Consider the following 144,179-nt stretch of genomic DNA (forward strand, 5'->3'; position numbering starts at 1 on the left):
GGCCATTTGGACCCCAAACTGTCCCCCTTCCTGGGATTTGGTTTTACTGGTAACTCATAAAAAATAAGGCAATATAAACTTTAGCCTAAGGCTCCTGATTGAGCTTAGGTGTTGCCCTCCAGTGGCCTGCTGTTTGAACTCCTGGATTCCCTCTAGCTCCAGCAAAAAGCAGATTTGATTTTTAAACTCCATGGACTTTTATTATTTGGTTTTGCACTGTTTGGGAAAAAGACGGTTGATAACCCTTGTTATCAGTGATTATGGGCACAATGGATCTACAGATTCAGAGTAACCTTTAAGAAGTTGTGCACAGAAGTGTTAAGTACTGCATTTATTTTTAAACCCATAGTTGTATTACCAGTCTTCGTTCTAACTACAAGATACATAGCTTTATCATTCTTTACCCTTCATAAAGATATAATGCACATATACAGTTTAAAATACAAAGTCCCGTTCTAAAGGGCATCATAATTAAGGAGATGAAATACCTGAAGAACACATGGAATGAGAGAAAGCAGCATGTGCAGATCGCTCTGTAACAGTTACAATTATGATGTGGTTCTAAATCTGTTTCATGTTCCCATTAATAGGCTGTGTCCTCAGATGGTGTAAATTAGTGTAAAATGACTTCAGAAGATCTATTCTGATTTGTACCAGCTAAAGCCCTGGCCCGCTAGCTTCAAGAGAGTTCCAGGTTTTGGTCAAAATAGGGTTAATTTTTTTCTGTGTAGGAGTGACAGATTGGCTGACAGAATAGGAGGGTATGTAATACTGAACCAATCAACTGAACTAATCACTGTACAATGGAACATCAGTGATAACACCATTTCCTAATAGTGGCATGTGAACTTTTCTGTACAGCAGAGTAGATTGCAACCAGGAATGCAGAAAGTTCATATTTAAGAGAAAAAGGATTGTTGCCGCCTACATTATGAACTGACGCATAACATACAAACTATTTTATACGGTTATACTGTTTTACAGGATGAATGTCCACATTCTGCAGTAAAACAATCTGGGACACTTTGAATGAGCGTATTGTATCTTCACTGCTATTGTTGCAATAAACAAATCAGGAGAGTGTAGTCAAAGGCACAGATTCTTTGGAACTCATCACTCAAAGTGTGGTGTGTTCAAACAGACTCCAGTTTAAAGATGTTCTTGCTCTCCTTTATATTTCAAATGAGGGTTACATTTTTTTAGGATTACAAAATAAATCAAGAGAAATTAAGTGGAAACAAATGGCTATGTAAACTGGTATGAGCCACCAGACTCTGCAATAAGAAAAAAAGCAAGAGTTGTCTCCAAGACCTTAGTGTTTCATTTTCATGTGCACAGGTTCTTTATCTTTAGGTTACATGAACATAAAGGGACTTATTTTCACAATGTTTGCAGCGTTGTTGTAGCCGTAAGTCCTAGCATATTTGGTGGGTGAGGTAATACCTTTTATTGGCCCAACTTCTGTTGCTGACAGATACAAGCTGTCGAGCTACACAGAGCTCTTCTTCGGGTCTCTTTACTTATATGGTAACATGCACAATCACATGGCTAATCTCAATGCAAAATTACTGCTTTTGAATCAGATGCTTTTGAATGGGCAACTAGTCAATTGTCTATTAGATTTGCTCACACTAATATTCTTTTTTGCTCACACGGTCATGGTAATTATGTGCACAGTTGTGTGTGTGTGATTTGGGGGAAAAAACAAAACACAGACCCTCAGAATCATACAATAAAACAGTTCCAGCCCTTGAGAGGCAGCATAGCCTGTTACATGAGGCATGAGGCTGCAATCTAAGAACAGCCAGACTGGGTCAGACCAATGGTCCATTTAGCCCAGTATCCTGTCTTCAGACAATAGCCTCTGCTAGATGCTTCAGAGGGAGTGATCAGAACAGGGCAGTTTATTGGATTATCTGTCCCCTGTCATCCAGGCTCAGCTTCTGGCAGTCAGGGCTTTAGGGAAACCCAGAGTATGGGGCTCCAGCCTTGACTATCTTAGCTAATAGCTATTGATGGATCTATCTTTCATGAATTTATCTGATTCTTTTTTTAACCCAGTTATACTTTTGGACATCACAACATCCCCTGGCAATGAGTTCCACAGATTGACTGTGCACTGTATGAAGAAGTAGTTCCTTGTGTTTTTTTTAACCCTGTTGCCTATTAATTTCATTGGGTGACCCTTGGTTCTTGTGTTATGTGAATGGGTAAATAACACTTCCTTATTCACTTTTTCCACACCAGTCATGATTTTATAGGCCTCTATCTTAACTCCTGCTAATGCCTCCTATTAGAGTATCAGAGTTGGAAGGGACCTCAGGAGATCATCTAGTCCAACCCCCTGCTCAAAGCAGGCACACTCCCCAATTTTTTTTTTGCCCCAGATCCCTAAATGGCCCCCTCAAGGATTGAACTCACAACCCTGGGTTTAGCAGGCCAAGGCTCAAACCACTGAGCTATCCCTCCCCTTCAGACATCAATTTTTCAAGCTGAATAGTCCCAGTCTTTTTAATCTCCCTTCATATAGAAGTGGTTCCATAGCCTTATCATTTTCAGATTTAGGAGACCTAAGCTGTATTTCTGGCTCTGTTGCCTGGTCCTGTGTGACACTGGGCCAGTCATTTCACCTCTCTGTGCCCATTTCCCTTCTCACCCTTTGTCACATATTTATCATTGTAAGCTCTTTGAAGCAGGGCCTGTCTCTTGCTATGTGTTTTTACAGTGTCTAATACAATGGGGTCCTGATCTCACAAATCTTAAACAATACTAATAACAAAAGGGTGTGGAGTTCTACCTCACCAGAGAATTCAATTCCTCCTGTTACTAGGTATCTAGTTTTATAAAATTTCCTTTGAGTGCCTGATTGACTCTCATGAAGGTAGGAAGTCAGTAACACTTTAGAAAAATCAATGATACTAAGGAAAAATGGGGGTTCATCCCTAAATAAATAAAGCAAACCGAGGCCAAAATTGGCTTAATAAATCCTTTTTACCTTTAAGTGGTGATGTTGTAGTAGTGAAGGTAGTCCTGGAGAGTTACCATAATGCGGTTTTCTTTTCTTTTACTTTGCAACCAGAGTTTATACTATTATCAATCAATTACATTACAATAATGCCAAAGCCCCAATCAAGAATGATACAGTCACAGATACTCTCAAATACTGTGAATGTTTTTATAGTTATATATTTGTTAAACGTCACTGATGTGAAGAGTTACCACACATTTCAAAAGCTGTATGACACACTTTTTATTCTGTGGGTCAGAAGGCTCTGAAATACTACAAAGCTTGTTTACAAGTATGGCAAACTAAATACATATTAGGTTTAGGGGGAAGATTCCTAATGTGTAAAGTTTGACTGCTGTATACAAGACAAAGCACCAAAGTGGGTGAAAACCTTAGAAAGTGGATACTTATCCTGAAACATTCAGAAATATGGTGATGTTCACAGGTGTACCCACAATTATCATTTCAAAAGCACTGGTAATGTGCTTGAGCCTCTGTCAGGCTCAGGGGCCAAAACTTTTCAAAAGTAATTAGTGATTTTTATGTGTCCAACTTGAGATGCCTTATAAGGGCCTGATTTTCAGAAAGTGCTGAGCACCTGCTCTCTAGAAATGAGGTCCCTTTGAGGCATCCCAGCCGGACATACAGAAATGGAGGCAATCCAAAATCCAGTGTTGCCAACTCTTCTGCTTTTATTGCTAGTCTTGAAATATTTGCTGCTTTTCTTAAACACCCAGCTCCTGTAGGCATCTCAGTTTTCACTAAAATAAAATTACTTTTTTTTTAGCCCTCCTGGATGTGGAAAAAAAGCTTGAAGCCATGAGCCAAGTGTGCCCTACAGGCTCTGAAAGCAAGAGGAAAATAAAAATAACTAAAAGTTTAAGATTTTTTTTTTAAATGTCATGATTTTGGGGGCCTGACTCATGATTTCTTTAACACCTTGGAGCTGCTGGCCAGTGAAAATCATTGGTCACTTGTCAACTCAGGCCAGAATGAAAATGGCTTCTGCCCCTGAGGGGGCGGCTATGGCGTGGATACAGACTCCACTGCTGGCCTTTGCCAGGTCAATACACCCTCCACTCCCCTGTGCCGTGGGAATAGCCCAGGCCTGGCTGGGACTGAGTTTGGTTCCTGCACTGGGCAGAGCATGCGCGCCGGCTGGACGCGAACCGGCGACTCCGGGGCATGTGGGGAAGCCTCGTTCCTTTAGCGTGAGACGCCCCCAGGCCAACCCCCGCCCGAGCCGCCGGTGTGCATCACGCCCACTGCGCAGGCGCCAGGGCTGCAGCTCCCACCTCCATCTCTCTCGCCTTTCCCCTCCCACCTCGAAGTAGACGTTCCTAGTCACGTAAGGGACCGAGGGAGGGGGGGGAAGGGCGGAGCGCCCTGTCAGACAGGCCCGGGAGGAGGCGGTGCCTGGTCGAGGCGGTGCATCTCTATTGGACGAGCAAGGAATGGGGCGGTGCGTCCTGCCCGGGAAAGGGCGGGCACGTTGGGCGGGGATGGAAGGGGTTTGTGGGGGACAGGACAGCGCAGGCGCAGAGGTGCCGGTCGGCGCGCGCTGAGGGTGGGAGAGTCAAGCCTCTCTCCCGCAGACGACTTTCATTAGCGGGTGGGCTGAGCGATAGGGTGTCTTCCGCGCGCGCCTGCCGCAGCCTCGCTATGGATGCCCAGAAAGTGAGTGAGCGCCGGGGAGGGGAGGGCTGGTAGTGGGCGCGCGGGAGACTGGTGGGAGGGAGTGTCGCTGGGGGAGGGGGAGCTGGCTCCCGCCCCCTGCGCGTCCCCCCTCCCCGCCTCTCGGGCGGTAACGGGCCGCGCCCACCCTCACGGGGGGGGCTCCCCGGCAGGTGTGAGGAGGTAGCGGGAATGGCTGCGGGGGGGGGGAGGAGGAGGCAGGTGGGGGTGACTCGCTCTTTGCCCCACCCGAGCCGTGGGGTGGGTCTGGGGGACGCGGCGGGGGTGGGGGGGGGGTGTCGGTCACAGCCTTGGGGGCTGTCAGAGGCTTTTGTTCAGCTTTGCTTTGCTTTGCTGCAAGGCAAAGCTGAGTTGCCGCCGGGGGAAATTGCTGTGTAAGTGCTGGGTATCGCCGGCGGGCTCGCTGAGCGTGGCGGAGCAGGGCTCGCTGAGCGTGGCGGAGCAGGGCTCGCTGAGCGTGGCGGAGCAGGGCTCGCTTGGAAGCTGCCTTCAGACGAGAGGGCAGCGTTAGGGTGCCTGCGGCCGGCTGGGTCCCGTGGGACCTGTTGCTAGAGGCAGGGGGGATGCTGAGGTGGAGTGTAGCTGCCCACTAAACGTAGCTTCCATTAAGTGCGTCTAATCTTCATGTGAGAGGGAATCCATCCTTCTGTCTGTGCGCTCTCCATTTCTCTCTCTCTCCTTTGCCGTTTATTCTAACTTTTGTAGCTTTGGAGGAGGCTTTTTCACAGGGAGGTTGTATGAAAACTGTGTAGTATAGATGAGAAGAAACTCCCTTGCGACGTACAGTGGAGGGGAGGAGAGGAGAGCGGAGCAGCATACATGCGCAACAGTTCCTGGGAAGTAGCAGGTTTCCCTAAGGGATTTGCCTGTACTAGTGAGAAAATAGGACAATGTTTCAGCAGTGGAAGAGAAATTCTTATCAGTAATTTGGTATACTGCAAAATGATCAAGTGTAAGAGAGAGCTACTAGGAAAAAAATGCTGGGAAAATAGATGGAAAGTGTTCTGCAATATTGGTCTGATCCCTCCTAGGAGAGGGATGTAAAGGGGTTGTAAACCAACAAATGTAAATGTTGAGCTAAACAAAAGACTTAATATCCTGCTTGTTGGGATGCTAATGGTATGTTATAAAACACCAGTCTGGAATAGATCTCTCTTATTGTGCATTTTGGCCACCAGTAATTAGATTGTTGACATAGGTGAATCCCTCTGTTTACTGTTAATGTGAAACTGCATTGAAGGGGACAAATTAATTATATTTCTTGTATGTTTTTAAAATGTGGCTGTTGGCCCACGTTCCCTTCTGTCTCCTTCCTTGCCTGTCCCCCACCCAATCAAATTATTGACCTGCAGAGAAGTGGTTGGGTTAGGAGACTGCGCCAACAGGAAAAAGTTAGCATAGGCTCTGCAAGTAATCTTGACCCAACTTTGTGGGTCCCTGGCCAGGTATCAGGAAGGATTTTTCCCTGCCTCCTCCTTTAGGATCTCACCTAACTACTGGCAGTAGCCCAGAAACACTGGAACTATTGTTAGCTATGAGTTGTACCTTGATTTTTTGGGGGCTTGAAAAACTTCACACACCTATTGTCTGGATGACTAAGCTTACTACTTTAAAATATGCAGATGAGAAATGCTACCACATAACTGGTTGTTAAGCCAGCTCTGTGATAGACTCTTGTCGGGGTGCTCTCATGGGGGCCTTTCGGTTGAAGAGGTAAGGGGGTGAACTTCTGTAAGTCTTCCTCATTAAATGTTGTATAAAATTGAACCTCCATCCTCCTTTAGTTGCTGGAAGAGAAAAGAAATTATTCTCTTCTCTTCTCCCCTCCCCCAAGCGGTGGGAGTAGGGGAGAGGGCCTCTGCTATTCTACTGATTCTCCCAGTCTTAAGTAGTGGCTTCTGCTTTACCCTTTTCTGGAGCCTTTTTATTTTGGGTGGTCCTCTCCAGTGCCTGTCTCTGCTAGTCAGAGCTTTTCCAAACAGTAGCATTCACATGATTTCTAAGTTTCACTGCTGCCCCATGGGGTTCTGCATAGTATCCTTGAAACTGACCATAGGTATTGTTAATATCCCTTCCGTGCTGCTTGGAGAAGCTATGAACAGTAGCAGAAATATTACAGCTATCTTCAGACTTGAAGAGGGCAGTAGCTTGGTTTATGCTTCGTTCACATTTGGAAAGTTAACTTTGAAATCGTAATGTCTTGAAACCTCATTCTTAAATGAAAGGTTTTGCAGAGGCTCAGACTCAGAGCTAGACCCATACTTGCTAGGGCCAAATGAATAACCTTATGTATATTTCATTAATATTTGAGGTGTTCAGTTGCTATGTGAGTGCCATAGAAATGCATATAAATCAAGTGTCATTTAGGAAGGGACATCTTGTGTATCTGTAAACTTACAAAAAATCTTGTCATGTCTATTACTGTATATTTGTAGTGTAGTATGACAGACTTGCTTGTGAAATTTTAGATACACAAAATGTATTGTCTTTTTGTTAATCCCATCTAATGGAGTCCGCTTTACGAGTCCTCTCTCTCTCTCTCTCTCTCTCTCCCTCCCTCTCCCTCTCCAGAGTGCTCTGTTCAATGCTATGTCCTCTAGTCTATTACACCACATTCTAATGTCTTCTTTTATGATATTCCACTGTGATGCTTTGGAGTTTCACATAGACCAGTAAAGTGTCACCTACAACCTTACGTGCTTCTGTACTGTGCAACTTTGACTCAGAGGCCTGACACCAGCCACCTGCATACAGCACAGTGACCTCACTCTGGCTTCCACCAGCCTGGTTACTCCATGCAGGGTGATACTAACTGCCCCTCTGGTCCTATGTCTACCCAAAACTGTCTCCCATGCAGTGCTCAGCCTTTCTCTAAAGGACCAGCAAATTTGATAAGGTTTTATGAGTGCTACAATGAGAAGACCATACACAGCATCAGCCTGTTAGTTTGACTGTGGATTTTACTCTTTCAGTTTAAAACACTCCACTGAGATTGTTTATTAACAAAAGACAGATACTTAAATGATACCAAACAGAAGGAATTGGGATAGAAAAGGTTCCAAATAAACAAAAGTGAAAATATGTTTGTGATAAATGGGGGGGTGGGAGGGAGGGTAGCTCCCTTTTGTGGACACTCAGTTGGCTATGGAATCCCTCTTGGTGGTGGTTCTCTGCTTTCTTTACCTGTAAAGGGTTAACAAGCCCACAAGTAAAAGGAAAGGAGTGGGCACCTGACCAAAAGAACCAATGGGAGGGCTAGAACTTTTTAAAATGCGGGGGGATGGAGGGGAACAAAAAACAACCCACAACCTTCCCTTTGTCTAGGTGTTGTGATTCTCTGGGGTGAAAAAGGGAACAGGGAGCAGTGAGAAGCTTAAGCCAGATATGAAAAACCATCAGATAATACCTAGAGATTGCTTATCTGAAACCCCAGATATGTAAGTAAACTAGGGAATGTCTAGAAAAACACAATTAGGTTTATTTCTGTTTGTTTGTTATTGGCTTGTGGACTCCTCTGTGCTAACCCCAAATACTTTTTGTTTTGCTTTTAACCTTTAAGCTGGACCTCAAGAAGGTTATTCTTGAGGTTTAAATTTTGTAAGTGGGTTTTTTTAAAATCTAGCAAAAGCCTAAGTTCCAGATGTATTTTCTTTTTTTGTTTTTAATAAAATTTACCTTTTTTAAGAACAGGATTGGATTTTTGGTGTCCTAAGATGTTTGTGCATGTGTTCTTAAATTAGCTGGTGGCAACAGCTGATTTCCTTTATTTTTCTTTCTCCGCTCTTCCCCGGAGGCGGATGAAAGGGCTTGAGGGTACCTCACAGGAAGGAATTCCAAAGTGTGCCTTTCTGATTTCAAAGGGTGTGTTTTTGTTTTTGTTTTGCATTTGGGTGGTGGCAGCGTCTATGTATCCAAGGTCAGAGAAACTGTAACCTTGGGAGTTTAATACAAGCCTGGAGTGGCCAGTATTAATTTTTAGAATCCTTGCAGGTCCCCACCTTCTGCACTCAAAGTGCTAGAGTGGGGAATCGGCTTTGACAGTGCTTCTAATGCTAAAAACCAATTTAACAAGCTGGAATCTTTGATTTTTCTCACCATAGTCCATTTTAACAAGTCTTCTAGCAGGGCTGGCTAGTCCTCAGGCAGGATCCAACTCCGATCTCAAAGTGCTTGATATCTTTGTTTCTTCAGGTGAAGAATGCCAAAATGGCTTGTTTTCTCCATTCATATTCTCAAGGTTCATCCTTGTTTCCAGGGGGCTCAGCTTGCTGTGTCCACCAGAGAGCTGATGCCATGTGTTTTTTTTTGTTTTTGTTGTCTCCTCCTCTTTGATGGCTTTGTTTACATCTTATGTAAATGTACTTCATTGCCTCTCCTTGATCAATTTACATTGGAGACAATACAAGCAGGTGGAGCCACGTTCCATGGTCTAACACGGGGTGCCTTAAGCCCTACCACATTTTAAAAACATTTCCAGCACATTTACAATTTTTATATTAACAATACATAATCTCATAAGAATACTAATCGATGAGTTGCTAGTTTTTCAATGATATATTACAAGACATCCTTTAAATCAATATAATAAGTATGTGGGGTGCACTGAGCTGATCGGGTCAGCTGAGACTCACTGCTACATATCAGAAAGCCCAATGCTATCTTCTCATGAGGATAGGTTATAGTTTTGCCAATCGCTTCTTGGGTTGGCCTTTTTCCTTCTATCTTGATGGGTTGGTCTTACCCACATAGTTGTCAGGACTGTGCTTTACACAACCAAACCATTTGAGCCTGCACTCCCTCAATACAAAATGTATCCAATCACATCATGTAACTCATGGGCATTAATGTGCTATTCAGAGGCACTAAATCTAATTCTTAAATTACAATGTAATTAATTTGCTATGAACAGATTGTTAGCATACAATATTAACACATCTAAACTTTATCTTAGGACTTCAGTGACTCCATGAACATGTACTAATTGGGGTACTAAGCCTACTAGCCAGAAGGAAGTACAAAAATGAAGGGGCTCACCAATGACATCCAGGACAATGCCTGATAAACACAATGCTTACCTTCTGTGCAGTGTTATTTGAATGCCCTTCTGTGGGGAATTAGCCAAGGGGCTTCCCTGCAACTTGCTTGTTAGGCCATTCTCCGATGGGATGTAAGCCTCTACTTTTGCTCATAGCTAGGTCTACACTAGAAACTTGTATTGGTATAACCATGTTGCCCAGGGCTGTGAAAAATCCATACCCCTGAGCGACACAGTTAAACCAACCTAACCCCTGATGTAGACAGTGCTAATTCTCTCATCAGCATAGCTACTGCCTCTGGGGGAGGTGGACTAACTGTGTCAATGGGAGAAGCCCTCCTGTTGGTATACTAGCATCTTCACTGAAGATCTTCAACTGTGCCACAGCAGCCTTTTAAGTATAGATTGGTCCTCTGTTTTCCTACAATTCATCTTAATGAAATTATGGACAGCAGAAGAGAAGCTGGAGCTGCCAGCCTTCGGAGATGAGCTGCAGTCTGCTTCATCTTGCATTTTACTATTCATTTGGACGATTATTTGCAAACCAAATACTAGCTGCTGACTTCTAGCTCTTTTTTATTTGAAATTGATGGCTTGGGCCCCAACACCTGCCAAGGAAAGCTACTCACTCCATTAGTGGATTTTTCAGCCTTTACCTTTTTTCACCAATATGAGGAAAAATATATGGTTAGGATTAAAGTTAGCTGAACTTCATGGTATTCCTTCCTGCTTGATGAAACTGAAACTGTAGCCTTGAAAGTTTTAGGTACTATTTCTAATAGTCTTGCCGATCCTTGTTTCTCCTCCTGTTCCCTCTCCCCCCATTAGTCCTAACTCTAGGATCATTGGCACAATCTTGTTTATGTTGAGACAACTGTTAGCAAGTAGAAAATGGGAGTGATACATTGGTTGTATTTTAGGAGTGGCTGTGCAAAGGACTTTATTTGAATGTTACCTAGATAGACCTTTGCCTTCAGGTAAATTCCGACTTTATTGTACATGGCTATAAAATGTTTTTTCAAACGGCAGAACCAACAGGATCTCGTAAATCCAAGTCAAGAGGATTGGGAGTTTTTTGACTCATCCATACTGATGGTTATGTTTATAGGATCTAAGGCTTAGCTGTGGGCTTGTCTGACACAAGCACAATTGCTCGTAGTGAACCAGAAAGCAGTTGGTCGGATTAGACTGTCTGAGGGAATAACTTAAAAACAACTTTGTCCATAATACTCCTATATAATACTTTAATCAATGGGAAACCTTCTATTCTAAACCAAGTGGTAGAAACATTCATAACAGTAATTTGAGGGAAGTAATGGATCCTGGTACACATCACCATAGCAATTTGACTGTTCTGATTGAAGAGTAATAAAAATTGGAAAGATTTGTCAACTGTATGCAGTTGCACACAATTAACCAGAATAGTATTGCATGACTACCTCATGCCAACTCTTGATAGGTGTAAAGGTAAACTTTCCAAACTTGAAATTGGAAGGTATCTTTTCCTAAGGGCCTTCTGGCAGGAAGCAGGGACTGTAGATAGCTTGCTGATTTTTTTTCCACTGAAACACTGATCAGTGATGTATCTCATATTAAAATCCTTAGAGTGCAGGTAGGTGGATACTAGTATAATTCAGTTCTTAGTGTTCTCCATAGTTTACCTTTCAATATTCTATTGAACTGGATGTTGGCATACCCTCTAGAGATAGTGGATAGCATCCCACCAGTTTTAGTTACCTGAGTGCTATACCACAAGGTTGATCAGCTGACTTGTTTCTAGGCAGTTACCCAGTTCCAAGTTTTTTTTAAATATTTCTGAGGAACTGGAGAATCATACACACACTTTATTTGTGAGATCAGAAATAATAAATTTTCCTGTGATGAATTTGTAGAATGAATTAAGGATGGGACTAGGAAGAAATGTTAGTTTAAACACAGTTGCTTATATACCAACTTCTGTTAACAGCCAAGCCAAAAACACTGAAGTTTTAGCCACGCTTTATACAAATCACATGATCAAATGTGTAAAGGAGTAGAAAAGACTTCTTAAAATAAGGAAAAAGCCATATACCTTGGTGGAACACCTCTTAGATAGCCGTTTCTCAATGCGGCAATCGTGGCTGCATGCTGCTACTAAGGGCTTTTTGTGTGTCCCCAGCCTCTCCTGGGTGGTGATATGGGAGGGCGGGGGGGCAAAGCAACGGCCCCTCCCAGGGCTGCCAGTAGGGGTTGGGTCCTGTCCCCCTCTGGGGCCACAAATGTTGGAAGAGCAGGTAGGCGGCGGGGCTCGGGTTTCAGATTTTGGGTGGCCAGGCAGCAGACTCCAGCTGTGTGGTGGCAGGCTTCATCCCCTGGCCCCAGGCTCGCCCCCAGCCATTGCTCAGGGCTCCAGTCCCTGGACTCACCGCCACATAATCCCTGACCCTGAGCTGCCTCCCTTCCCACCTTCACATCCAGGGCTTAATTTGTCCCCCAGCTTGCCAGGGCTGAGTAAGTCTGTTGTGAAAAATATTTGTATGTCTGTTAATATCACCTTTCGCTGCCTCCTTGCTAGCTAGCAAGTCTGCTGAAGTGATAGTAACAAAATACAAATATCTGTTTTCACACAGACAGACTTACTAGCTAGCAAGTCTTAAAAAAAAAAAATAAGCAACCACATAAAGCAAAAAAAAAACAACAAAAAGGGACAAGAATATGCAAAACACATTATTTGTTTCTATTCTGTTGAGGTCTAGTAAAGAACAGAGAAAATTGTACATTTTTATTTGAGTCTGCAAAAAAACCTACATAAATATGCACATATATGTCCAAATAATTAACTTGAGGGGGGGGAAAAAAATTACAATGAAGTATTTTAGGAAAAATTTGCAGAGCGGCTACCAGCAATAGTTGGTGGCCACACGCTGAGGGCACCAAAAAATTTCTTGTGAGAACCCCTGTCTTAGATCTCACATCTTTGACTGTTTTGGGTCTTCCTAGCTTTAACAAAACGTTGTTGTTTTGAAACAAAACTCTAATTTCACATTAGGACTTGAATCCATGTTTGTATTGTCTTTGGTGTTGCAGTGGGAAGTGGTGATAGGCAGACAAGGTTTTCATTCAGTAATAAACATTCTTTGGGGTAGCAAACTATTTAAAATGGCTCACAAGATAGAAAATTATATATAATCTTTATACAAATATTGAATTCGCTTTTGAATTTCTTTGTAATCCCAGGAAGCTCTACAAAGGATTATCTCTACTCTGGCGAACAAAAATGATGAAATCCAGAACTTTATCGACACACTGAGCCATACGTTAAAAGGTGTTCAGGTACATGTGTTAATATCTGCAAATCATTATATTTGCAAATGTGATGAAGTTGAGGGGTGGGAGGTCAGTCAGACTTGGATTATTGATGCTCACTTAAAAATATTCTTGGTGTCTAAAGAGCTGCTATTGACAATTCTTAAAACCAAAAAGGAAAGCTGTTGTGGTGGTTTTTCTGTTTATGGGTGATTCTACTGAAAGTAAAATGCAAGTATAAATTTCAATTCTGAAACTGAAAAATCCCTGTTTTTGTGAAATGCTGAGACTGGACTCAACTATAGGGAAGAGTCTAAATGATTTTGAAGCTTCTGCCACCTTGTGTGAAGTGGAAGTTGTGGTAGTTGTGTGTGAACTTTTTTCCTAGTTAAATCCAGATCACATTCTTCTGAAAAGCCAATATTCATGTGACATGTTAAGATTTCTTTGGTCTGAGCATCAACACTTGTCTTGCTTTTCAGGTTAGTGCTTTTAAATCAGTAAATTGGAAGATAACCGACTGTCAGACTTGTGTTGTATCTTTACCCCTTCTCTCAGTCTAAAACAAGGATTAATTTTTTTCTAATTTATCTACTGCCTGATGCTTATACCTCTGTGCTCTTTGCTCAGCATTGGTATGTCTGTAACACTGTAAATCTAAAAGCAAGTTTCTTAAGTAGTGGCAAATAAAACCAATTGCTGCTCATAGAACTAGGTAATTACATTTGTGTGTGTGAGAACTACTAGTTTTTTGTGTGTGAGAGCTTGAGACTCATGACAATGAGAGGTTTGTACTATTGGATAACGTTTACACATACCTGTGTGCTGTGCAGGATTCTGTTTGTAGCATTGCTGACATAACCAACTGGTGGCCTGTAATATTCTAAATTCTCTAGTCTGCTTAAGAGAGGCCCACCATACAAATTGCATCATGACTAGCAAATTTTTATGAGATGGGGTAGCATGACAACATGCAGAGTGATCATTGCAAATTGTAGTGGGGGGGGGGCAGGGAAGCTTTCACTCTAGAAGACTGCATCACTATTCTTGCACAACTGAAACACAGTTACGATTCTCTTCTTAGGCTAATTCTTCTAATGTAATTGCTGAGCTGGATGAGGAATTTGATGGTCTGTATTCTATACTGGATGAGATGAAGGAAAGTATGACCAACAGTATTAAGCAAGAACAAGCTCATAAATCTCAAGAGCTACAGGTAATTACATACATCTGAAAGTTTTTGAAGTACTAAGGATGTAATTCTTGACAAATTAGCTAGTTTTAGTCAACGCAAAATGATTTTGCAGCAAGTATTTATAACAAATGTTTACTCCTAGCTAAGGTGTGTGTTCTATCTTAATAACTTACATGGCTTTCATTGCATAAGTCCCTCAAATTTTTAAATATATTTAACTCACATGGATGTTGAGTATAAGGAAGTGCTGTTGTTCCCCCATTTTACTGATGGAACAGAGAAGCTAAGTGACATGCTGAGGGCCACACAGGCAGATTATAACAGACCTAGGAATTGAATCCAGGTCTCAAGTCCTAAGCTAGCACCTACTTATTGATCCATACTTCCTCCTCCTTGCTCTTTACACATAAGGAGTTATCTGTCCTCCACTGGAAAAGTATGAGGTACTTGTTGCTACACAGTTCCCAATACTTATGTTTTTCTGAAGTGTTGGATATAAGAACAGGTATTCTACAGTTAAACCCTTTGTAGGGGACTATCTTTGGGAGTGTGGTGACATATAAACAAAACTGACTTTCTGAACTGGACATCAACTTTGTATCCATGACAAACTATTGGAGAAAATAAAGTGTAGCTTTTGGAAAGATAAACATTGGCATATGTTGCAAGGGACTATGAATCTTATCTTTTTAATTGCTGTTCCTCTAGTTAAAAAACCTTGTGTTTAACATTGAATTTGCTTTAAGGAGGACTCCAATGTGGATGGAATGGTATCCTTATTTTCCTTTATTGTGAAAATGTCTGTCTACCTTTTCTCTTCACCCTCCCGCTCTGAAAGGATATGCTCCCCTTACTCCTAGTGTTTTTTTTTTTTTTTAAGTCCTAGACTGTGTTTCTCAGAACAAATTTCCATGGCTCCTTTAGGGGCCTGTTCACTAGTAATATCCATACTCAAAGGTTTGGCAGCTAAACTTGGATTAAATTTCACAAAACAGTTTCCAGAGTACACAGGAAAGAGACATTTTCTGGCTTTATTCTTTAGCACTGCTATGAAATAATAGGGCTGGAAGACCGTTGTGGTCGTTTGCATCTCAATACCCACATCAGCCGCTCAACTTTTGTTCCAGAATTCCTGCAAATAGACTCTGACTAAGGCACTTGATGTGCTTTCTTGTCTTTACTCATTATACTCTTCTAGCTCCCTCATAGCAGTGCTGGTGTTGGAGCTCTGAGACCAAGCCAAGAGGTTTTAACATACAGGTTTTTCCTATATCCTTCTTAAGCAAGAACTGTAAATTTCATACCAAATACAAGAGCTAGTATTGTCATTTTAGATTTTTTTTAGTCTTAAAATAAGTTTAGTTACTGAAGTTCCAGTCAAGAGCCTAATTACATTTATGTAGTGTTTGACTGAGAACAAAGGGTTTTGAAACTGGCCTGGCTGATACTCTTTAGAAAGAGGCAAGTTCTGTATTCTGCAAACTTTTTAGCTTGCTACTCGAGGCTTTTAAGGTCAGAGGCTAACATTTACTCACTGTACAGCATGAGCAGATCTGCTTGGCACTTAACTCTGCCAGAGGCTTCCTATAGAACCTTAGGCAAGTCACTTTTCTGTGCCTCAGATTCCTGTCTTAAAAAATGGGGATAATCCTTGTTACTTCACATGTGTGGGTGAAATCACTAATGTTTATAAGGTGTTCAGTATTTTAATGGTTGGGGTGGGGTAGCTGTGGAAGCAAACAGCATGTATACCTAATAGGAGTTCTGGTATTTAATTAGACCAGTGCTTTATTTAGACATGTATCACGTCTGATAGTGGCCAGTACCAGTTGCCTCAAAGGAAGGTGCAAGAAATCCCTAACTGGGCTGTCATTGCTCAGATCATGATCTGAAGCAGGAGGGTTTAAATCCACAGTTATGATCATACCATATAGAAAACTTAATTTAAGGAACTTAATTTCATGACCTAACAGAGGGCTTGACATTCTGAAAGCTTGTCTGTCAGTGTCGTACAGTTGAACCAACAACTGTTACCTGAAACCTATGTATTGTATGACTGCACTGCCACTTCTTGAAATCCGAAGGAAAAAAGAGGGCCCGTGGAATGTTACTGGTGACTGAATACTTGCAGGTTTTGTCAGCTTGCCTTTCAGGGAAGGTTGTTATAGCTACCAGCCCTGGAAATGTTTATTTTCTTAGTCTTCAAATTTGATCACCTTCAATGTCTCGTGATTCAAGGAGTTCCATGGTACTTTTTTGGAGGGGGATGGAGAGGAGTTGTGTTTCAGAATAGAACTGCACTTTATGAATCTCCAAAGGCCTACTAAAAGCAGATAAAGGATAATATTGACTATTCTAGATGTACCTTAATTGATAAATCAAATTTTTAGTCAAGACTGCATGCTGGACTCCTTGTTGGCTAACAATGCACTATATAGGTCAACTGTACAAAAGTATAGCTGAAATAATGAAGCTTAGTCTAGGGTAGCAGTTCTCAACTTTAGCAACCTGAGGACCATCACTTTGAAATTTTTCACAGACCCCCAAGCCCTCCACTCAGCCTAAGGCCCCATCCCACACCTTCCCCTCCCTCCCAGTGCCTCCTGCATGCTGCTGAACAGCTGTTCTCCAGTGTGCAGGAGGTGCTGGGAGGGAGGGGGAGGAGTTGAATTGATCAGCAGAGCCTGTGGACCCCCTGGAGTACCCTCGCAGACCCCAGTTTGAGAAACGCTGGTCTAGAGTTTAACTGGGTGTGACTCTTGATTGGAGTTGAGGAAGCAATGTCTCCTAATTTTACTGTCACCAGGAAGTGTTTGTGCTGTATTTACGCAGGCAGTCTTCCTGATACTGTCTGGATTGGAAAACTACCTATTCCATGCCTTTAAATGGGAAGAACTTGTAAGTTGTACAGTCATGTCTGTATAATTAGTAGATTTATTACAAATCTACCAGATATTGTAATGTGAGTGATTTTAATTAACTCTCTTCTAAAGTTGATGTCATCTCACAAGAATATTGAACTCTTCTATAGGGCCATGCTTACAACTGGAACCCACCCTTTAAAACCTGTGTGAGGCTGGAAGAAACACTACTTATTTGTGGGGCCATCTATCCTAATTACACTTGTTTACAACTGACATGACTCCTTCTGTTCCCAAATACTGATGCATCCATCCGGAATGCTAATGCTAGTGTCTGTCTGCTGTATCTTGGCAAATTGTTTAGAGATGCCCTTAGCTAAACACTGCTATTATTGAGATATCTGCTTCTATGGCAATATTATGCAATGTTGTGAACTGTGTATCAAAGCTGATATATCAGCAACAGTCACATGTGGGTCAGTGGACAGAAGCTACATTGACTGGCTTGAGGGAAGTTTGCATTAATTCAGTCAGAAATCACAGAAAATTGATATAAACTTTGAGGTCTCAAACAATCTTTTGCTACTAAAGACAGTTACTTAGATCCTAAACTTTTTTTAATAGTCTTACCTAAAAATTCTAGATGGATTCAACCTCTCACTGAACATCACTCTGCAAAAACTAGTTACATTTATGCAGCATTTGAGATAGGGATGTAAAATGTTAACTAGTAAGCATTAGGCTTGCTGTTAGTTGACCTTAACAGTTAACCCCGGTGGACCAGCTGCAGCTGGCCAGAGGGACCTCGGTTAAAGGTTTATCAGTTAAACAATTAAAATTATATAGTTTTTAAACAGATATTTACATCTCTAGTTTTGAGAACAAAGGGCTTTGAAACTGGCATGAGTGTCACTCTTTAGGAAGAGGCAAGTTCTGTATTGTGCAATTTTTTTGGTTTGCTACTGGAAGCTATTCAGGGAAGAGACTTACTGTACAGCAAATAAACGTATCAGCAGATCTATTGGGCACTTGCAGTGCTGTATCCCTAGATCTCAAGGGTGAGTAAGCAGCACATTACAGAGAAATTGATGCAGATTAAATGACCTACACTGCAACAAGTTGATGGCAGAGCTGGGACAAAACTCATGTCTCCCTTGCCCTACCCTTTGGCCTGCAGTTAAGATATTGTACACAGTACTAAATTACATTTGAAGGGGTATCTCCATAATATTGAACTAAGATTTTTAAAACTGGAAAGCATGGTTCAAGCCATACTGAAAGCTTTTTAACCATATCTGCAACATACACTTTAATTTATTTGGCACACTCTGTAAAATGTTTACAATTTTTAGTATGTTAAGAGCAGTAGACTGCAGTTATACATTCATCGGGCCTTACGGGTGCCATCTAACTAATTATTTGCTCCTTAGTTTCATAGGGCATAGTACACATCCTTAAGTTCCAGCCGTAGAAACTTACTTAGCTAAGATGATGTGTCCTGCCAAGAAGGATGCCAAAACCTTTGGGTGGCAGAGCTGATACTCAGTAACATTTATAGTGCAGCTGGGATGAATGTCCAAATTCTGCTGTTCATACTAGTACTCACTATTGTGAAACCCTGGCACCCGAATATTCACCACTATCTTGTAATTAGGATATGTTTTGTACAAAATGTGTCTTGTGAGGTATCATTCTAAAAATCTTCATCTGCTAGACAGTAATATCTCATTGGATTGTATGTGCTATTGTCATATGTGAAGTTATGAAGTTTGGTTATGTAGGTGTTACTGAACCATGTTGTGGAGGTTGAAAACCCCCACAAACAGTCTTTCAGATAAAACAGTAAAAAGGCCAAACAATATTAATGGCTAATTGAGAAAATGTGCACAAGGATTACCCCCGGAACTGTGTGCAGTAGAAACCTCTGAGATATCGTTGCACAGTGGGAACTGTTTGACCCAGGTCACAGCAAAAGAGCTTTCCAGCAAGTGGGAAGAAGATATACAAGGGGGATAATGACATGATGGTACCTCTCTCCCTACAACAACACACCTGGAAACACCTGAGAGCCGAGGACTGAACTGGGGGAAGTGATGGTCCCAGGCTAGAGGGATTTTTAGCCTGTGTATGAACCTGGGAAAGCCAAGGCAGCTTGTGCCTTAAGAATCTGCCAGCCTGTTTATCGCTCAGGGTGAGAATTTGCTAATTCATATCCTACCTAATTTAGTGGGTTTAAGATCAGTTTGTGGTTTTGTTTATTTACTACGGTAATCTGCTTTGATCTGTTTACCACTTAAAATCTATCTTTTGTAGTTAGACTAGTTTTGTTTGGTCTAAAACCAGTACGTGTGGAAATTATAATTTGGGGCAGAAAGCTGTTGCATATCTCTTTATACATTGAGGGAGAGGGTGAATTTTATGAGCTTATACCGCGCAGTTCCCTGTGCAGCACAAGATGGTATAATTTTGTGTTCACACTCCAGAAGGGGGTGCGTGCCTTAGCAACTGGGAGGTGCTTTAGTTGAGCCTTCCCCTGCAGAGCTGATCTCCGCATCTGTGTGTGAAGCTGCAGCTCGGTGTGTCCCTATCTGTGTGTATGATGGTGAAAGAGCAAGCTCAGAGAGCTTGGCAACTTATTACAGCACCACAGTATGAGAGGGAGTCCAGGCTGGTGGGTCAGGCAGGCTCACTGGTACCCCAGTTCCAAGTGGCACCCCGGAGGGAACCTGTCAAAACTATCTTACCAACTCTCCAAATTTTAATATTTGGAACTCTCTCCTGTTTTCTGACCCTAGAATCAACTTAGCCAATGTAGTAATGCCTTGGAGAATTCTGAAGAACTACTAGAATTTGCTGCACGGTCACTGGACATAAAGGACCCTGAGGAATTCTCAAAGGTAGAAAATTAAACTGCTGTGAATAAGGAAAACACAGTTCTGTTTTCTTAACTTGAATGGGATTTTATCATAAATCTGTCATTACAAACTGCTTAGCGTAACAGTAGTGTAAGAGGAGAGGAATCTGGAAAAGGAGCTAGTGCCTCGAGCCATAGTGCCAAGTTGGCTGTTAAAAGGTGAAAAATCAGTAGCTATATTGGTATATTTTCATTCTAAACTACCCTAGTATTGCTTTTTGCTAACTCCTGGTTTTGATGGGTTGTAACCATGACAGCTGCTATAGCCATTTGATTTAACTGCTGTTTAAAATCTTACATTAGCATCTGTAAGCTCCTCAGGGCAGTTTTTACCATATACCTTGCAGGCCTTCTAATGTATGGGTTTTTTGTACAAATCTCCAGCACAATGACAGTCCAGAGACTGTTTGTTTGAGTGATTCGGTGTAGCTAATACAAACAATATATGTATATTACCATTAACAAACTTACAATTGAGTGGGGGAAATGCACCAAGGGAAAGGTAGAGGAGTGGAAACACAATACAACTGGTAAAATGCTGGCAATCCAGTTACTGCAGCTTCAGATCTATTACTAGGATATCCCACATTTGACTTTGTCAATGTCACGTACCATATTTGTTTTGTACTAACAATGCAGTGAGCCACATCAAATCCAAAACCCAATTACTTTTATTTTCTGCCATTTTAATTTTCACTTGATAACAAGGATACTGGAAATGTTCTAGTAAATAGGACAATCTTACTCTTAAAGTGACAGTGTGAGTTCTTGCTTTTTCCCTCTTGAAACCTGTTTGTTTAATTTTTTTCCCCGAAGGACTGACAAGTTAAAAGCTAAATATCTATCTAGTACTTAAAATTTAGGGAGCCTAATACATGATGGCTTATGACTTGTCATTTCTTGACATGTTAAAACTGGGTCAGATCTTAAACAGCTCTTGAAGTATTGTACCCAAAGCTATGTTATAGCTAGAGTCAACTGGAAAGCACACAGACTTTATTAATGGAAATCATCTTACACTAATTGTAATGACCATTTCTTTTGGCATTTGGATCACAAAGTCTGCAGTATTCAAGGTACCAAGAACAAGTGTAGTCTGCTAGAATCTAGTATTTGTAACTTGCACTGTTAGCCTGGGCTGTAGGCTCCACTTCAGCTCTCTGTGAGCACAGATTTTCATGAGCTGTAGGGCTCTGTTCTGGTCTACATGCTCCCACAGCTATGACAGTGGATTTTTTACTTCATTGAGCTTTAATACTTGGAAGGGGTTGCAGGGGGAGACAAGACTGCCCCTGCCTTTTGAAGTACTCATTTTTAATATTTAAGTACAGAAAAAATGAAGACCACCTTACATTTAATTGCAGTATGCAAGAGCTAATACCTTGGAAATCTTTTTATTCAAACTAAACCCTTAGTTTAAAAAACAAAACAAAACCCACTAATGAAATCCCCTGGGAAGTAGGGCTGATTTGTAAGCTTATATTATCCTCACAATGTTCTTTCATACATGCAAAAGCACTTGGCTGCATCTGTTGTGGACACCATTTGTTGTGGACACCATGGTGCGTGCCTTAGCTTATTTTTAGGTTAAAACTGCAATACTATAATTAGGCTTGAGATGAATCCACTTTTTAGGATGTCATGACTATTGGGACTCAGATTTCACTGTAGATACCAATCTTAAGCAACCATCCAAGAGGCTGAGAAACTGCTTGCTTAATGGAAGCATGTTTCTTAAAAAAACAGAATTACAGTCAAATGTGGAGATATTAGTTGAAAAATACAGTAAAAATTGCATACACTAAATTAGGGCATATCTCCATTGTAAGACTGTGCAATGTTGGTACTTGGCTGAATATTAATGTTGAAGCACTGCAGATCTCTACCTGACATAACAGTATACTATCTTTGCAGAACTTATTCTTTTAGCTGTGGAATATTTATCAGTAAAACAGTGCATCAAGACTGATGCTGTGTACAGCAAGTCTCTCCCCATTTTAGAGATGCATCATAGGCAGTGACTTGATGTAAGTGTTGTTAAATGAAATGGGAGCAGTAGAGTTGACTGACAAATATTCCAGCTATTGCAATTTTGTTACATTATACAGGGCACAATTTTTTGCATTTATTTTCATGTGTCCATAAAGTAAAAACTTAAGAGGGGAAGATAGCAACCACATGCTATACTATCAGTAATTGGATATTTATACCTACTTGGGAACCATAGTAATGGTCTAAGTTCTATAGAGAACTTCATTTAAATGTTTCTACTGTCCTGTCTCAGCTGTAGATGGTCGAAGTGACTCACATCATGTACAGCAGTATGAAGCAGGGTTGGCATTGATTTGCGCTCACTGTCCAGTCAAGAACAGTCAAAGACTTTTCTTGCAAGTTTCCTATTTAATTTTCTACACAAACTGCATTTAAACTGATCAAATGCGTCAAGTCTAAATTTAAATGTCTCTTATGGCCACGCTGATGAATTGATGCAAGTCACTATTTTGACATGTTTCACGTTCCTTGCTGAGTAGAGCCAAATAAAGTTTTTGTATGGCTAGCCAGCTAATGAGTCATTCAGCTTTCAATAACATGTAAAACCCCATAGTACAGGGAATCTTCTGTTTGTTTTCAGAGTTAATCACTTAATTTGAGAACAGCTATCTCAGTGTGGGGGGAGATGTCAAATCCTATTCATGTCTACTGCATTTAAACTATGATTGAGGATGGATTTCTTTTGTCAAAGTGATATTTAGTGAATTAGGCTTCCGTGAATTTTTTAGATGAAAAACTTCATCTAAATTGCTCACTGTGAAATTATGACATGGAAAAACCATGAACAGCACTAAAGACCACCATGACTGACAAGGAATGTAGCTAGGAGAAGAGAACTGGATCAACTGCAAATGTCTCCTAGCATAGTCTGCTGAGCCAGCTCATTAGATCAGCAATTCTCATTTCTAAAATGAGATATTATCTTCCTTCTCTGTACAGAAAACTACACTGACCTCTTTCAGGTGTTACTTGTTTTTTTTTTTTTTTTTGTTTTGTTTTTTGAAGGGGTAATTGCAGGATTGAGAGCTAAATGTTTGCTTCATTAGAGAAATGACAGGATGGATTCTGGGTCTTCCCTGGAACATTCTTAAATCCTTGTTCTAGGAGAAGTGGTTTGTTTTTTGTTTTCCGTGCCCCCCCCCTTCAAAAAGTTGATCCTACCTTTTTAAAGGCACAGCTACGAGGAATTGTAAATAAGAGCTGCTACATAAGACCCTACTAGGGTTGCCAAAGTAGGATCTCCTCCCTTGAGGAATGTCGTTGGTCAAACTCTCTATTTTTAGTATACTTTACACAACAGATATTTAGCAAATAAGGGCACTTAGAATGAAATTCACCTTTGCTCAGAGGGTCCTCTGCAGGTATTCTAAATTGAAATGAAATTCAGCCTCACTGCTTTTTGTAGGTTTAAATAGTCCAACTATGTACAGCATATTGATATTCATCTAGTACAATTACAATCACCATAAAATCCCTTATGTGATATTGTAGTATAATCTCTTTATTACAAGACTTTCCTATCAAAACAATAATGTCTCCAATGGAAAGATATTTTTATGTAAACATGTTTGTAATTTACAAAAACCTTTCTCTTAGGTTTTGTAAAATACTCTTATGTCCAGAGAAATGTCCTAAGCTTTCTGGTGCTGTTCCTTGAGAGTTAACCCTCCAAAATAAAAATCTCAGTTGAAGGCAACCTCAAACCAACTAGAAACTCTAGGTGAAAGATGAATCCACCCATCTTCTCATTGTTAACTTGTTCAATAACCTTTTTATTCTTAAATGTGACCAGGTCTCCCTGTTTTCAAATGGTAAATTTAAGACTTTGATACCCTTAGATCAGCCATATTGGTTCTGGGTGTACTACAATAATAGCAGGAAGTTGAGTATTGTGCAACTCCATATATTGGAGCTTCTGAGGAATAGATGGGGAAAATCTACTGTAAAGTAGGATTGAAGAAACAGTACAATAACTTTCAGAGGGAAATTTTCCTTTCCTCTTTGATACCTGTTCTACAAGAAGTTAGGCTTCTGACAGGTTATGGTATGGATAAACACCATTGGCAATAAAACAAGTACTTTACACTATTGATTCAAAAGAGCAGAACCTAAGTAAATGTTGCTGTCTTTGTACTTTTTTTCTTTTAAATTTGGAATTATGGATGCAGGAAAGAAATTTAAAGTGATAAACTGGATATCTGCTCTTACACTAGAAGAAAAAGCCCAGTAATTTGGAGTTGGTTTGGTGTGGCTTTTGAAGTTGATTTGCTCTGATCTGACTTATTACAGCATTTCTAACCATTGTGCATTAACACAAGCTTATGGAAAGAAAAATCTTACATCAAAGTGGTAAAATATTGTTTGGTGTTTGAATCTGAGCTGCATAGCTGTGGGATTCATAATCTAACTCTTCTTGCATGTTACTGCTGTTGAGACTTGCATGGAAGCACTAATTACCTTCTCTCTCTTCTTCCTGATATGCACCAAGGCTGCCAGACAGATCAAAGATAGGTACGGTACAAAACTTCTTGCTTTGTAATTGTTAATATCTTTTCACGGAACTCAAAAGTACAGTCTTAAAGGGGAACAGTCAACTTTCTGATGCTCTTAGGTATTGCTTACAAGAGTATCATAATTGAAAGATTATATACATTATTTGACAGCATTCCATATAGTCAGTTTCTTACTCTCCCCTGTCTAGCTGGTTAACCTTTCTCCTTTTGTGTGAGTCTTTCACACAGCAACAGGAGGAGGGAAATGGGTAACAACCCAGAAAGTGTGGTGAGAAAACCACGTGGACAGACAAGTGGGTGTAAAATTTGAAAACATTTTTTACAATCTATTTTTATCAAGTTGACGGTTTCCCTTAAATTCCTAAATATAGGATCCTGACTTAAAAATTTCTGCAGGCTTAATGATCTGTTTTGAGTGTGAGGGGATGCCTTGCAGCTAGAATCTTTTTCTAGCTAAGTTATTCTAGTGTTGACAAAGAATGTCTTTCTGGTGGTATCACCAGTACTGATGCCAGTGGGTTCACTGCCTGCATTAGTGACTTTTTTTTGCCAAGGTGATTTCTTTTTGGATGTGAAGAGTCTTCAACACATACTTAAACCAACTTTTTTAGAGTGGAAAACTTCTAATCTGCCAAGTATTTTATGATGAAACAATGTTAAGGTAAGCACATCTTTCTTCTGGACCAGGACAATCTATTCAAAACATGCCTAGCAAACTCAGGTATATCAGTGGGTCTCAATGGAGACTGGAAGCACTTTTAAAACTTTTAGACACAAGCTGTATTCAGCATGTGGAAGACCAGCCCTACCAAGAGTTTCCAGAATACGTTGCTTCCACTGACCCAGCAGGTTGGCTGTTGAGTAAAACATTTTCATGAGAACTAACAAGTTAATTGCCAAAGAAAAAAAGCTAGTTTCATGCTGGAATTTGTGTCCAAGGTAAACTCAGTGTTGATTGCTATGGGAAACTAAGCTTTCTATCCAAGCCCAAGCAGAAATAGAGAACCCTTAGTAGAAAGAAATTTAGGAATGGTGGTGGCAGAAGTTTTGTTTAATGTGCTTCAGTTCTTTGAACAGTAGCATGCCTCCGGTTATCCCTTCCAAGCTCATGAAGCTACTCTAGCAGCATTCAGCCACTCTGCTGCAGCCAGTTTGAACAGTGAATCTCTATACAGCTGGTTCTGTTGGCCAGACATGCAGAAGTTTCACAACTAGGTTGTAGTTATGGGAAGTTTCTGCTTGGACAACTTGTAACTATTGACAACACAAGGTTCTGTTAAGGTCAATCAAGCTGTTGTACTTTTGGGGCTTAGTCTGTTGGCTGAGCAGTGATAGCTGTGGGGCTGCTAGTGATGCACACTGGAAAGTTGGTGATGGGGAAAATTCAAGTACTTCTGACTTAGTTGTGAGCTACAGGGCTATGGTATTGGATATTGAGCTGCTGGTCAAATTAAATCCTATTTTTGACTCTTGGGTACCGCCACTTGGAATTAGTAGTTTTTAGGATTACCAGCAAGCTATAAAATTCTCTGCAGGAAATGCTACTTTTTTTAAAAAAACTTTTGAGGATGTTCCAGTCAGGCTGCAAACTTAGAAAGAATGTAAGTCTAAAAATGGATATGGTCAAGAAGTAAAAACTCCAAACATGGATAACTGACACCACTTCACCATCTGGTCAAGACAAGATAGTTTAAGTACTCCAGTAGCGGGTGTATAATCCCGTTCATTCAGAGATTGTTTGAGAGGCCCCTGTCAGTTTCTGAGATTTAACTATTTCACAGCTATCGCAATCCTGAATAATTTTCATAGTCTAAAACTGATGGCTTACAGTTCTAAAATTCCATCTTTAGGAATTCATGTTCTTATTATAAACATTGATACTTTAGTTCTCTTGTCCTCAAATTGAAGCTGTATTCTCCGATTTCTCTCCACTGTTTAGGAAGGTTGGCATAAAATTAAGTTTAATGTGGCGTGGGTCAGAGTTGGAATTGATCTTGTAATAGCTCAAAATTTAGTAACCTTTTGAACTGGAATATCTTCCACTTTTGATTTCCACACTATTTTTGGCAATGAAATGGCCACAGTGTGTCTGCTCTTTTCAATGCCAACTACATTGTCCTTTTCCCCCGGCAACCTGTCATCCTCTGTACTCTTTGCTTTCTCCATCAAATCTCTAGGATCTGTTGCTGCTTTTCCCTCACTGTCTCCACTGCTAAAACCCTTTTTTGTGCTTCATTCACTCGCTATTGTAACTGTAGTTTCAGTAAGACTGGCTCTTTTCATGGGGTGGGTATGGGAAGAAGTGTTGCTCCTGTTCCTTCACAAAAACACTTAAGAATCCGATTTGCTAGCCACTTCTCAGATGTCACAGATCCCTGGGTGTGAATTTGGTAAAAATGCTTCTTTTGTCCAACTTTTGATTTCTGAAACAGCATGTCATTAGTTACTACTTTTCAGAACTTGATTTTTCTTAAGTTTTTCATGTTTTTTAAAAAAGTGGGTAGGATAGAGTGAACATTTGATTTCAGAAGTGCATTTGACAGATGGACAACACTCCAGGGTAATGCTGTACAACTTTGTATGTTATAAGGTGCTAAAGACCTAGCTGGAAGGCACTTAGGCCATGTCTACACTATGAAATTAGGTCGAATTCCTAGAATTCGGTTTTGTAGAAAGCGTTTTTATCAGTCAATTGTGTGTCCCCACACAAATGCTCTAAGTGCACTTAGTCAGTGGAGTGCATCCACAGTACCGAGGCAACTGTCGACTTGCGGAGCATTGAACTGTGGGTAGTTATCCCACAGTTCCCGCAGTCTCCTCCCCCATTTGAAATCTGGGTAGAAATCTCAATGCTTGATGGGGCAAAAACATTGTCACGGGTGGTTCTGGGTACATATAGTCAGGCCCCCCTTCTCTCCCTCCCTCCGTGAAAGGAACGGCAGACAATTGTTTCGTGCCTTTTTTCCTGGGTTATCCATGCAGATGCCGTAGCACAGCAAGCATGGAGCCCGCTCAGCTCACGGTCACTGTATGTCTCCTGGGTGCTGGCAGATGTGGTACTGCATTGCTACACAGCAGCCGCTCATTGCCTTTTGGCAGCAGACAGTGCAGTATGACCGTAGTCATCGTCGACATACTCCAGGGTGCTCTTTTCATAGAATCATAGAATCATAGAATATCAGGGTTGGAAGGGACCCCTGAAGGTCATCTAGTCCAACCCCCTGCTCGAAGCAGGACCAATTCCCAGTTAAATCATCCCAGCCAGGGCTTTGTCAAGCCTGACCTTAAAAACTTCCAAGGAAGGAGATTCCACCACCTCCCTAGGCAATGCATTCCAGTGTTTCACCACCCTCTTAGTGAAAAAGTTTTTCCTAATATCCAATCTAAACCTTCCCCACTGCAACTTGAGGCCATTACTCCTCGTTCTGTCATCTGCTACCATTGAGAACAGTCTAGAGCCATCCTCTTTGGAACCCCCTTTCAGGTAGTTGAAAGCAGCTATCAAATCCCCCCTCATTCTTCTCTTCTGCAGGCTAAACAATCCCAGCTCCCTCAGCCTCTCCTCATAAGTCATGTGTTCTAGACCCCTAATCATTTTTGTTGCCCTTCGCTGGACTCTCTCCAATTTTTCCACATCCTTCTTGTAGTGTGGGGCCCAAAACTGGACACAGTACTCCAGATGAGGCCTCACCAATGTCAAATAGAGGGGGACGATCACGTCCCTCGATCTGCTCGCTATGCCCCTACTTATACATCCCAAAATGCCATTGGCCTTCTTGGCAACAAGGGCACACTGCTGACTCATATCCAGCTTCTCGTCCACTGTCACCCCTAGGTCCTTTTCCGCAGAACTGCTGCCTAGCCATTCGGTCCCTAGTCTGTAGCGGTGCATTGGATTCTTCCATCCTAAGTGCAGGACCCTGCACTTATCCTTATTGAACCTCATCAGATTTCTTTTGGCCCAATCCTCCAATTTGTCTAGGTCCTTCTGTATCCTATCCCTCCCCTCCAGCGTATCTACCACTCCTCCCAGTTTAGTATCATCCGCAAATTTGCTGAGTGCAATCTACACCATCCTCCAGATCATTTATGAAGATATTGAACAAAACCGGCCCCAGGACCGACCCCTGGGGCACTCCACTTGACACCGGCTGCCAACTAGACATAGAGCCATTGATCACTACCCGTTGAGCCCGACAATCTAGCCAGCTTTCTACCCACCTTATAGTGCATTCATCCAGCCCATACTTCCTTAACTTGCTGACAAGAATACTGTGGGAGACCGTGTCAAAAGCTTTGCTAAAGTCAAGAAACAATACATCCACTGCTTTCCCTTCATCCACAGAACCAGTAATCTCATCATAAAAGGCGATTAGATTAGTCAGGCATGACCTTCCTGAAGTTATGACCATTGTAAACACCTCACGCATTATCATGCAGTTTGTGCAGAACCAGCACCTGAGAAACCAGGCGAGGAGGCGAAGGCAGTGCGGTGATGAGGACATGAACACAGAATTTTCTAAAACTGCGGTCCCCAGCAATTTGGAGATCGTGGTGGGCAGGTTTATGCCGTGCAATGCCGATTGTGGGCCTGGGAAACAAGCACAGAGTGGTGGGACCATATAGTGTTGCAGGTTTGGGATGATTCCCAGTGGCTCTGAAACTTTCGCATGCGTAAGGGCACTTTTATGGAACATTGTGACTTGCTTTCCCCTGCCCCAAAGCACAAAAATACCAAGATGAGAGCAGCCCTCACAGTTCTCAAGCGAGTAGCAATAGCCCTGTGGAAGCTTGCAACGCCAGACAGCTATCGGTCAGTCGGTAATCCGTTTGGAGTGGACAAATCTACTGTGGGGGTTGCTGTGATGCAAGTAGTCAACACAATCATTGAGCTGCTGCTATCAAAGGTTGTGATTCTAGGAAACGTGCAGGTCATAGTGGATGGGTTTGCTGCAATGGGATTCCCTAACTGGTGGGGCTATAGACAGAACGCATATCCCTATCTTGGTACCGGACCACCAGGGCAGCCAGTACATAAACCACAAGGGGTACTTTTCAATGGTGCTGTAAGCACTGGTGGATCACAAGGGATGTTTCACCAACATCGACTTGGGATGGTTGGGAAAGGTTCATGACGCTCGCGTCTTCAGGAACTCTGGTCTGTTTAAATGGCTGCAGGAAGGGATTTACTTCCCAGACCAGAAAATAACTGAGGATTGTCATAAATATAAAGGAAAGGGTAAACACCTTTAAAATCCCTCCTGGCCAGAGGAGGGAAAACCCGTTTACCTGTAAAGGGTTAAGAAGCTAGGATAACTCACTGGCACCTGACCAAAATAACCAATGAGGAGACAAGATACTTTCGAAGCTGGAGCAGGGGAGAAAACACAGGTTTTCTCTGTCTGTGTGATGCTTTTGCCAGGAACAGAAAAGGAATGGAGTCTTAGAACTTAGTAAGTAAGCTAGCTAGATATGCATTAGATTCTGTTTTGTTTAAATGGCTGATAAAATAAGCTGTGTTGAATGGAATGTAGATTCCTGTTTTTGTGTCTTTTGGTAACTTAAAGTTTTGCCTAGAGGGATTCTCTGTTTTGAATCTGATTACCCTGTAAGGTATTTAGCATCCTGACTTTAGAGGTGATTCTTTTTACCGTTTCTTCTATTAAAATTCTTCTTTTAAGAACCTGGTTGCTTTTTCATAGTTAAGATCCAAGGGTTTGGGTCTGTGTTCACGTATGCAAATTGGTGAGGATTTTTATCAAGCCTTCCCCAGGAAAGGGGGTGTAGGGTTTGGGGAGGATTTTGGGGGAAAGACATTTCCAAGCAGGCTCTTTCCCTGTTATATATTAGACGCTTGGTGGTGGCAGCAATAAAGTCCAAGGGCAAAAGGTAAAATAGTTCGTACCTTGGGGGAGTTGTAACCTAAGCCTGTAAAAATAAGCTTAGGGGGTTTTCATGCAGATCCCCACATCTATACCCTAGAGTTCAGAGTGGGGAAGGACCTTGACATGGTGGCAGAGTGGTGGGATTACCTTGAAATCATCTTGAGATCAATTTGAGGTTTTTGTGTTTTTTTTTTTGTTTTTTTTTTTTTTTTTTGAACAAGAAGCACAGATTTTAAAAAGGAAATTTTTTTTCCTTTGGGCTGCTGGAAAGCAGGTTTTTAGCAGCAAGCAATTAGTTTTGTCTCTGCTTGGGGCCAGAGCAGAGACAAAAGGGAATTGTCTTTTATGAGCTGGAGTTTTCTCTGCCTAAAGGCAGGGTAGTTAACCTCCTGCAGGGAAATTCACAAGTCTTCACAGACCTGAAGTTCGTGTTTTTTTACCTAAGAGCAGCTAGAGGGGTTTTCTGTCTATTTGCCTGGAGACAAAGGTGTTAGGTTTTTTTAAGGATTTTTCTGTAGGCTGACAACCACTGTCAGAGAACATAGATATCCAATTACAGCACAACCTATTTTGTTTGACAAGCCAAGTTTTTTGCTTGCTTGTTTATTTCTAACTCTTGGGTGTAAAGTTAGTTAAAAACCGAGGCAAACATGACACAAACCAAGGCACAACACAAATTGGAGTTAACCAGACTGGAGGCAGCGAAAGAGGCAGAAAAAGCCCTAGAGGCTGCCCACAGGAGAGCTATGGAGGCAGAAAAGAACCAAGAGGCTGCTCACAGGAGAGCTATGGAGGAAAAGGAAAAAGAGAGGAAGCATGAACTGGAGATGGAGAAGGTAAGGGCTGAGCAGAATCTACTGGATAACCCTAACAATCCTTCCCCAACGATCCACAAATGGGAGCAGTGATGTCCCATCATCACAGTATGATGAATCCAGTGATATTGTTGAATATTTTCTCACCTTTGAGACACTGCACTCCATAAAATTCCTGACGCTCGCAAGATGACCACATTGGTTGCAAAATTGACTGGAAAAGCTCTGGAAATATTAAATAAGATGCCTACTGATGAAGCTTCTGACTATAATTTCAAGGATTTGGTTTTAAAGCAATTTCAAATTACATCTGAAACGTACAGAGTAACATTTCAAACTCTTAAGAGAGCCTGGACTAAGTAATATGGCTTATCTAAACCAGATGAAGGATCTGTTAAATAAATGGGTCCAAGGAAGGGGGGGTCACTAGCTTTAATGGAATGTGTGATTTGATAGCTCAGGAGCAATTCCTGAATATGTCCAAGGAGGAAATAAAACAGTGTTTGTGGGATAAGGAAATGGACTCAGCAGAAAGTCTTGCTTCTTACGCTGATCGATACGAGCAGTCCCAGACTGCCAGAGAGGTGGGGCAAGCCAGAACAAAACGGGTGGAGGGAGGAGAGAAGAACAACCCTGGTCACAGTTGGAGGGAGGGACACCCCAGAAGGGACACCCTCAGACCACACCATACTACCGGGGGCAGCCCAAGGCCCCAACTATACACCAAGGAATACACCAGACACCTTATCGTCCTGCCACACCATTCTCCGGCCACCCACCTCGCCCCAGTGATCCGTCGGCTGGACGATGTTTTAAATGTAACGAGCCGGGGCATGTGAGGGCCAACTGCCCCAAGAACCCCAACAGATTACAGTTCATTGCACCAGAGGTCCTCAGGCCCAGATACCTCCCAGATACCCTTGGAGCGGAGGAAAACTGAGTGTGGGCGGGAAGGTCACCGCGTGGAGGGACACTGGAGCACAAGTGTCGGCTATCCATGCTTCCTTAGTGGACCCCAATTGAATTGACCCAGAGATCCAAGTGACAATTCAACCCTTCAAGTCAAACTCTTTCAATTTGCCTACAGCCAAGTTGCCTGTCCAGTACAAGGGCTGATCAGGAACATGGACTTTTCCAGTCTATGATGATTATCCCATCCCCGTGCTGTTGGGGGAAGACTTGGCCAATCATGTGAAGCTAGCCAAGAGGGTGGGAATGGTCACCCGCAGCCAGGCTAAACAAGCCATCACGCCTAGCTCTGTTCCGGAAACTTCTACCAGGACTTGGTCAGAGGTGATGGACCTGGATCCCAGGCCAAGCTCTGCAACAGCAGTAGTGGATCCAGTCCCAGAGACCCAGACAGAGCCAGTCCCAGAACCGGAACCAGCAGAATAACCAGCACCACACACATTGCCAGCACTGAATCCAGTACTTGCAACCCCAACACCAGAGAGCCCCAGCAAACCTGAACCGGCAGCAGCCGATAACCCTACACCAGAGGCTCAGCCGGAGCCTGAACCCCAACATAGTGAACCAGCGGAGAGCGGTTCACAGTCAACAGAAACAGCCCCATCCCCTACATCGCTTCCAGAGGGACCAAGCCTAGGTCCACAATCTAATGAGGAACTGATGTCTCCAGCATCAAGGGAACAGTTCCAGACGGAACAGGAAGCAGAAGAGCGCCTCCAGAGAGCTTGGACGGTGGCATGGAGCAATCCACTGCCTCTCAGCTCTTCTAATCAATCCAGGCTTGCTGTAGAAAGAGGACTTTTATACAAGGAAACTTTCTGGTGGACACCAGGAAGACTGGCATCCTCAGAGACAGTTGGTAGTTCCAACTAAGTACCGGGTCAAGCTCTTGAGCTTCGCCCACAATCATCCTAGTGGCCATGCTGGGGTGAACAGTACCAAAGACTGTTTTGGGGAGGTCATTCCACTGGGAGGGACTGGGCAAGGATGTTTCTACCTATGTCCAGTCTTGTGAAGTATGCCAAAGAGTGGGAAAACCCCAAGACCAGGTCAAAGCCCCTCTCCAGCCACTCCCCATCATTGAAGTTCCATTTCAGCAAGTAGCTGTGGATATTCTGGGTCCTTTTCCAAAAAAGACACAAGAGGAAAGCAGTACATACTGACTTTCATGGATTTTGCCACCCGATGGCCAGAAGTAGTAGCTCTAAGCAACCCCAGGGCTAAAAGTGTGTGCCAAGCACTAGCAGACATTTTTGCCAGGGTAGGTTGGCCCTCCGACATCCTCACAGATGCAGGAACTAATTTCCTGGCAGGAACTATGGAAAGCCTTTGGGAAGCTCATGGGATAAATCACTTGGTTGCCATTCCTTACCACCATCAAACAAATGGCCTGGTGGAGAAGTTTAATGGAACTTTGGGGGCCATGATACGTAAATAAGCACTCCAATGATTGGGACCTAGTGTTGCAGCAGTTGCTCTTTGCCTGCAGAGCTGTACCACATCCCAGTTTAGGGTTTTCCACATTTGAACTTGTATATGGCCATGAGGTTAAGGGGCCATTACAGTTGGTGAAGCAGCAATGGGAGGAGCTTCTCCAGGAACTAACATTCTGGACTTGGTAACCAACCTACAAAACACCCTCTGAACCTCTATAGCCCTTGCTAAAGAAAACCTACAGGATGCTCAAAAAGAGCAAAAAGCCTGGTATGATAAACATGCCAGAGAGCATTCCTTCAAAGTAGGAGACCAGGTCATGGTCTTAAAGGCGCTCCAGGCCCATAAAATGGAAGCGTTGTGGGAAGAGCCATTCATGGTCCAGGAGGGCCTGGGAGCTGTTAATTATCTCATAGCATTCCCTACCTCCAACCGAAAGCCTACGGTGTACCATATTAGTTCTCTAAAGCCCTTTTATTCCAGAGAATTAAAGGTTTGTCAGTTTATAGCCCAGGGAGGAGATGACGCTGAGTGGCCCGAAGGTGTCTACTATGAAGGGAAAAGTGCTAGTGACGTGGAAGAGGTGAACCTCTCCATGACCCTTGGGCATATGCAGTGACAGCAGATCAAGGAGCTGTGCACTAGCTACGTGCCGATGTTCTCAGCCACCCCAGGACTGACTGAACGGGCATACCACTCCATTGGCACAGGTAATGCTCACCCAATTAAAGTCCAACCTTACCGGGTGTCTCTTCAAGCTAAAACTGCTATAGAACAGGAGATCCAGGATACGTTACAAATGGGGCTAATCTGCTTCTCTGGCAGTGCATAGGCATCTCCAGTGGTTCTAGTTTCCAAATCAGATGGGGAGATACGTTTTTGCGTGGACTACAGTAAGCTACATGCTGTAACTTGCCCAGACAACTATCCAATGCCACACACAGATGAACTATTAGAGAAACTGGGACGGGCCCAGTTCATCTCTACCTTGGACTTAACCAAGGGGTACTGGCACGTACCGCTAGATGAATCCGCCAAGGAAAGGTCAGCCTTCACCACACATGTCAAGCTGTATGAATTTAATGTAATCCCTTTCGGGCTGCGGAATGCACCTGCTGCCTTCCAAAGACTTGTAGATGGTCTCCTAGCGGGATTAGGAGAATATGCCGTCGCCTACCTTGACGATGTGGCCATATTTTTGGATTCCTGGGCAGAACACCTGGAACATGTACAAAAAGTCCTTGAGCGCATAAGGGAGGCAGGACTAACTGTTAAGGCTAAGAAGTGTCAAATAGGCCTAAACAGAGTGACTTACCTTGGACACCAGGTGGGTCAACGAACTGTCAACCCCCTACAGGCCAAAGTGGATGCTATCCAAAAGTGGCCTGTCCCAAAGTCAAAGAAACAGGTCTAATCCTTCTTAGGCTTGGCCGGTTATTACAGGTGACTTGTACCGCAATACAGCCAAATCGCCACCCCACTGACAGACCTAACCAAAAAGAAACAGCCAGATGCCTTTCAGTGGACAGAAGAGTGTCAGAAGGCCTTTAACAAGCTTAAAGCGACACTCATGTCTGACCCTGTACTAAGGGCCCCAGACTTCGACTAACCGTTCCTAGTAACCACAGATGCATCCAAGCGTGGTGTGGGAGCAGTTTTAATGCAGGAAGGACCGGATCAAGAATTCCACCCTGTAGTGTTTCTCAGCAAGAAGCTGTCTGAGAGGGAAATCAACTGGTCAGTCAGTGAAAAAGAATGTTACGCCATTGTCTAAGCTCTGGAAAAGCTGAACGCCCATATGTTTGGGGACGCCATTTCCACCTGCAAATCGACCATGCTGCACTACGGTGGCTTCATACCGCCACGGGAAATAACAAACAACTTATTCGGTGGAGTTTAGCTCTCCAAGATTTTGGTTTTGACATCCAGCACATCTCAGGAGCTTCTAACAAAGTGGCTGATGCACTCTCCCTTGAAAGTTTCCCAGAATCAACTGGTTAAAATCGTCCTTGAGATGTGGAAAATATTGTTAGTCTTGGTAGGATATTTAGAGGTGCGGCTGTCTTATTAACTCTGTTTCTTCCTAGAGCTCCAGGAAGAAATCACAGCCAGCGTTTCACCCTATCTGTGATTTTTGGGGGGTGTCATAAATATAAAGGGAAGGGTAAACACCTTTAAAATCCCTCCTGGCCAGAGGAAAAACCCTTTCACCTGTAAAGGGTTAAGAAGCTAGGATAACCTTGCTGGCACCTGACCAAAATGACCAATGAGGAGACAAGATACTCTCAAAGCGCGGGGGGGGGAGAAACAAAGGTTCTCTCTGTGTGGTGCTTTTGCCAGGAACAGAAAAGGAATGGAGTCTTAAAAGTTAGTAAGTAAGCTAGTTAGATACGCGTTAGATTCTGTTTTGTTTAAATGGCTGATAAAATAAGCTGTGCTGAATGGGATGTAGATTCCTGTTTTTGTCTTTTTGTAACTTAAGGTTTTGCCTAGAGGGATTCTCTGTTTTGAATCTGATCACCCTATAAGGTATTTACCATCCTGATTTTACAGAGGTGATTCTTTTACCTTTTCTTCTATTAAAATTCTTCTTTTAAGAACCTGGTTGTTTTTTCACTGTTCTTAAGATCCAAGGGTTTGGGTCTGTGTTCACGTATGCAAATTGGTGAGGATTTTTATCAAGCCTTCCCCAGGAAAGGGGGTTTAGGGTTTGGGGAGGATTTTGGGGGAAAGACATTTCCAAGCAGGCTCTTTCCCTGTTATATATTAGACGGTTGGTGGTGGCAGCAATAAAGTCCAAGGGCAAAAGGTAAAATAGTTTGTACCTTGGGGGAGTTTTAACCAAAGCCCGTAAAAATAAGCTTAGGGGGTTTTCATGCAGGTCCCCACATCTGTACTCTAGAGTTCAGAGTGGGGAAGGAACCTTGACAGGGATGCTGAAATGCCTATAGTTACCCTTGGGGACCCAGCCTACCCCTTAATGCCCTGGCTCATGAAGCCGTCAACAGGCACCCTGGACCGTATCATAGAATATCAGGGTTGGAAGGGACCTCAGGAGGTCACCTAGTACAACCCCTTGCTCAAAGCAGGACCAATCCCCAACTAAATCATCCCACCCAGGGCTTTGTCAAGCCTGACCTTAAAAACTTGTAAGGAAGGAGATTCCACCACCTTCCTAGGCAACGCATTCCAGTGTTTCACCACCCTCCTAGTGAAAAAGTTTTTCCTAATATCCAACCTAAACCTCCCCCACTGCAACTTGAGACCATTACTCCTCATTCTGTCATCTGCTACCACTGAGAACAGTCTAGATCCATCCTCTTTGGAACCCCCTTTCAGGTAGTTGAAAGCACCTCTCAAATCCCCCCTCATTCTTCTCTTCCACAGACTAAACAATCCCAGTTCCCTTAGCCTCTCCTCAGAAGTGATGTGTTCCAGTCCCCTCATCATTTTTGTTGCCCTCCGATGGATGTTTTCCAATTTTTCCACATCCTTCTTGTAGTGTAGGGCCCAAAACTGGACCTAGTACTCCAGATGAGGCCTCACCAGTGTCGAATAGAGGGGAACGATCACGTCCCTCGATCTGCTGGCAATGCCTCTACTTATACAGCCCAAAATGCCATTGGCCTTCTTGGCAACAAGGGCACACTAACTCATATCCAGCTTCTCGTCCAGTGTAACCCCTAGGTCCTTTTCTGCAGAACTGCTGACTCGCCATTCGGTCCCTAGTCTGTAGCGGTGCATGGGATTCGTCTTAAGTGCAGGACCGTAGTAAGAAGCTGTTCAACTATAGGCTGAGCAAGTGCAGAATGGTGGTAGAGTGTGCATTTGGACATTTAAAGGGTTGCTGGCGCAGTTTACTGACTCACTCAGACCTCAGCGAAACCAATATTCCCACTGTTATTGCTGCTTGCTGTGTGCTCCACAATCTCTGAGAGTAAGGGGGAGACGATTATGGCAGGGTGGCAGGTTGATGCAAATCGCCTGGCCGCTGAATACATGCAGCCAGACACCAGGGCTGTTAGAGCACAGCAGGAAGTGCTGCACATCAGAGAAGCTTTGAAAACCAGTTTCATGACTGGCCAGGGTTCTGTGTGACACTTCTGTTTGTTTCTCCTTGATGAAAACCCACCCCCTTGGTTGCCTCTAAATTCCCTGTAAGCCCCCCCCCCCACTCCCCCTTTTCAATGACAGCTTGCTTGCAAAGGAAATAGTCACTATAATTTTAAAAAAACATGTGTTCTTTATTGATAGCCCGGGTGGGGTGTGGGAGGAGGGAAGGAAAAGGCCACTTCAAAACTTCTTGAATGATAGCCTTCTGTTGCTTGGGCTGTCCCCTGGGGTGGAGTGGTTGGGTGCCTGGAGTTTCCCCCCTGCGTTCTTGGGCGTCTGGGTGAGGGAGGCTATGGAACTTGAGGAGGAGGGAGGGTGGTTAAACAGGGGCTGCAGCGGCAGTCTGTGATCCTGCTGCTGTTCATGAACCTCCAGCAGATGCCGGAGCATGTCCGTTTGATCCCACAGTAGCCCCAGCATTGCCTCATGCCTCCTCTGATCTTCCTGCCACCATCTCTCTTCACCTTCATTAGCTCCTTTCCTATACTCTATTGTGTCCCTCCACATGTTCTGCTGAGCTCCGTCAGTGCCGAACGACTGCATGAGTTCAAAGAACATTTCATTGTGCATGCATTTTTTTTCGCCACCTTATCTGAGATAGCCTTTGTGATGGAGGAAGGAGGCTTGAAACATTTGCAGCTGCTGGAGGGAGAAAGAGTGAAGTATTTTAAAGGTACATTTTACAGAACAATGGCTATACTCTTCCACGGAGAACAACGCTATTCACATTACATAGCACATGTGATTTTTGGTACAAGGTTGCATTTTGCATCTTGTGTTAGAGATCACACACGCAGTGCCAGGCAACAGAATTCAGCTTGCAGGTGGCCATGGTAAGCCATAGTCTTTCAGCTTCTGCAACCTTCATAACAGCAGTGCCCTCCTCTCTCATCCCAAGCAAAGCATGTTGAGTTGGCTGTTCAGTGCTGCGGTTTTCCTGTTAACGTGCAGCAGCAGAAACCAAACTTAACCCCGCCCCCCCCCCAATCCAGTTCTCTAGGATGATTACTTTACCCCTCCCCCCACTGTGTAGCTGACATCAGGGAAATCCCTGCTAGCCAAATGCGAACAGCTCAGTGCCGCGCCGCCCCCAACTGCGTAGCTAACTGCGGGGAGGATTTCTTTTCAGGCACAGGCAAACAGCCAAGTAGGTGCGGCCACCTCTGAATGTCCCCTTAATTAAATTCCCCTATTTCAACCAGGTTACCATGAATGATATCAGTCTCCTGAAGATAACCCAGAGAGATCAAGAATGGATGTTGCTTGAATGCCAGCAAACACCTGGACCATATGCTGCCATGCTTTGTTATGCAATGATTCCAGACACTGTGCTGCTGGCCTGCCGTGGTAAAGTGTCCTACCATGGAGGACTGAATGAGGCTGTCCTCCCCAGAAACCTTTTGCAAAGGCTTTGGGAGTACATCCAGGAGAGCTTCATGGAGATGTCCCTAGAAGATTTCCGCTCCATCCCCAGACACGTTAACAGACTCTTCCAGTAGCTGTACTGGCCACGAATGCATCCCAAGTCCTCAGGGCTACTTAATCATTAAAAAATGCTTGCTTTTATAACATGTATTATATTTAAAAAGGTACACTCACCAGAGGTCCCTTCTCCGGCTTGGTTGGGTTGGGAGGGTATTTCAGTCAGGGTGATGAAAAGATCCTGCCCGTCGGGGAGAACGGTGTGCTGTCCTCAAGCTCATCTTCCTCCTCTTCTTCCCCATCCGCAAAATCCTCAGCCATGGCGGAGAGTACCCCATCATCGGAGTCCACGGACAGGGATGGGGTAGTGGTGGTGGCCCCCCTAGAATTGCATGCAGCTCAACGTAGAAGCGGCATGTCTGGGGCTCTGTCCTGGAGCGTCCGTTTGATTCTTTGGTTTTCTGGTACGCTTGTCTGAGCTCCTTAAGTTTCACGTGGCACTGTGTTGCATCCCTGCTGTAGCTTCTGTCCCTCGTGGCCTTGGAGATTTTTTTTTTTTTAAATGTTTTGGCATTTTGTCTTTTTTGAAACGTAGTTCTGATAGCACAGATTCCTCTCCCCATACAGCGATCAGATCCGGTACCTCCCCTTTGGTCCATGCTGGAGCTCTTTTTCGATTCTGGGACTGCATGGTCCCCTGTGCTGATGAGCTCGCCTGGCCAAACAGGAAATGAGATTCAGAAGTTCACAGGGCTTTTCCTGTACACCTGACCAGTGCATCTGAGTTCAGAGTGCTGTCCAGAGCGGTCACAATGGTGCAGTGTAGGATAGCTCCCGGAGGCCAATACCTTCAAATTGTGTCCACACTTACCCTAATTCGAAACGGCAATGTCTATTTCAGCGCTAATCCCCTCGTTGGGGAGTGCAGAAATCTGTTTTAAGAGCCCTTTATGTCCAAAAGAAAGAGGCTTCGTTGTGTGGACGGGTGCAGGGTTAATTCGATGTAACGCTGCTAAATCCGACAAACTCATAGTGTAGACCAGGCCTTGCTCTCCTTTTCCTACTGCCTCCCACTTACATAGACTGGTGATGTTATCATACCCGTGCTGATTCTGGAGCTATGAAGTCAGATCTGAGAGTGAACATGAAAGCTGTTAACTATTTTATGCTCCAGTCTCTACCATGATACTGGTTATATGTACAGTCAAATGTATACAACTAACCTCTCCTCATCCCCTAAATTAGATGAGTAGGGTGGTGCTAATAAAGCATGCTATTTGATTCAGCAGAAAACAGACTTTGTTTCTGAGTCATGTCTAGTACTTTCAAAATGGGAATCTGCATTTTAAAGAGACAACTGGAATTTTCTTCAATGGAAGAGTGAAGGTGCTTTATAGTGAAATCTTTAATGATCTTCTGTAATTGAGGAACAAGTTTGTGTTCTACAGTGTTGGTAGCTAGTGCATTTCTAATTATGGATACATAAGTTGATACTTGAGAATCAGATTAAGGCCTTAATTCTTCAATGCCTTGTGTCTTTCATTTGGTCCTGCTTCAAGTCACCCGGGCCTGATGAAATACATCCTAGAATAGTCAAGGAGCTGATTGAGGAGATATGAGCCATTAGTGATTATCTTTGAAAAGTCATGGAAGATGAGAGAGATTCCAGGGGACTGGAAAAGGGGCAAATATAGTGCTAATCTATAAAAAGGAAATAAAGACAACCCAGAGAATTACAGTCAGTCATCTTAACTTCTGTACCCAGAAAGATAATGGAGCAAATAATTAAGCAATCATTTTGTAGACACCTAGAAGATAATAAGGTGATAAGTAACAGTCAGTATGGATTTGTCAAGAACAAATCATGTCACACCAACCTAATAGCTTTCATTGACAGGGTAACAAGCTTTGTGGATGGGTGGGCAGGTGATAGACCCTTTTCATAAACTAGGGAAATACAGCCTAGATGGAGTTACTGTAAGGTGGGTGCATAACTGGTTGGAACACCATTCACAGAGGGTAGTTATCAGTGGTTCACAGTCAAGCTGGAAGGGCATACAAGTGTGGTCCCACAGGGATCAGCTCCGGGTCCAGTTCTGCTGAATATCCTCTTCAGTGATTTAGATAATGGCATAGAGAATATTCTTATAAAGTTTGTTGATGGTACCAAGTTGGGAGGGGTTGCAAGTGCTTTGGAGGATAAGGATTAAAATTCAAAATGATCTGGACAAATTGGAGAAGTGGTCTGAAGTAAATAGGATGAAATTCAGTAAGGACAAATGCAAAGTACTCCAAGTAGGAAGGAACAGTCAGTTGCACACATACAAAATGGGAAATGACTGCCTAGGAAGGAGTACTGCAGAAAGGGATCTGGGAGTCATAATGGATCACAGGCTAAAGGAGTCAACAGTGTAACATTGTTGCAAAAACTGGCAAACATAATTCTGGGATGTATTAGCAGGAGCATTTTAAGCAAGACATGAGAAGTAATTCTTTCCCCTCTACTCTATGCTGATTAGGCTTCAACTGGTGTATTGTGTCCAGTTCTGGGCATTACATTTCAAGAAGGATGTGGACAAATTGGAGACAGTCCAGAGAAGAGCAACAAAAACGATGTAAAGATCTGGAAAATGTGACCTATGAAGGAAGATTTGGGGGGCGGGGGACTTGGCTTGTTCAGTCTGGAGAAGAGAAGACTGAGAGGGGACATAAGTTTTTTCAAGTACATAAAAGGCTATTACAAGGAGGAGGGAGAAAAATTGTTCTCCTTTGCTTCTTGTCCTATCCTCAGAGGTTAAGGAGCTTAAATTGCAGCAAGGGCAGTTTAGGTTGGACATTGCAGGAAAAACTACCCTGACAGAAAGTTAAGCACTGGAATAAATTGCCTAGGGAGGCTGTGGAATCTCTATTGTTGGAGATTCAGAGCAGGTTAGACAAACACCTGTCAGGGATGGTTTAGATAATACTTAGTCTTGCTATGAGTTTAGAGGACCAGACAAGATAACTTCCTGAGGTCCCTTCCAGTCCTATGGTTCTAGGCTTGTGCAAAGTGGCTGTAAAATGCTAGCAGATCAGAATTTTTCACTTTCAGTGGCTAGCGTTACTGTGTGTACAGGTTTAAATGAATACCCCAGGTACGAAGCCTGGGAGAATCAGGCCTGAAGTCTTTTTAGTCACTTCTAGATTCTTACATGGAGACTCATAATGTCACAGATCAAGTGAGAGGGAGGCACTTGCAACTAACACCAGATCTTTTGAGCAGTGAAACACTTCTTGTAACTTAAACTTCAGAAAACTGGTTAACAACACCATTTTAAAATGTGGGAGCTGATTTTTTTTCAAATATAAGGGAAGAACAGTGCACTCAAACCTGTAGCAACTTCTGAAGTGAATTATAAAAAATCACATGGTTTTGACACACCTCAAAGTTAACTTCCTGAGTATAGAATTTCCAAAATATGAACCACGTTTTCCTAATAAGCCTTTCTTTTCTGTAGAGTCACAATGGCTTCAGCATTCCGCATCTCTTTGAAACCAAAGGTCAGTGATAACATGACTCACTTGATGGTGGACTTCTCTCAGGAAAGGCAGATGCTCCAGGCTTTAAAGTTTTTGCCAGGTAAAATTAAGTCTGTAGTGAATTGAATTTTTATACTATAAGATATCTGGGATAAACAATAGTTCGTTTAATGCGTTTTAATATGTGGATTTTTTCAGCTATCTTAAACAGTTTCTTCAATATTTACTTGGCAAATATCAGATCTAGATCATCTACTTCATAAAGGTGGTAACACATATAGACCTTTATACAGTATAAGGGCCAGTCAACGAAGGTGGGAATGGAACTTGTTCTTTGCTCCCAGACCTGTACTTCACCGTTATAGGTAATTGCCTAAGATCCTTCCTGCACTGGCAAGGTATCAAGTGTTTAACATACTCACAAGCTGAGTCTTGTTTGACATGTTACTCCTTCACATTCAGTTCACAAAATGCCAGGGATATAAGTGTAGAGACAAGAGTGTTCAAGTTCTTCTGACTTCCTTTTTGTACTTTCTTTTAAAAAGATGATCTGATCTTTGATATTAGATATCTGGATTAGATATTAGATTCTCAAAGGTAACAGTCCACTAAACTTTAAATTGCTGATATTTACAGCCTGAGCTCCAACTTAAGGAAGCCTTTCCTTTGGTGTGGGAATTAATAACCACCTCGACACTGTTTCCAGAACTATTAAGCCTCCTGCTGGCAGTCATGGTCCCTTTTGCTGTATGATGTGGAGGTAATCTTGGTCCTGTGCTTAGCGTTTGTCTCAAATCACTATCATGGTGCTTAATTGGCAACTCACGATGAGCTGTGCTGAAATTACCATTCAGTCCTTAGCCTCCGGATGAAAATGGTAACTCAGTTATCCTCTTACCCTTTCTAGATAAGGGAGGAAGATTGAAATGCTGCTTGTATACTGTATCTGTTATGTGGGGAGACAAATGGAGGACTTGAGTGACCAGTGCTGTTAGTTTTCAGAGTAGCAGCCGTGTTTGTCTGTATTCGCAAAAAGAAAAGGAGGACTTGTGGCACCTTAGAGACTAACCAATTTATTTGAGCATAAGCTTTTGTGAGCTACAGCTCACTTCATCGGATGCACGCTCACTTCATCGGATGCATACTGTGTGCATCCGATGAAGTGAGCTGTAGCTCACAAAAGCTTATGCTCAAATAAATTGGTTAGTCTCTAAGGTGCCACAAGTCCTCCTTTTCTTTTAACATAATTTTGGTTAGCTACATTCTTGTTCATACAAGATAATTCGGCACTTGGCATTTAAATGTGGAAAGATCAACTGTAAGGATATCACTAGATTTTTTTTTTTTTTTTTTTCCCCCTCCCTGGTGGATAACTTAAATAGCTTGTAACTATTTGGTATAGAGCTCTGTCACTACTTATAGCAGCACAGATTCTTGTAGGCAAAACTTAAACTGGGTGTTGATTCAGACAGTTTGAAATCCCAAACTTGATGAGGTGGTGATATTTAAATGCCTAGATAATGCTCATCACAATGGTACAGGAGTATCTTACAACTTCTAAAAGTAAACACATGAAAGAATCTCATCTTTCTATCTGGTATATAAGAAGATGCCAAAAATAACGGGTAGAGGTAGGTGCTTCAAAAGTTGCTGGCATGGCCTCTGAATGATAGATGTCTTAGTATTTCTCTCAAACTCTTAACCTGTTGCTGGCTGACTTCTATAATCTTCTCTCCAAATACTACTATATTTCTCTTTAAACCAGTTAGATTTGTTTTTTGTGATTCTCTAAGACTTAGCTTACTACTTTCATAAATCTTTGTTCTCAATCTCTATACAACTTAGACAGAAATTCCCAAACATTTTGTAAACCACGAGCCCTGCTGGAAAATCAAGTCTTATGACTACAACTTGTCCTGTGTTCTATTCAAATAACCCTTGTGAGAAGTGAAAAGCATTTACACTTAAGTTGTGATATTTAAAAATGTTCAGTAACTCTTCAGAATGGCATGCTTGGGAGGCTGGCTGCATGGGATATGTACATAGACTGAAGACTTTCTGCCTCTGCTGGGAAGGCTAATAAAGTGTCTCCTCTTGGCAAGTTATAAATGTGCAACACCCTGGCTTAATGCTACCTTCATTTCATGCTATAAGAAGTGAGCTGGAGTGAGTGTTTTCTGCACTCACAAACCTTCTTTGTTTTGTAACTTCAAGTGGAATATCCTTTTTTCCCCTCATGCTCTGACTAGGGTCCATTTGCATAAAGAGAAACTATACAGTAAAAGCAAAACTTTAAGCTTTTCAGAGATTTGAGAGATGTCTGCTGGTCTTCAATGCAAATAAAAAGAATTACCTAAAATTTCAGTCACTCCGACATGTTTCATGCACTTCATGACACACCTGCTGGGATCATTGAATTATAACTTGCACTCTTCTACTGAAGCGTGCATCACTGTTTTTAAGCATGCTGTAATTTAAGCTGTACTACATCAGCCAAAAGAATGGTGTTTGCTTCACTGATGAAGAGCTTCAGTAAATTCCCCAATAAATGGTCTTGTCTCTCTTCAGTGGTGGTGTCTGACTCTGACTGACCTTCATTTGGGATATATGGAACGAGCACACTGAACCGGAGACAGGCATAGTGATTAAATAACCAAGTGGTCAGCTCTAAAAAGTGACAGAAAATGGCACCTCCTTACTTGGTAAATTTGCTACCATTGTGTATTCAGACAGGGAAAACTTCATGTTAGAAATCAAAACCAACCTAATGGTACTGAATGTTTGTCACTCTGAAGTATTTACATGAATATAATTTAAATACCTTTTGATATTAATATTAGACTTCTAACTTCAGCATCTTCAAAAGCTGAAAAAGAATTAATATAAAAGTTCTTATGCTTATCTGCAGATGCTTTTACAATTTTTCTATCTAGAACCTAAAGGGGAATAGGTAGTCAGTGATGACTGGAGAGGAGCATGGCTAGTAGGTAGAATTAAACATGTCAGGGAAGTTGAACTTTCAAATGACTAGGATGTGTGTCCAGCCAGACCAGTGTGACCACACATGGTGTTAATGCTTTCAGACTGCTTTTTTCGGCACACCTATTGCCAGGCCAAACAAGTTGGGAAAGTATTGGGATCTGAGGTCAGATCCTAATTAGTAGACTGAATGCTTGCTGGTGAACTTGTCTGAAGTTGCAATCTGATCATTTTGGGCAATGTGCCCTCTGAGGATTAAATACACTTAAGTAATTTGTATGCATATGTCTTCATTTAAAATAAAAACATAACAAACTCACGGGTTTTGACAGGGAGGAGAAATAACCCTGTATTTGCTGGCTTGAATGACAAAGTTCTTACTGCTTAGTCATCCTCACTCTGCAGAGCTGATAGTTAAAAGTGAGCTAAAAATTTCTGCTGCATCCTGTGCATCAACAGAACTGCTTACCAAGTTCCAATTGGCTACATCTGTGAAAACCCAGTGAAAGCAGCAGTGTTACAGATGTAACTTAAGTCACAATTTGAAGACCAAGTATCAGAGGGGTAGCCGTGTTAGTTTGGATCTGTAAAAACAGCAGAAGAGTCCTGTGGCATGTCTGTAAGGTGCCACAGGACACTCTGCCAATTTGAAGACCATAGGTTCTCAAGATTTAATTGTGGGTCTAAGTTAGACTGAAGAATGTCCAATGATGCTTGAATCAGAACTCAGACTATTTAGAGGGCTGAGTGTTTGGCGGGGGGTGGGAATCACCTTCTTTGTAAACGGAATGTATTTCCACAGAAAGAGGCCTAAACGTGAAACTCCATTAATGCATTTTATGTGACTTGTAAGAGGAATAGCTTGCTGCAAAGTGACAAGCCTCGGGAATAAAATACCTAATGGGGTGTGAACAAGCGTACTTCAAAAACTATTTTTAGGACCCCTGTGAAAACTGCTGAAGTTGTTTGAGTATTAGGTAGAGAATGGTTTTCCTTTATAGGCAAAAACAGATTCTTGAACAAGAAACGCATGGATACTACTTTCCTTTCCTGTCAATGTAAATTTGACTCCTAAAGTTCTTGGTTTCAGCTTAGTGATGAAATAAGGTTTTGGTCATGGACTTCAGCTGTAATTAGCTACTCACCTTTTTTGCTTGCTTTATGCATTATTCTATGTTCAGAAAGAAACATATGAAATTTTCTTTGATTAAAATAGACCACTGGCAAGGTTGGGTTTTGTTTTGGGTTTTGTTTTTGATTTTAAATCCTACTTTACCTGCTATCCATTAGTATATTACTATCTGTCATGCACCCATCTTCTGATGCCTCTTTCCTGCTCCACGCATGATGTGTGCCTCAGATGTTAATATTTGGGGATATAGATGGGAAAGAGAAATATAGTGAAATTGGTTCAAGTTGTAGAATGTGCCCTATGTTTCTTAGGGAGCTGGTGTCATGAGATGCTGAGGGTCTGCAATATGACCAGATATCACACTGGGAGTAAGGAGTGAGTTTTGTTTCTAGTGTAAGGGTAATCAGAAACTTAATGAGTAGGGCTTAGTAAAGGAAGTTGAATTTTTTAATATGGTACTTGAAGGATAGAATGTGAAATCAGTAGATTAAGTTGACATAAGATGATCTGCGAGATTAGAGGACTTGGAGGATAACAATAAAAACACAGTAATTTGAGTAAACCTTAAATTATGATTATTGCAGACATACTTTCCTCAATGTCCTGGTGAGGTGAAGCTAGTTTTGCTTTTTAGCTCTTATCCTTTTGCTTGGATTTTGCTAGAAAATACACTACAGAAAATAAACCATAATCATTGGTAGACTTTTTTGTGTTTTGAATAAAATGTTGTGATAAAAGTTCACCATCTTGATATATAGATATACACACGCTCATTAACTCATTAGTAAATGCTTTGTGTTCAGATCACTGTCATATCTGTATGTACCTTGTTTTCTCTGGAAATGTTATATTGTAAATCTGTGTAGTGGTGCTTGTATCCAAATATTATAAACCAACCTTTTTTCTAAAGTGATAAAAGCATGCTCTTGCTGCATGATCCTATATCAGGGCTCTAGCTCTGAATGATCTGTAAAAAGATCTAGCTGAAAGAGCCTTAAAACCATGAAACCACAATTGCCAGTCCCTGCCAGGTCTATTTACTTATTACTGTTTATACAAGGAGGTCAGCCTGACCTGTACTATCAGAAGAACAAAGACGAGAATGGTAGAAGTTAATCCTAGAGCTAATGCATATTTGTTAGCAAAGTGCTAATTTTGTGTTTAATATATTCACTTTACAGGCAGAGTATTTCGTTTAAGTTCCAATTTGTAGATAATTGAGTAAAATCCTTGAAAGGTATGAGTGCTACTGAACCAAAGGCAATTTCTGATTCTTTTGTGTAGATCCAAAGGAACAGACTGCAACACTGAGGTGGCAAACATTTTTTTCATCAATACTCTAATGTTCTTTTGTTCTTTTGCAGTCCCCAAAGCTCCGGAGATAGACCCAGTAGAGTGTTTGGTAGCTGACAACGCTGTAACAATAGTATGGAGAATGCCAGAAGAAGACAACAAAATTGATCATTTTGTACTGGAATATAGGAAAACTAATTTTGATGGGCTTCCTCGAGTAAAAGATGAAACATGCTGGGAGCTGATAGACTATATTAAGGGCACTGAATATACATTATCTGGTAAAGATTGCTCATTTACCCTCCTTAAAAAGTCTTCTGCTCTTGAGGTGACTCTGAACGCAAACACTCATTTTTGGTTTTTTTGTATATAACAGAATCCTATTAGACACAAGGTGGGTGAGATAATATCACTTATTGGACCTACTTCTCTTGGTGAAAGACTAGCTTTTGAGCTTACACTGAGCTGCTGTTCATGTCTGGGACCAACATGGCTACAACAACACTGCAAACATAGAATGCTCAACTATACAAAACGCTTTCCGTTGAGGGGGCATCCTTATTGCAAACAAAAATGCTACTCAGTAAATGAATGTAGCCTCCAGATAACTGGTCAGTTACAGGGCCTTCCTATGCAGACCTGGGTCACCTTGTTTTTAGTTACTAGTCCTCATTATATACTAAATAAACTTTCCTCTTATTTTCTTAATCTAGAATATAAGGAACTAACCACAAAAATTATGTCTAACTTTAAGTGCTTCAAAATTTTTTTCAGGACTGAAATTTGATTCAAAATATATGAACTTTCGGGTAAGAGCTTGCAACAAGGCTGTGGCAGGGGAATACTCTGATCCAATGACTTTGGAGACTAAAGGTAAAATGACATGACAGTCTCGCATGAATGTGTAGAAAACAATATTGTAAACGCTGAGGAGAATTTAGCACTCTTTAGCTAGTCAGGCTAATGGATTTGAAATTCTGGTTCCAGAGAGATGAGGGATTTTAAGCTTAGACCTAGCTCACTAAGCTGTCACCTCTGACCCTGTCAGTTTAAAATATTTCTGGAGCCATATGTCCTTTCAGGAAAGTCATGGGTTCTTTTATCCCTTTTTTGTGTTTTTTTTTTTTTAAATCAAAATCTTCAACTCCAATATTATGCTGTCAGTTTTCCAGACTGCAGTTTCTCACTTACAGTTGACAGTGAAGGTTTAACTTTTTTTTTAGATTGCATGTGTGGTTTTGTTTTTGTTTTGTTTTTGTGTGGGTTTTTTCTCTTGGGAGGGTCTTTGAGGGTTTGTCACAACCTCCAGTCTACTTAAATCTAGCTCTTTCTGGAACCTTCAAGGCATTTATTACTAGACCTACAATCTTTTATAGAGAAGAAGAGTTTAAAAGTAGCTTTTCAAGAACTTCATAGCTGTAATTAAGGTGCTCAGTTTTATACTGAGGCATTCTAAAAAAGATGACCAAGTAGATGTTTTTTAGTCTGTTAGACTTAATTCTTATTGAAAACCAAAAAGATCAAACTGATGGGTTGTCAGGGTTCCTTTCCCACTCTGAACTCTAGGGTACAGATGCGGGGACCTGCATGAAAGACCCCCTGAGCTTATTCTTATCATCTTAGGTTAAAAACTTCCCCAAGGTACAAACTTTGCCTTGTTCTTGAACCCTATGCTGCCACCGCCAAGCATGTTAAACAAAGAACAGGGAAAGAGCCCACTTGGAGACGTCTTCCGCCAAAATATCCCCCCAAGCCCTACACTCCTTTCCTGGGGAAGGCTTGATAAAAATCCTCACCAATTTGCATACATGAACACAGACCCAAACCCTTGCATCTTAAGAACAATGAAAAAGCAATCAGATTCTTAGAAGAAGAACTTTAATTAAAGAAAAGGTAAAAGAATCACCTCTGTAAAATCAGGATGGTAAATACCTTGCAGATAGTCAGATTCAAAACATAGAGAATCCCTCTATGCAAAACCTTAAGTTACAAAAAGACACACAAACAGGAATATACATTCCATCCAGCACAGGTTATTTTACCAGCCATTAAACAAAAGGAAATCTAACGCATTTCTAGCTAGATTATGTACTAAGTAACAGAAGTTCTGAGCCTGCATTCCTGATCTGTTCCTGGCAAAAGCATCACACAGACAAACCCTTTGTCGGTCTCCCCCCCCCCCCCCAATCCGATTTGAAAGTATCTTGTCTCCTCATTGGTCATTTTGGTCAGGTGCCAGTGAGGTTATCCTAGCTTCTTAACCCTTTACAGGTGAAAGGTTTTGCCTCTGGTCAGGAGGGATTTTATAGCACTGTATACAGAAAGGTGGTTACCCTTCCCTTTATTTTTATGACATGGGTATTCTAGTTTGATATGTTGGCTGGCTTACCGACCTTTCAGTTTGCTGTTCCTGTCACACTTAAGCATTAAATTGAGGTCCAACAATAGAAAGAAATGCCTTTAAAATATGGTCTGCATTCAAAAAGAAACTAGCTGTATCTGCTTGTGCTTCCTAAACACTTTTTGGAACCTACACCAAATCCCAGAGATCATTGATGGATCTTGAGCATGTGCTCTTACAGCAGCAGGACCTCACCAATTACCTTAGATAATCTATATAAAAGGCTGTTTCACTACTACTATGTAAACTTCAAGAGAAACATCTAAAACAAAGCGGAGGCAATTTTCAGGACTTAATCAGATACAATAGTAGTAATCTTTACAAGAATTTGCTGCAACACAGTGGATATCCTGGAGAGCAGGGGGTTAATTAATTTAGAAAAATTGGCTAATTCATTTTGCTTCTGTAAGTGCTGCTTCATGGTGGACAGCTGCATTTGAACTGTATTGTACTGTCTTTCAATTGAACTCTACTGCAATTTCAACTCTTAAAGCAATTATTTAAAAAATAGGCATATTGAAATGCAAAATGGAAGTCTCTAATGTGTTCTAATTAAGTAGTACCTATTAATACGGCAATCACTGTTAGGCTCCTTCCTTTAGCTTCAGAAGCATAACTCCCAAGAGGCTCAATTATTTTGCTTAGTCAGCAATAACAAAGATGGAACTTGCTTAAATTCCAGTGGGACAGTGGATTCAAAGTATTGGCATAATTTTTTATCTTGGTTTTATATTGGGTAGCATGGGCCTCTGATCTCAATCTGTTTGCATATTGCTGTGGTTCAAGCTTGTGAATTGTGGACCCCTTGATCTTAAACACTTCTCCCTGCAGTAAATATAGTACTTGATGATGATAGCAGGACAGTATTCAGAGGAGAGATGAAAATCAACTCACTAAAATGATGGATGCAGCCGGTTGGCTATGTCTATTCTATGCTGTCTTTTTCTCTCCCAGGGTGAAGGATTTGACACTAATTACTACTGAGTCTTCTTTAGTTGCTTACATCCTAATGCCTGCTTTAATCTCTGCAGGTCATTTCGCAGTTCGACTGTCCCTATGTATTTGCTGTTGCTTCAGCTTTATTGTAATCAACAGATTATGACAGTTAAATCTTCATCACAGAAATAGCTTGCAGAAGACAGTGTGATATGGAGTGCAGAAGATGGGCTTAGTTTTTTTGTCACTATCTCTCAAATTATAAATCTTGGAGTATAGAAAGCGTCTCTGATTTAATACTAACATTTTAATTGCTGAGACTCACCGATTTGAAGGTGTTCTGTGTGGCATGGTTCCGAGACTACAGTTGGACTGGCTGGATTTCACTTGTTTATAGTTACAAATGTCAGACCAATTATAAGGCTACATTTTTGTCACAGGTATTTTTAGTAAAAGTCATGGACAGGTCATGGGTGGAAACAAAAATTCATGGCCTGTGACCTGTCCATGAATTTTACTATATACCCCTTACTAAAACTTGGGTGTCTGGGGGCAGCCTGGGGGTTGCTGTGGGGGTAGGGCGGGGGCAGGCTCCCTATCCAGCTCCTGGGAAGTAGTGACCCTAGCACCATGTGCTGCCTCCACTCCGTCCCAAGCCTCAGTTCTGCAGCTCCCATTGGCTGGGAACTGTGGCGAATGGGAGCTGCTGGGGCAGTGTCTGCAGGCAGAGGCAGCATGTGGACCTAGGAGCTGAGGAAGGGGAGTTCCTGTTGCCCTTCTGGGGAGCTGCCCCCTCCCCAAGCTCCTGCTGCTGTAGTGGGGTGAGGGGAGACCCAAGACTGCCCCAGCAGCAGTCAGTGCGACGGTCCCAAGGGCTGCCGAAGCTGCTCAGGCAGCCCCCGGGCCAGCCGTGCCAGGCTGCTGCAGAAATCGGAGGTCACGGAATCTGACCTTCATGACAAACATGGAGCCTTAACTATAATTACTTGATTTTTTTATAGTGCATTGTTGTCTACTACTCCTAATTTTTTTTCTTGTAGACAGCAGGGGGAGATAATCCATGTGTTTTTTACTCTTTGAAATCTTGTCTTGACCAGCACTTGTCTTCAGTTTGGACAATACATCATCTCATCTGAACCTGAAAGTTGAAGATTCTTATGTTGAGTGGGATCCTACTGGAGGCAAAGGCCAAGAAAACAAAATAAAAGGAAAAGAGAATAAAGGCAGGTGAGAACTTTAACTCTATCTGTAACCTGAAGTCTTAGATTGAATAAGGTTAATATGTTTAGAGTGGCAAACTATTTTAGGGCACTGTTTTTGCTTAAGATACTTAGTATATTAGTTTTGAATTAGCATACCATGAAACGCTGATTCCCTGGACCATAGGGTTGTATTAAAGATCCTTAAATAGGGAGTTGTCAGGTATTCCTGACTTCTTGGACTGTGGACACAGCCCAGGAAGTGAAGGGAGGAAAGTCAGTAGTATTCGTAGCTGGCACACTCCCGCCTCTGTGGGAGTTTGCATTACTCCTTATAATCTCCAGTCACTCATCTGGTTGGTGTAACTGTGGACACCGAAGGAAATTTCATCCGGACATTTCTATTTGGAAGAAATGTTGCTGTGATATAGGATGGGGAAGGCCCAAGAGAAGGATAAGGCATGTAGCCCCACTAAGAGGAGACATTCAAATAAGCCACTTCAAATATTTGAAAAGAAGCCAAATCAAGAGTTAGTTTTAGATTCAAGACCTTCTAACACCTACCAATCTGCTTTTGTGAATCCAAGGAGTTGTATAATAAATGTGGCCCAAGTCAAAGAGATTCAGCCATCTCCAATTATTTCACTTTTGGACAGTAATTATCTGAGCTTCAGATCTGACACACTTAAGTACGGTAGAACCACCAGTTCGAAGAATGACTGAGTCAGTCTTGCTAATATTGTATTGTAGATGGATGGAGTTGGATAAAACAAAAGAAAAACGGCATAAAGAGAACCAATCCATAGCCCTTTTTTGGAAAGAGTAGAGGTGTATTGGCATACCCTGAAAAGCTGTCCTTGACAGACATTTCCATCTCCATAGTCATGCTACATTCTTTGCATCAGTTGTCTGCCAGACTGCTGTTCTCAACCATGGAGGCAGGTTGCTTTCCATGGCATTGTATAAATACCGTTTTTTGTTTAAGTACTCTAGACCAGTGGTTCTCAACCTTTCCAGACTACTGTACCCATTTCAGGAGTCTGATTTTTATCTTGTGTACCCCAATTTCACCTCACTTAACTACTTGTGTACTTTTAAATCTGATTTTGTAAACAAGTGTTACAGCACACTAATATTGAAAAATTGCTTGCTTTCTCATGTTTACCATATAAAATAAATTGATTGGAATATAAATATCATACTTGTATTTCAGCATATAGTACAAACTGGTCATTGTCAGTATGAAATTTTAGTTGGCACTGACTTCGCTAGTGCTCTTTATGTAGCCTGTTGTAAAACTAGGCAAGTATCTAGAGTTGCTGTAAGCTCCAGAGATGCACATACCCCTGGTTGAGAACCACTGCTCTAGACTTTCAAGCTTGAGGTCATCTCAAACACACTGGATAAGGGAAAGGGGGAAGAGGCATAGTCTTGTACTTGAGTAGTCTTGAGTCTATTCATGTATTAGCCTTAATTATATAAGATCTGTCATACCTACAAGTGGTGTATATAGAGGTGTTTTGGCTGCCCTTAACTGCCTGTCAGTTTATCACTGTTGATGAGGCATTCCCCATGACTGTCAGCTGTTTCAACTTCTAAACTTACTATCTTGCATCAGATATGGACAGTAAGGGATGAAATGGGTAATCTGTCAATTAAAAAATGGAATGAACTTCACATAGTAGGATGCAATTCCAGTTTGGGCTGCCTCATGGAACCATAGTTGATGAATGAAGGAGAAAGGATACTGATATTTCTAAACTATTGTCAGTGAGGTTACCAATATCTTTTGATAGCAAGTTGAGTAAAATATCTGTGAAAGTTAGGTTTCAGAGTAACAGCCGTGTTAGTCTGTATTCGCAAAAAGAAAAGGAGTACTTGTGGCACCTTGTGCTCAAATAAATTGGTTAGTCTCTAAGGTGCCACAAGTACTCCTTTTCTTTTTGTGAAAGTTAGAGGGCTGTGCAATAAAGATTGTAGCCTTTACTAAAGATTAAGCTTTACCAGAAGGCCAAATCTAGTTAAATTATCTTTTTCTCTAAATATCATATAAAATCTTACTTAGTCAAGACTTATTTGTATAATTACGAACATCTAATGTGACACACATTCAGTTACCTAACATTAAAACAATAAATGCCTTCCTGGCTGCTGGTGGTTGCCAGTGGTGTGACCAGTTTTGAAAGGCTGATAAGATTTGTCTCTAAAGCTAATGTGTACAATTTTTAGTAGTAACCTCTTTTAATGATTGCTTATTTCTGTCTGACAGTGGCCAGATTACAGTACTGAAGAACAATACAAGGTGATAACTTACAACTTTTCTAGTTCTAGGATCTAGCCTCTAGCTTTGCTGAAAATCTTCAGAGTTTTTCTTTTTAATACTTGCTCTTTCTCTAGATAAAACATGAGCCTATCCAACAGCCTTCATCAGTAACCAAGACAGTACCTTTTTTTTTTTTGTCTGCTTTTATTTAATGGGTTAGTAATCTAATCTTCATCCATGGGGAAGGTTGATGCAGTCCCCGTTCTCCAGAGAACAGCCTGTTACCCTAAGAGTGGGATATGCCATAACTCCTTTGAATCAAATGGAGCTGTTCATGCTCAAGTTTCAATACAATCTAACATTAATTTATATTACCATTGTGCCTAGAAGCCCCAGTCATGGACCAGGACCCCCTTGTACTATGTACTGAACAGACACAGAACAAGACAACCCCTGCCCCAAAGAGCTTACAGTCTTTAATTCTTAGTTCTTCAAGTGCTTGTTCATGTCAGTTCCAGTCAGGTGTGTGCGTGCCATGTGCACGACAGAAGCTAGAGGAAAAAAATCTTCCAGTATCTGTAGATTTGGCCTGGGTACCCCCTGGAGTCACGCCTTCATGGTGCCCAATATAGGGCCCTGCCAACCTCTCTCCTCCTCCCCGCCCCCCCGTTCCGTCTTACCACCTGTGACAGCTAGTTGGAACTCCCTGTTTCTCTTGCCTCAGCAAGCGTGCTTTTGCAATGTTCATGTATACAGTTAGTGTTAGTTAGTTAGTGTAATAGTTTTTCTTGTGGGGGGGGTTCCCCTGATGTTTTTTGGGGGACACCAGCATATGCTTCCGTCTCCAGGCTTTACACAATGCTCGGACTGTGGCAGATTTATGCCGAAAAGTGACCTGCACACTTCGTGCTTGAAGTGTCTTGGTGAGGGGTACCTTTGAGACCATTGCAAAATCTGTAGATGTTTTCACCCCAGCACTCTTAAAGACAGGGAGAAGCACCTCCGAGTGTTACTTATGGAAGCAGCACTTTGGCCTCAGTTGGAACCTGGCGCAGCAGATCCGGCCTCAAGTGCCACATCCTCAGTTCGCAGTGCTCAGCACAGTCAACGTGTGAGCTGGTGCCGAGAAAGGACTCTGCCAGATACCCTCGGTACCACCATGGTTCCATCCACAGGTCCCAGACATCGGTGAGGCACCGTTCCCATTCCCCAGTGCCCCACAAAAGGAAAGGCCGACAGAGGACACTCCCCGACCAGGTCTAAGGACTAGTTGGCCAGCAAGACCCCATCGGGCACACATTCAGTGGGGACTCCGTTAATTCCTGCCCTGGGACGAGTCCAGTTGAGTCCGGGCCGCACCACTCACCGGCCTACTGCCGCAAGGCGTTATAGCTCCCTTCATGCCAGAGGCGTTTGAGGCAGCAGCAAACCTTTTGGCGCTTACGGCACCACCTTCACCTCCTAGGCAGGTGAGGTCGCCGGCACCGGTTCCAGGCACCATATATTCTGTGGGCAAACCGGTGGTGATGTCTGCCATAAGACCACCGTCTCCGTCTCATCGGCCTGCAGCACTGGCGACCCATGTGGGGGAACCACTCCGGTCTCCCAGTTGGCACCGCTCTCCAGCATCAAGGGGCTCCGCTCCTCCGTGGTCATCAGAGACCTCTGTTTGTTTGTTTTATGGGATCAAAATAGAAATACACTGTTGCCCAGAATCTCCTGTATCTTCCTCCCCCTTGCACTTCTCATCATGCATACATGTTATAAACTTGACTGCCTGGAAGGTCAGCAGCTTTGGGGAAAAACTGCTCCTGAGATTAGTATATTGTCCTTAATTTTAGTTTCAGGAACCATGCCAAAGAGTAACTTCTTTTTCTGCTACTGCTTCTAGAGACCACCACTACTTGTTCTGTTATCTCTTAGATTTCTGTGCACTGCTCCCTTCATGGACATAAGATTGTTCAACGCATAGAAAAATTCTAGCCAACTCTCGATATTTTTCTCTGCGGAAGGAGCCAGTCACCCTGCCCAGTCTAGCATGTAAGGTAGGCTCTATTCCAGGAGAAGCTATTAGACAAGCTTTCTGGTTCTTCATGCTGGAGGCTTGGGAGAAGCTACTGCCCTACCTTCTGTTCTGGACTGTCTTTCCAAGACCTGCATTCAAATAAAATTTGAAGAAGGCCCAACAGCAAGTGATAAGCTAACAAACTTGTTTTGTGCCCATTTTATCCCAGACTTACTCCTCTGATTGGTAGTTTGTGTGAAAAGGACAGCTTAATTTTTTAAAAATACACTATCTTATTTACTCATTTTTATCCAAGATAGTAAAGGTTACTGTGTGAACTGTTAAAGGCTGTTGGAGTCATGTGGATAAGGTCAAACCATTGGATGAAATGGTCATTTACAGACCACTTTTTTTCAAATAAAGTAGCATATTTTCAAAGTTTGAAGTAACTTGTTCAAAATTGAGTGGAGGAAAAATCCCAACTTGCAAAATGTCTGCTTTTATTATGCTGCCTTTGTCTGTCAAATGAGTCTCTAAATGACCATGTCACTTTCTGCATATCTTGTTGGAAAATCATCTAAAGGAAAATCTAAGCCCTCGCTTCTGATAGACAGAAGCGGATGGCTTCTCAGCAGTGGTGTACGTGGAGCAGGATGGAATGTTGCAGTGGATATTTTCCCCTCTGAAAATATGCTTTAATTCTTGGCTTTGCTGTTTTTCATGCTTTCACTTATTTCCTTTTCTTTTGGTAAGTAAACTGCTACTTTTTATTCCTATTTATCACAAGCCTTTAAAATGTTTCAGTTGGCTTGCTTAGAAACTGTTACATGCTGCTTTTAAAGTACCATTATCTTATTTTATACCCTCTTCTTGCAGTATTGTAGCCATGTTGGTCTCAGGATATTAGAGGGACAAGGTTGGTGAGATAATGTTTTATTGGACAAACTTCTGTTGGTGAAACACAGGCCTGAAGAAGTCTGTAGCTCAAAAGCTTGTCTCTTTCACCAATAGAAGTAGGTCCAATAAAAGACTATCCCACCTACCTTGTTCCTCTTTTTGCAAGCAGTTTAGGAGCTGCTATGACATCCTACAATCTGGCAAATTCAAGCCTGCTTCTTAAGGTGTATCTAAATTACAGTCAGGTCAGGGGATATGACCAAGTGTATTAGCACAATTTGAGAACACTATTAATCTGTCATGCAAAATGCTATAATTGGTCTCTGAACAGTTAAACGCTGGAAACTTGAGACTATAGGCATGCACTTGAGGAACAAAATTCCATTACTCTGCTATTACACAGAGTGATGTTATAGTTAAAAAAGATGTTGTCATTTCAGTATAGATTAGAAATAATTCATGAGGAAAAAGTGTTAAACTTTTATAAACAGGAATTATTGTGAATTTTCAAAAATAACCAGGGACTTAAACATCATCCTACAGTGTCAGCAACAGAAACACTGCAGTATTGTGCTAGCAATGAGAGATACTAACAATTAATTAATTAAATTACCTAGTTGTAAAGTCAGTGGAGACAAGGCACAGGTGATCTTTCTAGCATTGTACCTAAACAAGGTCAACACCATACCCGCCACCACATTCATAGTTGACCTTGCCTAGTTGCGTTGTGGCGTAAACGACAGAACATTGTTTCTGCTAGGATTTTGCAGTGAGATAACTAAGCTGTATGTTCTCGCTGTAAAAACGCTTTCTTTTTTTGTGGTGGTGGTGAAGATACAGCCTAAGTCATCTAATCTGAATGAAAAGCAAAACATTGCATTAATAGTGAAAGGTAAACTTTAATCCAAGTTGCCTAACTAAGCAGTCTTTTTTTTTTTTTTTTTTAAGTTCAATGAAATCTCATTTTCTGTTCAGACTCTCCCTTCTCAAATCTTCACTTTAGGTGAAGATAACCTCCTCAAATGCCCTGTCTAGGCCTGAATTACTAGAGTTGTTGTGGTGTGGGGCTTATCTAAAGAACAGTGAAATGTTTAGTCTAACTAGATTCTTTCTAAAATATTGGTTCCCACCCAACTGATTCCCTCTGTAAAGAGGGATAAAATGCTGTAAACAAAAACAAAATTTTACCCTGTCCTGTTATTTCTGGAGCACTTTTCTCTTTTGAAGTCTGATTAGAGAACATAGGCCTTCCTTGGTCTTGCTTTAGTACCTGAAAAATGCCCTATGAAACCCCCCCCCCCCCTTTTTTTAAAGGTTCTGTTTCATAGGACTTCTGAGTACTTTCACACTACATGTCTGAGAGTAGATATATTAATGAATGTAACAGCCTTGAGAGGCTTCTCCAGTATGGTAACAAGTAGACCATATCTACTCCCCTACATTTTTTTGGTCTGATCATCATTCTTGAGTGGAAGAATATTGCTTTATAAGCTGGTTTTAATGCATTAAAAATTCTTGAGCTGCTGAATCTTAGCAAGCTTTTTCCACCTCCATCATCTATTGTATTTCTGTAAATATTAGATACTAGCATCAGGCCCATTATATTCCATAAAAGACTTTAGATCTTCAATATCTCCTTTAAAAGATTCTCTTTAGTGTTACTGTAGCATTGTTTGCCTCTTGGAGTCTTAAACTTCTCTAAAAATATAATAAAGTGCACATAGGATTTATCAATGGGTGTATAGTCCTGCTGCTTTTTTCTGCAAGCAACTTAAAAATTGCAGTGACATTCTAGGCCGTGTTGTGATGAACATCAACACTTTGTCTCATGCTTCACTATACACCTGAATATCAATAAGTGACCTGCCATGTTCATTATTTGCCATTTTCCAACATCTAAATTTGTTATCAAAACTTTCTAGGTTTCTGCAAGCAATGGGGGGGAAACTTATTACCTCTTGCATATAATTTGAATGACAGATGGCTCATTTAAATTCTAAATTTTGATTTTACTCTCCTCCCATTCACTTGTTCAACTTCTCCTGGCTTTCCTCTTCACTACCTCATCTTCATTAAATCTTTTTTGTTTGCTTTTCATCATCTTCCCTCTTAGTCAGCCCTCCTTGTGCATGATCCCTAGCTCACTTATATATAGAAGGGTTTATAGTGCAGCTAATGGCTGGTCCAGCATGCCACTTGAAATTGCAACACAAGCACCTAACACTTCAGGCATGACTCACATAAAATAATCTGTATCCTGCTTCCTGTCCATTATTTGACTGGTCTATAAACTTCCCCATACTGGAGTGCAAATTATTTTATTTCTTTTATAGAAGTGGCACACCATCTCCAAAGAGGACATCTGTTAGTTCGAGGTCACCATCGATAAGGGGCAGCAGAGATCGCTTTACTGGTGAATCGTACACAGTGTTGGGTAGGGTGAATTTTTTGCTTTAACTCTTACTTAGTGTTGAGCAAGGGCAGATAGATCTGGGTTTCCATCAGGAGACAATTTGTAGCTTGTAATCCCAAGGTTTTTCTGACAATGACTTCTGCAACCTGGGCTCAGACTGGGATCTGTACGCTAGATTCTCCTTTTCAGATCTGTGCAGAGATCCTTTTGCTCATTCAGGGAGTGAAGATACTTATGTATGCAGGAAATTCTAGCATTTAAGAAGTAGCCTTTTACTGTAAGGTTATCCAAAAGATAGCTAAAATACTTCTGCTAAATGACTTTTCTAATGTGCCAATTGTAATAGCATCAAGGTGCACTTGTTTTGTTAAATACAACATTCTGTTAAATTACCTGTTTTCGGTAGAGAGCAGAAAAAGCCTCTCTGTTCCACCTTTACTGAATGTGATGAATATACACAAGGTTTCTAATCTTAAATTTATTGGATTTTGGTCTGTTTCCACTAGGCTCACTGTCTACAACCTCTAAGTCTTTACCTAGTAGTTATTTCTTGAGTAGGCTTCATTGTTTTGCCCAGTGAGAAGTCTATCCTGTACTGCATGCGTCGGCGTAAAGAATAAAAAAACCTCTACATCTGTGGTCTGTTACAGGAGACACTGCTATTGAAAGTGGACAGCACTACTGGGAGGTGAGAGCCCAGAAGGACTGCAAATCCTACAGTGTGGGAGTAGCATATAAAAATCTGGGAAAATTTGATCAACTGGGAAAGACTAACACAAGCTGGTGTATCCATGTCAACAACTGGCTACAAACCACCTTTGCTGCAAAGCACAATAATAAAGCCAAAGCCCTAGATATGACTGTTCCGGACAGAATAGGAGTGTACTGTGACTTTGATGGAGGTAACTTTATATTGTTGTGGACTTCATAGATTGAAATTTAGTAATGGATGGGTATTGCCAAATTGCAGGAGTACATAATACTGTAAATGTTGTGGAAATACATTAGGATTCAACCTTAGTTTACACTCCTCTGCCTTTTCATGGTGAGGAGGGACACTATATTGAGAGAGAGATGAAGGTACTGTACATAACTGTCAAATTACTTAACTCTGATTTTCAAATGGAGCCATGAACACTGGAAACTTTTCTGTAACACAAATTTAAAGTCTGGATATAATGTGTGAGGGGAGACTTCTGAAAAATGGCGAAAACATTCAGCGAATATGGAACTAAGAGAAATAGACCTACACCTTGTCCTACCTCTCACAACTTACTTGATAAATAAGTAGTGAAGGGTTATGAACAGAAAAGTAGTTGTTTAATGGCAATATGTTGTAAATCGCTGTTCCATTTTCAGATACCCAGATGAACTTGGATTAACCAAAAGATGACTTTAGCTATTTCTCAAATGGAAAGAGCAATAAAATGAGACTTTTAAATACTACCTAGACAACCAGTACTGTGGAAACTGCCACTAGAATAAAACTAAGGTTGGAGGTTACCTGGGCTTACGGCCTTGGGCTTTCTCTTTCCTTGCAAGTTCTGCGAACTGACTTGCATTGCCTTCTCAGTCCTTACTTTGCAATGCTGCCACAGATATTTTGGACAGCTGCTGTTCTTACATCTGTACTGTACTCTTTGGCCACTGACAGTAGGTGGTGACCTTTTCTATGCAATAAGGTAACCAGGCTAACACACAGCTCTGTAAAGAGGGTAGTATTTGATTGTTTGCTGAAATAAGGAAGTGGACTATATGGCACTAATTGAAATTCCTTTTACCTTAGTAAGAGATGTCTTTTTTTTTTTTTTATCAAGTACCAACTCCTCGAAGCAACCCCTAACAATAGCAGGTATAAGAGCTTGTGAACTACACATGTAAAACCCACATCATACAGCTCCAAATTCCAGGAATGAAGAGTAAGAAATTTCTTGCTGACATCTGCAGTATGTTGACTGCCTAAGTGGTACCTGTCACTTTGTATCCTCTTTTGGGGCTCCAATTCTTCATTGTTCAGAACAATTTTGGATTTATATCCTCTTGTTAACACCAAGTTTCATATATAATTTTTAAAACTTGGTTTTCTCTTTCAGGTCAGCTCTCATTTTATAATGCAAGTTCAAAGCAGTTGTTATACACCTTCAAAACAAAATTTACCCAACCACTACTACCAGGTTTCATGGTCAGTACCCAATTAACTTCACTTCTATTTTTAGCACTAATATGTTTTGACCTCTGTTTTGGTTGTCTAACACTTGGCATATGGGATTCTTGAGAGCATTTTCTTTGAGAAGCTCTCATCTTTTGTTTGTGGTAGCCCTTCATTGTGCAGCAGGGGAAGTCTAAGTTTATATCTCAACAGAAGCTTAAAAATCACCATTTCCCTTCTTGCCTGCCAAAATCACCAAGCACGCTGTGTATCTAGTTTGGCTCATCCTGCTGTTGCTGCAGCAGAGTACACTTTTCTAGCAGCTGTCAGAGCAGCAGTAGTGGGAGAGGAGCATCCCTGAGCAGTAGTGTGGGAGAGGAGACAGGCTGGGGGAACCACATGGGGCAGCAGTTCCAGCTCACATCATGTAAAGGGACATAGCTGGACTTGTCTGGGCTTCTCCTACCAAGCAATCCTCCTTTGGGATTACTACGTCTTGAGCTACAGGACAAGGTTGCTATCTTTGATGCAATACTGAAGATTCAAACCCTGCTCAGAATGTGTTGTGGGATTTTGTGGGAGGGAGTTGCACACAATAAAACTTGTTCACGCCTTTTATTTTTTTTTTTAAAAAACATGGGCATTACAAAAACATTTAGGTTGCAGTCAAACGCTCAAGATAAGAAATACCAGAAGTGAGGTTGCACACTTTTTTAAATGTTGTGGCATGGGGCACGGGTCACTTGCTGGAGGATTCTCTGCTCCTTGAAGTCTTTAAACTACGATTTGAGGACTTCAATAGCACAGATATAGGTGTGAGGTTTTTTTGCAGGAGTGGTGGGTGAAATTCTGTGGCTTGCGTTGTGCAGGAAGTCAGACTAGATGATCATAATGGTCCCTTCTGACCTAAATATCTATGAATCTAGGTTGCACAGGCATCCTTAAATTCTTCCCCCTCATATCATAATGCATATGCACAGTCTCTCAGTATATTCTTTTTAGGACCTCTGCATTATTCAGTACACAGGGTGGATGCACAAATTGGCAGAATTAAGATCATATGGGCAACCTTTTTATTAGTGCACACCCACTTTTTTGTGTCAAAGTCATTAATGAAAATGTTAAATAAGATTGGTCCCAAAACTGATCCCTGAGGAACATTGCTTAGTAACCTTCCCCCAGTCTGACAGGTCACCTTTCTGTATGACCTAGTGTCATGACCTTTTAACGTGTTCCATACCCACCTTTCAATTCTCATATTAATCCCCATCTTCTCCCATATAGAACTGTGTTAAATGCCTTATTGAAATCCAGGTAGAGTAGATCTGCTGCATTTTCCTTTGTCTGAAAAATCAGTATCTTAGAGATCAGATTGTACCAGACCAATCTACCTATGTTGTATTTATCCCAATTTCTGGGTCGTTTTTCCTTAAATTCCTGAAGAGAACACACTTCTGATTTCTATGCTTTAACTCCCCTGTCCCCTCTGACTATCTTCATCAGGACATCACTGTGTACTAGGCAGTGCCTCTCATAGACACTTGAGGGTTATTTTAAGTAGAATACCCACTTCCTACTCTTCAGTCAACATACTGGACAGGGAATCTCCTGAAAGGGACAACTGTAGTTTTAGCATGTGAAGTCATCTTTAATTTGCATTTGAAAATGTGAGTGGAGGGAAAAATGGATTTTACTGGCTTTGAAACATTGACTCACTGTAGCTTTGTGTAATGGTTTATCTTCTAGGTCTGGTGTGGCGGACTTGCATTGAGTACTGGACTGCAAGTGCCAAGTGCTGTGAAAATGCTCCAGAAGAGTGAAAATGGATTGAGTGGTTCAGCTACCAGCCTAACCAATGTTACCCAATAATGTGTCTATTTGGATACTATACTCCTGTTTCTGAGTGGGTTTTTCTGTGCAGCTGCTATTTACAGGAGCTTGTGAGCAATGGATTAACTGGCTTTGCTACCCCACTGCTGCTTTAAGGCCTGGGCACCAATAGTGCAAAAGTTCTGGGCTGAAGCATTAGCAGAAATTTACTGTGAATCCAGAAAGCCAGATAGAAAGCGAGACTGACTTTTTTTGATGCTTTGGATGGGGAAGTCAGGAGCTGTAGCTATGTGCTTTTATATTAGACTGAATTTGATTGTATTAGATACTTCATCATTTCAGTATAACTGCACATGGCAGGTATGATCTTAGTTTGAACAGCACTTACTACTATACACTTTTTTCACTCCTTGTTCCCCCACCCTGAAAAGGAGTCCATTTTTGAGGTCCTAAATGGAAGCTTTAAATATGTGACCCTTTGAAGAAACCAGTCCCCCAAATTTCCACACATGGATATGCCATAATGCAAGTTTGAGACTTGAGATGTTCTCCTAGAGTAGCTAATGTCATTTTGATACAGGTTGGCTACCCTCTGGTATTAGTTGAATAAATAGTGTATCATTTTGTGGTGGTCTTTAGTTGTCTAAATGGGCAGTGCTGAATGTCCCTTTATAGGCTATTCATAGTTAGAACACGAGCTCAGTAATCCTGCATCACTTTAGTGAAAATGAAGACTTCACATCAATTTTACACCAGTGTTTTCAGAGCATTCCTGATCTTTACTGTGTGAGCCCTCTACTTAGATTATTGGGGAGATATGCATAACACACTTCCCAAATATTACCCTTAATAAGCTTTCAGCTATATTTGATTACTTTTTTTAAAGCATTCAGCTTGGAGTACGGATAGTGCTTCCATGCTTTCTATATTTAAGTGTCTTGTTTTTAATATGCAGTTTAAATAAGGTTTTGTCCTGTTTCAACCAGATTTATATAATTTAAAACTTTCTAATGAGTTTGAAGTGTGTACACGTGCAGTGGTGGTGATGAGGTGTTTTAAGACTTCAAGAATGCAGCTAAGCTGAAGCTTAAAGTAGACAGCCCAACACTCATTCATGTTGCACTTATGACATTACATTCATTTTAATGAAGAAAGAGTACCACTAATTTCACTAAATTACATAGTGATCATGCACATTAATGTAGTAGATTAGTTCATCGTACTTAATCTACTATAGGCACTCTTCTTTCAAAAAAGGAAGGCATATGAATATCTCTAAAGTTAGACTGGGCAGCACATTGCTTACTGCTCAACCCCACCTATATCACTTCTAACACAAGTAGATAGTGAATAGTAAAAACTACTCACTAGCAAAACATTGTCTAAATAGAATGAGACTACAAAACTGGAAAGCTACTAGGAGCTTGTATTTTTAAGAGCATAATTTAACTGGGTAGGACCACTCTGTGTATCTTTGAATGCTCTGGATTTTTTTAAGTTCTGAACCCCCTCAAGCTCTTATTTTTTTAAATGCACCCTCCCATCTGAAAGGCTCCCCAAGCAACTCTTTCCTTACTGCTTGTGATCTCCAGAATGAAATAATTCTGGTCGTGCTTATTAGAGGTGGTCACTAAACAATGCTGAGGTTCCTCCTTTCACCCCTTTCATGGGACTGAATGTGTCTACTTTTTCCAGCCCTGGAGTTCTTCCCTGAAACAGGACAAAGCATTAAACTGTTACTAGAGCACTGCACCAGCCCTCCTCTGCCCATTTTTATGGTTGCCACTTCTATGTTATTTTGTACTCCTTTGTAAAGATTGCTAATCTAGACTGCTTTTTATAAAATCTGTTTATGGTTCTTGTGCTGCTTTGGGAGAGACACATATTGCACGCAATGGTTTTAACAAACAGTAGAATCACTCTTCAGTATAAGGGATTTTGTTTGATACATTGAACAGATTCAGACCCCTCCTACAGCAATTTCATATGGATGTCTGCTCTCCATGTATTTCTCCCCATTGAGGCAACCAGTTGCTAATTGGAGATCTTGGAGAGGATATCTAGTGATCCTAGTCCTTAGCAGCAAACCTTTGCATACAGTAGAAAAATTATTCGTGTTAATGGAGAGAGCTAAGAGAAAACATTTTAGTATAAAAGTATGTTTTGTACTAGTGTTAAATCTATTTTAGCCACTTTTAATCAGTGTTTCCCTTCCTGTTCTAGTCCAGGGTCCCACAAAATGACCTGCAGATGATGGACAATATTGTCACCAATTTTTAATTCTGTAATTAGAGGTCTCTTATGGTGCACAGTCACACTAAGACTTTTCTTTGAGCAAAATGCTGGTGGCTGTGTTGAAATGCCTCCCTTCTTGGGAGTTGAACTGAATGATGTAGGGAGGGATGATTTGCACTCTGCACATTCAGTCCCTGGAAACAGACATTCCTCTAAGTTTAGGAGCATTTCAATTCTTCCTCTTGAAGGAAAGTAGAGTGAAGAAATCTCGTGCAACAACTGTGGAGATCACAGGCAAAATCAGATGTATTTAATCTGTTTTATACATAGTTGAATTTGGCCCATGATCTCCAGTAGTGTTGCACAGCATTTGCTACTCCTTTAAGAAACTGAGGATAAGTGAATTACCTTTTTTGGTATTCAGTTCTATACATGAATTCAACATTTTTTCGTGGCTTCTTTTCCATGCTTATTTTATAATATGGTTATACAAATCTTTTTTGTGTGGGAAGAGGAAGAAAACAGCTTCCAGTATGTTTTCTCTCCTTTGCTGAACTTCTTGTCCAATTTAAATGTACAAAACTGAAAACAATTTCAAATGATTGGCAAAGGGTTTTGTGCTAATTGAGCTCAACAACATCTGAATCTGCTTATCATAGTACTCTGGGACAGTCCATGTTGTCTTGTGAAGCCATCATCCTAATTACTTCACGTTTGGAGAATCAGGTCCTTAATGCAGCAATGTGAGCATTCATAATGTCCAGTGAATTGAGGGAGTTTAGAAGCATGCAGGATGGGGCACAAAATTGATTTTTAGAAGGGAAGAGTAAGCTTTGTTTCTATTTTGAGACTCTTACGTTGATGGTAGTAAAGGTTAGTTTCTGTTCCTATCTGTCCATCTTTAACTTTTCAATGTGGGATAGTTAGCTACAGTTCCTGATACCTTGCAGCATACACTTACTTTTACACTAAGTAAAGGAAAACTTAACATGTATAAAGAAAAAACCAGTAACCATTGAATCAAACCCAAAAATTGAGTGCAGATACATAATTTACTTGAACATTTTAGCAAATTGTAAGGAAACCTGCAAGGTACACTTGATTATGCACAAGATGTAGACAGTGGAATTCTTGATTATTTTTTTCTTAAACTATTATGGTAGCTTGCTTTGAAACAAGCTGAAGTATTTAGTACTGTGATTTATGCTGCACAAGGTTTATTTTGATATCCAAGATATAGCTGTTCTAAATAATAACGTATGGGTTATTTTGCCCTTAAAGTTTGAAGTTACTCTGCAGTAGTTGGATTTTTGCTAAGTCCCCTTTTTTTAGTAAATAGAATACGGAGATGAGGAATTGCCTTAAGCGCTTCAGATGTTCGTTCTTGGATTATGGTTTTTGTGGTAACATCTTGCAGATCTTTTTACATTTGTGGAAAGTGCAGGTATATTAATGGTATTGCATAGCATCTTTGGTGCTATTTTTAGGTACAGTGTAAGCAAAGATAAAGTACTAGCTGCAGCTTCAGAATGAGTTGACATAGGAAGAATGTATGAATACCCTGAGACTGTTTCTGGCAAGCGGATTTTATTGGAGGCTACTCTGCCACTTGATTTGATTGCGCAAATTTGCAACCCTCTTGAATGGTGGTGCTGGCACAGCTCCCATTAGAGCTGTGCTAGATTCTTTGCATGTAGCACAGCGTTTCCAAGTATGTAAGTAATTTAATGGCCTTGCTCATTGTAAAATTCAAGTATTTGGGGGGGGGAGGGGGAAGGATTGTAGCTAAATTTGAGTTCTCTTGTAAAAATGTGATTTATCTTTTAAATGTATTTCTGCTATTTACAGAAGTTTTTGGTTAAGGGACTGCTGTTAGTCTCTGTAAATTACATCTAACAGCGCATAATAAGGGTTTTTTAATATAGTGGTAAACTGTAAAAAAAAAAAAATACATTTTGCATAAAAAGGCAGTGGAAGTATGTGAATCTACTGAAGTTTAAGCGTTATTAATTTTGGAAATGGATAGTTGATAACTTACATCCATATACGTGCATGCATACCTTAAGTTTGTCTGCTGGTGCAGGATATAAAGGGCAGTAATTGAATTTTCAGTTTAGACTTACTTCCATGGTCTTTCAAAAAGCTCGTAAGTAGGAGAAGTATGTGCCCTGTGTAACAAGGCTGCAGGAGCATACACATAGGTTTCCTACATCTTTTCTAAATTATTGATCCTTCACACCTCACTCACACAAGGTGAAGAAACTAACTAGTTGCTATAGGGAAAATATTCAGCTTCACAAAAAAAGGTAACTCTCTCAACTCTTCTGAGCATAGTACATTATGGATTTTAATCATCTTGGTAGACTAATTCAAGTGTGATCTTCCACCTAAACTCAGATTTTTCCAAACATTTTATTGACTGTTGGAAGGGGAAATCTGGCATTTGTTTTCCCAGCCACTGTGAAACGGGCTTTATGGATATCTGACTATCAGGCAAAGCTTTTCATTTCCCTCCATTGTTTAACACCTCTTTTGCTGCATGTGCCTTTCATAAGTGGAGCTATAATCCATGCTCCTGCTGTGGCATAACGTGAGTGTACTTAGTGATCTTGAATTGTCACACTGATTTTTACTTTACAGATTGCACATTGATTTCCATGTACATCACTTTGACAATACCTCAGGTATTCTGTAATCAGTGCTTCATTCCTCATTCTTTGTATAAAGTATCCCAAGATAACAGACCTGTCATAACAGCACTACAGGGGTGCCTTAGAGCCCACAAAGTATTTTATTTGCTGTGTCTTTAACTCAAACTGTGTACGTCTTACAAACATTTTGTATTAATAAATTAATTTTGAAACAGCTGCATAATACCCTTGTCACAGCATCTTATTTTGGCTGAAATATGAACTGTGTAGGTTGAAAGATGCTCCTACTTGAGCATTAAGATATTGGTGTGTATTTTACACTGCAAGTATTAGATTAGATCAAAACCAAACCTGTAGAAATTACATGGTCTACTGAACAGAATGAGTGACCATCCTATAGTTACCTTTTTTGAATTCCAGCATTCTACTTCCTTTTCTCTAGCTCTGTTCAGTCTTAAATACTATTTCTTCAATATATTTTCCTAATGTTTCAAGGTAACCATTAGTTTTAATTAAAAATATGAAACTCACATTCAAAGAGGTACATTCAACACTGTCAAGGTGGAGCCTTGTTATAGCTGTAAGAATCTACTTAAATGTCAGGCAAAACTGCACTCTTCATTTAACGTCAGACTGACTTTGTTTTTCAGTAGCATAGCATAAAAGCTGCTGAATACAGTAAATGAGAGCTCTACCCAGAGGGAGGCAGGTCATACCAGTAGTAAGCTGAAGTACTAATGGATCTGTCTCTTACACTCCATACAACACTGGATCATAAGTAGTTTCCTACTGTTTTGAGCTGTTAGACCCATGTGGGGCAATACGATGTCAATTCATATCTGTATCTTGGCAAATGCACATTGCAAGTTTTCTCCTGTCACAGAAAGGTTTATCCAGTTCCCCTTCCTATTTTTAGGTGCCTACTTCACCCATCCTATAAATAGCTGTTAAATAGTTTTTTGGGGGGAGGGAAGACAGACTAAAGGTAGCTAGTCCACCTGATCTATGTCACTTGTACGTTTCTCCTGGCCCAACTATTTTTTTCTATTATAGGACTGTAGCCCTAGCCTCTTAGTCCTAGCATTAAAGAGCTTATTTACATACATGAACTTGGGACAATCTCCTAGGTGGCCAAAAAGTGAAGCCCTGCCTGTGCATGCAGTGAATGGGGTGATATGAAATTTAGTTGGAGTACAGTACTAAGTTTGCAAGCTTGGCCTTTAACCCCTGCTTTGCCTACACATCCAATGCTGCCAGCTCTTGTATATAGCTGGTGTCACTTCTTAGAGCCCACCTCTCACAGTGATGGGGTTAGATGAACAGAGCCCTGCACGCAGTGGTGCAAGCAGAAATCATTTGCCAGTACTGCCCTCATGGGAGGGACACAAGGGGGGGCAGGTACATGACCCTCCATGTGATACTCCCCCACCCAGGGCCACCTTGCTCTCCCCATCCCCTAAGACACCCCACTTACCTGTGTAAAATGATGCTTTGGGCCCCTGGTGCTACTTGTACTTCCAGGTGTCATTGAGGATCCATCAGGACCCCAAACTGAAAACTTCTTAATGAAAGGAGGATAGGAAGGACAATCACCCCACTTTCTCTTAACACACTCAGTGTCTCCCTTTTGTACAAACTAAGTCTCTGCCAGCTTACCTTTATCTAAGGGTATGTGGTCAGCAGCGCTTTAAGGTGGTGGTGTAGTTGCGGCACCAGTGCTGGGAGAAAAAACCCCTGCCCCCATGCGGGGAATGGCTACCACGTGACTAAAATGCAGGGTGATGGGGGGTTGAGTGCAGTGGGTAAGGGTTGTAGGTCTGGGTGGTGAAGCTATAGGTGTTGGAGGCAGCTGGTGGCAATAAGAACCCAGATGTGGGGGAGAGTGGGTTGGAGGTGACATGGGGGCACAAGGGAAAGTTTTGGGACAAGGACTGCAGGAGGGGGTGAGCATGGTAGTGCTCTGCCTGCATGGCTACAAGCACCTGTATCGCGTCCGCTTTGTGCTCCATAATGCTTGGCAGCTGCTCCATGCTTTGGGGCCAGCGATCCGCATTCTGCTGGTGGACCCTCTTTTCCCTCTCCTGCCACTCCTGTGCTTTTTGATTTTTCATTAAGGGACTGCTGCATTACTTCAGGCAACATGTCCTCTTTGCTTCTATGGGGCCTCTTCTTAATTCTTTGGAATCTTTCGGCCAGCGATAACACAGACAGCTGAGATCTCAAGGTTGCATCTGTAAAGGCAAAATGCAACACTTAACTGAGGTAGCACTGTTCACACTAGACAGCATAACGATTTGCCTGTACTTAAAGACAAGCACAGTCTACACAATGGCAGAATTTGCCCATCCCAAAGCAAGTACACATAACCCACAGGAGTCCCAAAATGGTAAGTACAGGGGCAAGGGCAACTGATTGTTTCCTGGCCATACTGTCCTCTGGGGTTCTGTGCCTTGGTGAGAGCCAACAGCTGCAGGGGGCCCCCGTACTGAGCACTGTCCCCACATTTTCCACAGGAGTTTGTCCTGAAAGCTATCTCGCTGCTGAGGGTGACCTGGAAAGCAAGGGAGGGTCTTCTACAATGCAGCTTCCGCCCTGGCCCCTATACAGCTTGCCTGTGTGCAGCAACGGTCTCTCTGCCCCTCACGGCACAATGGCGCGGACATGTTAGCCTGACTGGGACAAGGAGCACAGTAGCTCTTCCAAGGAACCTGTGCAAGCGGCTTGCCCAGCTTCTGCATGAGACCTTTGAAGAGATCACTGAGGCTGCTTACCACGATGTGAGAGAGCACATCAAAGCCCTATTCCGCATCTAGGCATGCATGCAGCCTTCGCCCCAAGAGCTCACACCGAACAACTTCCTTCTCCCAAAAAAAAAGCTGCTTACAGGGAACCTCCTCTGGTGTTTGTCCTTCCCCAAGCACCAGCCGCTGCAACTGGCTACCTTCCTCCTGGCTTGAGAGCAGCTCGGGATGTCAAGGTGTCTCCCTCCTCCTCCTGCCTTGTTGACCTGGGCTCTGAAGCGTCCATGGTGGTACTTGGAGGGGAAGTGGGGTCACCCTCAAGTATCACATCCAGCTCTTTGTAGAAACAGCAGGTCAAGGGGGCAGCACTTGAGCAGCTGTTTGCCTTGCAGGCTTTGCAGTAGGCATTCCACAGCTCCTTCACTTTAATCCTGCACTGCAGTGTGTCCTGGTCATAGCCCTTTTCCATCATGTCCCTTGATATCATAATTCCTACAGCTGGAGCACAGCTGGGATTGGACAGCTTTCTCCCCCCAAACACTGATGAGGTCCAGCACCTCGCCATTGGTCCATACCGGGGATTGCCTGGCGGGGGGAGGCATGCTTACTCGGAAAGAGTCGCTGAGAGCACTCCACACCTGGCTGAGCAGACAGGAAGGGGACTTTCAAAATCCCCAGAGAATGTAAAGGGCGGGCCTGAGGACTGGTCACCTGAGGGCAGGGCAGAGGAGTTCAAGGTGATGACCAGAGTGGCTGGAACAGGCAGCGTGGGGCGCTTCTGGAGGCCGCTCAGAGCGCGTTAGCCGACCAGGGCGCCCTCCCTGGCGCCGCGGGGCTCCAGCCGGGACGCAGCAAGCGTTATGCCTCTCGCCCCGGGAATGAGAGGGCGCGCTCCAGCCGCGGCGTCCGGGCGCTCGGCGGGGCCTGGCCAGGGGGACGCGGCCTGAGCCCGGGCGCCCGGCGCTGCTTCCACGCGCTCTGACTCGCAGGCGCAGCCAAGCCCGGGTGAAAAACACCCGCTTCTTCAGATGCGGCGGCGGCGGCTTACAGACCTTCCGTCCCCGTCCCCCGACCCCCTGAGCAGCGCCAGACGCCGGCGGGCCCACGGGAAGCCTGTTTCAGGGGCCCGCAGGCGTAGGGTGCTCCTACCCGCCTCCAACCAACGGCTGCCCTCCCGAGCCGGCCTGCCCCGTCCAGGCGGGCTCCCCGCGCCCGGCACCGCCCCAGGCTGCGGGCACAGGGGCCGCGGCGTGCGGGGCTCGTTCGAGGGCAAGGTTTCGGAGGGGCCGGCTCGCCCCGGGCCTCCTGCAGGCCCACGAGGCACCGCCGGCCGAGGCGCGAGGGGCAGCCCGGCCGCACGCGCAGGCAGCCGAGCCCAGCGCGCGACACAGGGCCCGGCCTCGCGCCCTGCCTGGCGCATGCGCAGACGACCCCACCGCTCTGACCGCCGCAGGCGGGCACCTTTACGGCTGCTGCAAACCACGCCCCCCTGGCGGACGCAAGCGGCGCGCGGCGGCGGCGGCAGCCAAGGTAACGGAATGGCGGCCTGCAGGGGCTGCCCGAGCCCCCCTGGGGCCGGGGCTGGCTCCGGCTCGGGCGACTGCAGCCCCGGGGCGGATCCGGCCCTGATCAGTTGGCGGCGGCTGGGGCCCCCGGTAGCTTCCGCCCCGCCGCGGGAGAAGCCACCCCGGGCTCGCTCCCTCCGGGCCCCGAGGCGGGCTCTGCGGCCTGCCGAGGAGCAAAGCGTCCTCCCAGCAGCCGCCTCTTCCGCCGCTTGCGTGGGGTGACTCGGGGCGGGCCGCGGGCGTCTCGGCCCATGGCGGGGCTGCCGGTCTGGGCTGCCCCGGCCGGCTGTTAGAAGCGCTGCTTGTCTCCTGAGGGGGGAGCCGCACAGCCCTCTCCCGCCCAGCCTCTCTGCGGAGACCGGAATGGAACCAAAATAACAGCGGGACTTGGGCCTTCCTATGCTTAGCGCGGCCAGCTGTCCGATCACAGACCCCCCCTCCCCAGCGCCCCGCTGCCCCCACCCTTTTCCGAGGCCCCGACCCCGCTCGCTGCCTCCGTCCCTCGCTCTCCCCCCCTCACTTTCCCTGGGCTGGGGCAGGGAGTTTGGGTGTTGGAGGGGGTTCTGACCCGGGGCAGGGGGTTTGGGGGTGCAGGCTCTGGGAGGGGGTTTGGGTGCTGGAGGGGGTTCTGACCCGGGGCAGGGGGTTTGGGGGTGCAGGCTCTGGGAGGGGGTTTGGGTGTTGGAGGGGGTTCTGACCCGGGGCAGGGGGGTTGGGGGGGCAGGCTCTGGGAGGGGGTTTGGGTGTTGGAGGGGGTTCTGACCCGGGGCAGGGGGGTTGGGGGTGCAGGCTCTGGGAGGGGGTTTGGGTGTTGGAGGGGGTTCTGACCCGGGGCAGGGGGGTTGGGGGTGCAGGCTCTGGGAGGGGGTTTGGGTGTTGGAGGGGGTTCTGACCCGGGGCAGGGGGTTGGGGGTGCAGGCTCTGGGAGGGGGTTTGGGTGTTGGAGGGGGTTCTGACCCGGGGCAGGGGATTTGGGGGTGCAGGCTCTGGGAGGGGGTTTGGGTGTTGGAGGGGGTTCTGACCTGGGGCAGGGGGTTTGGCGGTGCAGGCTCTGGGAGGGGGTTTGGGTGTTGGAGGGGGTTCTGACCTGGGGCAGGGGGGTTGGGGGTGCAGGCTCTGGGAGGGGGTTTGGGTGTTGGAGGGGGTTCTGACCTGGGGCAGGGGGGTTGGGGGTGCAGGCTCTGGGAGGGGGTTTGGGTGTTGGAGGGGGTTCTGACCTGGGGCAGGGGGGTTGGGGGTGCAGGCTCTGGGAGGGAGTTTGGGTGTTGGAGGGGGTTCTGACCTGGGGCAGGGGGGTTGGGGGTGCAGGCTCTGGGAGGGGGTTTGGGTGTTGGAGGGGGTTCTGACCTGGGGCAGGGGGTTTGGCGGTGCAGGCTCTGGGAGGGGGTTTGGGTGTTGGAGGGGGTTCTGACCTGGGGCAGGGGGGTTGGGGGTGCAGGCTCTGGGAGGGGGTTTGGGTGTTGGAGGGGGTTCTGACCTGGGGCAGGGGGGTTGGGGGTGCAGGCTCTGGGAGGGAGTTTGGGTGTTGGAGGGGGTTCTGACCTGGGGCAGGGGGGTTGGGGGTGCAGGCTCTGGGAGGGGGTTTGGGTGTTGGAGGGGGTTCTGACCTGGGGCAGGGGGTTTGGCGGTGCAGGCTCTGGGAGGGGGTTTGGGTGTTGGAGGGGGTTCTGACCTGGGGCAGGGGGGTTGGGGGTGCAGGCTCTGGGAGGGGGTTTGGGTGTTGGAGGGGGTTCTGACCTGGGGCAGGGGGGTTGGGGTGCAGGCTCTGGGAGGGGGTTTGGGCTGCAGGCACCGACCGGGCGGCACTTATCTCAGACGGGTTCTAGAAGCAGCAGCGGCTCCTGGGCAGCCAGGCGGCTCTGTACATTGCCCCTGCCTGTAAACATTGCCCCCACAGCTCCCATTGGCCACGGTTTCCTGTTCCCCGCCAATGGGAGCAGCGGAGTTGGCGCTTGGTGCGGTGCGCAGAGACCCCTCTGGCCGCACCACCTCCTAGGAGCCGCTGGACATGCCAGCTGCTTCCAGGAGCGGCGCGGAACCAAGGCAGGTAGGGTGTCCCTGCTGTGCTGCCGGACTTCTAGCGGCTTAAAGTCTCCAGGATTGGCTTCAGTAGCCTCCGGTGTATCAAGCCCAGTTCCGGGAGACTCCTGGCCAAACCGGGAGGGTTGGGAATCCTAAATATGCTCAACGTGCTTTTCAAAGATTAACTGTTCCTCAGAACATAGAATTTAAGGCAAAAAGGGACCATTAGATCATTTCGTCCAGTGCTTTTCAACCTGTCGTTCACAGACTCCTGGGGGTCTACAGACTATGTCTAAGATTTCCAAAGGGGTCTACACCTCCATGTGAAATGTTTTAGGGGTCTGCAAATAAAAAAATGGTTGAAAACCACAAATCTAGTCTGACCACCTCTAGATCACAAGCTACCACCCATACCTGCACAGTAACCGATGACCAAAATGAGACCCAAGTATTACAGTCCACAGGAGACTAGACTGTTATATGCCCCAGGCAGAGAACAGGAGAGTGCACCAATGTCTGAGGCCCCTACAATGGCAGGGATTAAGTGAAATATGTCTGGATAATTTTGGCAAGTGACCCACACACATACTCCGCAGAGGAAGGTGACATCCCTACACCCCCGGGCACTGCTAATCTGATCTGGGGGGAAATTCTTTTCTGACCGCATATATGATGATCAGTTAGACCCTGACTATGTGAGCAAAATCCAGCCAGCCAACCACCTGAGAGAATGCTCAGTGCTACCTCAGAGTCCTAGCCCTCCCTGTCCAGTGTCTGATCTCCCATGATGCTTAAGAAGAATGAGATTTAAAAAAAAAAAAGTCCTCTCAGAATACATTGGGCAGGGAGATTATTTACAACTGTTATAATAAAACTGACATGCTTAAATTACCTAAAACATGGTGAGTAGGTAGAACAGATGAGATTAGAATTTGACTCCCCATCCTGAGCTCAGACCATTGGGCCAACTAGAGAAATCCTTTGCTTATGAAATCAGACGCTGCTGAGTTTGATTGTATGCTGGTGTTAGTGCCAGAATAGAATCCAATTTACAAAGTATCTGAAAACCTTACTAGAGAAGAGCCATAGGTGTTTCCCACCCAGCAGATTTCCCAAATTATGCCAGCTGAGAAGTGACAGATTGAACTGGAGTCTCAAACTTTGATACCCTGAATGATAGTTGCATTCTACTACTAGTGCTAGATTTAAATGTTAGTGTTCAAACTCACTGTGTTTAAAGCTCTGATTTATGTTTGGTTGACTAGCATCATCAGTACTACTCTAAGCTCATTTTATATGGACAGGGAACCATGGAAGCTATTTAGCTAAGGAAGAGCAGGATTGAAGAAAGGAAATGAACCAATGTTATCACTCTGAACAACACAATACATGAGACATAATCAGAGATGTAATCACAGTATAAATGACTGTTCTAGTGTCTGGTGTCTCCTCAAATGCAGGATTTTCTCTCACAGAATGAAGTTTCACTGCATTCTCATTAGATGCCCCTATTTCTGGTCAAGTGAAAGAAAAAATAACACACAAAAGAGGAAAACGTTCTCTTTCCTATTAATCAATCCTGGTTTCTTGCTCTGATTGTTTTAGATCTGTTTTTCCTCTTTCTCCCATTATAGTTAAATATTTTAAATAACAAAATGGTCTCAATGCAAACATTGTTCCTCTCCCCAGCCAATGAGTCTTTTTAGGTAGTCTCTCTTATTTAGTTGGCATTTCTTCCCCTTCAGTAGGTGATTGTTTCTTATTAAATATGATAGTTGCACTTCGATGGTGTTCTTTACTCCAGTAGCTTTCCTAGATGTCTTGCTTATATAGTTAGGATTGCATCTAGATTGGCTGTAGTTTGAAGGGGTTTTATTTGTTTAAAATATGTTTTTTCAAAGATAAGACTAGAAACCCAGCAGTTTCACTGATTAGCACCCATTTCATGTGGATTTACACATAATTTGCATTACTCTTTTTTTTCTTCTGTAAGTACTTTATGTTCACACAATTTACTATAGTTTCAATTAGCTTTTCAGAACTGTTATACCTTGGTATTAAAAAGTAGATTTTGTATATATATTTTTTTTTACTTAAACTAAGTGACCTTCCTTTTCTCACAGAAAAGCAAAGAAGTAATACGCAATCTGAAAAGATGAAAAAGACTGACCTGCTTTCAAGTGATAATCAAGTGAGCCCTGAAGACTAATGCAGAGAATTAATAAGAACGTGGTTTTGGCTCTTCTTACCTTGACAAGTTCAGTGTTTCTCCTGTTCCAGTTGTACTATTATAAGTACTACTTATCTCCAAAGGTAAAAAATATCACTTTAAAGACTTGAATTTGTGGGGAGGGGGGGGGGATTAAAATAGTACTTATTATGCTCAAGTGCATTAAAAATATTAACTAATTATTACTCAAAAATCCCTGTGGGATTGACGACTATTATCATAAGATTGACTTGCAAAAGTTAAATACATTACCCAACAGGACACAGTGAGTAGGTACCATAGAAAAAATGAGGTTAGAATGTTACTCTCAATCCTGAGCAACTCTGCCAGCTAGACAAAGACTTTACCAATGAAATCAGACACTGGATTGAATTTCCGCGATTCCAGGTTGTTCTGCACATTTGAACTCGGTCTGGTACATCAAAAGTTTTTTTTAAAACTTCCCAAGTGCATGCACCTTTACTTAACCCAGACTGATGTATGATTCTGTGTTGAAACCTGCGACAGCCTTGAGTTTCTGTAAGGCTGTTTAGGGAAGCAAAAAAGTAAAATGCAATTTGTTGTTTGCAGCATCTTCAACAGATGTGTTAAAATTAAAAGAAGCTACTGTTTCTGCAGAATCAGTCACCTTTAACCTGTCTCTGGGGTTCTGTTGTAAAGCTTTCTAGATACCAAATGTAAATTCCTGTAGTTATGATTCTGATTGAGAACCAAGAGGCACATGTGGCTAGATGTAATCTTTCCGTAATGGGAAAATAAAGGCAATAATTAGCTAAGATGGTGCTTGAAGTGAAATCTTGCCTCATGAGGATTACATGGTTTATCTCTAGATTTCGTACACATAGTACAAGAACTGAAGGCAACAGTATGTCTTCACTTACTCCTTCTTTAGAAGGAAAGTCTGTTGGTATCTAATTTCCGGCTTAGCTCTTTTGGTGGGGGGAACCCTTATTCAGTCTGAAGTCTTCTTAGTGTTACATGACATTACAGTCTGACAGCTCATATGCTGTCCACAGCAAGGCTGTGAATTAGAAATCATTGTCCTCTAGGTAGCTAGGAATCTGAGGCTTTAACACAAATATTTTCTTATGACACAAATATTTTCCTTCTCAAACTTATCCATTGAGGGTCATATCTTTGACAGGCTGCACCACTGAACCTAAGGTATGACTTTTCCCCAGTGTTCTGGGGCTGCTGGAATTATTTCATCTTCCTTTTTCAGGGTGGATTGATTTAAATCACTGATTTTAATCATGATTTTAATCAACAACTAGGAAACCTAGATTTAAAAAATCAATTTTAATCATGTTTTGCATTTGTACATTTTAGTATATTGCTTAACTTAAAAGAAGTTATTTAATTTTTATATTTTTTGGTTAGAAAATGGTGAATGATGCATTTCTTGTTCACTAGGTTAATTTTTTACTTGCACTTTGCATCCAGTCCTAGTTGGATGGAAATTCAAATTACATTTAAAATGCAGACAACCAGCATTTTAAATTAAATAAAACTACCTTAAATAGCCTGGATGCATAAGAAAATAATTATCAAAACATATCTTGCCTTTAAAACTAACTGATTTATTAAACGAAGTATTATCTGTAGTTAGTGAATTGAACTTATTGTTTCTGGTTACCTTGTCTTCATTTAACAGTAGTAAATATCATCATCTCACGTTGTTTTTAATCATAGATTGAAAAGCAAGAAAGCTTGTTTTCCTTTTCTAACTCCCAATTATTTTTTTAATTTTGAGTGCACTGAACTTGCTGAACAAACTGAAATGAAGGAAATATTCTCGCTGCAACCGCAGAAGAGGCTACTGCTCTCAAAAGCTGGTTTAGCACTTCAGCATAATCTGATTTCAGATCCTCAGCCAGTGACTTCCACAAGTTCAGTAATTTGACTTTCTTTAATACTTTGGCAGCAAACACAGAATCATAGAATATCAGGGTTGGAAGGGACCTCAAGAGGTCATCTAGTCCAACCCCCTGCTCAAAGCAGGACCAAGCCCCAACTAAAACATCCCAGCCAGGGCTTTGTCAAGTCTGACCTTAAAAACATCTAAGGAAGGAGATTCCACCACCTCCCTAGGTAACGCATTCCAGTGTTTCACCACCCTCCTAGTGAAAAAGTTTTTCCTAATATCCAACCTAAACCTCCCCCACTGCAACTTGAGACCATTGCTCCTTGTTCTGTCATCTGCTACCACTGAGAATAGTCTAGATCCATCTCTTTGGAACCCCCTTTCAGGTAGTTGAAAGCAGCTCTCAAATTCCCCCTCATTCTTCTCTTCCGCAGGCTAAACAATCCCAATTCCCTCAGCCTTTTCTCATAAGTCATGTGTTCCAGTCCCCTAAATGTACTGCTTAATATTATTTTTTGTATTTAATTTAAATGATTTTAATAGGTTATAATAAGTTTAGGCCTAAACACAGGTTGTTATCCAAAATGTAATTTTAAATAGGTTTATTTTTTTAAATAAACCTATATTTAATTTACATTTTAAAAAATCGTTTTGTTTATTCTTACCCACCCTGTCCTTTTTTCTTTTACTAATTGTCCTATTGACTTGGAAACGTAAGGCTAGATCCAGCAGTCCTTGCATGGTCCTTCTAAATATATTAAGTGAATATTCCTGGGCATGATTTTTACTTCATGTAACATATATAAGTGACTTAAAACTGCAATCCTTGAAATGTAAAGTGTTTGTGAAAAAGATATGTACAATTTCCTTTTATAAATCTAAACAAAACCACCATTTGGGACATCTTAGGTTTCAAAATATCTTTTGTCCTTGTTCTTGCTAGAATGGAGCTGTTTTTTCAAAAGTTAAAGGAAGCCAGTCAGGACAAGACGGCATACAATGGGTATGTACAATGTTATTTATTTATACAGCATCCGTGTAAGTATCAATAAACTCTTATAGAATTGCAAATTATGGGTCCTCTTCTGCGTCCAGTTTACTCATTGGGAATTTTGTTGTTTTAAATGGAAGCAGCCTTGATCTTACCGCCCTGAGCATGACCATTAAAGTAAAGGGGATTTCTGAGTGCTCGGCTGTCTCAGGATCATGCACCTGTTTCTAGAGTGGAACTTAGGCTTGTAGTGGTGGCATCAGTATAACAAAATAGTTTAGATACAGGAAGTGAAGAATAACTTATCCTATTAAAACAGCAGGGACAAGTTAGATAAGCAGCATGTAATTTAACCTGATTAGAATTGGGCCAAGACACTAACACAGAAACTGGAAATCTTTAATTTACCTTTTTTAAAAGTGAATTTAGTGTTTGTGAAAGGTATCAGATTGACGGATTTGAACACTGAAAGTCTTCTGAAGTCTTCTGTTTATCAATAGAATACACTTGGGCATGCTAATGGGAGTGCAGTGCGAGCTTCCCCAAGCTCCTGTGCCCCCATCTATAATATATTGGTTTCAAAACCTTTTCAGTTGGAACGGTTTAAATTGTTCGTTCAACTCTGTTTGACGCTTAATATAATGGTGCTTCAGGGCTCAGAGGGAAGTCATTTTCCATGTCTATTCAATCCTTGGCCCCTTTTGATGAGACAACCAGCACAGGTCACAGTTTGAGCCAATTGTGACAATTTCATGATGTAAACTTCTCTCTCATCAGAATTGGACTCAGGCCACGTACTGACAAAACAGTCCGGCATGGTTGAACCTACCAGGAGCAAAAAGCCCCCGCTGACACAGACTCTGGGGATCATTAGAGCATACAAACTGTCATGCCAAATTATCTACCTTTTAGGAAATAGTTTATTTTAACTACAGTTCATAATCCTGTGTATATGCTACAGTACAGTAAGACTCTCAGTAGCCTTCATGAAGAATCCAAAATCGAATATTTAAAAAGAGTTGATAGCAAGTGTGGAATTATGCAATTATTTGTATTTGTATTTTTGTCCAGAGTCCTTGCCATTGCTGGTTAAATTTTATACCAGAAATGTTTGTATCCATGTTCACCTTTCAAAAATCTGGGTAAAGTAAAAAATGCCTTCTGTTGGATCACCATACAGTGTAATACTTATATGTACCAGATGATGCCTTTGTCAGGTGAGCAACATCACAAAGCATTTGAAGACATTGGTTGAAATTCCCTATTTTTGAAACAGAGGTATTAAGCTAGGTTTGTGGGTTTGGGGACCTTGGAGATTCTTTTGTCTGTGTAGTCCTTAAGACACTTTTCCACCTTTTAAGAAACATTGCTGCAGAATCTGGCTTTGTCTTTCCTTGTCTGATGCAGAAGTTCTGATCCATGCCTTTGTGTCCTTCCAAACTGAATATTGAAATGCTTTGCTTATTGGAATTCCAGCTTGTTTAATACTCTGCAGCTGGCACAAAATCACCAGCTAAAATTTTTACTGGCAGATAGTTACATTACATAATACTGCACATTCTTCCAAGTTGTTTGACCTTGTTTTGCTTGCTGTCACTCTAGCTTCATGTTAGTTGTTTATGCTGACTTATAAAGCTCTTCACAAACAGGGGGCAAAGTTACCTTTCTGGGTCTTATTACTACTTCAATATCAAGATATGTTTTGGTTGGCTGCTTTTTTTAGGGGTTAATCCTGCAGGCTGTTGAGCGCTGCTGAAAGAAGCTCGGAGAGCCAAAGTTGTGATGCTTATGCTTGGTATTTGTTCAGAACCTGCTTAGAAAAGTGGGTTGTGAACAAATCTCTGTGCCTGCAATGAACACCACACTGATGGTTATGGAGAAAAGTGGATGTAAGGGGGAAACTGTGTAGGGTTGTCAACTTTGTAATCACATAAAACTGAATGTCCTTGCCCCGCCCCTTCCCTGTGGCTCCGCCTCTTGGCCTGCTCCATCCCCGAGACCCCACCCCAGGGTGCGAGAGGGGGCTCCAGGCTGGGGCAGGGAGTTGGTGTGTGGGAGGGGAGTGAGAGCTCCAGCTGGGGGTGCGGGCTCTGGAATGGGGATGAGGGGTTTGGGGTTCAGGCTGGGGGGGTGGAACCGAGGGATTTGCAATGTGGGAGGGGGCTGCGGGTTGAGGCAGGGGGTTAGGGTATGGGAGAGGGTACGGGCTTTGGGCTGGGGGTGCGGACTCTGGGGTGGGGCCAGAAATGAGGGCTTCTGCTTTTCAGGGGTGGCTCAGGGCTGGGCCAGAGGGTTGGGGCACAGGCTTACCTTGGGCGGCTCCCGGTCAGCGGCACAGAGGGGCCAAGGGAGACTCCCTGCCTGTCCTGGCTCCGCGCTGAGCCCCGGAAGTGGCCAGCAGGTCTGGTTCCTAGGTGGGGGGGCCAGGATGCTCCGCGCACTACTCTCACAAGCAGGCACCACATTCTTTTCTCCTCCTCCCCCCCCCCCCCGCCCCCGTCCCCCCCGCCCGGCCAATGGGAGTGTGGAGCGGGTGCTCAGGGTGGGGGCAGTGCTGAACCCCGTGCCCACCCCTGCAGGCGCCAGACCTGCTGGCCACTTCCAGGACGCAGTGCGGTGCCAGGACAGGTAGATACTAGCCTGCCTTAGCCCTACAGCACCGCCAGCTGGACTTTTAACAGCCCAGTCAGCGGTGCTGACCAGAGCCACCAGGGTCCCTTTTCGACTGAGCGTTCTGGTCAAAAACCAGATGCCTGGCAACCTTAAGAATGTGCCCTGGCTGTGTCCTTTGGTTTAAATACGGTCCTGCGCTTGCAGGCGATGTGCATAGTAGTCATTTTAAAGATGTTTAGGTACTGCCAGCCAGGTGTAATGGCTACTCTGGTATGTTCAAGAGCTGTATTTGGGGAAAGTCAAAGCAGGGGCAGCTGCGAGGACTGCCTTCTTACACAGAATATGTGATGATTCTAAGAAGTGGCATTTCTCATAGCCAGCTACTGAGTGCTTTGTGAGATGTACTGGACGTGATGTTCTTTCTGGCTCAACAGCCTGCAGGAATGTAGCTTTTACTTTACTTTACTTGGATTGTTAGTAACAAAGCAGAATACTTATCCTGCTGGTGGCTCATTGCAGTTGTTTCTCAGCTTTCATCCTGCAGGATAAAGCCCTAAATTATTCAACTTCTCTGAATACCTGAAAATTCTTGACTTCAGGACTATCGCCCGCTACCTCTTGTTTAAGTCTAGGGTGACAAGATGTCCCAATTTTATAGGGACAGTCCCGATTTTGGGGTTTTTTTCTTATATAAGCTCCTATTATGCCCCACCCCCGTCCCAATTTTTCACACTTGCTGTCTGGTCACCCTATTTAAGTCTAAACTTGAAGAGCATTTCCTCTGTAAACAGTGGCTGTAAAAATGACACCTTCCTTTTCCCACAGATTTATTCCCTGATATTCAGAGGCAAATCTGCTCACTTTAATGACAAAAGTAATACTTTTACTACTTTACCTTCCTAGTAGTTGTGTTGGCTCTGCAGAGCTCACGGGGGGAATGGATTTCATCCCTCCTTGTGAAACTCCTATAGAACTGGTGCATAAATTCAATTTGCTGAGCTGTATTCTGTTGTCACTTACACTTGTGCATCCCTGTTAAAGCCAGTCGTGTTCTAGAGGTGGCAGAATATGGCCCACAGATGTATATTATTGGACACAATGTATGACCCAAACAAAACCATAGCTTGACATTCAAATGCCAGGTTCAGATTGCAGGGTGGTAGTTGAAGGGTGGGGCAAAGTCTCTTGAAGGAACACATTTGATCTGGAATCACTGAGGTATGATGCAAAAAGAAAAGGAGTCCTTGTGGCACCTTAGAGACTAACCAATTTATTTGAGCATGAGCTTTCGTGAGTGAGCTGTAGCTCACGAAAGCTCATGCTCAAATAAATTGGTTAGTCTCTAAGGTGCCACAAGGACTCCTTTTCTTTTTGCGAATACAGACTAACACGGCTGTTACTCTGAAACCTGAGGTATGATGAACATGCAATCCTGCCATGCCATTTTTACATTCACTTTTCAGAGTAGAACTGCACATTAAGGCATTTGCTTGTAATTGATTTAATCCATCCTGCAGTGTTAAATTAGATGAACTTTTAATCGTTGTCACAGTACAATAAATTGCTGTAAATGTTTGTTGATTTTTCATCTTCCATGGAGATGTGAATGTATCTAATTGAAAGAATACCTGTGTATGAGTCAAGCTAACAAATCACCCACCTAGAGACTGGATAATCTTGCTGAAGCATCTAGTCCTTACAGTACTTTTTTTATACTTAAAAACATCAGAGTGGTCTAGACGAAACAAAGAGTGCATTACATATATGCTTGTCTGAACAATGCTCATTTTGTACATACCAGAAACCATTGATGGCATGAATTGTGCAGTTCCCCTTAATGGAGTGACCAAATGTCCCAGTTTGCTGAGGATACTCTTGAAATCCACCTGCTAATACTTCTCCCTTGCCCCTCAAAAATAAATAAGCAAAAATTCCTGATTAGATTTTGCCAGTTTCACAGCAAAAGACACCGTGAAATAGTGCTACCATGAGCATGTTTTATGATCAAAGATAGTTTCCTTCACTCTTCTTGTCATTTCACCATTTGTAAAATAGGATAAGAATATATATCTGTTTCTGTCATATTGATGAGAATTAATTAGTTAATACATGTATAGTGCTTTGAAGACCTAAAGTGGTGAATACATGCTAATCATTATTATGGCATAAAGTATCTACTAAGTGTAATAATAAACTCCTCTTCCTCCCAAATTTGAATGACCGTTTTGTAAGATGACTAGCTCACATGATTATATAATCCTGTTGACTGGGATTTTTTAAAAGTAGTCTTGTAAAGAATTTTAATTCTAATTCGTATGAATATCACAATTTGTGCTTTCAGGAAAATAATATATTTTTGTTAACTTATTTCAAAAGTGAAAAAAGCCAGTACATTTCACTAAACCCACAATTTACTCTTAATTTTGCTGCTGTTGTCTAACGATCATTGTCTCAAAAGCTAGTCTGGCCCTACTTTTTCCAGTAGAGGGCTCTGCTGTACAGCAAGAACTGCACTGGCCAGAAACACTGAACCCAAAATGTGAGCTTAGAGTTCTTAAAAATATATGGACATGAGAGCGCCTATATGTCCACATAAGGACTACATCATACGCATGCTATTGCACATAAAGTATAGCCAGTCAGTGAAGGATTTTAAATGTGTGTCACGGGACAACCCTGTTTTATGTACAGTAACTCCTCACTTAACGTGTATTTATGTTCCTGAAAAATGCAACTTTAAGCGAAACAATGTTAAGTGAATCCAGTTTCCCCGTAAGAATTAATGTGAATGGGGGGTGGGTAGGTTCCAGGGAAATTTTTTTTTTGCCAGACAAGACTCTCTCTCTCTCTCTATGTATATATATATACACACACAGTATAAGTTTTAAACAAACAATTTAATACTGTACACAGCGATGATGATTGTGAAGCTTGGTTGAGGTGGTGGAGTCAGAGGGTGGGATATTTCCCAGGGAATGCCTTACTGCTAAATGACGAACTAGCAATTAGCTGAGCCCTCAAGGGTTAACTAATTGTTGTTAATGTAGCCTCACGCTCTACAAGGCAGCAGGAATGGAAGGAGGGGAGACAGCATGGCAGACAGAGAGACACACCTTGTGTGTGAGAGAGAGAGAGAGATGCGCATTTCCCCTTTAAGTACACTGACACCACTCTTAAGTACACTAAGGGTATGTCTACACTACGAAATTAGGTCGAATTTATAGAAGTCGGTTTTTTAGAAATCGGTTTTATATATTCGAGTGTGTGTGTCCCCACAGAAAATGCTCTAAGTGCATTAACTCGGCGGAGCGCTTCCACAGTACCGAGGCTAGAGTCGACTTCTGGAGCGTTGCACTGTGGGTAGCTATCCCACAGTTCCCGCAGTCTCCGCTGCCCATTGGAATTCTGAGTTGAGATCCCAATGCCTGATGGGGCTAAAACATTGTCGTGGGTGGTTCTGGGTACATATCGTCAGGCCCCCGTTCCCTCCCTGCCTCCGTGAAAGCAAGGGCAGACAATCATTTCGCGCCTTTTTTCCTGAGTTACCTGTGCAGACGCCATACCACGGCAAGCATGGAGCCCGCTCAGCTCACTGTCACCGTATGTCTCCTGGGTGCTGGCAGACACGGTACTGCATTGCCACACAGCAGCAGCAACCCATTGCCTTGTGGCAGCAAACAGTGCAATAGGACTGGTAGCCGTCATCGTCATGTCTGAGGTGCTCCTAGGTCGCCTGTGTGAGGTCGATCAGGAGCGCCTGGGCAGACATGGGCGCAGGGACTAAATTTGGAGTGACTTGATCAGGTCATTCTGTTTAGTCCTGTAGTCAGTCCTATTGGACCATCTTATGGTGAGCAGGCAGGCGATAAGGATTGCTAGCAGTCCTATTGCATCATTTTCTGCCAGGCAGGCAAGAGATGAGGATGGCTAGCAGTCCTATTGTACCATCTTCTGCCGAGCAGCCATGAGATATGGATGGCATGCAGTCCTTCTGCACCGTCTGCTGCCAGCCAAAGATGTAAAAGATAGATGGAGTGTATCAAAACAAGAAATAGACCAGATTTGTTTTTTACTCATTTGCAAACCTCCCCCGCCCCCTGTCTAGGGGACTCATTCCTCTAGGTCACACTGCAGTCACTCACAGAGAAGGTGCAGCGAGGTAAATCTAGCCATGTATCAATCAGAGGCCAGACTAACCTCCTTGTTCCAATAAGAACAATAACTTAGGTGCACCATTTCTTATTGGAACCCACCGTGAAGTCCTGCCTGAAATAGTCCTTGATGTAAAGCCACCCTCTTTGTTGATTTTAACTCCCTGTAAGCCAACCCTGTAAGCCGTGTTGTCAGTTGCCCCTCCCTGCGTCAGAGCAACGGCAAACAATCGTGCATCTGAGTTGAGAGTGCTGTCCAGAGCAGTCACAATGGAGCACTCTAGGATAGCTCCTGGAGGCCAATACTGTCGAATTGTGTCCACAGTATCCCAAACTCGACCCGGCAAGGCTGATTTAAACGCTAATCCACTTGTCGGGGTGGACTAAGGAAATCGATTTTAAGAGCCCTTTAAGTCGAAATAAAGGGCTTCATCGTGTGGACGGGTGCAGGTTTACATCGATTTAACGCTGCTAAATTCGACCTAAAGTCCTAGTGTAGACCAGGGCTAAATTGTTAAGTTAATCAGCAAGCTGAGACCCACGGCAGCTGCTGCCAGGAAGCTCCCTCCGTCCTGAGCCCTGTCGTGTGTCCCCCCCGCTCCATGGAGATGGAGTAAACAGGGGGGAGGGAGACACCCTGACATTAGCCCTCCTCTTCTCCTCCTTCCCCTCTGCCCCCCAAGCAAGCAGGAGGCTCTGGAGAGCAGCTCCAAGGCAGAGGGTGGGAGCAGCACATGGCAGTGGAGGGAGGGACAGCTGAACTGCCAGCAATTGATAGCCTGCTTGGCAGCTGCTGCACAGAGAACTTAGGGGAGCAGGGAGCTGATGGGGGGCTGCCGGTCCACCCTGGTTCCAAGCTCCCACCAGCTAGCTCCAACGGGCTGCTCTTCCGGCAAGTGAACAAAGCAGGCGGCTGCCAAACCACGTTATAAGGGAGCATTGCACAACTTTAAACGAGCATGTTCCCTAATTGATAAGCAACGTAACAATGAAACAGCGTTAACCAGGATGACTTTAAGTGAGGAGTTACTGTACACACTTCACTCTGTAAACTCCTTGGACTCTATCAGGTTTCAGAGTAACAGCCGTGTTAGTCTGTATTCGCAAAAAGAAAAGGAGTACTTGTGGCACCTTAGAGACTAACCAATTTATTTGATCATGAGCTTTCGTGAGCTACAGCTCACTTCATCGATGAAGTGAGCTGTAGCTCACGAAAGCTCATGCTCAAATAAATTGGTTAGTCTCTAAGGTGCCACAAGTACTCCTTTTCTTCTATCAGGTTTGGTGCTTATTCCACTTTCTGTTCCCATTGCAGAAGTCTTATTGGGAGAGATCAATTCCTAATGGATTCATAATTTTAAAAGGTTAACTTTTACACACTGGTAGGGTGATCTGATTCTTATTTTTTGCTCTTCCAAACAGCACGTGATTAAGAAATTCCTTGGTTTAGTGTCCAGTCACAATGTACCAGTGTATCTCATTGATCCTTTGGTTCTGGGATTAATTCATAAAGACTTTGAACAGCTCAGCAGCTCTTCTGATGGCATGAGCCCAGAATGCAAGTATTTCTGTGTTCCACGGGATTTCACCACATTTGCACTACTGGATAAAACATGGAAACATGAAGTAAGATTTTCTCCCTTTTCAGTTTTGTCTGCTGTAATGCACCCAGCCATTATAGGATTAATGGTTGAACAGAACATACTTAAAGACTTCCAGGTTTAAAGTTCATGATGTGGAACTGGTCTAAAGGAGGTGGTGTACCTAAATTTTATTTTATTTTATTTTATTTTGAAACCTCTTGAGGTAAAGGGAAGTCATGCAACAGTCTGTTCAAGATGCAAGGCACATGGCAGGGAGGTCCCTAGGAGAGAGTAGCTTCTGCCAACTCTCTTTAAGGAAGCTCAGATAAAATGTTTCAATGGCTGTTTCAGTGAATTGAGAATTCATCAGGTAGCCCAAAGATAGTTGGGTCACAGTCCACAACATACATAGACTGAGGTGAGAGGGGACCAACTTTCAGAAGGAAGAGAGGGAGAGATCTGTAAGAAAGGGAGAAGAAAAAGAAATAGAAACTTACCATACATATAGCCATAGTAAATTCTGAGTAGTATCCATTGCAGAGGTAGCAGAGCTGTTAATGTGCATTGATATGATTGTTTCATAATGTACAGCATCCATATATTGATGCATGTTTGGTACCTTGTCATTTACTTTTTATATTATAAGACTTTAAACTCTTTCTGACAGAAAAAGCTGGGGCTTTATGATAAAAAGAAAAGCTAGATGTACAAAATTACTGTATTCTGGAAATGTGTATTATTTGATTAACTAGCACAAGATGTATGAACATGACTTCGATAAAAATCTAAATAATTTTATTTAAGAAAGGAGAAAAATATGTGAGACAGGCAGATGTAAAACTCTTACTCAAACACAGTGAAAAGTGGTGGCATTTTGGGTCTGAGTAAGGAAGGCCAGCTGTATTTCTTTCTTTCTCTTTGCCAATGCTAATTTTAGCTTACAGAAACTGAGTATGGGGCCATGAGTCAGCACACTATTCTAGGTTTCCCTCTTTGATGCCATCTGTAAAAGGGGAGCTTACAGTTCTGGATTTGCTGTTGAAAAGAGCTGTTTAAGTCTTGAGTGATCTTTTTCTTCTCTTTAGTCATCATCTTATTCCGCTCCCTTTGGAATATGTTAAAGCTGATTGGCTTCATGTAACTCATGAAATTTAGTCTAACGTTTATGCAGATCATAAAAGGAGGATTTGCAACAGTCGAGTCATGATATAATCAAGGGATAAATAAGGATGTCAGAAGAGCCAGAATTCATCCCTACATTGAACCTGAGAGTGATCCAAAGCTAAAGACAAGGTGATGTGGGAGGAAACAAGTAAATTCAAAGTCAAGGACTTTCTCAAGGTTTCAGCATTGGATGCAAAGTAAAGGTCCGAGTTAAGGAAAGTAATAGCGAGACAATGGGAAAAAGAGGACTTTTTACTCTGTAGAAGGACTACAGTTTTTGAAGCATTCGGTTTTAGAGGAAGTTATGATCTCGCTGGGGCGGATATGGTTGAGACAGGCAAAGATAGATGGGAGACAAAAGGGTCAGAGAGTGAATGGAGAAAGCTGAAGGATGAAGTGATGATCATGATTTAATCTAGCAGTGAAATTATCTAGTCTCTTCACAAAGCAAAGACTATCTGGAGTCATAAGACGTATCAGAACAAACACATGACAGATGTTAGTCACATTGGTTAATGCACTTCAGGAAGTCACTTGGATACTACAGTGATGACCATTGTATAACAACCTATGTAGACTAGATTATGAAGAGAATGAAACACTGAACATTTTGAGATGTTGGTAGTGGATGGAAAGATGTGAAATCTCTACGTGTGTGGTTTGTTTGTGTGTGTTTTAATGGCTAAAGAGGTAGGATTCAAACAAGAAGAGAAGAATACCAGGGAGCTGAGTGCTTGCATAAGGTATCAGAAAGGGTACAGTGTTGCATAGTAGAATCTGTAAAGTAGCACAGAGGTTAGCAGCTTCAGTGTAAACGTTTATAATCATTCCTGTGAAAAATCTGTGCGTATATATTTATACAGTGGCAGTTTCCTTCGAACATTTTGTGGGAGTTGGATTTAAGTAAGGGCTTGTCTACATGAACGTTTAGTTCGCAGCAAGTTGGGCTGTGACTCTACCCTGCACGAGCCTGCCGCCTGCCGTGTGCTGTCAATGTGCACTCTGCTGACGCACATTAACAGTTCGTTAATGTGAATTGATCTCGTCCTTTTTGAAATGGGACTAATCAAAGTGCATTAACGAACTGCTAATGCATGTCAGCAGGATCCACACTGAGGATGTGCTGCAGGCTAGTGCAGAGTAGATTCACACCCCAGCTTGCTGCAAACTAAGGGCTTGTCTACACATAGAATGTTTTGTTTCAGAGTAACAGCCGTGTTAGTCTGTATTCGCAAAAAGAAAAGGAGTACTTGTGGCACCTTAGAGACTAACCAATTTATTTGAGCATGAGCTTTCGTGAGCTACAGCTCACTTCATCAGATGCAAGTGATGCATCTGATGAAGTGAGCTGTAGCTCACGAAAGCTCATGCTCAAATAAATTGGTTAGTCTCTAAGGTGCCACAAGTACTCCTTTTCTTTTTATAGAATGTTTTAGTGAAGAAGCTATTCTGCTGTCGGGAGAGCTATTCTGCTGTTCTCCTTTTGACATAGTTCATCCATCTCCGCAAAAGGCGGTAGGTATGTCAACAGGAGAAGCCTTCCTGTCAAAGTAGCGCTGTCTACGCGGGGGGTTAGGTCGGTATAACTGCTTCGCTCAGGGGTATGGATTTTTTACACCTCTGAGTGACGTAGTTATACCAATGTGTATAGTGTATACCTGGTCTTAAACATTCAAGCCCTAAGTAGTGGAATAGGTGTCATATCCCAGTTTCTATTGTATGATTACAGGGCTTTCACCAAAAGAGGGAACTCATCATATGGTTTCATTGTGCGCTACAAAACTGGGAGAAATGGGGACATTTTAAAAAAAAAGCTTAACCTGTTTATTTTTGTATTGCTGTGATTAAGGTAGGTGAAATGAAAACAAATAGAAAACGAAAATGTGCATAGACAGTTACCATCCTTTTAAGGTTTAGGAGAAATTCTGGAATAGGTAGGGCCTGATTCTGGTCTAAGTTGTATGTTGTAAATCAGGAGTCACGTAAGTTCATGAAGAATTGGCCCTTAGTGTTGAAGTCTTGTTTTTGTCCTTTTCACAGAAAGTGTTGTTTCTCTGATGTTTAGGTGAGCTTGTTGAGAGCTGCTGAAAAAATGGGGTTCCAGTGGCTAAAGATACAGAACAAAGACCCCCGTTTGGAAGGGATGGATGACCTCTCCGGGATTGAAATTCCCTTCCACTATATCTTCAAACTGGCAGCTCATGCCATCCACCTGGTGGTCTTTTATGAGAGGAGTGGTAACTATGTCTGGCATGGCCCATTGCGGCTGAAACAAAACATAGACAGAAAGTTTGTGCCTTTTCGAAAGCTACACTTTGGTCACTACCCTGGAGCTTACAACAAGTAAGTTATAAATGGAGGACAACAAGGAGGATTTAAGTCTATTATAGCACGTTAAATACTACCACTTTGTCTTAAAATCAGTAATTCACGGGTCTAAAGAGCAAGTTATGAAATTCATCTCGTGTTCACTAAAATGCAGGTGAATCAAAAGTTTAAGGTGACAGATCCAGTGATATTAATAGTAAAACAAGTATTTTCCCCAATTTACAGATGGAGAAATTGAGACACAGAGAGGTTAAGTGGCTTAACCTGGGCGTGAGAGATCCAGTAATGGGCCAACCCAGCATTGATTTGTGGTAGGATATTTTGATTTCCAAAGAGGTATAGTAGCACATCTTGCCAGCAGATAATTGAATGACTCTGCTTGTCAGCTTATGTCTGAAATATTTTGAAGTAAATATATGTCAGGCAAGATAGGGATTGTCATATTAGCAATATCTGATATTAAAGAAGTGTAACCGCAATATCTGATATTAGTAACCTCTTTCCGTACGTTTTGTATTATGCTACAGAGCCAAAACTTGGTCAGAAAACTTCATATGTGACACTCTCAGCATTGAGAAAAGGGGAGACTACATTTGCAACAAAGGACTGTGTAACAGTACCTAGTGCAGGGGCAAGCAAACTTTTTGGCCTGAGGGCCACATTGGGTTTCCAAATTCTATGGAGGGCCTGTTAGAGGAGGCTGGGCCTCTCTAAACAGCCAGGCGTGGCCCGGCCCCTCCCCCCCCCCCCGAGACTCCTGCCCCATCCAACCCCCTGTTCCCTGACTGCCCCCTGGGACCCCTACCCCATTCACCCCTCCCTGTCCCCTGAACGCCCCCGAACCCCCGCCCCTCCAACCCCTCCTCTCATTCCTGACTGCCCCTCCCCCCCCCTCCCCCCTGGGACCCCTACCCCATCCAACCACCCCTTTTCCCTGTCCCCTCACTGCCCCTGGAACCCCTGCTCCTGACTGCCCCCCGCCGCCCCATCCAACCCCCACTCTCCTTCCTGACTGCCCCCAGGACCCATGCCCACATTCAATCCCTCTGTTCCCCGCCATCTGACCACCCTGACCCGTATCCACACCCCCACCCCCTGACCACCACTCCAAACTTTCCAACCCCTCCGGCCCCTTACCGCGTTGCCTGGAGCACCAGTGGCTGACGGCGCTGCGGCCGCGCCGTCCAGAGCACCAGCACAGGCAGCCACACCGCCCAGCCACGCCACCACGCAGAGTCAGCCACGCCACCACGCAGCACAGAGCATCGGGTCAGGCCGTGGCTCTGCAGCCGTGCTGCCTGGCAAGAGCTTGCAGCCCCACCACCCAGAGCATTGCACCAGCGGTGCAGTGAGCTGAGGCTGCGGGGTAGGGGGGACAGCAGGGGCTCAGGGGCCGGGCAGGAGGGTCCTGTGGGCTGGACGTGGCTCACGGACCGTAGTTTGCCCACCTCTGACCCAGTGACTAAAGTGGAAGGATATTGAAGAGAGACCTCTTTTATGCCAGCATAGCTGGGTCAGAAATGCATTTGAACCCATTGCGTCAAATCCCTCCCCCATATTGGTGCATGTAAATAAGGGAACCCATGTTTATACACAACTGTGGGGTTTTGCTGGTGCAGTAGATTTAGGTCCACTTATTTAGTTGCTTATATGTGGACTATTGAAAACCAGTGGTTTTGCAGGCCTGCTTACCTCAGAGATGACCAACTGGAATTTTACCAAAAGCCTCCCACCAAAAATAAAATTTTGAACGAGCACAAGCAGTTTCAGCCAGAATAGGAATAGTAACGTATTATCTGCTTCTGCACCATTGAAAGCAATGGGAGTGTTGCTATTTACTTAAATGGAACCGTGATCAAGCCTATAGTGCTTTTGTATTCAATGCACTTCACAAATATTAATCCTCACAACACCCCATCAGGTAGGAAGTACTTGTATTCTCACTGTACAGATTGGGAAGCTGAAGCAGCCAGGTTAAGTGAATTGCCTTGGTAGATGTGCAAAGTCTGTGTCAGATCTGGGATGAATTGTTTGTCCCCAGTCTTGTGCTTAAACTGTGCTTCTCTTCCATTTTTAAAGTTACTGTAAGTGACTGAAATAGGAACTTGACATGAAAGTGCCTCTGCTAAAATTGGTCAAAAACAGGTGGCCTGGCTCTGAACTTCCCCAGATTTCCAGGGTGATCAGATCTGGAGTTTGAGGGTGGGTTTTGAGAGAGAATTGACTTCACATTTGCTGTACTGTGACTTTATTTATTTTTTTCATTGTAGGGGCCTGATTCTTTCATTCACTTCAGTAAACATGGTAAAATAGTAGTGTCAGAAATAATTAGAATAAGGTTATAATAAGGGAAGGTTAAAAAAAGGAGGGTGGGAGTCCACAGAGAGTAACATCCGTGGGACAGGCCTTTGGGAAACTGATAAAGAGCTCAGTAATGGTTGACTGGAACTCTTGTAACTTGACTCTTTGCGTCTCAATTTCTCTTTCTATCTTTCCTTCTATTTTTGCCTTCCCTGAGCAATGTGTACTTTTGTATTGTAAGCCCAGCCTTCTAAACCACAACTAGGCTGCTTTCACTTATGCAGTGTTTCAGTAGCATATGAAAAATGGCAAATCTACGCACTTGCTGCAGTCTTGGGGAAGCAAGATGCATACAGCCTGACTGTGAGAATAATATTCCTGCAGTCTACTTGAAATTGTCACAACAACCAGAACAGAACAAACACTTGTAGTTTAAAAAAAAAAAAAAAAAGGAAAACACATTGATTTATTTTTGCTAAGAATTACTGAGTTACTAAACGTCCCCTCTATACCTTGGACTCTTGTATTTATTATATGCATAAACATTTAAAATCCAGGACATTAACTATCAAATGTCATTCAACATTTCAGTTGTCATGAAGGCCTAAACTATTGTTAAATTATTAACATGAGCCAAGACTTTCAAAATAGGGGCTAATATTAGACTCCTAAATCCATATTTAGGCAACTGAATAAATGGCCTCGTTTTTCAAATGCTCTGAACAAACAGCAGCTCCCAGTTAACTCAGTGTGAGCTGCTGGGTATTTGGCACATTTGAAAAATAAGGTGATTTATTCAGTTGTCTAAATATGGATTTAGGAGTCTAATATTAGCTCCTATTTTGAAAATCTTTGCCTAGGAGAGTAGCTTGTAGATTTTGTTGCACCCAAGAGGTTCTGGTTTCGTGTAATCAGATGTAATACATTTGGATATAGGTAGCAACCGCTCAAGTGCTCAACATGTTTTAGATCTTTATAACCTGGGCCAGAGATAGGAGGTGGCGTTTGATTAGTCACAGATGATGCATTCTTGGCCAGGATAATATAATGTCTTTCTTTCACTGCAGGCCAGAAGTACTACAACTTTCCATTGATGACTTAAAAGTTCAGATTCCAAAAAATCTGTCCCAATTTCTAGAGGAGATGTCACACTCTAGGTTTCTTGAATGTAGGTACAGAGAAGCTCGGGCTTTCTTTCAGGTGAGTGGTAATCAGGAAATGTAAAGTAGATTTCCACTCATACACCACCATCCTGCAAAAACGTAGGTATGTGTTTGACTTGAATGGGTCTACTCATAGGCTTAAAATTAAACTCTTACCTAAATGCAGCATGGTGGCCTTCATTCTCACAAAGTAAAGAAACTAATTTTTTTTAAAAATTGAGCGTATAACTAGAACTTTTTTCTATGAATAACTAAAGTTGTTTCATCTGTTTGGTTCTATTCTGGGTGCATTTGTCTCTGCATTTGAAATCATATGGAGAATAGATAAATGATAATATATAAATTTGCACACACTTTAAGACCCCTCTACTCTGTCAGAGTTGTATAAAGTATCCGTAGTGTAAATGAGAGTCCCAATTTTCTGGTAATTTTTTGATTTTGGTCACAGTAGGATTGACCATGCATTACAGCACATTTGTGGTATTATACTTAAATTTGAAAGTATATTCATTCAAAATCCCCTTTTTCAGGGGCTTGTAACTTTTGAAGTGATTGATTGGGCTGAATCTTTTTAAAGCTTGTTCAGAGCAAAGAAAAAAAAAAGTTTTGTTTTGGAGAGTTGGTACCAGAGTTATCCAAGTATGGGATAGAGACCTTTTGTTGTTAAGATGCTTTTTTGTGCTCTGATAACTTGAAAATGCACTGCTGCTCTTAAATGACTGTGCCTCAACTGAAATTAGTGTAAACTTGTAACTTCACTACACAATTTTAACACTTGGTGGCACCAAACAAGTTGTAAAAAATGTGCTAAAAATAACCACAGTGAGCCCAATTCTGTCCCCAGTTGGTATCCATAAGAGTTTTGTAATTGACTTTAGTGAGAGCAGGATCAGGCTCAATGTGCGTTATTGTTGAAAAGTTGTAAGCATTGCAGAGGTTTAATCACAGCATTTATATATTTTGTTTCTTTAATATATACATTCATCTTTTTGGTTTTGGTGTGGATCATTCCAGTAGTATGTTAATACTGACTTTTACATTTTATCAGTTTGGAAAAGATAACAAAGAGGATGGTTTATCACAGGGGTTCTCAACCTTTTTCTATCTGAGGCCCCCCTCGACATGCTATAAAAACTCCATGGCCCCTTGGGGGTGGAGGGGCCTTGGGTATAGGCGTATTTTTACTTCTGTTTCGGGGGCGGGAAGGGGCCAGCAGTGCTCGAAACACCTCTGCATGGTGGGGTCCAGGGAGGAAGTGCCACCTCACCCCTTGACTCACCTCAGTAGGCCACCCAGCCTGTCTGGGTTGGGGGGCAGGTGCAACCCAAAATTATAACTCAAAGTTGGGGGGCTTAGCTCAAAAAGTTTGAAAACAGCGTCCAGGGACGGGGTAGCTAGGGGCTGTGTGCACACAGGGTGGCTGTGGGTACAGGGAGGGAGCGGCTAGGGGCTGTGTGCAGACAGGAAGTAGCTTAGATGCAGGGATGGGGATAGCTGAGTCTGTGTGCAGGCAGGAGATAGCTCAGGATGCAGGGAGAGGGGTACTAGGGGCTGTGTGCTGGGAGGACTCCCCTGCAGTCCCTGTTCCACAAGGGGTCAGCCAGCCACAGAGCTGGGTCTCTCCACCTTGGGGGACTCTTACCGGTTGCCTCTGCTGGAGCAAATCGCTGAGGAGCAGCTTCAACTTGGGGCACCAGCAGGAGAGGAAGGAACGCTGCTGCTGCCTACTACATGGCGCTTGCCAGAGCAGCAGCTGCCCCGCACTGCCCAGCTCCAGCTTCCACCTGCAACGTGGCCAAGGGGCAGGGAGAGGAGATGTGGGGGGGAGGTGCAGAGCTGCCCCTGGGACTGTCATAATCTAGTGCTGCAGTTTGGGGTGTGTGGAGGGTGGGGGAATGCCCTCCATGTCCCCAACTCTGCTTCTGCCTCACAGGGAGCATCAGGGCTCTAGGCTTCAGTCCGTCTTCAGCCCCATGCGGCATGCCAGGAATCAGGGCTTTAGTTGCATGGCCCCATAGCCCCCTTGAAAGGGCTCATGGACCCCCAGGGGGCCACGAACCCCCGACTGAGAACCGCTAGTTTCTTGTATAGGCATTTAAATTTTACTTTTCTCATTTCACCATTTGTATTGCCAAACAGCCACAAGATGGCAATATGGACAGTGTCCAGCGACTAATCAAAGTCTTGAAAAAAATTGCCTTTTTTTTTTTTTTTAAACTAAGAACATTTTCAAAATTAAGGTGCATTTATGTCTGAAAGTAGTTTAATATTCCTTATCCCTTTAGCTGTACCCTGATGATGCCTCTCTTGATGCAGTGGAGTTTAGGAGAAAAGCAAAAGCATTGCTGCATCTGGCTGCCCTGACATTAAATAACTTAGGGGTGAGGTTCTGGCTGAGCAGTGGAACGTGCCTTGGTAAAGTATTTGAGCTTATATCGTATTGCTTTTCAAACTCATTGAAGCCCCTTTCGAAATCTGAAACATTTAATCCTGTTTAGTTCCAGTGCTGGTGGCTGAGATTGACAGCTGAATGCTTCAGGTTAGTAGGTGGTATCTGATAGGTGTGTGAAGCAGGAGTCCAGTACATTAGCACAGATAAAATAACTTCACTACTAAGTCAAAATGAGGAATTCACAAATTACAATAAAATAAAGCAGTATTTGTTTTATTTCCAAGATTCCTTTCAGAAGCCACTTAGAGCCCAGCCATTTGAGATGCTAGGCATGCTTCATATGAAATGTTGAGCGTTTCCATTTAAGTCAGTAGTACGTCAGTACATTGATCACCTCTCAGGAAACTCTTAGCAGTTTGCAGGACCAGGTCACTAATAATAATTTGTAAAGGTACTTGAAAGAAAATGCAGAGGAATCTTACTTCTCAGTTATCTTTTATTTTAGATGCAGATTTTCCTCCATCCCACACAAACTTGGTGTTTAATGTGATAAATTATTTATAAAACTTCAGTAGAGGGGGGACCATATGGTAACCTATTGACTGTATCAAGGTTGAAAGCAATATCTCAAATTCATTATTGGTGAAAGAGAATGTTAAATTCCAAAGTAGATTATAGCCATAGATTTAATAATTCTTGTTAGCATTTCATTAAATGTTAGGGTTTATTTTTGCCTTTAAATGGAGTATTATTTTAGTGATGTGCAGTTCCCTATGATGTGGCTTAAACAAAAAGTGGGAGGGGGGAAGCATGTCTGGGTTTCTAGTCTCACCATTTCCCAACAGCAGTGGGTAGGCAGTTTACATCCCAGAAATACCTAGTATTTGAAATGAAGTAATCCATTTTTAAAAATAGAATTGTGACTCCATAAATATTATATAAAGGGCTCAGATCAGGAATGGTTTTCTTTTAAAAATGTAAGTTAGAAAACATACCTTTAGGAGAGATTGAGGGATTGTTATTTAAGTGGTGATAGGGCCCCTTCACAATCCTAACTTTTCCAGGGGAGACAGCTGGGCCACAAGTGGAGTAGCTCCCTATGCTCCTCCTCTTCCAATCTAGGTGTCTCTGTAGGGGGCAGCTGAGTGGCTTCCCTCAAAGATATCTCAGCTAGTGGCACATGAAACTTCATTCTTACTTTGTTTCAGCTCTAGCTGTGTATTCACCATGTCTCTGATTTCATTTTTTCTCCATTTTAGGCTGGTATAGACAGTGCAGTATTATTCCTTATAGCAAAGATGTGGATTTGGGGGTCTTCATACAAGACTATAGATCTGATATTATTCCAGCATTTCAGAAGGCAGGACTATCACTGAAGCACAAGTTTGGCAAGGTTAGTAGGTAACAAATCTGAACTGTGAACTTAACCTTCATTATAACATTTTCTCAAGGTTCTGGTTGTCTGAAGGTGTTTAAAAACAGTTTTCATAAGAGAGGATCTCGTAAGCCTTGATCCTGCAAATGTTTGTGCACATTTAATTTACCCATGTGTAAACTTATTGACTTCATGCACTTTCTGGGCTAGGGAAACACCTTTCATAATGGAATCCTGATCCTGCCTCTGAATTCTATTCTGTATATACTGTTATATTAAAGGGGTTTCTAATTGTGTTTTAGTGTCACTAGAGAACCTTAAATAAGAAGGTGAATTGTGTTCTGTTGCTATTGATTTGGCCTGCTTATAGGGGTGTCATTCTGCATAGACTAGTGCTTACAGCTGGCAGGAGCTGGAAGGGCTGCAAGAGAAGTACCTCAGGATGCCCATCAGAAACCCCCAGATGGTTCAAGAAACAGCATTGTTAGACTCCAAAGAGTCAATGGCTACAGTGCAGGGTCACAAGCGTGGAGTGAAGAGACAAAATCACAGGTCTTGGACAGAGATGCGGAAGACCTTCGAGTTTAAAAAAAACATTGTTAATTAAATATAATTATAAGTGTTTTATCAGGGGCTGTATACAACCCCTATGCCAGCGTCTGATCTCACAAACAATCTTAGTTTAGCTTGGATCCAGGAGATTCATCATTAACTGGTGCTAATGGACTTACGAAACTAAAAGGAAGGAACGTTAAAAAGTAATTCATTGAGGTTATTCTGCTCTTTTATGTGAGAATCCATCTCCTTCTCAAATTGAAGACAGTTTTGCATTTTGAGTTCTAATAAAATACTCCTGCTGTGAGATCTGGCTAAAGAAATGTGGTTACACTTGCATTGTTGCAAATCTGTATACAGGATAGAGCTATGGAAACTGGTCTTCTGTGGTCTTAGAGAGGGCTTGTTAAAGGGTTTCCTTGGTGACCAGATTCTTTTTATCTTTTTACCCTTCATGTGTTCCCCACTGAGGGGGACACCCGAGATTGTAACAAGGCAATTACTCCCCTGTAACATGTCAGCACAAATAAATCACAGGCAACCTCTTACTGTTTTTTTCCTGATTGTATTATGAGTATATGAGGTGTATTTGACTGTCTCACAGGTAGAAGACAGCTTGGAACTATCCTTTCAGGGAGAAGATGGTGTGAAACTTGATATTTTTTTCTTCTATGAAGACGATGACCACATATGGAATGGAGGAACTCAAGCCAAATCGGGCAAGAAATTTAAGTATGAATTCATTTCAAACCTATAGAAGGGAAAGCTAGTTGAACAAGTTGTTACCGCATTAGATGCTGTTATTAAATACTATGTGTTATGTAATAGCAATGTTTTAGAAATAGTAGTTGACATTTAGCTTTATCCTCCAAGCAAGAAGGTGCTTCAGGAAGAGAAGAATTTGTAGAGATTTTGCACAGTGAGGGCTGGAGAAATGGGAAGAGAGAAGTGAGCTGTAGCTCACAAAAGCTTGTGCTCAAATAAATTGGTTCGTCTCTAAGGTGCCACAAGTACTCCTTTTCTTTTTGCGAATACAGACTAACACGGCTGCTACTCTGAAAAGTGACGTTTAAGTATCTCATCAAATTGTTTTTATATTCAGCATTGTCAGCAGGCCCTTTTGAAAACCTGCAGTAGCCTTGGAATCTAATCGTTAAACAGATGTCATCTGGACTAAGACCAGCACTAGTTTAATAAAAATGGAAAAGGGGAATCAAGCCTACCATTTCTTTTCTTTCAAGTGCTTGTTTTTATTTATTTTGTAGCACTGAGGGTTCAGTCATCTATCTGTGTGATTAGAGATTATGGCACGGGGGCTCACATGTCCCTTGCAAAATAACCCAACTCACTGAGATTCTTCTGTAATGGTCCACAACAGTACATTTCACAATAGCATTTCTGCAGTGATATGAGCCCTTACTATCAAATGCCTTTGATGTTTTTTAAAGTATGTTCCTGTTATGAAAGTGGCTTAGGAAACATGGAACTCCATTTACAGCATCTTGCTCTTTTCTGTATCAAATATGCAGGTAAATGTAGATTTAAGCATGCAGGTTAAGTTCATGGAGGATAGGTCCATCAACAGCGGTTAGCGAGGAGGGTCAGGGAGGCAACCCATTGCTCTGGGTATCCCTAAACCTCTGACTGCCAGAAGCCAGGACTGAATGACATGGGATGGATGACTCAATAATTGCCATGTTCTGTTCATTCCCTCTGAAGCATATGGTGGTGACCACTGTCGGGAACAGGATACTGGGCTAGATGGATCATTGGGTCTGACCCAGTATGGTCATTCTTATATAAACAGTCAGCCACGCAAACTCAGCCTGGGTTCTGAGAGTTAGACTGGGTTCTTTCCATCTGATACCTCATCTCCAGTGTTAAAGTTTGTGCGGGCCAAAAGTTGTGCTGTACCTATGTTGTGACATCCAGTTCCTTGTCAAAAGAGCTGATATTCTCTTCCAAAATTATATATGTGCACCAGTCATTAGGAGCATGAAAGCAGTGTTTTTTCTCCCTGCACAAGGCAGAATGCCTCCCATGTGTGAGAATGGATGTTGGCTTTGAATTCATGCTCCAGTGTTGTGCCCAAGGTGCTGCACTCTTGGATATGGTACAGATGTTCCAGCTTTCACAGATGAAGACAAAAATATGATTGTTCTAATCCTTTTTTTGCTTTTTAAGCAGAATTGGAGAGAGGCTGGTGTGGAAGTTTGGTCTGTGATAGGTGTGGTTAGAAAGAAGTCAATATAATGAAAACGTTAAATCCTAAAGGGGTGCTTTCTAGGTGTAGTAAACTATATCTAATATATACCAAAAAGAGGCATGGAAATTAGTCCTCTTGGTCAGTAACAGAATGTACCTGTTTAGAATGTCTTAACCTAGCTTCCATTGTATTAAATACCTTCTCAAAAGGAGAGATACAAGGGGAGATTTTATTTATTTATTTATTTATTTATTTATTTGCCGTTAAACCTTATTATTAACTACTCTTGACTTTAAAGGCTGTGATACCCACCACCATTAGGTGCTTTCACTTTGTTCTTTCAAAATGATTGTGAAACGTGGGAGGAAATGGGGTTGGTCAACCAAGACAGAAGTTATTCTGTTTAAGTCATGCTAGAATCTAATTCTTCAGCTTGGAGTGAATTTCTAAGAGTTGTTATCACCTTAAAAACAGAGCTGTACAAGGCTGCGGATGGGAGAGTTTCTAAACATCAAAGTGAGAACTAATAGAGTTTAGAAGCTATAGAGTTATTGCTGCAGAAATTAGAAGCTCTATCATAAGTACATACAGAGCTCGCATTTAACTTTTTATTTTGTTGTATCTCTAAGTGACCTTGACTAGGTCTGAGCCACTGGAACTGTATGGTCATACATTAAATGATCTCTGAATTGACTGTTCTTCAAGAATAAGTGGTGGTGATACAGTCAAACCTCAGAGTTATGGACACCTTGGGAATGGAGGTTGTGTGTAACTCTGAAATGTTCGTAACTCTGAACAAAGCGCAGTTTGGGCTCCAAATCCAACAGCTGACACTCCAAGCAGCAACTGAGCTCCCTTTTCAGCCCCGGCATGAGTTTGCAAGCTTGGCCCCTTCAGCCAGGGGCATGTGTGTGTGTGTGAGAGAGAAAATAGCATGTCCCCCCTCCCAGCTGGGGGTGGGGGTAAAAACAGCTCATCTCCCTCCTGGCAGGGAGGGGAAAAAGCTGTGTGGACCCCAGCGCTGCTCCTGCTCTGCTGGCTCCAGCTGCCCTAGCATCTTGCTGTAAGTAGCTGCCCTGCTGGTGGGGATGGGGTGGGGACAGGCAGCCCAGATGTGCCTACCTTTAAGATGCAATACAGGCGCAGTACAGTACTTGCTTTTTTTTTTTTCCCCCCTTTCTCTCTGCTGCTGCCTGATTGGTTACTTCCGGTTTCACATGGTGTCCAGTCCGGAACTCTGGTGTTCATATCTTTGAGGTTCTACTGTACCAGAATTTCTATGGTTGGGAGTGAATGCTGCAGAATTTAGAAGCTCTGAAGTTACTGTGGTATAGCAACAACTTAATATTTCACGGTAGAAACAATAAGATATATTAGATTTAAATCAACCAACTGAACAAACAAATCACATTGGGAAATTAACAAAAAACTTAGCATTAGGGTAAATAATATTAGTATAGGAACACTATGAATTTCCTCATTTTCAAACATTAATTTAGTAAAATTTTATTGGAACAATTGTAGTTGTATAATTATTTACAACTATAAGTATTTTAACAACGTTTTTGCCTCTGAATTATAAGGACAGTGCAGCTGGTTCAGCAGCAGTGACTTTTATACTGGCATTTGAGAGACTCTTAATTTGACAGGTTTCAGAGTAGCAGCCGTGTTAGTCTGTATTCGCAAAAAGAAAAGGAGTACTTGTAGCACCTTAGAGACTAACAAATTTATTTGAGCATAAGCTTTCGTGAGCTACAGCTCACTTCATTGGATGCATTTAGTGGAAAATACAGTGGGGAGATTTATATACATAGAGAACATGAAACAATGGGTGTTACCATACACACTGTAACCAGAGTGATCACTTAAGGATCACTTAATTTGACAGTCAGCATAGGAGTGTTGTGCCTTAACTAGTGTGTACTAAGGCTTGTTGCAGACTTCTTTTAGGGAACTGGTATGATCAGATAGTGTCATTTTTACCACACAGAGTAAATGCCCAGTGTAGAATGCTCACCAGTTATTTACATCATACTAGAATTGATCTTGATGCTTTACAGTCATGAATAAAAGCAGGGTCCCTACTCCAAGAAATGCATAATTTGAATAGCCAAAATATAGATTAAGGATATGGGAAAGGAAAGCAAAGTATCTGAGCAGTTATATTTGGCACATGTTGTTTTAATTTTTTAGAATTGTAGCTATTTTTCATGTAGTCATATTTTGTTCTTGGGGAGCTGGTTTCCTAACTTCCACAAGAGATGCCTTGAATAGACAGTTTTGTGAGTATGGCCCCAATCGTGCAAACACATATATTGTGATTAACTTTATGCACATGATACTCCTGGAGGAATTCTGCACCAAAAAATTAAACATTCTGCGCACACTATTTTAAAATTCTGAAAGATTCTGCATATTTTATTTGTCAAAATAACACAATATAATCACACCAGTTTCAATTATTTTGGTAAATTATTTCAAAATACCTATCACAAGTATGTCTGTAACAATATAGAAAACAAAAAGATCAGAAAATGTTTTTTTGACAAATAGATTCCTTACTAGGCATATTAATACAGAACTCTTGAGTAATAATTCATTGAAACTACAGAACCATATTTCCTGCACCCCTCAGAAGCAGTGCAAAGGCTTAGAGGAGTCAGTGTGGGAGAGGGAAGTAATTGCTGGGAAGGAGCCTGGGTATGAACTTGAAGGGTTGTTGGGTGTGGGTGGGAAAAATATGGAACACGTATTTTTGGGGGGTGGGGAAGGATTGTTAGGGAGCATCCCCTAATGCAGGCCCTTGCTGACCCCTAGCCTCTCCCATTCCGTGAGGCACATCTGCGCCTGTCCCCATGTGTCTCTGTGGCCTCCATTCAGCCACCCTCCTGTCCTCATGTTGGCTTACACCGTTCTCCTATCCCAGTGTGTCTCTGAACCCCTCAGCCAGCCCCCTTCCCTCATTTCCATGTGTCTCTGTGCCCCACTCAGCCATAACGGTTCCTCCTTGTAGCTCTGCACCCCCTCCCTCTCTGCCCATGTGGCCCTGCACCTCCTCCCCCCCCCCCGTGGCCCTGCGCCTCCACTCCCATTCAGCCCCTGGCCCAGTCTGTCCTCCCCCACTAGCCTTTATGGGCCCCTGTCTGATCCCCAGCAGCCCCATGCTGTCTGTCTCCCCATATCCCCTGTCTCCTGGCCTGGCCCAACAGGTGCTCTGAAGAAGGCACTGCAGGCTCTTTCTCTTCCCTATCCTAGCTGGGACTGGCTGGGAGCAGCTGCTGTGTTCTGATGCTACAGCGCCCTCTGGTGGGCAAAAGGTGGAACTGTAGCAACTCTTCAGCAGACGCTTTTTTCTGCAAAAAAATTAAAATAAAATATGCGCGGCACATGTGCTGTTTCTGGGGCTGCTTGACTACTATTTGTCCAGGTCAGCTTGTAGGGTTACAGTCTAACCCGAAGTAACTTAATCATAGAATATCAGGATTGGAAGAGAGGAGGTCATCTAGTCCAACCCCCTGCTCAAAGCAGGACCGATCCCCAATTTTTGCCCCAGATCCCTAAATGGCCCCCTCAAGGATTGAACTCACAACCCTGGGTTTAGCACGCCAATGCTCAAACCACTGAGCTATCCCTCCCCTCCTCCCTTGTCCTGGGTTTGCATCACAAGGCAGTGACAAAGTTGGAAGTAGATCCTAGGCTCCGTGGTCTGTATCTTCTCCATTGGATCACCTGGGCATTGCTGGTATGTCTCATTCTACCACAGGTGTGAGAAGAGGGAGGGGCATTCTGCATAGGTCTGGCAACTCGTATTACTTCAGTGCCCCATGGCAGGTTTGGTTTTCTTTGTGATTTTTATTTTTAAGGGCATTGCACCTGCAGAGAAGCAATCAGGGAGAGCATATTGAGCATGTAGCCATAATAAAACTCCAGTTTCAAAGCACTTGACAACCATTAACTAGTTAATCCTCACAACATCTCTGTAAGGTAAATAAGTCAATATTATCCTTATTTCACAGATAGGAAACAGAAGTGGGGAGGTTAAGCGACTTGCCCAAAATCATGCAGCCATTCGTGGGCAGGGAAGGAATTGAAATGAAGATGTCCCTGACTCTGTCTTATGCTCTGGCCACAATACACAATCTGTACTCCTTCATAATTTTAAAAATCAAATGTTGTAGTGGCTTCCAAGGTTTTGTTTACTGAATATCATACCTATATTTGAGTCTTAACTATTGTGTTCTCTTATTGTAACATAGGTACCTGTTTCCTAAGTTTACACTGTGTTGGACTGAGTTTGTAGAACTCAAGGTACATGTGCCTTGTGAAACCCTCCAATATGTCGAAGCCAACTATGGCAAGGACTGGAAGGTACCTGTGAAGATGTGGGACTGGAAAAGCTCTCCATCCAATGTGCAGTCCAATGGGATGTGGCCTGTTGATGAATGGGATGATGTCATTCAAGTCTACTGATCACATGGATGTAACCAGGATTTGTTTGGTACCACTGGACCTATCCATGCCTAATTTCCCTAACCCCAAGATGTTGAGATCAGTTTTCATCCACTTCCTAAGGAAATCTTGAATCTTTTTTGGCATAATAGGTAGTGTGTGTACTAATCACGACACTTACATCTGGCATTCTCTGTGACAGCTAAAGGAAGAGAATGAAGGAAGTATGTGTGAACTGAGAAGACTATCTGAGAGGAAAGAGGTACAAAAGGAGTGTAAGAAAGATTGAAGTGGGGATATAGGTAGGAAAAATTAAACTTGAACCCAGACCAAATGGCTCAGTATGCTTTGTCTTGTGGGGGGAAGGATGTCATTTGCTTAGAAATTCAGCACTGAAATACTAGAGTGGTGGGCACCATAGAAATACCTTACATAGACAGATCTAAAGCATCCCCCAGTGATCTAAAGCATCCCCCAGTGGTTGTGGCAGTCAGTCTGACTTCAGAGGTCACTGGAATGTTGTCCAGTTACTCAGAGCAGGAGTCACTGCTTTGTGAAGGGGCACAGCTAAGATAGGGATACAAAGGCAGCCCTGGATGAAAAGGTAGGGTAAGACACTGAAGAGTCCTATCCACATCAGAGGAGGTGTGGGCTTTCCTAATATGCCCTTGGGAAACCCTGAACTTGGGGCTCAGTTAAAAGTAGAGACGTTTTCTATTAACCACTTTATGTAGATATGTCAAGGAATGCTATCCACGCTTTGTTTTTTTAACATGGAGCCATATGCTACAGGGGGACACTTTGTATAAAAGGAGAGTCCAGAATTCTGATCTTTGATGCTCTAAACCATGGGTCTCAAGTAACCTGGGAGTTGTAAACAGATTTTATAGGGTCATAATCACCCTCCCTTTTTTTAGAGTTAGATAGGAGCAGAGTCCTGAAACTTCTTTATTGTTATTGTAACCTGGGGTCATAATATGGACGAGGTTGAGAATCACAACCCTCATCTTTTAAGTGTAAATCCCAAGCTGTTAATTTGTATACAGCTGCCAACTCCTTCCTCAGATTTACAGTAGTGTAATCTAAAGGCTACTGCTCGTGTGTCACTGGATATAAAAATCTCTCAACTGTATCTCCTTTCATTACTACTTGCATTTTTGGTCAGTACAGTAAACTGTTTTTTGTTTTGGGGAGGGATTGCTGAATAATAGCTTCTGTTTGAACCTGTGCTTGAATCCGTTTAGCGAGATGGATCTAGAGTATTCCCAAAGTGAAGTCAGTGAAGCTAAATGACCCTGATTTGTTCGGCTCCTTCTCAGTGGGCAAGTCGAGCTCTGGGGTTGTTAATGAAATATGAATACCACGTGTACCGGCACTGACCCTGGAGCACTCATGGTGCCAATGTCAAGTAGTTAAGCAATTTGATGCTTTCATATCTGTGTATAATAAGGCTGTACTCCAGATTTCTTTCCTTGAGTATGACGGTTATCTACAAGTCACGGCTTTTTTGTCAGTTACTGGCTACAGATAGGACAAATCTTAGTTTTGTATTCAGTTGATACAGATACCTGAAAAATTCAGTATTTATGTATCCAAGTTAGTACAGTTTTGAGTAGCTAACACAGCTGCATCAGTGACTGTAACAGTGACTGTTTTAGTGCTGTACCATTCCAGGTGCACTCTGGGGCTTCCCTGGTATTTACAGAGTGCATGACACACTTTATTCCTGCCAACCCTCCTAATTCCAGAACTCTCCTGCCACTGAATACTGCAGTAAATAACTCAGAATTTGTCCAGTACTTTAAAAAATGGATTTGTCACATCCTTAATTACTACTGGCTTTTTAAACACTACAAAAACGTCAATATTTTTTGCCAAATTGGGGAGGGGAAGAGGTTAAATCCTAGTAATGTTTTTACTTGATGAGGTGAAGCACTGAGTCTGTGAAGGGATGAGTTTTCAGGTGGTACTTCTTGCATTTTTTTTTGTTGTTGTTACATATGACCTAAAGCCAATCTCCTTTTGATGGTTGTATTATTCAGAGCTCTGTGTTATGCAGCACTATGTTATTAAATACGGTACAGTTGCTCTCTGTTTTTACAATGTGATAGAGCTTTGGAATGGAAAGATAAGATAGTGTCAGGATAGAAAATGTGCAATCCTGTCACAAGTTGGTGATTTTATATTTGTAAATGGAAAGGCTAGAAGCAAAAACAAAAATACTCATCCCCTAAGCAGAAGAGAATGTTTTAAATATCTGACTACAATACTGTATATGTGTGTGTTTAACTTATTGTCCAGGCTGTTAAAATACTTTTCTTCTGAAGAGAAAAAGATATTCTTTAACACTGACTAAGGCCATGTCTACACTACCACTTGTGTCACTCAGGGTGTGAAAAAACCACCCCCACGAGCAACATAAGTTTCACTGGCCTAAGCGGTAGTGTGAACGTTGCTATGTCGGCGGAGAGCTTTACCTGATGACATCGCTACTGCCACTCATTGAGGTAGTTTTATTATGTCTCTGGGAGAGCTCTCTTCCATCGGCAGAGAGCAGCTAGGCGAGCGCTCTGAGGCCATGTCTACGCTATGAAATTAGGTCGAATTTATAGAATTCGGTTTTGTAGAAAGCGTTTTTATACAGTCAGTTGTGGGTGTCCCCACACAAATGCTCTAAATGCATTTAGTCGGCGGAGTGCGTCCATAGTACCGAGGCAACCATCGACTTCTGGAACGTTGCACTGTGGGTAGCTATCCCACAGTTCCCGCAGTCTCCGCTGCCCATTTGAATTCTGGGTAGAAATCCCCATGCCTGATAGGGCAAAAACATTGTCACAGGTGGTTCTGGGTATATATCGTCAGGCCCCCCCCCCCCTTCCCTCCATGAAAGCAACGGCAGACAATCGTTTCGTGCCTTTTTTCCTGGGTTACCTGTGCAGACGCCATACCACGGCAAGCATGGAGCCCGCTCAGCTCACAGTAACAGTATGTCTCCTGGGTGCTGGCAGACGTGGTACTGCATTGCTACACAGCAGCCGCTCATTGCCTTTTGGCAGCAGACAGTGCAGTATGACTGGTAGCCATCGTCGCCGTACTCCAGGGTGCTCTTTTAGCTGACCTTGGTGAGGTCGTTGGGGCGCCTGGGCAAACATGGGAGTGTCTCAGCCAGTTCATTTCCCTTTTAAGTTTTGTCTCATGGGGATTCAGTCCTGCTGGCAGTCCTACTGCACCGTCTTCTAATGAGCAGCCAGGAGACGACGATGGCCAGCAGTCATACTGCACCATCTTCTGCCGAGCACTCAGGACAGGACGATGGCCAGCAGTCGTACTGCACCGTCTGCTGCCAGCAAGATGTATAAAGATAGATGAAGTGGATCAAAAGAAGAAATAGACCAGATTTGTTTTGTATTCATTTTCTCCTTCCTCCCTCCCTCCCTCCGTGAAATCAATGGCTTGCTAAACCCAGGATTTTGAGTTCTATCCTTGAGGGGGCCATTCTGTTTCTCCTTGATGCAAAGCCACCCCCTTTGTTGATTTTAGTTCCCTGTAAGCCATGTTGTCAGTCTCCCCTCCCTTCGTCAGAGCAACGGCAGACAGTCATTTCGCTCCCTTTTCCCTAGATTGCCCGAGCAGACACCATAGCACAGCAAGCATGGAGCCCATTCAGCTCACCACAGCAGTTATGACCATTGTAAACACCTCGCGCGTTATCGTGCAATTTATGCAGAACCAGCACCTGAGAAACCAGGCGAGGAGGCGACAGCAGTGTGGTGATGAGGACATGAATGCAGAATTTTCTAAAACTGCGGTCCCCAGCAGTTTGGAGATCATGGTGTTACTGGGGCAGGCTCATGCCATGGAATGCCGATTTTGGGCCCAGGAAACAAGCACAGAGTGGTGAGACTGCATAGAGTTGCAGGTTTGGGATGATGCCCAGTGGCTCCGAAACTTTCGCATATGTAAGGGCACTTTTATGGAACTTTGTGACTTGCTTTCCCCTGCCCTGAAGCACAAGAATACCAAGATGAGAGCAGCCCTCATAGTTCACAAGCGAGTAGCAATAGCCCTGTGGAAGCTTGCAACGCCAGACAGCTACCGGTCAGTCGGTAATCAATTTGGAGTGGGCAAATCTACTGTGGGGGTTGCTGTGATGCAAGTAGTCAACGCAATCATTGAGCTGCGGCTATCAAAGGCAGTAACTCTGGGAAACGTGCAGGTCATAGTGGATGGCTTTGCTGCAATGGGATTCCCTAACTGTGGTGGGGCTGTAGACGGAACCCATATCCCTATCTTGGTACCGGACCACCAGGGCAGCCAGTACATAAACCGCAAGGGGTACTTTTCAATGGCGCTGCAAGCACTGGTGGATCACAAGGGATGTTTCACGAACATCGACGTGGGATGTCCGGGAAAGGTTCATGACGCTCGCGTTGTCAGGAACTCTGGTCTGTTTAAATGGCTGCAGGAAGGGAATTACTTGCCAGACCAGAGAATAACTGTTGGGGATGTTGAAATGCCTATAGTTATTCTTGGGGACCCAGCATGCCCTGGCTCATGAAGCCGTACACAGGCACCCTGGACAATAGTAAGGAGCTGTTCAACTATAGGCTGAGCAAGTGCAGAATGGTGGTAGTGTGTGCATTTGGACGTTTAAAGGGTCACTGGCGCAGTTTACTGACTCGCTCAGACCTCAGCGAAACCAATATTCGCATTGTTATTAATGCTTGCTGTGTGCTCCACAATCTCTGTGAGAGTAAGGGGGAGACGATTATGGTAGGGTGGCAGGTTGATGCAAATCGCCTGGCCGCTGAATACGCACAGCCAGACACTACGGCAGTTAGAAGAGCACAGCAGGAAGTGCTGCACATCAGAGAAGCTTTGAAAACCAGTTTCATGACTGGCCAGGGTACTGTGTGACACTTCTGTTTGTTTCTTCTTGATGAAAACCCACCCCCTTGGTTGCCTCTAAATTCCCTGTAAGCCCCCCGCTCCTCTCCCCTTCGATCATAGCTTGCTTGCAAAGGAAATAAAGTCACTATCGTTCAAAAAACATGTATTCTTTATTAATTGATTATAAAAATAGGGAGATAACTGACAAGGTAGCCCTGGTGGGGTGTGGGAGGAGGGTAGGAGGGAAGGAAAAGGCCACTTCAAAACTTCTTGAATGACAGCCTTCAGTTGCTTGGGCTGTCCACTGGGGTGGAGTGGTTAGGTGCCCAGAGCCTCCCCCCGCGTTCTTGGGCGTCTCGGTGAGACGGCTATGGAACTTGGGGAGGAGAGAGGGCGGTTAAACAGGGGCTGCAGCAGCAGTCTGTGATCCTGCTGCCGTTTCTGAACCTCCACCAGATGCCAGAGCATGTCCATTTTATCCCGCAGTAGCCCTGGCGTTGCCTCATGCTTCCTCTGATCTTCCTGCCGCCACCTCTCCTCACGTTCATCGGCCACTTTCCTATACTCTGCTATTGTGTCCCTCTACACATTCTGCTGAGCTCTGTCAGTGCTGGACAACTGCATGAGCTCAGAGAAAATTTCAATGTGCGTGCATTTTTTCCACTGCCTTATCTGAGATAGCCTTTGGGATGGAGGAGGGAAGCTTGAAACATTTGCAGCTGCTGGAGGAAAAAAAAAGGAGTGAAGTATTTTAAAGTACATTTTACAGAACAATGGCTATACTCTTTCACGGTGAACAACACTATTCATGTTACATAGCACATGAGATTTTGATATAAGGTCGCATTTTGCATCTTATATTGCCTGCGGCTTTCGTGCTAGAGATCACACACGCAGTGCCGGGCAACAGAATTCGGCTTGCAGGCAGCCACGGTAAGCCATAGTCTTTCGGTTTCTGCAACCTTCATAACAGCAGCGCCCTCCTCTCCCATACCAAGCAAAGCACGTTGAGTTGGCCATTTACTGCTGCGGTTTTCCTGTTAAGGTGCAGCAGCAGAAACCAAACTAAACCCCCGCACCCCCCATCCAAATTCTCTGGGATGATCGCTTTACCCCTCTCCCCACTGCATGGCTGGTATCAGGGAAGATCCCTGCTAGTCAAATGCGAACAGCTCAGCGCCAGTGCCCCCTCCCCCCCAACTGCATGGCTAACTGCGGGGAGGATTTCTTTTCAGGCACAGGCAAACAGCCCAGTAGGAACGGCCACTTCTGAATGTCCCCTTAAGTAAATTCCCCTGTTTCAATCAGGTTACCATGAACGATATCACTCTCCTGAGGATAACACAGAGAGATCAAGAACGGATGTTGCTTGAATGCCAGCAAACACCGCGACCATACGCTGCCAGGCTTTTTCATGCAATTATACCAGATTACTTGCTACTAGCATCGTGTGGTAAAGTATCCTACAATGGAGGACAGAATAAGGCTGCTCTCCCCAGAAACCTTTTGCAAAGGCTTTTAGAGTATCTCCAGGAGAGCTTCATGGAGATGTCCCTGGAGGATTTCCGCTCCACCCCCAGACACGTTAACAGTTTTCCAGTAGCTGTACTGGCCACGAATGCATCCCAAGTCCTCAGGGCTACTTAATCATTAAAAAATGCTTGCTTTTATAACATGTATTATATTTTAAAAGATACACTCACCAGAGGTCCCTTCTCCGGCTTGGTTGGGTTGGGAGGGTATTTCAGTCAGAGTGATGAAAAGATCCTGGCTGTCGGGGAGAACGGTGTGCTGTGTGCTCTCCTCAAGCTCGTCCTCCTCTTCTTCAACTTCCCCGTCCACAAAATCCTCAGCCATGGCGGAGAGTACCCCATCATTGGAGTCCACGGACAGGGATGGGGTAGTGGTGGTGGGCCCCCCCTAGAATTGCATGAAGCTCAACGTAGAAGCGGTATATCTGGGGCTCTGTCCTGGAGCGTCCGTTTGATTCTTTGGTTTTCTGGTACGCTTGTCTGAGCTCCTTAAGTTTCATGTGGTACTGTGTTGCGTCCCTGCTGTAGCCTTTGTCCCTCATGGCCTCGGAGATTTTTTTGAAATGTTTTGGCATTTTGTCTTTTGAAACGTAGTTCTGATAACACGGATTCCTCTCCCCATACAGTGATCAGATCCGGTACCTCCCGTTTGGTCCATGCTGGAGCTCTTTTTCGATTCTGGGACTGCATGGTCCCCTGTGCTGATGAGCTCACCTGGCCAAACAGGAAATGAGATTCAGAAGTTCCCGGGGCTTTCCTGTACACCTGGCCAGTGCATCTGAGTTCAGAGTGCTGTCCAGAGCGGTCACAATGGTGCAGTGTGGGATAGCTCCCGGAGGCCAATACCTTCGAATTGTGTCCACACTTACCCTAATTCGAAACGGCGATGTCGATTTCAGCGCTAATCCCCTCGTTGGGGAGGAATATGGAAATCAGTTTTAAGAGCCCTTTTTGTAAAAAAAAAAAAAATGGCTTCGTTGTGTGCAGGGTTAATTCGATGTAACGCTGCTAAATCAGACATAAACTCATAGTGTAGACCAGGCCTTACAGTGGTGCAGCTGCATTGATACAGCTGTGCTGCTGTAACCTCGCTAGTGTAGACATGGCCTGAATGAATGAGTTTAATTTTCTACTCAGTCTGCTAAAGTACAATTACGTTTTGTTATCTAGGACAGCATTTTTAACATACGGTTCAGTGTTACTATTTACTGTGGAATAATTTGAAGAGGAATGTTTTTGATCTTTGTTTTTCTAAATTCTTTATTTAATTGTTTACCTTATGCTTTTATTTTTAATAAACTCTGTGAAAACAATGTTGTTGTTTGTACAAAATACCAGAAATTATTTACTGTATCTGAGAAATAGGTGATACTATTATTATTGGATTAGATTCTCCCTTTACTTACACTGGTACAATCCCATTGACTTCACTGTGGTTGCACAGGTGTAAGTGAGGGAAAAATTTGTGCCAGCTTCCCAGCTCCTGCTGCAAACCTTTCTGACATTCACTGATTTATTTACCCACTCTTGCCAAGTAAAATGTGAGTAGGTTTCACTTACCTGCGTTGCTTTCTTTATGTAGTTGCTATGCCCACATAAGATTGCAGAGGGGCAATAGCAAGCGTAACAGATTCCTCACATCTGTCAGAAATTTGGTAGCTTTTTAGCGATATCTACACACTTTGTTCTACCTATAGAACTCTCCTGGTCTGCTTTCTTTACTTGTTAGCCTATTTTTTGCTTCCAGCAATATAAAATCTAAACTTATTACAACAGATGCCACATGGTGAAACAACATAAGGAAAGAGGCAGAAGATTCTTGAAGAACCACGTGCAGAACCAAAAGCAGCAAGCAAATATACTAGGGCAGGTTTGAACCCAGGATGTAGTTGCATCCATTTTGCAGAATATTCCTAGGGGAAATAGGAATAGCTTATTGCAGCTTCCACTTCAGAAAATGGTTCCTCTGATGATAGATCAGATGATGTCTTCAACAGACACACAGTAAGATAGAAAAGTAGAAAATTAATGGTACATTATACTCACACTGGAATCATTTCCTGCTGCCTTATCCTGTTATGCATCTGGCTTACCCTATCATGCTGGAGATGAGTTGTAGCTGTGCTCCGATCACCCCACATGGTGTGTTGCTCTTGCTGTCACTTAAGCTTGACAACCAGAGCCAGCGTGATAAAATTAATTCCTTGATACTGGAAGTCACATTTTCTGATGTTAGCGCTCTATGCAAATGCCAAATGCAGATCTTGGACTACTGTGTAATAGTATTGATCATCACTTCTGAGTTAATGGCAGACTTAAAAATCTGCATTTATTCTGTTATGAAGCACTGAATTGTGAGGGTGGCACACACAATCTAATCCCAGATGCATTTTTGATTTTGCAGATTTGTTCTTTTTTGTCCTCCTAACTAAAAATCCCACCTTATTTTTGAAAATTAAAATTTTTGTAGGCTGCAGGGTGTGGTTCTGATCTCACTACAACAGTGTGGGTGCTTAATCCTGCAAGGTGCCAAGTACTCTGGCCCTGATCCAGGAAAACATTTATGCACAGTTTAACTTTAACCATATGAATAGTCCTGTTGAAGACATTGTAACCTGGTGGGATTCTTGGACAAGAAACAGGTGGGGGGGGGGGGGGTTGTTAACTGTGCAAGGCCATGCATCCTGAGAGCTCACACCAGTCTGTGCTACTTAGAAGTCATTAGTAGGTTACTGATATTGGGTTGAAAATATAGATAAAATGAGATATAGAAATAATGTGCAGAAGCTGATAAATACAAGGAAAATCACTATTTATCTTTTAAAATATTTAAGTAAATTTAACTGTTGCGCCTGTTAGTATCCATGGAGACTGAAGCCTGTTTCGGTAGGGCTGTCCTGCAGTCATTGTTTAGTTAGGACTCCTACTACCCATCTCTGGGCAAGTAGACATTTGCTTGTTAGTCACCAAGTATGGAATCCATATGGACAATCTCTTGGAGAAGAAAGCCAGTTACTTACCTTACAGTAAGTGTGGTTCTTTGAGATGTATTGTCCACCTAGATTACCACTCTTCTTCCTGGTCACAATGGAGTCCTTCTACGGGAGTCTGTATTGGCAATGGAACTGAGGGATGGTTGGGCTCACTCTGCCCTTTGTGCCCTCATGAAAAGGACCTGGGGATTACAGTGGATGAAAAGCTGGATATGAGTCAGCAGTGTGCCCTTGTTGCCAAGAAGGCCAACGGCATATTGGGCTGTATTAGTAGGAGCATTGCCAGCAGATCGAGGGAAGTGATTATTCCCCTCTTTTCGGCACTGGAGAGGTCACACCTGGAGTATTGCATCCAGTTTTGGTCCTCCCACTAGAGAAGGGATGTGAACAAATTGGAGAAAGTCCAGCGGAGGGCAACGAAAACTGTTAGGGGGCTGGGGCACATGACTTACAAGGAGAGGCTGAGAGAACTGGGGTTATTTAGTCTGCAGAAGAGAAGAGTGAGGGAATTTGATAGCAGCCTTCAACTACCTGAAGTGGGGGTTCCAAAGAGGATGGAACTTTGCTGTTCTGAGTGGTGGCAGATGACAGAAGAAGCAGCAATGGTCTCAAGTTGCAGTGGGGAGGTCTAGGTTGGATATTAGGAAACACTATTTCACTAAGAGGGTGGTGGAGCACTGGAATGGGTTACATAGGGAGGTGGTGGAATCTCCATCCTTAGAGATTAAGGCCCTGCTTGACAAAGCCTTGGCTGGGATGATTAGTTGGTGCTGGTCCTGCTTTGAGCTGGAGGTTGGACTAGATGACCTCCTGAGGTCTCTTCCAACCCTAATATTCTATGATTCTATGTGGGGGAGCATAAGGATCTCTGGCAAAGGCACGGCACCAACAAACACTGCTGGCCAAAATCATCCAGTGTCACACACATGGGGCCCTGGAATCTGTGTGGACCACACATCTCAAAAACACAGTTACTGTGGGGTAAGTAACTGTTCTTTTCTGTTCCTGGCACTGCAGTGTGACTTTCGGCAAGTCAAGTCACGTCACCTCGCTCTGCCTCAGTTTCCCCTCCCACCTTTTCTCTGTCTTGTCTATTAAGATTGTAAACTCTTCAGGGCAGGGATTATCTCTGACTGTGTTTGTATGATGTTTAGCACAATGGAGCCCATATCTCAGGTGTGGTCTCTAGGTGTTGCAATAATACATAAAACTAATAATGTCAAAACCTATTTGAGAAACTTGATCCAAGGTTTAAAAAATTACAGTTATAATTTGCATAATTAAGGCAGGAATACCTGAGTATTCAAGTGCTTCAGATTTCAGCCATGTCTAATCCATATGCCATGGTCGCCTCCACTGTGAGCACCATGTCGCTGATGGATGCATGACTATCTGATGTTGGTGATTCCAATATGAAATTCTAAATGTGTGTGTTCAGTGAGTCAACTGCTAAGAAAATGGGAAAAATCTTGTGTATAAATTCATTTTTAAAAAATTTCTCTTAAGAACTGCCACACTCAGGAATCTACAAATACTACAGGCTAAATTTTCAAACAGGGGCACCTTCGTTTTCCTTACACTGTAAGGGCAGCTTCTCCTTTTTGCTGATCTCATGAGTACTTAGCTTCTTGTGTTAGAAAATTAATCCCTAAATATCAAATCGGGATTTAAGAGGGAAGAAATGAAAACCAAGAGCAGCAAGCAACAATAGTAAATCTGTTTGAAACGTGTTTCGAAGATACAGGAGTAAAAACTAACCACAGATTTCTGGGGTGCAGGTGCTCCACTGGGAGAGAGCCACAGACCACTGGGGTCCAGGCATTGGACTAAAAGGGAACTTTTCCACTCCAAAACCTTACATGGTGTTAGCTGGCCAGGGTTTGCTGTTAACTACACTGATCTCATTCTATTGCGGTCTTAGGCTGGTCATTCTGGTTTCAGTAGATCCACAGCATGGTTAGTCTCCATCTACGGTTAGGGAGAAATCTGAAGGGAGTCTGATAAATCTGAATAGATGACATTAGGAGTATATGGAGTATAAGGAATGCCTTCTAGATACTCCAATGAAATTGCATCAGAGCAAAGCACACAATCACAAGCTAACACTAAGCACATAGCTAATGGATTTTGGTACTAAAGTCCATGGGAGTTTTCCATTGTCTTCAGTGGACTTTGGATAAGGTCCTTGGGACTGTTTGATACTGACTGGAATGCTAAAAGTCCCTCCAGTGCCCAACTCTCTTCCCTTCTCCCTGACTCAGCCGTTAGCGTTGCTGTTGCTACAAAAATAAACTGAACAGCCCCTTTTCCCACAAATAAGCTAATTAATGCTGCTTTTGGCTTTTTTAGCCAGTCACCTCCGGCCAGGGAAGTCAAGACTCTTGAGTGTAGCTATAGTGCAATAGAATTGCTGTTTGACTTTTGTAGCCTCTCATCTTGAACTGACATTACACCCCACTTATCACTCTGTGTGTCAGGAGCCATATCTCAGCCTCTGGCATGGCAGCAGCAGTGTCTCTGGATGAAAAGTCTGCATGTTTACTCTTCGGGCGGTTATAATCGTCCTCCATTGTCAGCATTCAGGCTTGGTCGCCCGTTAGTAACAACCTTCCCAGCTGCACTGAAAGAGGGAGTACTGAGCAAACACTGCATGGGTGAGCCGATTAAAAAGGTGCCAGCCGCTGGAGACAAGAGCAAGCCCGAAATATTTATTTCGGGAAGCCATTATGTGCGGGTGGGTCTCAGCTTGGCTCTATGACTGATCAGACATATGGTGCCTGATCTCCTGGGGAATCTGTTTTTCTTTATTTGTAAACATTGGTGCCTTGACAATTATTTTTCTACATCCTTCTCAGCCTTAGCCATAGAGAAAACATGCAGAAAGCCTAAGGGCTTGTTTACACACCATAATTGCCCTCCTTCAACTCAACCAGTATAAAGTGGTACAATGCCCCTAGCTGAATGCGGGTATACTGGTATAGCTGTTCCCATATGGGGAAGGGAATAAGCTATGCCAATATAAAACACCTTTATGCTGGTATAACTGCATCTGCACTCAGGGTTGTATCAATGTGATTGTATTGGTAAAAAAACCACTCTTACCAGAATAGTTTAGACTGGTCCAAATCTGTGTATTAGGCCAGAGCTAAAAGTAAGAACAAAGTTTCAAGTCGGGGTTTTTTTTTGGTACGTCCATTCTTCTACCTATCGTCACATGGGCCTATTTATTGTGCAGCCACAGAATCCACTGTGCTCAAGAATCTGAGGCTATGCAATAGCCATTCAAACCAACTGAATAATTTAGCTCTCAGATCTATGCATCAAAAGAAAATCTACAGTTGTGTGATTTATAATCCTAGGAAGGACAGAGAGGAGGAGCCTGGGTAGAATGTTGGCTGGGAATCTGATCTCTGTTTTATTCCTGACTGTCAGTCGTTCATACTATGATCTCGGTCAAGTCACACAACCTGCCGGGCTTCAGTTTATGACCGACTTGTAAAATAGGACTTTCCTGCCTTGCATGTGTATTGGAAGGCTTCATTCACTGTTTGTAAAGTGCTTTGGGATACTCTGATGGAAGATGATGCAGAAGAGAAAAATACTCCTATTGGCAGAACGCACTGGCAGTGTTAGGTACCAAAGTTTAACTAACATTAAAACATAAGGGGAAGCTGTGAAGTGGAGAGATAAAATGTACTTATTGTATTTTCTGGTCCATTAGGATCTTCCCAAAGCAAAATTCACTAGTCCTATGACAAGGGTGAGTGTAGCAATGATGGCTGAAGTTACTCATGTCATATGTCCATAGGTGACTTTGAATAGGTCTGGTTAGAAAAATTTAGAATAGCTTGAAATATTGATGACAAATGATGACATCCATGTAATAAAAACCTGTCTGCTAGAATCTGGACCAAGATCAGCAGCTCATGATTTACAATCAGACGTGCCCACAGTTGATTTAGAAGAGAAAGGTCGTCTTCCTTAAGTGGGCAATGTTCTGGATGATGTCCTGTGTTTTCAGTGTTCACAAACAGGTGTGTGTATCTCCTGGAAACTCCATTACTCTGCTGCAGGCTATGGTTATTCTGTCCTCCTCCGGCCTAAAGGAAATGTTCTTGAAATAGCTTTAATAACACAGGAGGCTGGGAGACAAGCTCATGCCTGGTATCACTTCTCTGAAGTCTGTCATACATTTGTGCTTGTGTATTTAGCAGACCTCCTACGACTGTGTCCTGAGCCAGTAGTGAGAGAGAGTAGACTGGCCTGTATTCTCTTTATACGTTCATTTCCTTCAGGCAATGTATTGAGCCATAATTGACAGGTAGCTGCCATTATTACAATTGTTTCTTATTAGTTTATCCAACTGGGCACTGGGAAACTCCCCTAACTAAGGAACAGATTTGGCCACCCTTATGTTGAGTCATGCCTGACTCTGTGGTTAGTCCTGCTTATTCCAGTGGAACTACTCAGGCCCTGATTAGAGAGGGAGTCTTCTGCCGAGACAAGTTGTTCGGGTTGTTCCGGGGTTGAGCCCTCCCTTGGGAGGCGCTGGGTGCTTTCGTCAGCAGCTATGGGGCTCTCAACGCTACTCTGGCCACACAGCCTTCAGGACAGGTCAGTTTGTTTCACTTCTCCGCTTGGAAAAGACCAATGGGGAGGAACGGGACAAGGGACGAATGTTTTTCTCTGGGTGCTGTTGTTGCCGCCTCAGGATCAGGGCACTGCCCCCGTTCCGGTTGTCTGAAATCAGGATAATCCACTGAATGCTGCATCTCCGGGACTAGTCCAAAGTCCATTGAATGCATGGGGGAGGGGGAGGTCAGTGGCGGATTAGCCACTGGGCCTACGGGGCCCGTGCCCAGGGGCTCTGGCCAGGTGAGGGGCCCTGGAGCCCTGGGCAGGCGGGAAAAGCCCCCACGCCCTGACCCTGCTCCCTGGCAGCAGCGCTGGGTGGGCAGGCTGGCACCGTGGTGGGGGAAACACCTCCTCAACCCCGCTATTTGGCAGCTGGATGTGGGAAACCCCCGTGCCCCTGACCCCACTTCCTGGCAGCCAGGTGGGGGCAGCAGGGGAAGCCCAAGTGTCCCCCATCCCCAGCAGCAGCTGGGAGGCAGTGGGGAAGTCCCAGTGCTCCCAGACCCTGTCCCCAGCAGTAGTCGGGGAGTGGCAGGTAAGCCCCCCGCACCCCCCGTTCCTGGCAGAAGCTGGGGAGCAGCAGGGGAAGCCCCACCACTGGGACCCCCACTGCAGCCCCAGGACTGGAGGAGGTCTCGTTTCCTGCTGCATCCTCAAGGATGGGGGGAACAGAGCTTCTCTGGCCTTGGGGCTGCAGTGGAGGGGACCCTGAGTGGAACAGGGGTGGGGCCCAGGGGAAGGGGCAGAAAGGGGTGGGGTCACATGTGGAGGGGACGGGACCACAGGTGGAAGGGGTGGGGAGGGCCCCCCATTTGCTCTGGCCCAGGGCCCTAGGAAACCTTAATCCACCTCGGGGGAGGGGGGATTGTCTTACTATTGATATCAGTGGGGTTTGTGATTCGGAGGGGGATGGGGAACAGCCGCTGCACAACACTGGAATGTGATAGAAGGAAAGAGCAATAAAGAAAACAGGAGGCAGGAAGACCTCTCCTATTCCTGGCTGGGAGAGTGTGTGTGTGGGGGGGGGAGGGGATGGGGGGGTAAAGCTATGAGCATGGGGGTTTCCTTTAGACGATTTCCAAAGTTGGGGGAGGGAGGTTATAGCAAAACCCCTGGCTGTTTCCCTAAGCAGGAGTCACAACACAGCATCTTGCAAACACCTGCTTGGCTTTGTGTGAGGGGGGAAGGGAAGGGCTGCAAGGGGCTCAGAAATCCCCGGGGTCTGTATGTTAAAGATGGGATTTACTTTTTGGAGGGGGAGCAGTAAAACGAGAGAGAGAAACAGCCCTCTGCTGGTGCAAACTGGTGCAGTGCTGGTGACTTCATAGTGACTTATATCAGCTGTATTTTTAAGCAAGAACAACATGTTTCTACCCTTCCAGATAATCTGAATCCTAGCAATAATTCAAACAATGAGAGAGCGAACAAGAGAGACTGGGTGATTCCTGGATATTCTCCCCCGGGCACGAGGCTCCCAATCTGTGTACCGTCCCTGGATAGTTGGGACACAAGCAGGGGGCTTTATTTATAGAAAAATTCATGGGGGTGGGCATGCTTGGTGAGTGGGAAATGAGTTGTGATAAGCTCTTTGACTGTATTTTATTTTACTGAGGTTCTTAACAAATAATCTTTCTGCAATGCGAACAGTCCTTATCAGGCTAATGCAGATTGTCTGAAATCCTTATCTCCATGGGCCAGTTAGCTGGAGTGATCTCCTTTTCACAATGAATAGGGAATGGAGAGCCAAGCACAAGCCCTCCCCTCCTGCCTTCCAGTCAGTGCCATTTACTGGCGATGAACCAAATGTCTCTGATTTCCAACCTCATAAATAACATAAGGCCTTCAGAACTGAACTGTCCTCGATTGCTAGCAGTTGTTCAGCAGCGCAAACAAATGGAGCGGGAAAGACAGGAGGGCGCTCTCTACGGGGTGTCCTTTTCGATAAAAGAAACAAGCGACACATCAGGTTAGTTACAGGAACAACATCCGTTTCCCCCCACCCGCTTGCTACACCACACACCACCATTCTAGTCACTTATGTCTATCGGACACTGTCCACAATAGCCCTGAGGTTAAATGTGTTTCCTTGTCATGGCAATTGCTCCATAGCTCTGCTGGGTGCTGGACCAAGCAGCCACAGTTGTTTGCAGGACTGGGGGGATGCGGGGGAGAAGGGGGTTGAGATTTATGGTGAGAAATGTACCTGCTGCTCAAGTGAAGCTTTTCTTTCCTTTCTCGCTCATTTTGTTTTTCCAGGGAGGTCGACTTTGTGTACCTGGGGAATGGATGGCAGATAAAGAGATCTGAAAGCTCCCCAGGGCACAGAGTCATGGAGAAAGAGTGATGGTAAATGACATCCGATGAAGTGAGCTGTAGCTCACGAAAGCTTATGCTCAAATTATTGGTTAGTCTCTAAGGTGCCACTAGTACTCCTGTTCTTTTTGCGAATACAGACTAACACGGCTGCTACTCTGAAACCGGTGAATGAAAGGAAGTTTTATTAACCCACAGCAAAGTTCAGGGTAACATCTGAAAGGATCTGCCTGTGGGAATATGGGATGGAGACAACAGATGCTGCTGTGTGTCCACTTAGCAGCATGATTGTTCTCAGTGAAAATGTTCTTTCTCCCAGGGACATCATGAGAAGCCAGACACTTAGGGCTTCTAGCACCTCATTCCATGGGCAGCAGTGTAGTCAAGTGGGGAGAGACCTGGCCTGGGACTCAGAATGTCTGGGTTCTATTCCTGCCTCTTTCACTTACCTGATGTATGACCTTGGCAAGTTACTTCACCTCTTAATGCCTCTGTTTCCCATTTCTGTGTGTTGTCTATTTAGTTTTTAAGCTCTTTGGGAGAGGGGTCATTCTTTATGTTTATGTACGTGCCTTATACAATGGGGTCTCAAGACACTAATAAAATAAATTATAATAATGGAGTGGTCCCATGAATTCCAGTGGAACTATCCCTGGAGTCAAGTAGTATTTTGTGTTAGGGCCAGACTGTGATACCCTCCTTCTGAAGATATCTGGACAAAGTCAAAAGCGGCAAGGGTGATAAGGAGAACTATGTCAATAGCAGAGCTGGATACAGCCACTTAATATGGATACAGAGCTGAACTCTCCTGAAGTTCAGGAGTGTTTGGATCCAGGGATTTCGTGTAGCTTCTTCTAGAGATCCGGACCAGCTGCTACATTTGGATTTGAATCTGAGTTATACCAAAGTTTAGGGGTGACTTTTTGTCTTTATGATCATTTGTCTGATACCCCGCATCCTCACCCACAGTGGTATCTGGGCATTTACAAGGTGTATTAGAGTCCTAGATTGTGAGTCCTGAAGAGGGACCATTATGATCCTCTTGTCTATCCCCCTGCATGGCACAGGCCAGAGAATTTCCCCTGGTGACTGTGTGGGGTTTAGGTTTGAACTCGTCAATCAGGATAAGATTGGACCCATGGGGCTCGAAGTTAGAGAGCCAGCTGGTGTAAGTGGCCGTAGCTTCACTGAAGCTCACTTACAGCAGTGGGGGATCTGGCCCAGAGATCCTATCTAGAAAAAGATGCTAACGGCAGTTTCCCACCCCCTCGTTATTTTTCATTTTGCCCTAAAAAAGAAGGAAAGCTCCCCTCCCTGTTACACGAATTGGAGAAAAATAAAACAGGCAGAACATCTTCCTTCTGTTGACGCTCTGTCTATTTCACAGATCATTCTGCATCATGCCTTATTCACGCTTACTGGTATTAAAATATTGAGAGCCATGGAGGAGAAAAAATAAATCACACTTAACATTTGTTTGGGTGACAATTCTGGATTGTCTTGCAGCCCAGCCTTCTGATACCCCAAGGCAGACAGCCGTGGTGGGTGAATGTGGTCCGGGGGCACCAGCATGTCAGGACCTAGTTGGGTGTGTGGCCCTGTAAGTAAAGGCTCACAAATTAGTCCCGGGTGATCATAAAGGGGAATCTTTTATGTTGGATTGAACAAAAAAAAGTCCTTTTCTTCTGGGGAATCCAGCTTCTGTTTGCCAGGATGGTTCATGGTCTCTCGGGGCTGCCAGGGTTGACAAAGTGTACTCAAAGCAAGGGAAAGATGTCCAGTTCATTCCCGCTTTAGCCAGAGCCTTTCTTAATGATATGCTGTTCTGCAATCCAGATTTTTCTCCTGGTTGCTGAGAGAGGCCAGCACACACTGCCTGGTATCTTCCCTGGTCCAGAGAGCAGCCTCCCCAAAGCACTCTGCCTTTAAACTATTGATTAAAAGAACCCTCCCTAGCCCTGGAGTCTGCCTCAGTCCCTCAACATCAGCTCTGCAGCGAGGACAGACGCGTGGGATTAAATTCGGGCTCTATTGAGGTCAATAGTAGAGCTCCAGTCACTTCAGCAGGGTCAGGTGTTCACCTGTGATTACCTTCTATTTAGAGCCTAATACAAAGCCCATTGGAGGTCAATGGAAAGACTCTTATTGACTGCGTTGGGCTATGGCCCAGGCCCTGGGTAAGAAAGATTTACCTTTTTATCTTTTTAATACAGGGGCCCGACACACCAAGCTACACAGATGTTGCCAACGTGTTTTTTAAAAAGTTAGTGACAAGGCAGCCAGATTAATTACAATCTGCCTGGTGTAAAGCTTTGAAGTGGATTTGGGATTTTACCCATGTCCTTTGTCAGTTTCTGATTTGGTGGGAAGTTGCTACACAATATGGCACCATTTCTCTCCTTTCTCCCGGGTTATGCAGAGTTTTTCCTCCTCTCCTTTCGGTGAAAATCCTTTGATTGTTCAACATCACCTGTGGGAATGTCTTGTACTGCCTAGTTTTTTCGAATGTTGGAGTAAAAACAATTTCTCTCCATGTGTGTCTGTCCTCTGACACTGGTTACCCAGTTCTCTGGATGTGTAATGTGCTTTGTAGAACTCCCAATTTCTGCCTCATTTCTCTGGTCATTGATTCATGTAGTTGTTCAAAGCCTGTCCTAGCTCTGCGTATTCCACTGGCGTGAGGTACTCTGCTAGACTCTGATCACTCTATGCAGCTAGATTTAGATATGCTCTTCCCAGTAATTTTTATATAAGTGCTTGTGACGATCTGGTGAATCTGTCTATGGACACCTTATGAATTCTGGCTAATGTCATGAAGGTATGAAATTGTATCATGGACTGCCTCTGTGCAGATGTGGAATACACCATTTGTGAGGCTGTGGCATGTCTTTAGACCTTTATTAGTTGCCTGTTCTGGATGAAGCACCTTGCAACAATGGAGGACATATAAACTCCAGGGAAGACTCATGCAGAAAGATAGGAAGCTTTGGGCACAGTCCGCCTGCCCCACCGTCCAAAGAATAGTACATCATGAGATGATGTTCAGTGCAAACTATTTTTCCATTAAATTAAGAATATTTGTGTCCTTGTAGCATCCCTGTCTATAGCATCACTCATGGATATAGTGTCATTGTTTTTCTTTTCCCTACTGTCCTGTGATTTTGCTTTAGCATTTATCATCCTGTGCCATGTGTGCTATTCTGTACGGTATAGGTTTTTATACCGCTCATATCACTTGCATCTTCCAGTAGTTCATTAAGCGATGTGACTCATATGTGACATATGTGGTTTATTCTTTTCCTCTTGGGCATTGGTGGGAGATTGTAGGGGCAGTGTAGGGTTTTCACCTTTTTGTTCCCTTTTCAAAGTCAAATTTCTGTTTTGCTGAGAGGCTCACAATCTTCTCTGGGAGCAAGTTCCGGATTCAATGGCCAAGTCCCTGAAAGTGCTCTAACTACTGTGCACTCTGGAGGTTGAGAGTTGCTTTGTTTCAGTGGATCACAGCTGTTATGGGAGGTTATGATCATGCAAGATTGTAAAATAATCCTCTAGCAAACAGCAGCCAATCCCGTGGATGGCTTTGAAGATGGGGACCAAAATCTTGACTGTGACCCAGTATTGGATGTAGAGTGGCTGAAGGCAGCAAAGTGAGGGCACACACCCTCATTGGATGGTGACGATATATTGGTGGTGGGTTATTCAAAGTGTTTCCTTCTACCCACTTGCATTGCCTCAGGCCTTCCTAGTTTCCCCTTCAGCCCATTGCTGATCTCAGCAAAGCCTGCCTGAATAGCTGTGGCCTGGTGCTGTTTCTGTAGGAGGTGACTGTGCGATAGAGTGGGAAGCTTCATCTGCGTGTTGCTGGCATTTTAGTCCATGTTGTTTCGTTATCTCCCTTCATGGCTAGGTTGAACAAGATGCAGGCTATTCCCAAGGCTGTGTGCCATAGAGCCAGGAGTGAAGGAACTTCACAGCTGCAGAAGCATGTTTACAGTGAAGGGTGGAGTGGATCTGGGGCCATATACCACTGCCCCCCACTGATATTCTCCTCTGCCCCTTCTCTGTGGAGTAAGCTGGCATGGCCCCCACCCAAGGATGCTTTCGCTAATTTGATGTACAGATCTTCTGCCACTGGCCAGTTGGGTTCAGGGTTGAGATGGCTACTACATGGTTTACTCTGCCCTCTTTAGCACTGGCCACTTACAAACTTGGGTAAGACTGGTGGACACTAGTTCTTGCACATGCTGGGCATCTCGGTCTGAATTATCTTCTAGGCAACTCTTGTTGGCTAATCTAACATTATAAATCACCCAAATGGAAACCAACGAGGAGCGATGCAAGTTGGCTCTTTTCAGAAACTGATGACCCTTCCTGATAACGCTAACTGGCCCCGCTTTCACTTTAGCTTCCTTAAAACTAATCGAGACAGTTCAATTAAAGGCTATGTACACATGAAGCAGCATGTCTCTAAAATCCCCTTCCTCCCCACCTTGAAGATCCCAGTAGAGAGCTAGCCAGTGCTGCAGGTGCAATCTCTCTGCGGGGTGGTGAGAGCAATGAATAGTAAGGTTTTTAGCTCAAGCACACTAAGGCTGTTTAGCAGCCATTGGATAATCCCCTTTTAATCAGATTATGTAAATTCCTACTTCAACACCCCCCAACTCTCATCCCCCACTCTCCAAGGTGCAAAACAAAATAGCTGCTCTAAAAGGAAAATTTGAACTGCAAAAAGGCAGGCAGCTCTTCTAAAAGCTTGGTGACACCCAGTCCATTTAGGGATGGGCTAGCTTTAAGGGAGCAGTAGAGTCATGCTTTGTGTGTGGCAAAGCATTCCTGGCTGGCAAAGCATTAAGAAGGCAGTGAATCAAAGGCCAGGTCTGTGCACTGTCCGTGTATCAGCACTTGTCTGAGGAACAGGTCGAGGAGGCAGTTACTTGACATCCCTGTGGCTTTGTGCTTGGCTCAGGGACTCTACTTCAGCATAACGAGCTCAGACACACTCCAAGCTCAAGCGAAGCAGGGGATGTTTGATTTTCCATTCCTCCTTTTTTTTAAAGACTCATTCAAGGTTCAAGCCTCTAGTGGCCATATCTGAAAGGTTCTGCCACTCACAATAGGGTTATGATTTGAGGACCAATGACCAAACTTTTGTTCTTCAGTTTCAAGATGATTAAGCAAGACAACAAGGGGCCAAATGATCAAAAATGGCCATTTAAAGTACATATGCAAAATCTGTATGCATTATGTCATCAGAGTCTGTCTGTGCCATGCTATTAGAACTGACATTTTTACTCCAAAAACTCATTTGCATGCACCGAAGAGCTAATAGCAACCTATGTTCTGGTTTGCACCACAGGATTAGCCACTCTGTGCATGCATATGGCCTTTTGGGGGGTTGGCATCACAAACAGCGTCATTTTCAAATTTTAGAATCTGTACTTTTGGAGGCAAGTACTGGAAACTTGGTTCAAGGAGTGTTCCTCATTTGTGTTCCAAGGAACGAAGGTGTTATGTTTCTACACAGGTGACTATCCTTTCGAACTATCAGAATGGGAAGCTGAGGCAGATGGGAATGGTCAGGCTTCAACCAGAAGCAGAAGTTCGTTGTTCTGTGTGCCACCATTTAGAGCTACCCAGAAAGCTGGGCTGACATGTTCTGTGTAACCTTCTTTGGTTAGAGCAGGTAGTTTTGTTCATAACAAAGACAGAGGTTGTCTTTCCTACGGCAGATGCAACATACCAGCAGTGAGGTTTTCCAGTAGAGCTAGTTCAGTTACAATAACTCCTCACTTAAAGTCGTCCCGGTTAACATTGTTTCGTTATTAGGTTGCTGATCTATTAGAGAACATACTCGTTCAAAGTCACGCAAAGTTCCTTTATAAGGTTGTTTGGCTCACTCTGCTCCACCCGCCCGCCCAGCACTCCTGCCAGAGAGCAGGGTCGGGGCGCTGGGGCTTATCCCACTCTGCCCACCCGCATTCCAGCTGGGGAGCAGGCAAGCCCCCGACCCACCTCCCTGGTAGGAGCACTGGACGGGCAGAGTGGGGCAAGCCCCCACACCCCAACCCCACTACGCCCCGCCTCAACCAAGCTTCACAATCATCATTGTTGAGTACAGTATTAAATAGTTTGTTTAAAATTATTTAAAACTTGTACAGTATATGTATATAACGTCTTTTGTCTGGCGAAAAAAATTTCCCTGGAACCTAACCCCCACATTTACATTAATTCTTATGGGGAAATTGGATTTGCTTAACATCGTTTCGCTTAAAGTAGCATTTTTCAGGAACATAACTACAACGTTAAGCGAGGAGTTACTGTACTCAATATGTGTTAGCAGAATTTGTCCTTTCTTTCTGTTAACCTATAAACGAAGCGTGGCGCTTATCTCTTGGGTGTTGTTGGTAAAAAAAATATTTGGGCTCCAAGGTTTGTTCATGAACTAGTGGAGTTATGCTTTTGAGAATGCGATATTCAGAATTTGCTGTTTGATTCTGGATTTTTTTGTTCTGTGTTTTTACAGCGCACTGCACAATGGAGTTCTGGTCCATGACTAGAACTTGTAGGCATTATCACGGTGATACAAACGATAGTAAAAACTCCCCTCCCAAAATCTGTGCAAACAAAATGTGGCTGCATGAAAGTCTGGAAAGCCTGCTCAAAATCAGCATTTTGGAGAGAGGAGCATATACTCGCCTGCAATATTCAAAGCATTCAGATAGCCTTCCAAAGTCATTATGAAAATGCACCAGCCGGGACTTGCCTACCCTTCCCATAATGGCCAAAATGAAACTAATGATACATTACTAATGAAACATTCTCCTGTTCAAAAACTGTATTCATCCCATCGATGGCTGAGTAGACTTTTGCAGGGCTGGTTTGAAGTAGACACTAAAATGGCTTTTTGTAGAATAAACACTAGTGTTCTCATTTAATGGTAGCAGCAGGATAAGCTTTATTTGAGGGCAGTAGTGGTGGGTAAATTAAAAATATAACTAGCCCAGATCCTAAAATGGTGTAATTTGGTGCAGCTTCATTGTAGTCCATGAAGCTATACCAATTTACACCAGCAGAGGATCTGACCCCTATTTATTTATAAACATAGAGGTTTAGAATAACAGCAACATCTCCCCATCCACACTGTAACATTAATCCCTAGAAGTATGTGAGTAAGAAAAAAAAGTTTATGGTAAATCTTTAGCAGTGAAATAAGAAAACTCTGCATTGTGAGTAAGAAAAGCTAGCATCCTCTGGTGTCTGACCGGAAGAGTTAGTATCTCCCTGAAGAACAATACATGACATTTTACTGAGTAGAGAAACCTCTTTGGATTTCTTGGACATGATTTTTATATAGGGGGAGGTCCTTGGTACTAAAGTATGGGTTCTCCTAACCACTCCAGGTTGTAATAAAAGCAGTATATAAGTGCCCATGTGTCGTCATCCCTCTGCCAAATGGCAGCAGATTCCAGGGTCTTGGAAGTCAGTTTGCCATTGACGGAGAAATCCATGGCACAGTCTGTGTATTTTATTAATGTAATAAATACACATTATTTTTATGTGGGCACATATGCCAGTCCTAGAACAGAAGTGGTCACAAACAGCCCACATTCAACCCTTCTTTCAGGAATCTCAGCCAAACAGCCATGCACCATTCCCAGGGAGCAAATCTGCACCAAGGATAGACTCTAGTTAAAGGGATTAGTCATAGAGTTTAATGCCAGAAGACACCACCAGATGATCGAGTCTGACCTCCTGCATACCACAGGGGCTAAACTCCACCCCACTACCCGTGTATTAAGCCCAGGAATTTGGATAAGACTAAATTATTACAACCCTCCGGAGACTAAACTGTTGTGTTTACCCAGGCAGCAAATAGCAGGGATTCATGTGCACCAACGCCTGAGATACAGAGCAAACTCCCTTGCTGTTTGCAACGACTTTCCTGAAAGAACCTGTGCTACAAAAGCAAATGCCAGGACAGCATGGCTTCACACTCTGCACCTTGCTCAAGCACCGAGGAAGAGAACCCGTAAGACTCTAGCAGTGCCACATGCTGACTCCCACCCATAACAGTATTCTTGTCGCTAGTCGTACTCCAAGCATGTTAAAAAGTCGGGGAAGCGTCATTACCCTTATTTTACAAAGGAGTAAAACAGGCACATGAAGGTTAAATGACTTGTCCATGTTCACACAATGGTAGAACTGGAAATAGAATCCAGGTCTCCTGGTACCCCGTCCTCTGTGTTAACGGACCACTCTTACTTCCCTAAGGCAGATGCTTCTCAGGGTCATAACTGATATGAAAGGTGGCTGCGGAGTTTTACAACAAGACTTCCATTGCAGGTGATTATTTTTCCCTGTTAAGTTCCTTTTCCTTCAGTCACATTGCACACAAACTTGAGGCTGACGACTGAACTGTGTTCTGTACATTGGAGTAAATTGGCTCTGCTGACTCTTGGAAGCAAATGATTCATTACCCCATTGGGGTATATGGAAAGCAGGAGTGGGCTTGCTCTCTCTCTTGGATTGAGGGTGTGGGCTGAGCAGTCCTGAAGGAGGAAGCTGGGGGTCATAGGCCTTCATTAAACTATGTCAACCCAGTGTCAATTTCTTTGCTCAGAAAGCCAAACCCCAGCCAGGAGTTTATATATAGTGTGGACTGGTTGGGAATTGCGCTTGCTCGTTGAGATAGCCATCTCCTGACAAAAATGGATGCAAAACTCTGGTTTTAGGACAAGGTGTTATTCTGGTGCATTTAATTTATTTTCCCTTTATTCTTCCTTGCTTTCAAGAAGTCCTTTCATGTCTAGATACTTTGTGATAAAGTGCAGATTAGCTTCTTGTTTTTTCTCCTCCTCCCCCAAGACTAGTGTAAAAGAAACATCAAGTCCCCAGTTTCTTCCCCAGCGAAACATTTCCATCTAGTCAATCAGCGAGTTTCAGCATTAAAAGGGAAGCACTTGGCTTCTGGAATTAAGTTGAAAGTATGCCAACAAAGCCAAGTATTGCTCCTCCCCCCATTGGGAGTGTTTTATTACCACTAATAAGACATTCAAAAGGTTACAAACACCTTCAGATGACAGAAGTTTAATATTACAGTGCAGCTCGTGTCGGAACCTCAAGGAGCCTCTCTAACTAACTGTATTCAAGCTCTACGGATTAACACTTTTTTTTAAAAGAGACAAAGTGGGTGAAGTAATAACTTTTATTGGACCAACTTCTGTTGGTGAAAGAGACAAGCTTTCGAACAGATGTGTATAATTGTTTCTTGTGATAAAACACACACATACACAAGAATGCATACACATGCTCCTCCGTCAGTCACTTCCACGTGCATTTCTGTCCTCAGGTCCAAATGTGGGATCCAAAGAGGGGGAAAGTACTTTAAGCCGGGGGCCATTCTCTGAAGCCTAACCTCAGTTTTCATTCAGTCCATACACAGGCAAACCTCTCATTGGCTTCAAGAGAATCCCATCACTTTCAACAAGAGCTTTCCTTGAGTAAGAAGGGACTCAAGATTTGGCCTAGCAGGAGACATAGACAGACATAGCCGTCGTTTTCTCATTTCTGATCCATGTGTTATGTCTGTGTGTGCTCCTGTACACATGCTTCTGCTCCCACTGCAGTCAACAGGAGTTGTCACTGACTGTGGTGGTAGCCAAATGATGCCTTTATGCTACAACATGAATAGTACACAGTAGCATAAGCCAAGAACAGATTTGCTTTCTTTCAGATGCCTGGTTATTCCCCTTGGCAGTTTCAGAGCATGTGATTTAAATGCTGACATGGCAAATGGACACAAGGAACCTCATTCATGTGATGACATCCACACCCAGATGTCACATGTATGGGCTTGCCTTCTTTGAAGTGTCTATGTCCATCCTCTTATCTTCTGCTCTATGGACCACATGTACACTTATGCCATTGTATAATGATTAAGAATAAAATATGAGCTGTTGTTGCATCTGGGTGTACCTGTCACCCTTAGCAGCAGTATCTTAACATGCTGAACAGCTGACCATAATGTATCTATCAGAGCTTTAGAACAGTGAAAATGATGAACATCTTGCCAGAGCTTTACCTCAAATAATAGGACAAGACTGAACATCACAAGTGGAAACAGGAAAGTTGGTCAAAGTGGATACGGCACTGGACCAGGGCACAGGAGTTCTGTATTCAGTTCTTGGTTCTGCAACATCTTCCTATGAGACCATAGGGCAAATCTTTGTGCCTCAGTTCCCCATCTGTGAAATGGGATAATCAGTCTTCTTTCCTCCCACCCTTTGTCTATCTCATCTACTTAGACAATAAGTTTCTCAGGGTAGGGACTGTCTCTTACTATGTAGATGTACAGCGCCTAGCACAATTCAGCCCTGAACTCAGTTGGGGCCATTACATGCTACCATAGTACAAATAACATACAGAATTCCATAGTCAGGATGGCTAGTTACAAAAATATTCTGGGCTCCACTGACATTTCATAAGTGGGGGGCACACAATTAACATACTGATTCTGACCATCACAAATGGGAGGAAACATAAAGGTCAGAAACTAGGATAGTTTAAAATGGACAAGGATTGTTCTGAGGATGTTGAGGAAGCACCAAAGGGCCTGTTGTTGTTTTTTGTTTTGTTTGTTTTTTAGTTAAAAAAAATTCTGCAGATAACTCATGACAATTTGAAGAGTTAAAGGTACATGGTGGATTATAACGTCAATAACACAGATCCACTGAGAACTCCTAGGACGTGAAAGAGGGCACTTTGGGTCTGTAGGAATTATTTTGCTTTCTTTATTAACCATGTGGTTAAATGCACAGCAAAGGTGTCCTTTCTGAGAATAGTCAGTCATTCCACAGAAGGGACTCTAAGACTTTGCAAAAAGAAAAGGAGTACTTGTGGCACCTTAGAGACTAACCAATTTATTTGAGCATGAGCTTTCGTGAGCTACAGCTCACTTCATTGGATGCATACCGTGGAAACTTCAGAAGACATTATATACACACAGAGATTATATACACCAGCAGGACAGTGGGGTGGGAGGGGGTATTGTTTCATGGTCTCTGTGTGTATATAATGTCTTCTGCAGTTTCCACGGTATGCATCCGATGAAGTGAGCTGTAGCTCACGAAAGCTCATGCTCAAATAAATTGGTTAGTCTCTAAGGTGCCACAAGTACTCCTTTTCTTTTTGCGAATACAGACTAACACGGCTGTTACTCTGAAATAAGACTTTGCAGACTGCTTATCAGTAAGTTATTCAGGGAATTCTGCTCTGCTCCAGTGCTGATATCAGCAGCAAGGAGAAGTAAATGAAGAAGAAACTGAGCAAGTCCAGTTGGGATTATTAGTGCCAAGCACAGTGAGTGCAATAGAAAGCTTAATAAAGATAGTGACCACAGACACTTATTTACACTAACCTTAAAAGCAATCTGTCAGTGTGAAAGTACCTTAAAGTAGGTGTAAAATGTAATGACCCAGTGCTATCACATTAACCTTTTTTGTGACTCTATACCTCTTTGCATTAATTAGTGAGAGAGCTACCCATGTTATGCAAATAATCATGGATAACAGTGGGTGAAATTCTGAACCCCATTGAAGTCTAAATCAAGAAACTATGAATTGTAGAAAATTTATTAGAGAAGCAAAGGAACACAAGGAGAACACTCTCACCAATAGAGTTAAGGACAATAAGGAGGAGTTTTGAAAGTATAACAGGAACAAAAAGAATCCTAACAATGGTATTGGTCCATCACCAGATGGAAATGGTAGAATTATCAGTAATAATGCAGAAAAGGCAGAAGTGTTCAACAAACATTTCTGTTCTGTATTTGGGGACAAAGCAGATGATAGGTTTCAGAGTAACAGCCATGTTAGTCTGTATTCGCAAAAAGAAAAGGAGTACTTGTGGCACCTTAGAGACTAACCAATTTATTTGAGCATAAGCTTTAGTGAGCTACAGCTCACTTCATCGGATGTCTCTAAGGTGCCACAAGTACTCCTTTTCTTTTTGCGAAAACAGATGATGTAATCATAACATAGTACTTTCTGTTCAACTAGTATCTCGGGAAGCATTGTTAAAAAGCAGTTTCAAAATTAGACATCTTTAAAACAGTGGGTTCAAATAATTTGCATCTATGAATTTTAAAAAGAGCTGGCTAAGGAACTCACTGGACTGTTAATGTTGATTTTCAAAATTAAGAAACAGTGAGGAAGTTTAAGAAGACTGGAAGAAAACGAATGTTGTGCCAATATTTTAAAAGGGTAAACGAGATGACTTGGGTAATTATAGGCCTGTCAGTTTGACATTGAACCCTGGGCAAGATAATGGAATGGCTGACACAGGACTCGATTAATAAAGAATTAAAAGAGTAATGTAATTAATGCCAATCAACATGGGCTGATGAAAAATAGATCCTATCAAACTAACTTGATATCTTTTTTTGATGAGGTTACAAGAGATGGGCAAATAGAAATGCCCCTGTTGTGTTTTGAGTTTCCTCCCAAAATTTTTCTAATTGAGAAGACTGAATTACAGTTACTGGGCTGTAATGTGCAAAGTGACAGCTGGAGACAGACTGCATCACAAAAAGGCACTGAATATGTGTATATCATTTTGCTATGTGTTTGTACAGCACCTAGCACAATGGAGCCCCGAACTGGTTCCGGCCTCTAGCTGCTACCACAATAGAAATGTTAAATCATAATGACTTCACCCAGTAGGACTGACAGGCGTGTTTTAGAATTCTGTCAGAATTCCAAACAAAGGTGGTTGTTCCTTATAGAGCAACACCTAATTCTAAACTATGGGCAAGGGTTTGGAGTATGGTGTGTTTCAGGATCTGATCAAGGGGGGAGATTTCACTTTTTTCTACCATGAGAGACCACGTTTCTGCCACCCATTAGGTACAGTGGGAGAGCCAGTTCCTCAGTGGGGGTAACTCCACTGAAGGCCGTGGCCAGCTGGGGATCTTGCCCAGCATATTTAACACAGGGAGAAGAGACGAACTGCGGATGGGCACCCAAGGTAAATCCTCCCCTTGGGTAAAAGTGACATTGGCACATAGGGAGGGGGTTCCTTTGCGAGTTGGAGACAGAATTCTTATCCCAGGACAAAGAACAGGAGGACTTGTGGCACCTTAGAGACTAACCAATTTATTTGAGCATAAGCTTTCGTGAGCTACAGCTCACTTCATCGGATGCATTCAGTGGAGCGAGCTGTAGCTCACGAAAGATTATGCTCAAATAAATTGGTTAGTCTCTAAGGTGCCACAAGTACTCCTTTTCTTTTTGCCGATACAGACTAACACGGCTGCTACTCTGAAACATTGCAGGACAGGGAGCTGCTGCATGGTGGCCACTACAGCCTCTCAGTCAAGACCCCAGCCTGGGTGTCTCCTGACTAAAAGTTCTTTCCACTGTCCAGCAGGGAGGGGCATCAAGACAGAGATTGATTGTGGGGCTTCCTAGGGAGATGGGAGATACCCCTGTGACGCTGCACTCCATGTTTTATGGAAATATGTTTATAAGTGTGAATATGATGTAACGGGGATATGCTTCATGCGAAAGGTCTCTTGTAAGGTATCATTATAAAGCTTATAATCTACTGAGTGTGGTCATCCTATTTGTATAAATGTATCACTCTTGTATCTGAAACTAGAAATGTGTAGCATAACTCTGAGGTCCTATTGTAATTATGCAAAGTGTGGGCCATTAATTGTGGTTTGGAATCTTGATGGCTCCCATTGACTAGGACAATTGACTGTAGATGGCTCTGTTTACCTGCAAGCCTCCCCTGCATACCTGCAGGCCAGTCCTGGAGGATTGGAGACTAGGGGTCTCCCAGGACATGTGAACATGTCACCTGGTACTGAAATCCACCTTTCACCTGGTGCTTTTCCATTTAGAAGGAGGGGTGGGAACCCAGAGAGAGACAAAGGATTCCCGCCTTGTGACCTGCTGAGCAGTTCTTGGTTAAAGTCTGTAGCTTTTGGGGGTGTGGACCAGACCTGGGTCTGTATTGCAGCAGGCTAGCATGTCTGGCTCAACAAGGCAGGGTTCTGGGGTCTCAGGCTGGCAGGGAAAATGGGCTCGGAGGCAAATTCACCACATCAGGTGACAGTCTCAAGGGGGTCTCTGTGACCGAACTTGTCACAACCCCAGAGGACACTGGAAGGAGAAGACTTGCTACCTGCCTCAAAGACAACAGCAGGTAGGCTGGCTGGCTTTCTGCACGCTCTGTTTTGTGGCTGGGTTACGGAGGCATGGGCCTGCTAGGTGCTTGGAAAAGGAGAGGTTTTGCCCTTGGAGAGTCCTAGCAAAAGACATGATGTATGGAGCTCCCTGCGGATGCCCCCATCAGGCAAACCCCGCTCCAAGGGCAAGGATTTCTCAAGGTGCCAATGCTCTCAGGCCCTTCAGTGTAGCCTCCTGTGGCATCCACCCAACCTGCAAGCTAGGCCTGGAGTAGTGGTGCGTGGTGTTACTTGCGGGGAGAGACCACGTGTTTAAGGCAGGGTGCAGAGGCTATATGTTTGAGGCAGGTGCAGAGCTATATGTTTGAGGCAGGGTGCAGAGCTATATGTTTGAGGCTGGGCACATGTATTGGTGCTTGGGCAGCTTTAACTTTCTCATTTCTGATTTCAAACTTTGTCTTCGGGGTTGGGGGGATGCAGTGGGATGGCCCAGTCATGGGATCATGGTTACAGCTGGAGACGGCCTGATGCCCCACACCCTCTCTGCTCTGCCAACTGCATCAGCCATGGTTGCTCCCTCTTTCCTTCTCCTGCTCCTGCCTTTGGACCTTCCTTTCTGTTATTTCCTGTGCAGGGAATGACCTCTTAGCCCTGGTGCACCAGGCCCTCCCACCACCTTTCCTCACACAAATCCCTCCGAGAGACTCCCTCCCTTTGCAAGTCTCACAACCACTAATCTACAAAGTCAACAGAAGTAGAGAGTAACCACACCACCTTCCTGCTGTGGTGCATCTTGTCTTCTGTGCCTCTCTTTATGGCCCTGATTGTGTGAACTCAGGAGGGGTGGTGCCCCTGCACTGAGCCCACTGACATCAGCGACACTCCACACGTGAAGGGGAGCGCCCATCCGTATGCGCTTGCAGGATTGGGGTTATAGATGGTAAATTCCCTAAGGCAAGGATGAACCGGCACCTGGGCTGTTCCTACTGAAGTCAAGGGCAAAATCCCTGTTGACTGCAATGGGAGCAGGATCTGACTGTTTATTTTTTGCTCTGTGTTGATAAATAATAGAACAAGAAGAATTAATATTAGTCCATGCAGCCCGCACCCTGCCATGGCAGACACACTCCCACCAGTACATTTTCCAGGGTTTGTGTGGCCTGGTTTTGAAAATCCTGAGCAATGAGGATTCTAAGCAACCACGGATAACAGCTTCTCTCTCCTCCCCGTTTTGGAATGGCATCGACCGTTCCCCATCCATTGTGAACTGGCTGGAGTGACTCATTGGATGCTGTGGGTAAATAATGATTTGGAGGAAGTTACACAGAGGAGATGCATTCTGTGACTGTCCAATGTAAATTACATGGAAATTAGGCTCTGTGAGGCCAAAGGCCCCTGTGGAATAGGGCTGTTAGTTAACATAACACTTGTGCTAAATGAAGCGGTTGACACAGCTTTCAGAGTGTAGCGCTGCTTTTAATTTACTGTGCAAAGGGGCTGAAGGTCCACGTTAGCTCTTTGGGGAGAGAACTGCAGCAGCAAGGGTCTGTGATTTGTTCTTCCCCGAGAAAACAATGTCCCTCCAGAGAGGGTTTGTTAATGGTGTAGGGCACTATCTGATGACATAAAACACTAGCAAATTCTGTAAAGTCCAGAAGGACAGAGGTGAAGGCAAACCCTTCCAGCCTTCGATACCTCAATTCAGGGCAGGCTCCTTAGCGACCAGTTCAGGACAGCATGTAAGCTTGTGCTTAACTTCATGTCCCGTTGACTTTAATGGGACTTAAGCATGTGCTTAAAGTTAAGTGCTGTGCTGAACAGGGATGTTTCTCTGAACTGGGTCTAAGGGAGGTTATTCTTCAGCGTCCCCATGAGTTCAATCTCTCATTCCCCCTCAGTCTTTTCTCCCTCACAAAAGTGGTCAACCTTCCCTTCCCTGCCCTCTTTAGTCAGTGTGCTTAGAGATCAGCAAGCTCCATGATCCATGTCCATCCAACCTGGGGAAAATATCCAGGTTACTGCTCTTGAAAGCCAGTGCTGTTTACTTTAAACATAAAGCATGGTATTTTGCAAACCAGGCCAAGCTCCTGACCAATTTTTTCTCTAATTTTTGACAGGCCGTGTGCGCAAAAAATTTCTTCTCTGCAAATTGTTGTGCTTCTGTGCCAATTTCTGTGCGTGCGGTGTTTCGCTGTGTGCGCGGGGTTCAGGATCTGTGTGAATGCGCACTGCTTAGGGGGAACACTGCTCCTGGCCCCTTGGATGCCATGTGAGAGCAGCAGAGGAGACTTGGATATTTTGGGCAAGGGTACCCTGTACTGGTCTGCTGCAATGTGTCTGGCCAATCTGAGAGCTTTAGTGGGTCCGAACAGAGTCCCACCTAGCTCTCCTTGGTCAGAAGACTGGTTGCTGCAATGTGACACTTGAGAAGAGGATGTGGGGATGGTCCTCCATGGCTTAGCCCTAAGTGGAAGGAACTGGATATTGGTAAGATGGGAGACTGCATGGCTCAAAGGATTGGTGATGTGCTATCCAGTTTCTCAGCTGCAGGGCAAAATCAATTTGAATCCAGCCCTGTCTGTAGTGACTGAATCTGAGGGCTGTTCAGTGGCCCTGTATTTTACAAATAAATAATCTGTGGCCAATCATATGCAGATATACGCACTGCTCACCTCACAGTCATGCGGCAGCAGGGTAGAACTCCTGACCTTCTGCTTCAAAAACAAGAGCCTTTTCTGCCTGAACAAAAGATAAAGGGCTGTGAGCTCTGGTAGAACCAAGGTGTGACGAAGTGGGGATTTCCCCTTGTTATGTTGTATGTGAGTTTTTCTGTTTAGCCTTTGTGTGTTTTACTGTTTTGCGTGAATACTTTGTGTGCCTCAGTTTCCCTCTGTGCTGCACCAATACCTCAGTGGTGGGAATAGGGATGTGTGACTTTGACTGAGACCTCTGGGGCAGGTGAAGCTGCTCCAGTTGCCTGCACATATGCTATGACCGGTACCCTTCATAACCTGAGACCCAGGAGGGCGATGCAACCAGGTGACGACCAGGTGACTCTTTGCCTGGGAAACGAGACAAAGAGAAGGAGGAGGAGCAATGGGGGTATCTGAGGTTGGGTCACTGGAAGCTGGCAGTCTGCTTGCGAGGACTGGAAGAGGGGGAGTCCAGGCCACCTGGCCCAGGACTCCCCAAGATGGACTTGGCTGAATGTCACTGTTTTCTGTTGCACGCTGTGTTCCTGTTGACTAATAAACCTTCCGTTTTACCAGCTGGCTGAGAGTCACGTCTGACTGCAGAGTTGGGGTGCAGGGCCCTCTGGCTTCCCCAGGAGCCCCGCATGGGAAAACTCGCTGTGGGAAGCACACGGTGTGGAAGGGGATGGTGAATGCTCCGAGGTCAGACCCAAGAAGGTTGAAGCTGTGTAAGCTTCTTGCCCTGGAGACAGTCTGCTCAGAGAGAGGAGGCTCCCCCAGAGTCCTGGCTGGCTTTGTAGGGAGTAGTTCAAGAGCATTGCCCTGGTGACTCTGTGACACAAGGTTCATATCCCCTGATGGCTGAAACCTCTAGCAGGCAACATGATGTTGTGCACATGTATTTGAATAGCTCTGGCATTCTATCCAGGAGAAGGTAGCGGTCACACAAACAACAGATACCCATTCCTTCAGTGTGGAATGAGATAGGTGGTCTCTGCCCAGCTGCTAATGAACAGGTGTCCACTGTGCAAGATCTATAGACACTAACTGGCATTTTTGTTGGCAGCTTCAACAGGGCAGCCAAGGACCAATTGGACCGCAGTTATGTTGCCCTCCATCCCGAGAGCTGATCTCTCTGAATCAGACTGGTGGGGCAGTGTGGGGAAGCTGGGATTTCAGTTGCCCCAGGCTGTACCTGTCTTGTGAGTAATGGAAGGTGTTGGCTGTGAGTCTGTAGTTCAGACTGACTTTTGAACTTAGAGCAGAGAGTCAATCTCTTTGTCATGTATAAAGAATCCAGCATATGCTCCCTAAACTCACAGTCTTTGGCTGCAGAATGAATCTTCTGAGAATATAAGTAAATCTGTTAATTAGTTTTTGAATTAAAATTTATTTTAAAATGAGCAGAGGAGTGTAGAACATAAGCATGGCCATACTGGGTCAGACCAAAGTATCCGGTCTTCCGACAGTGGCCAGTGCCAGGTGCACCAGAGGGAAAGAACAGAACAGGGTAATTATCGAATGATCCACCCCCTGCGTTCCACTCCCAGGTTCTGGCAGTCAGAGGTTAGGGACACTCAGAGCACGGGGTTGCAACCCTGCCCATCCTGGCTAATAGCCATTGATGGACCTATCCTCCATGAACTTATCTAATCTATTTTTTAAACTCTGCTATAGTTTTGGTCTTCACAACATTGGTCTCTGCCGGCATCACTTTGGCACTTTTCACAAGCACTGAGTATACTAAAACAATTAAGAAAATAAAATTCTTGCTAAGTTATGCCCAAGCAATGCCCTGTCCAGCTTTCCCCAAAGTGCAGCCAGACCCTGCTTAAATCTCTATGGCTGGTAGCTGCTGTTTCACCTAAAGCAGCATGGCTCATCCTTGCAGAGAAAGGAGAGGGTGTTTAGGGTAGAGAGAAAAGGCAGGACAGAGAGAATCTCCTGGGAGATGCAAAACAAGCTCCCTGGATTGCTGGGACTAGTGGTGACACGCGCCAGACAAAGGAGCTGGCATTCTATAAATGAGGCGGCCAGCATCAGCAATTGGCTGATTGCAGCGAGAGCAGCCTCTCTGTCCAGGGTCTGTGAGAGCAAAGAGAAAGGAGGGGAAGTCATCCTATTCTGCTGGATGTTCACTGGCTGAACCAGGTTTCAAGAGCAGCAAGCACCTGTGTTTGGGAAAGTAAGTGACAATGGCATTCTGCTTAGCTAGTCATTTGGGGGCTTGTATGTCTGCATTGCAACTTTCCTGGGTGTGCACAAGTTTGCCGTCAGGTATACACAGCAAACTGTATCCTCCAAGAAGGAATTCCTGAATTCCTTTTGCCATCAGCTGCGTCTTTATTAATAATGACTCTCCTGTGTCCTGTCTCTGTAAAGCTAATAAAAAAGCAACATATCAGACCAGCTGAAGTGCTATGAAAACTGCTACTTACAGGTTACTGAATTCAACCAAAAAGAGACACTTGTGTTGCACTCCTTATGTGACTATATTTTTCAGGCTATCGAAAATTTGCTAAAACTTGGCAATAAAAATCTCAAGCAAGGAGCAAATATTTGCTGCTTTTGATCATTTAAAAAAAAACGGAGTGAGGATATTTAAAAATGATATGAAATCTAAACAAACTTTTTAAAACGTTGGCTTCTGTGATTTTATAACCCAACACTGTGGGCCTAATTCTGTGTTGCTCTACTCCCTGTGCAGTCATTTCCACCAGTGCAAAGAGGGTGTAGAATGGCACTGGATCAGAATTGACACTCGTTTTACATGGGTGTAAATGACTGCACAGCAAATAAAGCCCTTTGATTTCAGAAATAAAACGAATATAACTCGATAGCATGGTCTAATGGCTTTGAACATTTAAAAACAAAGCTTTTAGAAAGCCTAAAGTAGCCAGCTTGTTATGCATATTTGTGCAGTAGATTGTGTGTAAATAATGTGTATTTAAATACTATGAATATCAATAGATAAAGATATACAGAGAGAGCTTTAAATTCTAGATTCACACATATACATTTAAAAAATCCGTATTCCATCACTACTCCTTTATCCTGTAGTCTGTGGTATACTGTGTGTGTGATAGATATGTGAATGAATTTCATTTAATGGAACAGTTCCCTAGGAGGAAAGATTTAGGTTTTTCCCCCCTTCCAGTCTATCTGAGAAAAATAATATCAGTAACACTCTTAAGAAACAATATAAATAGCACTTAAAAAAAAAAAGGCTTCTTAAATTGCTTCTTACCTGCTAGTCTACAGTGGTTCCAAATTTCATGTTCAGGTCTATTGCACAAAGCTATGTTTGACTAAGGAAATGAATAAATAATAGAAAGAACATGTTTCTAAAATAAATTGTCAAAACTTCCATAGGAGCAGGATTAGACCCAGGATTGTGTATGCTAGATCCTTTCTCTAAAGATTTGTGTTTCTTTTTTGTTCTTAAAATTCCAATATATAAACAGCTTTCTCTTTTCCGATTAAAGTGGTTGCAACACGAATACCTAAACAAATAAAGGCAGTGTTAACAAAGCGTATATCCCAGCAGAAATGCCATTGCTAGGGAATATGCACAGCCAGCAGAGTGTGATCAGAACAACATTGTTCTGACCACACTCGCCCTGAATTGTGTAGACTTAATCCTGATCTCACTCACACCGTTGGAGATGAGTGCTCCATTAAAGCCAATGGAATTACACTGCAGTGAGATCAGGATTGGGCCCTTTGTCTCCTGGTAGTTTTCATCTTCATATAGAAAGGTGGGATTTGCCAGAGTGGATCAGTTTCTTAGTGATTATGGGGAGCAATAACTTTACTTAAACACAGCAGGCCAAATTAATTCCTGGGGTAACTCCATGCAAGCCAGTAAAGCTGCACCACGTATGATTTTATCCCCTTGTGTTTGGAAGTTCATATGTGCTGAATACACACAATATGATACATATACAGGGTCCAGTCCTGCTCTCACTGAAGTCAAAGGAAGGCTGCTCTTTTGCTGAGGTCTTAGATCCAGAACACATCATCCCTGCTTCCTTCTCAACATGGCGCAGATTTCTTCTGTCACTAAGAAAGGGGAGGACTCTCCTCACATGCAAGGCAGATCTAGGTGGTTCAAGCAAACGGGTACCCTTCCAATAATAAGT

At 43.4% G+C, this 144,179-nt stretch overlaps 2 protein-coding genes and 1 long non-coding RNA gene across 8 annotated transcripts; 2 read left to right on the forward strand and 1 right to left on the reverse strand.

Moving 5' to 3' along the window:
• The first annotated feature begins 4,561 nt into the window (after positions 1-4,561).
• Positions 4,562-64,271, forward strand: FSD1L (fibronectin type III and SPRY domain containing 1 like). 2 transcript variants are annotated; one of them, XM_077817931.1, is made up of 14 exons: positions 4,562-4,684; positions 12,954-13,049; positions 14,107-14,238; positions 19,874-19,975; positions 24,533-24,555; positions 42,693-42,814; positions 48,190-48,399; positions 48,893-48,991; positions 52,553-52,682; positions 54,924-54,956; positions 60,153-60,253; positions 60,883-61,134; positions 62,326-62,414; positions 64,128-64,271. In XM_077817931.1, exons 1-14 carry the CDS (start codon positions 4,670-4,672, stop codon positions 64,248-64,250), a joined length of 1,527 nt encoding a protein of 508 aa, XP_077674057.1. In that variant the 5' UTR covers positions 4,562-4,669; the 3' UTR covers positions 64,251-64,271. The 2 variants fall into 2 exon arrangements, with proteins under 2 accessions (XP_077674057.1, XP_077674058.1); XM_077817932.1 differs by lacking the exon at positions 54,924-54,956.
• LOC144265342 (uncharacterized) lies at positions 62,982-73,187 on the reverse strand. Its single transcript, XR_013346256.1, has 2 exons — positions 71,982-73,187; positions 62,982-71,328 (listed from the first exon to the last, which is right to left on the reverse strand). It is a non-coding gene; the product is annotated as an uncharacterized LOC144265342 (long non-coding RNA).
• A 150-nt stretch (positions 73,188-73,337) lies between these two features.
• FKTN (fukutin) lies at positions 73,338-114,525 on the forward strand. 5 transcript variants are annotated; one of them, XR_013346257.1, is made up of 11 exons: positions 73,345-73,368; positions 77,549-77,738; positions 80,463-80,522; positions 88,697-88,900; positions 92,087-92,364; positions 95,718-95,850; positions 98,099-98,228; positions 99,465-99,598; positions 100,740-100,867; positions 106,598-107,092; positions 110,411-114,525. XR_013346257.1 is itself a non-coding variant. In XM_077817935.1 (10 exons), the coding sequence occupies exons 2-10, from the start codon at positions 77,634-77,636 to the stop codon at positions 106,639-106,641; spliced, it is 1,203 nt and encodes a 400-aa protein (XP_077674061.1). In that variant the 5' UTR covers positions 73,338-73,368; positions 77,549-77,633; the 3' UTR covers positions 106,642-106,792. The 5 variants fall into 5 exon arrangements, 4 of the variants coding, with proteins under 4 accessions (XP_077674061.1, XP_077674059.1, XP_077674062.1 ...); XM_077817935.1 differs by lacking the exon at positions 110,411-114,525 and having other exon boundaries at positions 73,338-73,368; positions 100,740-100,854; positions 106,598-106,792; XM_077817933.1 differs by having other exon boundaries at positions 106,598-114,525.
• Positions 114,526-144,179: the final 29,654 nt, after the last annotated feature.

The sequence above is a fragment of the Eretmochelys imbricata genome, chromosome 5, assembly GCF_965152235.1.
Source record: "Eretmochelys imbricata isolate rEreImb1 chromosome 5, rEreImb1.hap1, whole genome shotgun sequence".
Taxonomy (NCBI): Eukaryota; Metazoa; Chordata; order Testudines; family Cheloniidae; genus Eretmochelys; species Eretmochelys imbricata.

Coding starts and splice junctions, on each gene's coding strand:
- FSD1L (XM_077817931.1), top strand. Junction 60,254..60,882: donor TGAATCGTACACAGTGTTGG/GTAGGGTGAATT, acceptor GGTCTGTTACAG/GAGACACTGCTATTGAAAGT. Junction 61,135..62,325: donor GTACTGTGACTTTGATGGAG/GTAACTTTATAT, acceptor TTTCTCTTTCAG/GTCAGCTCTCATTTTATAAT.
- FKTN (XM_077817933.1), top strand. CDS start 77,634: ATGCAGAGAATTAATAAGAACGTGGTTTTGGCTCTTCTTACCTTGACA. Junction 77,739..80,462: donor AGTACTACTTATCTCCAAAG/GTAAAAAATATC, acceptor TGTTCTTGCTAG/AATGGAGCTGTTTTTTCAAA. Junction 98,229..99,464: donor GAGCAGTGGAACGTGCCTTG/GTAAAGTATTTG, acceptor TCTCCATTTTAG/GCTGGTATAGACAGTGCAGT.